The sequence below is a fragment of the Pleurodeles waltl genome, chromosome 7, assembly GCF_031143425.1.
Source record: "Pleurodeles waltl isolate 20211129_DDA chromosome 7, aPleWal1.hap1.20221129, whole genome shotgun sequence".
Lineage (NCBI taxonomy): Eukaryota > Metazoa > Chordata > Amphibia > Caudata > Salamandridae > Pleurodeles > Pleurodeles waltl.
The window spans coordinates 1,268,368,004-1,268,512,182 of NC_090446.1; the positions used below are offsets into that span (position 1 = coordinate 1,268,368,004).

Consider the following 144,179-nt stretch of genomic DNA (forward strand, 5'->3'; position numbering starts at 1 on the left):
TGCAACAAATCGAAAGTTATAGTCTTAAATATGAATCCTGCAAACAAAGTCTTGGAAGATAAAGTCCTGGATAACCGAGGAAGAGGCTTCATCCATCCTGGAAACTTGAACCAATGACAGAACGAACTGGGAATTACTTTACTTCATTTCCTAGAAAAAGAGAAAAAAATCATACCATAAAAACTGAACCTCAAGGACTGATCCTTATACATACTATCAAATAGGGCGAGATAGCACTGAAATACAATACACTTGTCTATCATAAACTTCATATTATCACTATGTACAACAGAATAACATTTATAAACAGTGCGGTGGGATAATCCTTGCCTTTGTGTCCTTAATAGAATTGAAAAATTCTTAACGCGAATGCTAGAATTTTTTTTATTCTATGTCAGGACCGGAGGCTCAGATTATGCTTGTTCAACGCTGATTGACCACGCCCGATGCAATATCCACAATAGGTTTACAGTAAAAAGTTGTAAACGTAGAAGAGGAGGACCAGTCTGCTGCCCTTAGAATATCTTCTAAACGTGAGCCCAAAGCAAAAGACTTCGAAGCCATAGCACCTCAGAGGAATGAGCACCAAGTTTTGATACATCAATGCCTGCTTCATTCAGTAACCATCGCATCCATCTAGCCAGCGTGGCTGATGAAACAGGGTGATAGGGTTTGACCAATGAAATGAGCAATTGACCTCCCATATCAGAACAAAATTCTTCTGTACTCACCTCATAAGCCCTGAAACACTGAACCACACAAAGTTTGGGATTGTCCACAAAACTGGGATAAGAGACCGATTTCAGGTTACATTTAGTTCTTCGCAAGATGGTAAATGTCACTCCATCAGGAGAAAACTCCCTTCCTGCTAAATCCAGAGCTCTAACATCCGAGACTCTCTTACAAGAAATTAAACATAACAACATCGTAAGCTTGGCCGAAAGCTGCTTTCTAGATAAAAATCTATTAGGCGGCCATGATTCTAAAAAATTTAGCAACAATGTTCACATCCCAAAGTGAAGAATAGCGAGGACGAGGAGGATTAGCCAATCTAATACTTCTCATTAATTTACAAACAATTGGAAACTCCCACATAGGTTTGCCCTCGATAGGCAAATGCCCCGCCAAAATAGCAGGTCGATAATTATTAATTGATCGATAAGCTAAACCTGATGCAGCTAAAGAAGATAAAAAATTTAGGACCAGACAGCAATCTGATGAAGAAGGATTTGCTCCCCGAGCACTACACCAAGCACGCCAGCGTTTCCAAGCAGAAGCGTATCTCTTGTGTGTATTGGAGGACCAGGAACCCGCAATGAAAATCGGAAGATTCCTGCGAAAGTCTTGGGACACTCCATCTTTCCTTGAAAGACGCCATGCCACCAGTGATAACTGACCCGACATAACCAATGGGTGCGGAAGGCCCAGAGGGTCCTGGAGAAGGTTCTTCCTGAAAGGAAGCAGGATCGGATGATCGCAACTCAACTCCATCGCTAGTGGAAACCAGGCTTGAGACCTCCAGAGAGGAGTCACCAGAACCAGATCCGCTTGCTGACGTCTGATCTGTGCCAACACTCTGGGAATCATCAGGAAAGGAGGAAAAGCGTACCCCTGTTCCTGAGACCAGTTCTGAAGGAAGGCATCCGTCGCCGATGCTTCCGGGTCCAGCCTCCAACTGAAAAAACGTTTGATCAGCCGATTGAGGCGGGACGCAAATAGGTCCATCGAGAAAGGACCCCACCGGGCAAAGAGAGCCCGGAAAACTCTGGGGTGCAGTCTCCAATCGCTGTAATCTCTCAGATGATGAGAGTTCCAGCCCGCAACGAGATTGCTGGTCCCTGGAAGATACTCCGCAATGACTGATATCCTGTGTTGAAGGCAGAAGTGCCAAAATTCCTTGGCAATCTCTGGCAAAATGCGGGATCGGGTTCCCTCCAATTTGTTGATATACCTCACCGCTGAGATATTGTCCATGCGTAGAAGGATACAACAGTTCGCCTTGAGGGGAGAGAGACTCTTGATCGCAAACGAGCCTGCCAAAAGCGCCAAACAATTGATGTGAAGATTCAGTTCTGTGTTGGACCACCGGTCCCCCGTGGAGACTGATCCCCAACGGGCTCCCCAACCCCAACGACTGGCATCGGACTCTATCACTACATCTGGGGACGAGCTGAAGATGGCTCTGCCGTTCCATGCCTCCATGTGCTCCAACCACCAACTCATCTCTGAACGAGCTTCCTCGGAGAGGAGAACTTGGTCCGCATAACTGAGACCCTTTTGAAGATGGGAGATTTTCAATCGCTGAAGGGCTCTGTAATGGAGAAGACCCGGGAAAATCGCTTGGATCGAAGAAGAGAGAAGGCCCACCATGCGGGCAATCGCCCTCAATGATACAGTCTGTTTGGATAATAGAGAACTGAACTCCCTCTTGATTGAATGAATCTTCCCTGAAGGAAGTACCAACTAAGACCGAATGGAATCTATCTGAAAACCCAGAAAATCCATCTGTTGTGATGGGGTTAGGATGGATTTCTGGGCACTGATTATAAAACCCAAACTCTGAAGCAGAGACACAGTCCACACCAGATGGGAATGAAGAAGGTCTTGGTTCTGGGCCATAATTAAAATGTCTATGTAAATTATTAGACGAACCCCCCGAGAGCGCAGGGACTCTACAACTGGTCGCATCACCAGGGGGGCAGAAGACAGACCAAAAGGAAGGACTTCGTACTCGTAATGAGCGTCTTCCCAAAGGAATTGAAGAAATCCACAATGCAGAGGAAAAATAGGAATGGTCAGGTAAGCATCCTTCAAGTCTAAACGGACCATCCAGTCTCCCTCTTGGAGAACGTCTCTCAACAAGTGAATGCCTTCCATCTTGAAATGATGATACATTAAGAAACCGTTGAAGTCTTTTAAGTTCAGAACCAGGCATGAACCACCCCCTTTTTTGTCCACTAGAAACACCAGACTGATAAAACCGGAAGGGTGTTTGGGAACTTTGACAATGGCGCCTTTTGCTATCAGAGCAGAAACCTCTGCGGAAATGAAACTATGTTCTTGAAGGGAAACATATGTTGGGCGAGGCGGGTGCAGTTGAAACGGGGACTCGTAAAATTCTAGTTTGAACCCCTGCACAGTCTCTAGGACCCAAGCATCTGAAGTAATTAACACCAGGCCTGCAGAAAACTGAGTTCTGCCCCCCAACATTACATTTGAACTTGCAATCAATCTCACCTGTGGATCCTGACTCCTGGGAGAAAGATTGGTGGCCTTGGGATCTCCCTCTGCGGAACCTGGATTGACCTGATCTCGGTCGTGATGGGTAGAAGGTTGAAGAGGAGGAGTCATACTCCTGAAAACCACCTCTTCCTTGATGGCAGTAACCAGGTTGAGGGCTTTGCTGGTTGAAGCGGCCGAAGGCACGCCCTCTATAGCGTCCGGCCCCTCGAAAAAGTGGACGCAGCACCCGTCTGATTGACTCCTGGGCCATGTCTAAACTCGCATAGGTTGCAACAAACTTCGAAAGTTCTTTTATAAAGGGAGAACCAGACAGTAAACCCCGAGCCACAGGACCTGATTCAGAGGTAGCCAAATCTGCCAACTTGGGGTCCAACTTCATCAGAACGGAGCGACGACGCTCCAAAGATATGGCGCAATTAGCATTGCCCAGGAAACAAAGTGCCCTTTGAGCCCAAACTACCAGAACATCAGGGTTAATAGCCTCTCCTGATTCCTTAGCTTGAAAAGCCAACTCCAAAATCTTTGTTAGCGGGCCGGAAACATCCAATAGTTTATCCTGACATCCACGGCAGACTCGATCTATACCCTTTTTTAGGTCCTCTGCAGATTTTTTGAGAAACGTGACCAAGGTAGGATCCAATTCAGGAGTCTCTGTCACCTTGTAGGGGAAATCCGGTCTGGGGCATTCAGACCGCAGCCTGGAGCGAACGTCCTTATCAAAGCTATGCCTGATGTGGGATTCCACATAGTCTGCTACTTCAGGAGGTGGCAACCACAGAGAAGACCTGGGATGGACAATGTCTTCCGGCTCAAAGGTCAGGACTCTAGGAGTAGGAGCTTCCTGGTGATGAGACTTCTTTTTACATTTGCGAGGGGGGTCATCTCCCTGCTCCGAAGAGTGATCAGAGGAAGCAGAAGAAGCTGGGTCACTATTAGCTTTCTTGTGCGACTCTGAATTGTAATCATGCTCTCTGGCCATATTCCTAATAAGGCTCTCAAAGTCCGCAGACTACGGGTTACGACTCTGCTTAGTGGCTTGGGTGCCCGCTGATAGTGAAGGTTCCATAATGGGCTGAATGCCAGATGGAGCAACCCAGACTTGTTGTTCCGCAAAGTCCAAAAGGTGGTGCTTAATAGGTTTGATAGCCTGCGCCAAGGCTTAACTGTATGACGCACCCCTGCGTCCAGAGCATATACCAAATCCTTTTCAAAAGAACCAGCCGGTTCATCTAAATAATAAGCATCATCGGCTTGGTCTTCATAGCCAGCCATGCTGTAACACAGCAGAGGGGCTCCAAAGGAGCAGTAGAAAATATATGAAGCATGGCAATAAAATCCTTTTTTAGAATGTGGAGGGAGCTGCCCTGAAAGCAGAGACAGAAAATGCAGGCCCAGCCTGAATAGAATTTTTTGCAACCCCAGTGTACATGCACTGGGGTGTAAATGGGGAGTTTGAGACGGTCAGGAGACGTAAAAATTACCGTCTCTAATAGGTAAAAAATCGGATTTAACAATGCTCTTCTTTATTGAGCGTGTAATTTTAGTGGACTCGTCGAGTTCAAGGCAACACACGCTCCGATGAACGCGTGTGAAACTTTCCCTTTGAACTGGCAGAGTACTGGAGAATACGCTCTGAACTACAAGCGTGTATAAAAGGAGGCCTGTCACAAAGAAAAAACACTCCGGTTTACGAGCGTCTAAAATTAGACCTCCATGGGCCGAAGGAGAACTCCGGCTAACAGCGTGTTATATTTAGACACACGCGATCCCCTGGGGGCAGTCAACTGAACGCTCAGAGATGCAAGCTTCAGCTCATGGGAAACTGAAACTGAAAAGGCCGGCAATAAAAAGAGGACTGCGCTGCTACGCGCACGTCCTCACTCCCCTGCTCCCACTCCACAGGAGATGAAAGCGAGCCGATCGGTCGCTCCAGGGAGGGTAAAACCGCTCCCAAACAAATGATATACAGTATAAACATACACAGGAAAATCAATGCACTTAACTGGCTGCGAAGCAGCAAAGAAAGAGGAGTCAACTTGTGTGAGGCAACACTTTATAGGCGTCCTCCTCTATGGTTGTCACGTGTCATATCCAGACACTGGGATATGTAGTTTTTTGCTTTTAATCGTTTTGATTGGCTGCTGTTAAATAAAGAGCATAGAAAGAGAAGCAAAATCTGAGCCTCCGGTCCTGACATAGAATTGCATTACGGAAGACCCTTTTAGCTACTTTTTTTACAATTACATGATTACTATGCATAACACTTTCAATCCATCTACCAACATAACCTCATAACTGTTCAACTGAATTTATTTTGCTATTTAACAGTCCAGCATGGGTCATTTCCTGATCACCGTCAGAAGCTTAAAAGTTTTATTGCATTTTCAATCACACAGATGGTCTCTCATCCCTTCTTTTTTCATATGAACTAGCACCCCAAAACTGATGTTGCTATTGTTTTCAGGTAGTATCTTTCCACAATTATTTAAAGGACCTTCAGTAACAAATGAAAGTTCGTTATTGGAGCACATGTTTTCATCATACAATAACAATATATTTTAGTGCCTGGATTTCCTAGGTATGGTCCACAAAGGTACATTGGATAATGCAATTCTTTTCAATTGCTCTAATACCTCCCCCTCTGTTTTTAGAATATAATTCTTGAGCAGTACGAATTAAGTTGCTATGGATGTTTTTGTCAGTCCCTTCGATTTTGGCGTGCTTAAGACCCATTTGTATGGGTTAGTATGTTTTTTTTTTTTTTTTACTAATGTTGCTGTTGTCGTCTTAACAGTTGTTTACACTGTTTTCTCACTGAAAAAAACATACTTTCTTAAATATGTTCTCAAAATGACAATGTGTTCTTACAGTTACTGCACTGACAATTTATCACTCGTTTGTATAAAGCTGTTTAAATAATTTTCCTTCCGAATTAGGATCCCATTCCTCCAGTTGATTGATCTGAGAATGTGTCCTCTGATATTCAGTAACGTAGATCTTCTCTGTGATGGTCTTCTTGTACTTAGCACACTGCCAAGGTCTCTACATCGTAGGAGGCTTCTGATGAATAGTATTAGGAGCTCCAATTTGACTCAAGAAATCCTGATATCACGTGCACTGCTAGGGTTAAACTTGGTTATAGTTAACCTGTGTGTCTGTAGTATTTTCAACATCTGTAAGTGCACTCTCATCAGCGCTTACATTTTCCGCTTCAGTGTGCTCACTTTCATCATCCATTACATTTTCAACTTCTGTATGCATATCGTCATCTGTCCGTGCACTTTCATTTTTAATTGAGTTTTCAACTTCTTCGTTTGTTCCCTCATCTATAATAAACTTTTCTATTGGATGTGCTCTCTCATCTAAAATTAAATTATCCCACTGAATAGAGTTTTCTTCACATTTAATAATATGATAGGAGCTCTCCACCCTATGAACACTCTGGTGTCTTATAAGAGTTCGCTTGTCACTAAAGCTTTTCTCACATTCAGTACACTGAAATGGCCGCTCTCCAGTATGTGTTCTTTGATGTATGTTGAGTGCCCCCCTTTGACTAAAGCTCTTCTCGCACTGGGTACAATGATAAGGTCGTTCCCCAGTATGTATTCTCTGATGTGTGTTAAGTGTTCCCTTCTGAGTAAAGCTTTTATCGCAATCAGTGCACTGATATGGTCTCTCTCCTGTGTGTGTTCTCTGATGAGTTATTAGGTATACTTTCTGACTGAAGCTTTTTTCACAGTCGTTGCACTGAAATGGTCTCTCTCTTGTATGAGTGCGTTGATGTGTAATAAGATTTGCTTTCTCAGTAAAGCTTTCCTCACATTCAGTACACTGATAACGCTTTTCTCCTACATAGGCTCTAGGATAAGTAAAAAATCCTTCCTGAGGAAAGACGTTCTCATATTTACTATATATATTTGTTCTGTGGTTTTGCTGTGTACTTTGCTGATAAGCAAGAAACTCTTCATTATATAGACTGCTTGCATATTGGTAATACTTGTTTGACGCTTTTACTTTAGGTAGACTTTGGTGTAAGTTTCGGGCTGCTGAATTAGTAAAATCATATGGAAAATGTTTTGCTGATTCCAGTTCCTGATTGTTTTCTGACCAGATTTTGCTTCTAGAATGAGGTCCTTTTTCAGTGCTCAGGAGTAATTTCACTTTTAGTTCCTCAGCCGAAGCCTTGCATGGCAGTGTCTGAGAATATTTTAAGTGATCCACGACTTTCCGTTTTCTGTTTATGTTGTTATCACCTGTTGGAGCATAAAAAGGAAACTGACATTAGTCGTTTCATATTTTGGTAGAGAATGCAGAACTCTGAATAAGCTGATTATTAAGACTATTAAACCACAATATCATTTGTTTTGAACAGTTGTTCTGATAAAAACAAACACAGAATTGTCTCTTTAAGGAGATGGGGTTCTTAATTCTTATCAGCAAATCATACTATTAGACTTCACAACCCTACCACAGGTATGGTCTTCCCCCAAACGTTTTGCCTTCACCATTCCTGTTTTCTGAATTATTGTTATTTGTTTCAGGACGCTGTGCACTTTACCACTGCTAACCAGTGCTAAAGTGCTTGTACTCACTCATTAAAACACGGTAGCATTGGCTTACAACCAAGTGGCACATTTAATTTACTTTATCCCTTGTAATGCAGTACTACATGTATCCAGGGCCTGTACAGTTAATACTACTAGTGTGCCTGTGCACTTACTTTGCCACACACATACCCATGTCCCAGGTCTGCTGTTGCAGTCTGCAATTTTGAACTACCATTTCAACATGGCAAATTACCCTTTTGCCAAGCCTAAACCTTTTTTTTAATACATATGTCACACCCCTGAGGTAGGCCTAAACAGCCTATAAAGAAGGGTACAGTGTTTTAAAAAGTTGGACATGTACGTTTAAGTCTTACATGTTCTTGTAGTGAAAAACATTTACATTTGTTTTCAACACTGCAAAGGCCTAGCCTTCCCATAGGATAACACTGGGTCATTTTATTACATTTAACAAGTGATAACTTTTGATTGGGAGCTATTTAAAATCTTTCCTAATGGTGACGTCAGATTTCAAGTCACAATTCTAAAAATGCAGCTTTTAGGAAGTTGCCATTTTATAGTCCTATTCATTTGGTGCCTATAGCCTGTTTTCTGTGTTGCACAGCTGGGTGTATGTAGTTGGCAGCTCGCCTTTGTGTATTCCTTCCAGACAGCGTGCCAAAGGGGAATTAGGTGTTGGTAGGATGGCCAATCCTGCCAGGATGGGAGGGGCGGAGCTGTTCCCTTCCCCAATTACATTTCAATGGAGCTGCCTCCAACACACAAAAAGAACTTGACACCATCCAATTGTCACCTCAGGCTTCTTGAAATCGGGGCAGGGGGAAGGAAGGAAATCACAGAACAAGATCTGGGGTTAAGTGTAGGCGTTTCTCCCACTTAAATGGGATCAGGTATAAATATTGGACCCTCAGAACAACTCTTCAGTATATTTCTGATTCTGTGGACACTATAAAACAAGGGCTACCCTGCTGCCAGAGGACTGCCCTGCTGCTTGAGGCCTGTCCTGCCGTCTGAGAAGGATAACTGGACCTGCTCTATTCATCCTGATTTGAGCGACTCCAAGGGTCAGTTGGATGAACTCCGGTTCTGAGCTACAGGACACAACAAGCTCCAAAGGCCTCCCTGTAACTGCCCAGCTTATCTGCTGCACTGCACATGCCTAGGCCTGAAACTGGACGTGCCTGAATTCTGCTGGTCTCTGCTGGAGTGAGTCTATGCATCCCCTGGAGGAGCCTACACTGGACCCTTCAATGACTTCAGAAAAAATGTCTCCCGGAAAAACTGAAGGTTCCACCAAATCTCATGTGAAACAAAAAAGAGCCCTGCAAAAGGTCTCACCGAACAGCTGAAAGCCTCGTCAAAACTGATGCCAGGCGAGAGCAAAGCCCTGCTGCACAGCTAAAAGATTTATCAAAAATTATGCTGAGCAACGTATAGCCCTGCTGCAAAGCTGCAAAATTCATCTGAAGAGACACAGAGTAACACAATGCCCTACAAATCCATGCAGTACAGCTTCATCTGAACCAACCCTGACAACACGAAGCCTCACAAAGCAATGCTGCCCAGGCCTCGAACCAAGGACATAAGGTACAACTCTCAGTTGGCCAAACCTCCTGGGCCTGCAATCTATTGTGATCAACATGAACTTGTGATTTTGTCCCAATGCAGTGTGACCAGATACCCTTGGATGGCAGTTTGAACTTTTTAGCTTAACTTTAATCTAAATATTTAGAAGTCAGTATCCCCAGTTGTACTGATTAGATTTTTGGCATTGAGGTCTCAACTTATTTATTGAAGAAGTATACATTTTTCTAAATTGGTTTGAGATTTTTATTGTGTTTTGTTCTTACTTTATGACTGTTGGTGTGCTGCATAAAAACTTTACACATTGCCTTCGGGAAGTTGATAAAAGCTTAGTGCATCAGCAGCAGAGTCCTTCCCATGAGAAGTGCAAGCACTGCTGAAACAAAGCAGCTCAATTGGACAGGTGAGGGGGACCGCAACTCATCAGAAACACCGTCTGGGAGCGGCGTGGCGCTAATCACTCAAGTCATGGATCGATTTATACCTAAAGTTTGAGCTGCAATAGGCTTGCTTAAGCCAGAGTTTAAAACGTACATCCACAAGGTTCGCAAAGAGGTCAGCGACTTAGGGATGCTAGTAGTCGACCTGGAACAGACCTCTGACACTCGGGCGGAAGATCAGGAGATGCAATGGCAGCAACTTCTAGCACTAGAAGAGCAAAATATCAAACTAAAGTTGAAACAGGAGGAGCTTGATAATCAAAGCTGTCGGAATAGCAGAGACATCAGTTGTGGGGCCATGGAAAAGGATGGCTTTTGTTACCAACCTCCTGCAGTTGATCAGAGGTCACAGATCGAGCACACAGTATTCTCTAATATGTCTGGTCAGGCTTTGCGCCAGGGTTTCTCATAGGTGTCCACTATTTCGAAGAGAAGGAAGCCATCATGACCATATCCTGTGGTAAATAAGACAATCTTTGGTGGAGAAAGGATCCAGCTCTTTCACGACTAGGCATGGCCAACTCTCAGGAAACACAGAGACTTGCGCCCAGTCCCAGTGGCACTGAAGGATCAGAAAATCAAATTTCATTGTGGTCACCCCTTCAGCTTGATCTTCCAATGGAACAGGAGATGCTGGAGAACCTAGCCTAAAACTGACAACAAGAGAGAATGGAGCATCAATTGGTGTGACAAACCCAATCCAGATGAAATAAACCTTTATGGCATGGGGTTATTTCCTCTGATGATTTTAAAGCAGATGTGATCTCATACCTCCTGAGGATGAAACATGACTCCCCAAATCAAGAGAGGTCACCAATGGGAACTTCCCCAAAGGGGAGGCTTAACTCCAAAGTGCACTCTTGAAGCTTGGGCTGAGGGGGGGGGAGGGGAGAGAAGGGGCAAGGATTCTAGATTGTCTCTACCCTGCTCTGCACTGGACTGGACCTGTGGCTCTCTATAACAAACCTTCAACCCCCAACACAGAGCGGACTTTTTTCGAACGAACATAGGGGTTCGCACATCTTGTGGGTCTAAGGTCCTACCTCACACTTACAATGAGAAAATGCCTCGATTAGGCCCTGTTGGCCTTTTCGGACCCCTTGTTGCATGTCCCTCCTTTTGTTTCTTATTTCTTTGGAGGCAGAATGCGAGGGGAGAGAGGATTTACCTAGACTGGCTGTTGTAATGAGATTCCAAAAGCAAGGTGGAAAAAGGTTTTGTTTATTCTTAGTAAAGTTCCCAGCAACGGAGAGGCTGGTTGACAGGAGCAAGCATAGAGAAGCAACTGACTTGTAAATCAAACAATGCATTCCAAATAGAATACAAAGGAATGATCTCGTGCACAGACGCACGCACGAGAAAATAAAACAAAAGGAAATGAAACAAACGTGGATAAATATAACATTCCTATGAACTGTTTAAAACATGCCTACTTTACAAACTACTACATATCTCCTCTCTTCAATATTATAATAAAAATAATTAATAAATAAATAACTTAGCACAAAACAAAATCAGCATATTTTTTGGGTAGTACAGATAGTCTTTTAGGAAGATCTACACTATCATTGTTGACTCTTTCATGGACATAATCTTTGACTTGTACATTATCCTGCTGATTGACATTTGGCACAATAGGCACAAAAGTGGAATCAATAATCTCAAAGTCCTCATTGCAATCAATAGGAGTCTCCTCATTACCCACAATACCAGGTGTCAACTGAGATCTTTCTGTGTTACTGTCACGTTCAAAATCTGAAAGAGAAAAGTATTGCGATTTATCCATACAAATGTTCTTCATCACCCCTGAGGACAAATCCATATATGAATTAGGATCATGTTTTTCAGTACTATTAGTGACTTTAGCAACTCTGCTTAGACTCCACCATGAATCATTATTCAACTTGACTGAGGTTTTTCCCACACATACAACCTTGAATGCTTTTGAAAACTTTGACTCACCCTTTCTCACTCGATAAGGAAGTTTGATCCTGACAAAATCCCCAATTTTCACCTTAGTATTATCAATATTATTTTTGTCTAATTCTCCCTTATTTTTCTTCTCAACTTTTCTTTTAGCCTCAAAATACATTTTTCTAAGGTCAATAATGGGTAATTCTTTTCTCAACCAAGAAGGGGATAAAGTGGTGCGTGGAACACGCCCTTTGAGCATGGAAAATGGTGAAAACCCAGTTGTCAAATTGGGGGACGAATGATATGCCCAAATCTTTTCTTCAACAAATTCTTTGACATTAAACCTATTGATTATGGCCGATTGTACAGCCTCCACAATAACCCTATTAAATCTTTCCACAAGGCCATTCATATTTGGAGCATAAAGCGAAGTTTTTAAATGCAAAATATTATTGACTTTCATGAATTCCTGAAACTTAAAGGATGTGAACTGTTTACCATTGTCGGTGACAATGCTAGATGGTAACCCCTCCTTAAAAAAACATTCTTTTAAAAATCTTATAACACTGTCAGTGGTGGGTTGGACAATCCATTTGACCTCTGCCCATTTAGAAAAGTAATCAATAAGTACAATGATATACATCTTGCACCTAGCTAGATTATCATATGGTCCCAAAATATCCAATGCTACTTTGTTCCATGGTCTTGATGGAAACTCAGATTTAACAGGTACACATTTACTGGTGACAAGAGTCTTATCAGAATTAGAGCAAATGACACATTGTTTGACAAATCCTGAAATTTGCCTATCCATATAAGGCCACCAAAACATTTCTCTTATTTTATTTTTAGTTAAGGTTTCCCCTAAGTGTCCTGCGTGAGCTAACTTAATAATATTGGGGCGAAGCGCCTTAGGGGGAATCACAAAATCATCTTTAAAGATTAAATCCCCTGATACTGAAATTGAATTTCTGACCTTCCAACATATCTGCATAGATGGTGACAACACCCTTTCACGAGGCCATTCTGTGTTACAACATTTTTGAATGTTTTGTAATTCTTCATCCTCACTACAACTCTTACACCAGGCATCCTTGGAAAACACATCCTTACATAGGGGTAAAATATCATCTATAGTAGCAACCACACATTCTTCTAATGTCTCAGGAAACAATTTAACAGAATTGTCAGGTAATCTGGATAGACAGTCAGCCACACAATTGAGAATTCCTTGAATATGTACTGCTCTGAAATTATACTCATATATTTTTGATAAAATCCTGACTAGACGAGAAGATGCTCTACCAGTACCGTTACTGTTTAGCAATGCTAATAAGGGTTTGTGATCTGTTTTAATGGTAAATTCTCTGCCCCACAAATAAGTTTTAAAATGTTCCACTGCCCATGTGCATGCTAAAGCTTCTCTCTCAATAGTTGAATACTTAGATTCAGAAACTGAAAGAGGTCTTGAAGCGAAAGCCACAGTATTTTCTGTGACATGATTTTTCTGAGTAAGTATTGCCCCTAACCCTTCAGAGCTGGCATCAACGTAAACAGCACAACATAAATTTTGATTGAACTGAGACAATGGTGCCGCCTCAATAATGCTTTTTTAAAGTTTATCATACGCCTCCTGATGTTCACTCAACCATGTAAATTTTACTCCTTTCTTAAGTAAATTTCTTAAAGGTAACGCTATTTGGGAAAAATGAAACACAAACCTAGAGTAAAATTCACACAAGCCCAGGTAAGATCTTAATTGATCTTTATCAGAGGGTATGCCCATCTCTTTTATAGCTTGTAACAAACAAGCTTTAGGAGCTATACCCTTCGAAGATATGGTGTGTCCTAAATACTCTACCTCCTGGGTTAAAAATTTTCATTTTTCCATTTGTAGTGTCATCCCTTTTTCTTGTAAAACTGACAGTACTTTTGACATTCTCATATTATGAGAATCAATGGTATCAGCAAAAATTAGGATGTCGTCTTGAAAAGCCATAACTCCATCCATGTTTGTAAATAGCCTATGCATAAGCTTTTGGAATACGGATGCAGCAGATGCCAACCCAAACGGCATGCGGGTATATCTGAAAGCCCCTTCTGGAGTTATAAATGTAGTTAAATGTCTGCATTCCTCATCAAGAGTAATCTGATGATATGCTGATTTGAGATCAAGAGATGTAAAGAATTTTGCTCCACCCAAAAGTGCAAAAAGTTCTTGAATCTTTGGTAGAGGATGGCAATCAACAATAATTTGTTTATTTAATGATCTCAAATCTGCACATAATCTCAAAGACCCACTCTTTTTTTTAACTAAAACTATGGGAGAAACCCATTCAGAGGAGTCTACTGGTTCAATTACACCATCCTTAAGTAATTGATCAAGCAAAATACTAAGTTCTTTCCTGACACTAAGTGGAACATCTCTCAACTTGTGTCTGACTGGTAATGCTCCCACTTTCAGTTTAATGTTATGTGTGAATCCTTTAACAGTACCCAATTCTTTTCTAAAGACATTTTTGTACTCTGAAATAATCACTTCAATACCTTGCTGTATGGTCATGCAATACACCGGAACATCAGCAGATGGATCCAAAACCATTCCAAGATTACCTTGATGTCTCCATCCCAAAACATGCTGTCCTTTGTCAACTACATACATTTTACCTAAAATATTGTGATCATGACAAGAAATAGAAGCTACAAAGTAACCTAAAATATTAATTATTGTCTGACTGTAACCATAAGCCTTAATGTTATTGCTCTCCAACTTCCGTCCAGACCAGTTTTTGTTGAAAAATGCCTCAGATATGATAGAAAAAGGTGATCCAGAATCCACTAGCATTATAGTTGAGAATCCATCAAAATGATTTCAATCAACTCGTAATTTTTCTCCGATGTGACTGGCACTGCTGGGAACGCTCGTCGCCAAAATGTTGTAATGAGATTCCAAAAGCAAGGTGGAAAAAGGTTTTGTTTATTCTTAGTAAAGTTCCCAGCAACGGAGAGGCTGGTTGACAGGAGCAAGCATAGAGAAGCAACTGACTCGTAAATCAAACAATGCATTCCAAATAGAATACAAAGGAATGATCTCGTGCACAGACGCACGCACGAGGAAATAAAACAAAAGGAAATGAAACAAACGTGGATAAATATAACATTCCTATGAACTGTTTAAAACATGCCTACTTTACAAACTACTACACTGGCTCAACTACTATCAGAAATTGGGAAACTGTCCATGGCTTCAGCCGCATAACCATCACTCCAACTAAAGGCACCACTGATGTTATCTCCACAAATTTTGGGTGCCCAACAAAACTGTGGGGGTTGCAAACCTATGTAAGCCCCACACAGGGAACACTTCAACCTCCACAGTCCAAGATCCAGAGAGCACATTCCTATAGCTCATCATTCAAAACAGGAATACAACTCTCACAAAGCTAAATATATAAATGCCTCAAACACCTCCCAAAACACATTTGTAGGCTCCACTGTGCAGTAGCAATTGCATAACACCACAAGAGATAACATTGTGGGAAGCAACTTTAACTTAGCTTGAGATCCAGGCGGGGACAGAAAAGTTATCAACTATCAGGGAATGAGGGTAGTGTCCACTGTCCTAAAAACAGGAGATCACCGAATTGCGATTGTTAGCTGTGTGGTGCCATCTCCACCCAAATTTATAACATTTATTCTTTCTACTCACACATTCACTTCTCTTGTTCAACTATATTTTTAGAACACACTCTCTCCTCGACTCTCTGCAATCGGCCTCTCTCTGTGACATATCCATATCTGACCATGCTCACATGGTGAGGGGGCCCACACTCCCACAAATGACCCCTCACTTGCACCTGAGCCCGAATACACTAAGACTCTGAACAGAACTGTGATGCTCGAAGCTATAAATTACTATTTCACCCACAATTTCACCCTAACATCTCCGCCCACATTCTCTGGGGCGCATTCAAAGCCACTATAAGGACTACCATCATTACCACTGAAATAGACAGGGCCAGGGAAGCATGCCTAGTGGAGCCATCCCTCACTTTGGAGATTAAAGATTAAGAGAACCTAGATATATGAAACCCATCCAGGCAAATTCAGAAGAAACTGGAGGTTGAGAGAGGTCAGTTATAAACGCATTGGGTCATTTGTGCAGGACGCGTCTTACTCGCAACAGGCCAGTGTTTCCATGGCAAGGGCAATGAGGGGGCACCCTACTTGTTCGCGAGCATAGAACAAAAACATATGTCCTGCATATCAAAAGAGAGATGGGCAACTGGGCAGTCAGAAATGAACACAACTGGAAGGCCTTTCATAAATGTTACCAAAATCTTTACAAACAAGACACCCAGGACCCAAATAGAGCAATACCTGAGTCACTGTGGATGGGTACCCATTCCACCAGACTACAGAGAGCTTCTTGAAACCTCCATAGATGCAGCTTAAAGCAATGCAATGTGCTGGGGAGGATGGCTTGCTGCTGGAGTTTTACAAAATGTTCTCTGCACCCCCGCAGGATCACTCGCTCTCCCACCTCAACTTCTTTTCACACAGCACTGGATTAACACCATCCATGTGTGAGGAGGAGATAGCCTAAGTATCTGTGTGTCATATAGACCTACTGTCTACTTAATGCAGATGCAAAGATCTATATGTATATACTGGGCATGTACCTAGATACCCTTTTCCCAGGCCTACTGGAACTGTACCAAGTGGGGTTTATCAGCAACAGACAAGGGACTGACAATGTTTGCCATCTAGCCCATCTAGTAGAAAAAACCATATAGACATAATATCCCAGCTACAATGGTCTCGCTCAACGCGGAGAAAGCTTTCAACCATATGAGCTCTTTCCTAAAAGGAGTACTCAACAAACTCCAACTCTGACTCCTGGCCATGTGGATCTGTCCGGAACACTCTAATGGGCATCCAATTTAGAGGCCAGGCACATAAAATTCACTTTTTTACTGATGATGTCCTTAGGCTAACCAGTCCATCTATGTCTCTCACATCCCTCATCTTTATCCTAGATGAATGCGAAGTGAGATTGGACTTTGAATCCAACAAAGGAACCTCTTTCATTCTCAACATAACTTCCTCCACCTCCTTTTCCCAAATGGCCTTCCTCTTCTCGAAGTGGCAACCCACTTCCAGTGGACCAAAACATCAATAAGTTATTTGGGGCTCACCAACACAAGGTACTTTGAGTGGTGAACAAAGGCTAATTGGGCCCCACTCCGCAAAACCAGTCTTGAAGATCTGAAGAGATGGCGTCCAATAGAACTATCTTGGCTGTGACGCATCAATTTCATTATAATGAATGTACTACCTAGAGCTTTCGATTTGTTTCAAACACGTCTGACCCCCATTCCCGCACAGAACATTGTTCAACTTCAGAACAGTGTTCGCTCATTCATATGGGCTAGGAAACACAACATGCTTCTTCAACGGAATCCTAATGCTTCCTAGGTGTTAGATCTGGCATCCCTGGTGTAGTGTCCCGTCTTTTTGCCCCTGCTTTCTATGACTGTGGGCTGGACTTTGATTTTGCTGTTTTTGGTACTCTGGACACTTTACCACTGCTGACCAGTGCCAAAGTGCCCTCTGTGTAGATTGTATGTGTAATTGGCTTTTCTATGATCGTAATATTTGATTTACTAGTAAATCCCTAGTAAAGTGCACTAGAGTTGCCCAGGGCCTGTAAATCAAATGTTACTAGAGGGCCTGCACCACTGATTGTGCCACCCACACGAGTAGCCCTGTAAACATGGCTCAGACCTGCCACTGCAGTGTCTGTGTGTGCTGTTTCAAACTGCCAATTCGACCTGGCAAAGCCCAAACCGTCTCTTTTTGTACATGTAAGGCACCGCTAATGTATGCCCTAGGTAGCCCCATGGGCAGGGTGCAGTGTATGTTACAGGTAGGACATGTACTGATGTGTTTTGTATGTCCTGACAATGAAATACTGCCAAATTTGGTGTTCACTGTTACAAGGGCTCTCTCTCTCATAGGTTAACATGGGGGCTGCCTTTAAATATCTTCTAAGTGTGGTTTTCCTTTGGGAGCAGATAGAGAGTTGGAGTTTGGGGCCTCTGAACTCACAATTTAAAAATTCATCTTTTGGTAAAGTTGATTTTAAGATTGGAAGTTTGAAAACGCCACTTTTAGAAAGTGGGCATTTTCTTACTTAAACCATTCTGTGACTCTGCCTACTTGTGTATTCCCTGTCTGGGTCAGACTGACAGTTGGGCTGTTTGTGACTCCCTTCTAGACAGTGACAAAAATGGAGCCAGGCCTGCATATCCAGATGGGTCTTTTAGGTTACAGTGGACACTTACACCTGAATGGGCTGTGCCTGCCCTCACAGAATGCGGTCTCCAAACCCCTGGGGTGTGTCTGGAGCCAGGCCTGGGCAGGACAGGATCTTGTGAACAACAGAGACTTTCCTTTGAAGTTTTCCAACTTCAAAGACAGAAAGGATATAGGTAGTGAACACAAAACCCTAGATTTTTAGATTACTTCTGGACTCAAGAGGAACATCTGCCAAAGAGAAGGGCTGAAGAGCGGGAGAAGGAGTACTGTCCATTTGCCTGTGACTATGCTTTGCTAGGTTGGCCTGCAGTTGCTGCTTCTGCCTGAAAGACGACAAAGACTGGACTTTGTGGTATATTCCTACCTGTGATGTATCGCTGAGGGCTTGGACTGAGCTTGCCTCCTGTTTTGAAGTCTCAGGGCCATCAAAGACTTCCTCTACCATCACTTGGACTTGCCTGCTGAGACTCCTACCCTGCCAAGTGGTGCCCTATCCAGTCCATGGGTCCTGGAAATGTGAAGCAGTTGGAACCAAGGTGGAAATCCACACACAGGAGCCGTGCAGGGGAAAAATTAGACACACGACTTGTATCGCGGCTGAGACATAGACATACCACCTGCACTGCTGCTGGGAAATTGACGCATCACCGGTATTGCGGCGGGAGAAACAATGCAACACCTGCTTGCGGCTGCTGAAATCGCCGCAAGCTCTATGCAACATGGTTCTTCATCACTGTGTGGCCGTTTTTTGCACGCATCATCGCTGGGTGTCAAAATTGAAGTGAACCTGCCTCGACCTGAGGTGCTCATCTGGAAATCAATGACGCACCACCTACCCAACCAGAGAAGAAACTACATACTGCTTCACTTGCGAGTTAGGAATCTATGCATCGCGGACTCTTCTGATGCACGCTCGCCTGTGTGGCTTTATTTTTGACACAAACCAGGTACTTTGTGTAACATCAACACATCCATTGTTTGCTATTCAGTAAGACTCTTTTTAATTTGAAAATTCGTAACTTTACTTGTGTATGTTGGATTTTTTTCGCTTTGGTCTTGTTTGATTCAGATAAATATTGGCTATTTCTAAACTGGTGTAGTGTCTATTTTGGAGTGTTTTCACTGCATTACTGTGTGTTTTGGTACAAATACTTTAAACATTGCCTTTGAGATAAGCCTGACTGCTTGTGCCAAGCTACCAAGGGGGTGAGCAGGGGTTATCTTAAGTGTGTATCTCCACTGCCCTGACTACAGTGAGGGTCCCTGCTGAGACAGAGTGCAAACTGACTGCCAACCAGAGACCCCCATTTCTAACACTAGGCATAAGGGAGCCCTGGTACACCTTAAATTTCTGAAACGTTAATGGGCAGCTCACCTCGGCTACATCATGGAATGGGTAGTGCCAGGAAGTGGAAAAACATTGGCTCAATCAGGACCAAGCTGTGGACCGAAGCCCTCTATGGGACTTAGCTTGGCTGCCTCGCCACTCCAACCAAGACTGTTTTAGACAAAGGGGATCAGACAGCTTTCAGGAAGGGATTCACCACCTTCCCATCCCCCAACATACCAATCACCAGGAACCTGGACTACACTCCAGCTCTCTGTCCTACTGTGGTCTAGGAGTCGGGGTGGAGGCTGGCAGCAGGGCAAATGCAAGACTTTCTCAGGGGACAACATAAAGCCGCTTGAGCAGTGTAGAATAGACTTCCACGTATGAGAAAAAAAATCTCAACTCCAATATCATCAACTCAGACTCTGGTCCCTCCACCCATCCAATATCGCAGCAGCAGTGAGAAAGTTCATACACTCTGAAAAATTGGTAAAAGCATTCAAGGGATTGCAGGCTGATATCCAGGACCTATTGCGCCCTCCAGGACTCCAAACCCCTGGCTATCATGTCTACTGAGCAAGAAGGACTGCAGAAAAGACATATCTTTCAAGGATTGGGATCTCTGGTGGAGGGACATACCAAATCCCTTCAAAGTATATCCCAGAAGGAATAGGCATCCAAAGGGATGTACCATGGGTGCCCTACCCCGAGAAGGTTACACCGCATATACCCTTCCGCATCTGCCCTACGCTGGAGTCGTAATCAGGAACCTAACACCTTCATGCACATGTGGTGGGACTGTTTCCTCATCCAAGCATTCTGGAAGGCACAACAGGGCCACATCAAATGAATACTATGATACCCTAGCTGACCCTGCTATTCTCCTCCTGGGAATGAGACCATCAGGGAGGGCATCATGTACTCCAACTGGATGCTCTCTACTGGAGCGGCCAAAGCTGTTTGCTCTTTTCTGCTCCCTTTGGTTTTACAAGAAATGACAGGTCCTCAATATGGACCAAATGAACTTGGCTAATACTGACAAGAAATTAACATACATCTGGCAGCCCCAAACAAACTACATGTTGTAGCTCAAATACAAATGCTTCACCCCACAGAAGCTTAGGGCCCTCCAACTCTTTGATTGTCCTAGCTGAACTGTCCTGTAGTCAGCGCTATCACTCCGAATACAGAATAATCCCAACTAGAGGCTGATTCTACCCCCCCCTTAAAATAGCCTCAGGAGGCAACACCATCATTACCCCTCTAACACGCCCCACCAGCCCGGAGCCTGTCATACAACATTCACCCATTTCCCAGGGCATTTATGAACTCACCCCCTCCCCAGAGTGTATAGGAACAACAGCAAGGTGACCGCCTACCACTTCCTACAAAATTCTCACCATTTAGCCTCCACCTATAAATACCTCTCTGCTAACGAACTACCCATTTTCTGTCCATACAACACTATTCCTTCTTCTAATCTTTTTTTTTGGGGGGGGGGGGGGTTGGTTGAGTATGAGGAATGTGGCAGCATTATTTGTTTTATTACTGTCTTTTTTATCAAGCAACTTGGAAATTAAAGCACACACAGACATTTGGCAGTAGTTATCTTGACAACCAACTGTGTTAATTACTCTGTGTATCCTGGGTATGTAACAGTGCTTTGCTAAAAAAAAAAATCCAATAAAAAAATCTGAAACAAAACCGCTTAACTCAAGGGCAGAAAATAAGAGGTTTTCTGATGGGTCGCTCAGAAGTCACTACTCAAAAATCTAGACAATATGTTAGACAGTTTTCAGGCTACAGGGAATGTTGATCAAGACGCAGAAACTGCAGGGATATTAAGAACCACAAGGTTTCTTAACTTCTCTAGGACCTGCGCTATCCTATTGTTCTACCTGCTTATTATACAAAGAAAGCCAGCATACATTGCTTTTGAACATAGGTAGGCATCTACTTTACAGTAGGTTTTAATCCCTACATGTCAACATGTGTAATGCACACATCATTGTAAGGGGAAAACTCTACCTCTTCCTAGTCGTATGGGTGAATGGATGATCAACACCATGTATGATAAAGCTGATGATCGTGAAGAAGTAAATGTTACTTACTTAGAATGCTAGTTCTGGATCATAGGTATTCTCACTGAAGCCATAAACATAAAATTTGTGCCACCTAAATGGGGACCTCGGATCACTTAATTTATAAAATATTGTTTTTGCACTGGGGATAGCCACATCATTGGGGTGTCACTTCCATAAGTCTGTGACAGGCCATCTTTAAGTGCATTTTTTTCATCACAAAGCTACTGTACTATATCTATAATTTAAAAACATATGGCAGCATTTAGCCTCAGTTTTCCCTTTCGGCTTGTGCTGACTGGATCTTAGAACACTTCAAGGTTACAACCCTCCTTTTTTAAAGTTTTTTTCTTCAGAATTAGTTTTGAACATTTGATGTCTTTTGAAGAAAAGGAAAGTGTTACTTACCCAGTAGACACCTGTTTGTGTCATTTAATGATGTAGATTCACATGCTTTACATATGTCCACCATCTAGTGTTGGGTCCGGAGTGTTACAAGTTGTTTTTGTTAGAAGAATCTTTTCGAGTCACAAGATCGAGTGACTCCTCCTCTCGGTGGTGCTGCGCATGGGCATTGCGTCCTTTGTTAGATTGTTTTCCCGCAGGCAGGTGAGGTAAGAAGTGTATAAAGAGTAAAGAGTAAGATGTCCATGCAATGTATTCACATATATGCACAGTACTTATATAAGAATGCAACTACAACGGCCACAGGCATCTGGGGAGGAGGGAGGGCACATGTGAATCTACAGAACTACATGCCACGAACAGATGTCTACAGTGTAAGTAACATTTTTAATTCAAAGGGATATGTGGCTGTAGATTCACATGCTTTGCATAGGTCGCTAGCCTGTAAGAGTTGGAGTTGCTTGAAAAAGTGTGCTGTTTGGCCAACATTGGCTTGTTGATGTGCTAAAACATCTACACAATAGTGATCGGTAAATATATATGGTGTAGACCAAGTACCAGCTTTACATACATCTCCTACTGGCATGTTACCTAAAAAGGCCATAGAAGCACCCTTCTTTCTGATGGAATGTGCTTTTAATAGGTAACTGCCATTTGACTTTGGCATAACAAGTTTGAATACACTTGCCTATCCATCTGGCTATATGATTTTATTTTTTAATATTGGGTTACCTTTATGAGGCGTTGAAAATGCTACAAAAAGTTGTTTGGATTTCGTAAACTGTTTGGTCCTGTCAATATAATACATTAGAGCCATTTTAACATCTAGTGTGTGAAAAGCTCTCTCTGCAACAGAGTCTGGTTGCGGGAAAAAGACTGGTAACTCAATTGACTGGTTAATGTGGAATTATGAAACTTTTGGAAGGAATTTTGGGTATGTTTGATGAACTACTCTGACTCTCTGTAACTGGAAGAATGGTTCTTCCAAAGTTAGAGCTTGGAGTTCACTTACACATCTTAGGGAAGTGATAGCTACTGAAAAGGCTACCTTACGTGTCCTTGACTTTGACTAAGAAGGTCCGGCCTGTTGGGGAGTTTCTCGTGAGGAACTATGGACAGATCCAGAAGTGTCCTGAACCAAGGTTAATGTGCTCATGTGGGCCCAACAAGGATCACTGTGAGCGAAGTTTGTCTCAGTTTGCGAACTAGAGATGGAATCAGTGGGAGAGACGGAAAGGTGTAAGCAAATATCCCTGACCACTTCATCCATGGAGCATTGGCCTTGGACTGAGGGTGTGGGTATCTTGACGTGAAGTTTTGGCATTTTGAATTTTCTGCAGAGGCGAAGAGATTGATTTGTGCTGTTCCACATCTCTGAAAGTACTGGTAAAGGACTTGTGGGTGGAGTTCCCATTTGTAGACTTGTTGCTGCATCCTGCTCAGGAGGTGTGCAAACTGGTTGTCCATTCCTGGGAGATATTCTGCCACTAGATGAATGTGGTGGGGAATTGCCCATTTCCGTATTGTCTGAGCGAGATAGGACAATGGAGTAGAATGTGCCCCCCCCAGACTTCCCCTTTCTGTTGATAATACATGGCTGTCATGTTGTCTGTAAGGACTAGAACCACTTTGTGGGAATGTTGTGGTAGGAAGGCTTTGATTTCTAGGAAAACTACATACAACTCCAAGTAATTGATGTGGGAAGGTTGTTGAATGGGATCCCATGTACCTTGTTTTGTGAAGTTGTTGAGGTCTGTCTGTGATGCATCTGACTGTGATGCATCTGTAGTGTGAGTGATTTGAGGCACTGGGTCCTGAAAGGGCCTCCCTTTGGAGAGGTTGGTGGAATTCCATCATTGCTGAGAGCGGTGAGTCTGGCAGTCCAACAACACTAGATCTCGGAGATGACAGTGCTGTAAGGGGCGCATGTGTGGTCTGGCATGGAGAATGATGGCAATGCAGGAGGCCATCATCCCTAGTAGTTGCATCATAGTTCTCACTGTGTAAGTGTGACTTTCCTGTAGTTGGGAAATAAGAGTTTGAAAAGTTTGAATTTGAGTTGGAGCTGGATAGACTAGCCCTGACTGAGCATTGAGAATTACCCCTAAGAAAGTCTGTATCTGTAAAGGTTGGAGATGGGATTTGAGAAAGTTGATGGGGACTCCCAGAGTATGAAGGAGCAGTATTGTGATTTCAGTGTGACGCTTTCATTGTTGGTTTGTACTGGCTTTGATAAGCCACTCGTCCAAGTAGAAGAAGACATGGATGTGGTGTTGTCTGTGATAAGCTGCAACTACTGCTAGACATTTTGTGAAGACCCTGGGGGCAGTTGTAACCCCAAATGGTAAAACCTTGAATTGATGGCGTTTCACCACAATAATAAATCTGAGGTTCTTGGAGTGTGCTAAATTAATGGGAATATGAAAGTATGCGCCCTTTAGATCTAAAGCTGTCATGAAGTTGTCTTATTGTAACAATGGAATGATCTTGGAGAGTGGTCTGACATCTAGAATGGGTCTAGGTGACCCGTCCTCCTTTAGTATGAGGAAGTATAGGGACTATACTCCTGTCCTTGCTGTGAGATGGGAACAGGTTCTATAGCCCCTTTGGGAAGAAGGGATTGTACCTCTTCTATCAGAAGAGAAAGACTGTCTTGTGAGAGTTTGAGAGTGCGAAGGGGAATGTTTGGTGGAGCTCCAGACAGTAACCATGTTGGATAATTGAGAGAGCTCACAGGTCTGTGGTGATGTTGGGCCACTGTGGGTACCCCGTTGTAGTGTGGTGAGTAATGTCCCCATAGCCTTTGCTGTGTCAGAGTCTTTTTTGATCTTCACTATGGTGTTGTCAACATCTTGGCCAAACAAATGCTCCTAGTTGAAGAGCATGTTGAGAACTGCCTGCGAATTTCTGGCATGAACCCTGAACATCTAAGCCAAGCATGTCTCCTGATGATAATGCTGGTTTTAATACTACAAGCTGCGGTGTCTATGGCATCAACTGCACACCTGATTGAGTTGTTTGAGATGGTCTGATCCTCAGAAACTATCTCCTGTGCCCTTTTTCGATGTTCCTCTGGGAGGTACTGGAGACGATCCTCCATTTCGACCCAGTGAGCCCTGTCATACTGTGCTAACAGTGCCTGCGAATTGACATTGATTAGGAGCTTGTGCAACCACCCTTTTCCCTGCTGCATCTCATTTTTTGCTGTCCCTGTCAGGGGGAGGCGTATCTCCTGTTGATTGGCTTTGAGCACGTTTTTGTGCTGACTACTATGGAGGCAGGAGGGATTAGTGACCTTATAAATATATGGTCTGTAGGTGCCGGCTTATATATATTTTTAATCTACCCTTGGGTTGATAACTCTAGACCTAATGGGTTCTTTAAAGAGGTCATTGTCATGGCTAAGCATGCCGGGTAGCATAGGTGAAAACTGATTTTCTTTATGGATGATAGTCAGTGTATCAAAGAGGAAATCATCTTTAATAGGGTCAGTGTGCATTTGGACATTGTGGTCTGCAGCTGCCCGTGCTGTGACTTGCTGATATGATGTTGAGTCTTTGAGAGGTGATGGGCACGCTGGATATAGATCAGAGACATTTGGTAAAAAGTGATCTGGATTGTATGAATCCAATCAGTCAATGTCCTGTGGCATGACCCCTAAATTATCTCCATGAGGTGGTGGTGAACTTTGTGGAGAGAACTGTGGCTCAGTAATACGTGTAGGTGATTGGGGAGGTGGGGGAGGTGGTGAAGGGGTAGAAGGAAGCACAGGACCATGTGGTGGGGAAGGTTGGGTTTGAAGTGGAGCCTTGTCCTTGGAGACCTTTTTAGGTGGAGGAACAGTCTCTAAGGCATCTTGAAATGTAAGCTTCCTCTTAAATGGAGCTATTTTTCTAAAGCTGTGTGGTGTATTGTTGTGGTGTTTTCACTGTGTTTCTGTATGAGCTATTACACAAATACTTTACACATTGCCTTCTTAGTTAAGCCTGACTGCTCAGTGCCAAGTTAACAGAGGGTGAGCCCCGGATAATTTGGGTTGTGTTAGGACTTAACCCGACTAGGATTGTGGTCCCTACTTGGACAAGGGTGTAAACCTCTGCAAACTAGAGACCCAATTTCTAACACCGTTCCATCAGCCCTGCATATCCCAACACCACATGGAGGAGTAGGCCTGAGACGTGATCGAATTACAATATCGTCCCTGAAGGAAAGCTGGAAAAGTACAGTTCAGAATAGACCGAGCCGAGGAATACTGGAATGAGAGGAACACACGTCTGAACCAGACGGCAGAGGGAAGACAATCTAACAAAGGACTCAATGCCCATGCGCAAGATCACAGAGAGGAGTCACTCGATCTCATGACTAGAAAATATTCTTTGAACAAAAACAACTTGTACACTCCAAATCCAACACTAGATGGCGGACTCATGCAAAGCATGTGTAGTTACAGCCACACATGCAATCGGACAAAGATAGCATCCCTTTTTTTTATTTTTTAACACTTTCAGGGAATTTTTCTATTAAAAAAAAGTCTTGACTTTTTGTGAAGGGCACTTCCTGTAGGAGGAAGAAGGCTACTGTTTACCTACATGCCCTACGTGTGATCTGTTTACCAACATATCATACTATCAAAGAACATTGTTATTGTCAAAAATGACAATGTTCATAATGGCTTTGTCTTCTAAACAAATTTATTGTTCCCAGTTTTGCTGAAGGGACATCAGGCAATATCGCAGAGGGTTCTCCTCCCTCATTAGCCTTATTACCCACAATCACAAAGGCAGGAACAACCTCATTGGCCGTAGTGTACCTGGAGACCGAATCATGGCAGATATCAGCACCTGCAACAGCCCTAAAGAGACTTCATGCTGGGTAAATCTTGCTCATAAAACAACAAGCAATGAACCCAACACTCCATCTGTTCTGTTCGATACTCCAGTTGGAGGGACTGTAAAAAAAAGAAAAAAAAAAAAATCTGAACAGTGGAAAACATCAAAACGGACAAATGGGTCTTACAAATTGTTCAGAGTGGTTACAACATTCAATTCAAGTCTCCACCACCCTGGATGCCACCACAAAGTGCTCCACAACACCGGCTACAGCAGCTCTATGTTCAGATATTATCACTTCACTAAAAATAGGCAACAGAACTAGTTCCTCCATCACAACAAGGAAAATGTATTTATTCAAGATATGCTTTGCTTCCATACTATAATCTGTTCTATATTGGACATCAGATCAAGATCAGTGTCTCTGCGGCAACAGCTTTACCATGTCCATGTTCTTAAACTCAAGGCAGTCCACTTCACCCTCAGAGCTTTTCAAACCTAACTATCCATAAAGAGAGTTTCTGTAGAGATGGAGAATACCACAACCATGTGCTATTTGAACAAACAGGGAAGGAACAAATCAAGAGCGCTGTAGGCTCAAGCAATCTGTCACTGGTTGCTGGCGAGAAATCTATTGCTTAAATCAGTACATCTAAAAGGTCTTCAAAATCACCAGACAAAATTCCTCAGCAGACAATTTGAAAAAGCCACAAATGGGAATTAGTCAAAGAAGTTTTACAATTCATCTGGAGATTTCCAGAATTAGATATATGTGCAATGGGCAAAAATTGTAAAATGCCAAACCTATAGATCCAGAATGTGGGATAAACAATCAGTGAGCAGTGCTCATTTGATGACCTGGGCGAACAGATTTCTGTATGATTTTCCTCCAATACCATTCATGTCAGTAATTATCAAGTTCAAATGGTCACCTTCGACCATGATCTTGATAGCTCTGGAGTTGCCGAATCAATGGTTGTTTTCAGAGTTACTTCACCTATCACTCAAACCCCACAAGAGGCTACCTTGCAACCACAATATTCTGTCCATGATTTGAGGGAAGATATTCCATCCTAACGTACAATCCTTGTATTTGGTAGTATGGTTCTTGAGGTTTTACATTATGGAAACCTAAATTTACCAACAGACTGCATTAAAATTCTCAAAGAAAGAAAATGATTGTCTACCAAGGATTCTTTTGCATTAAAATAGAAAAAAATCTATGGTTTGGTGGCTTGACAAATATCACGACCCTCTATCCAGCCATAAAAACGTTATACTTCCTTACTTATTGCAATTAGCAAACTCCAAGTTTCTAAAATGTATGTGCACCCAGCTGCTACCATGGCTTACAGCAAAATCCAAACTAAAAATCTTTCTTCTATGACGGCACATTGCAGCACCTTTTACTGAAAGTTGGATTCTTAGTTGCAATTAAATCCCCAAGGAGAGTGTGTTTTAGACCTTATAGTACTGAACCCTAGCTAACCTTCCATTACAACAGAGTAGTTTTAAGGACACACCCGTTTCCTGCCCAACGTTGTGCCATATTTTCAATTAAATCAAACTATTTCTCTTCCTGTATTTTATCCCCAATCCTTACTCCCCAGTGGAGAGAACTCTTCACCCACCAGACTCAGAAAGAGTCCTAGAATTTTATTTGGGCGAAACTAAATATATTGGGAAGAACAGTCATCTTTGTAAATTATAGTCCTCTTGTAAATTATAGTCCCCTCCGAACAGCGTTAGCATCCTCCAAACTCTGACTACTGATTGTATTGTCTATTTCATGTTGTTAACAGGTTGGCAAAAAAAACTCTACCATGTAAACCCAAAATACACTCCACTAGAGAAAAAGTGTCATCTACTGCTTGGATCATTAATGTTCCCCTTTCAGATTTATGTAAGGAAATCAAAACATATGTTCACTAGTAATTACTGTCTGCATTAAGATTCTGGATCTGATACTTTGGTGGGTCAGGTAACTATGTAATTTATTTAATTAGCTCACCCAAGGGTAATTTCATTTTTCTCCACACCTTACTTGTATACCATTTTATTTCTTCCATTATAAGCTTGTTACTCTGTTCTACATTTATGACTATCAGAGAGCATTTTACGATGCAGAAGGAAGGAAAAGTTACTTACCTGCAATCCTAGTTCTTTTCCAGGAGTATCTTCACCAAAGTCATAAGCACTGAATAGTTTCGCCCATGTGCGGGGAACCCTAGAGCACTTATAATATACATGTATGTACATATACATTAATCTAAAAAATTATCTATATCACAACAATTGCAGCCGTTAAACAGTCTAAGAATTCCAGAATTTATTTTCATTTTAAAATGAAAACATTTACTTTCATGGATTGCCATAGGGATCCTTGGCTATCATAGCAGCATATCTGAGAAAGCAAAAGATATTTGTCTATCCATATCTAGACGATTGGTTAACAATGTGTCCATCCTCAGAAACAGCTCTAAAGCATTTCCAGATATGTTTGGACGTCAACAGTAAATCCTGGGTACCCCGGCCGCAAAAGTGTATTCTTACAGGACAGACATCTATTTTCCTGAAATGTCTCACTCTGTTGTGAACTCATCATCCTTCAGCTTGACAGATATCATGACTACTGGAATCCATGGCATATTGCATATTTATAGTTCCCCATGCCAGACTCGACATGAGACCACTGCAAGAGTGTCTGGAGGATCAGTGGAATCAGTCCTCGAAAAGCTGGGAACAAAATATAACTGTCGCAGTCGGCACTCCAGTCTCTCCCATGGTGAACCACATCAAAACATCTAAAAGTGGGAATCCCCTTCTAGAAGGATCTCTTAATCCAAAATTGTGTCACGGTTGCTTTTCTCCAAGGATTGGATGCTCACATGGGTCATGTACGGACTCAAAGGAATATGGTTGGACAGAGCAGTGTCTTACCATATCAGTCTCCTAGAACTGAGAGAGGTCCACATAGCATTGAGGTCCTTCCTTACCTGCGACAAAGACAAACTCACCGTTAGTTCAGACAGATAATACAACAACAACGATGCATTACCTGATCAAAGGGGGGGAGGGGGCAGGGGCACATTCCAGATCTCTGTCCCTCGAATCACAGGCAGTATGGAAATGGCTCATAGCGAGGAACCTAATAATTACTGCAGTACACCTTACAGGTGTTCAAAATGCAGAAGCAAATTCCTTCAGCCGTATTATTCAAGACAACCAGGACTGGGTTCTAACCAAAATTCAGGGGCTATCCCTAAATAGATCTGTTTGTAGATGCAGAAATCTAAGAATGCCAAGGCTATGCCTCCAAGGTTTTATCAACCGGGGTCGAAGGAGAATGCTCTTTTGATTGACTGGCCAAGGACATTTCTCCACACTTTTCTACCAATCCCTCTTATTCCGGTAGTTTTGATCACTGTACAAATCCAAAACTAGAATGTTACTAATCGCGCAGGAATGGTCTCGTCAGTGGTGGTTCCTGGACCTTCTTCACCCCTACGAGCACTTGCACAAGAGGTGCCCTGCAGGCAGGATTACCTTTACAAGTTGGAAAGTCCCAATCTTCCATTGCATCCCAATCTTCCATCTCTGCGAGTGACTGCTTGGCACCTGAATTCTTATATTATGACCATCCAAAGCTACAAGACTGACTGGACATTTTGAGAGTTCAAGTACTCTTCTATTAAGGTACACCTTGCTCCCATAATGGTTTACAGAAAATCCCCCTCACAATCTTCATTTTTTGAAATTTCTGTGGTTACGGATTTCTTAGAGTATTAAGAAAGTTTTACCTTCATTTATAACTTCCTCTCCCCTAAGGGAGTTTAACACTGTTTTATATAAATTAATGTGGACTCCTTTCAAACCTATTCATAATGCATATTTACAACACCATGTATGGAAAACAGCTTTCTTAGTCGCAATTACTTCAGCGCACAGAGTAGGCAAAATCCAAGCCCTGTGTGCAAATGAAGCATCTACAGTTTTTCACAAAAACTGCTGTAAGTGAGAACTCATCCTAGTTTTCTCCCTAAAGTAGTCTTATACTTTCACATTAATCAAAATGTCTTTGCCCGCTTTTTTCCAAATCCTTCAACTTGGACAGAGAAATCTCTCCACCTGCTTCATGTATCAAGGGAGCTAAAATTCTATTTGGACAAAACTAGAGACATAAGAAAATCAGATAGGTTTTTAATTAATTATGGACCTCTACGGGGTGATTTGCCTTTTACAACACAATTGATATCAAGATTGATAATTTCTTATATAGTTTAACCATATCAGTTGCTGAAGAAACCATTACCTGGTAGGCCAAAAGCTCATTATCTTTGAGTTAAAGTGGCTACTATAGCCCTTCTTAGGAATGATCCCATTTCAGATATTTGGAAAGCTGCAGCCTGCAAGTCTACACATACTTTCACTAGGCATTACTGTCTTGATTCAGACTCCAGGGAAGATACTCAAGTAAGGCAGGCATCGTTGAGGAATCTTTTTAGGTAACTATTGGATTGTCTCTATTTCTTGTCTGCTCTCTGAAGGATGGGCTGGCTATTCTAACAGTGCTTATGACCATTGACGAGGATCCCCTGGAAAAGAAGGAAAGGTTACTCACCTGTAATCCAAGTTCTCTTCCACGGGAATGCTCAAAGTCATAAACAACCCTCCTGCCTCCCTCGACAACAGATACTACACTCCTCATTACATTTTGCCTAGGTTCCTATATTGTCCTGTAGAAATTACCTGACCCAACAGTCACCTGTGGGGCATGATGGGATAGTGACGGTACTGTGAGGTTCTTAAAGGCACAGTGCCAGTTGTACTGCACTGTCTCACAGCCTTAGTTCTTTATGAAAAGAAGACTATAACGTGTTGAAGGGAACGTGTATACATTAGTATAGCATTGATAACCAGGGAGGAGGGAATGTTGTTTATGACTTCATTGAGAATATGTACAGTGCAGAACTAGGATTACAAGTAAGTAACATTTATCTTCCAGTGAATCTTCATCAATAGTCAGAAGCAGTGAATAGACCTGCATATGTGTGGGACCCTGAGGCACTTATACCTATATGTATAAGTTTGATGGCATGTGTAGCTGCAGATACACATACTGTGCACTGTTCCTGCCATCTAGTGTTGGGCTCGGAGTGTTGCAGGTTGTTTTTCTTCGAAGAAGTCTTTTCGAGTCACGGGACCGAGTGACTCCTCCCTTTCGGCTCCATTGCGCATGGGCATCGACTCCATCTTAGATTGTTTTCCCCGTCATAGGGTGAGGTAGGAGTGGTAGAATGAGGATACTAAAGATGTCCATGCAATGGAATAGATATGTATGTACATAGTTTGTGGTAAAGGAATTTTTATTTACATAAATACAATTTAAATGCAACTTAAACGGCTACAGGCTCCCGGGGAGGTGGGAGAGCACATGTGAATCTGCAGCGCAACATGTCACGAACAGATGTACACTGGGTAAGTGACATTTTCCGTTCGATGGCATGTGTAGCTGCAGATACACATGCTGTGCATAGACTATAAAGCAGTAATCCTCCCGAAAGCGGTGGTCAGCCTGTAGGAGTTGAAGTTGTTTGAAATAATGTTCTTAGGACAGCCTGTCCTACTGTGGCCTGTTGTGCTGCTAATACATCTACACAGTAATGTTTAGTAAAGGTATGAGGTGTAGACCAAGTGGCTGCCTTACAAATCTCTGTCATTGGTATATTACCTAGAAAGGTCATTGTTGCTCCTTTCTTTCTAGTAGAGTATGCCCTTGGTGTAATGGGTAAGTCTCTTTTAGCTTTGAGGTAACAGATCTGAATACATTTGACTATCCATCTGGCTCTGCTCTGTTTGGATATAGGGTTACCAGCATGGGGTTTTTGGAAAGCAGCGAACAATTGCTTTGTTTTACGAAATTATTTTGATCTGTCTATGTAATACATTAGCGCTCTTTTTATGTCTAATGTATGCATTGCTCTTTCTGCTGCCGAGTCTGGTTGTGGGAAGAAGACTGGGAGCTCTACTGTTTGGTTTAGATGAAACGGTGAAATGACTTTTGGTAAAGATTTTGGGTTTGTACGGAGAACTACTTTATGTTTGTGTATTTGTATAAAAGGTTCTTCGATAGTAAACGCCTGTATTTCGCTAACGCTTCGTAGTGAAGTGATGGCTATCAGAAAAGCTACCTTACAAGTTAAGAATTGGATTTGGCAAGAATGCATGGGTTCAAAGGTGGGCCCATGAGTCGTGTAAGTACAATATTAAGATTCCACGAGGGTACTGGTGGGGTTCTTGGAGGTATGATCCTTTTTAGTCCTTCCATAAAGGCTTTAATAAGTGGGATTCTAAAAAGTGACTTTGTATGTTTAATCTGCAGGTAAGCAGAGATTGCAGTGAGATGAATTTTGATGGAAGAAAAAGCGATATTTGATTTTTGTAGCGGTAGTAAGTAGCTCACAATGTTTTGTATGGAGGCTTCTAACGGTGTGATTTGGTTTGCTTGGCAGTAGAAAACAAACCTTTTCCATTTATTAGCATAACATTGCCTAGTTGTCGGTTTTCTTGCCTGTTTAATAACTTCCATACACTCATTTGAAAGGTTTAGATAGCCAAACTCTAAGACTTCAGGAGCCAGATTGCTAGGTTGAGCGATGCTGGATTGGGGTGTCTAATCTGTTGTTTGTGTTGTGTTACCAGATCTGGTCTGTTTGGGAGTTTGATGTGAGGTACTACTGAGAAGTCCAACAGTGTGGTGTACCACGGTTGGCGAGCCCACGTTGGTGCTACGAGTATTAGTTTGAGTTTGTTTTGACTCAGTTTGTTGACTAGGAAAGGAATGAGTGGGAGAGGGGGGAAAAGCGTAAGCAAATATCCCTGACCAACTGATCCATAGAGCATTGCCCTTGGACTGAGGGTGTGGGTACCTGGATGCAAAGTTTTGGCATTTTGCGTTTTGTTTTGTTGCAAACAGATCTGTCTGGTGTCCCCCAGCGGTAGAAGTAATCTTGTAGAATCTGGGGATGTATTTCCCACTCGTGAGTTTGCTGGTGATCTCGACTGAGATTGTCGGCTAACTGATTGTGAATGCCTGGTATATATTGCGCTATCAGGCGAATGTTGTTGTGAATTGCCCAATGCCAAATTTTTTGTGCTAGGAGGCATAGTTGTGACAAGTGTTTCCCCCCCTGTTTCTTTAGATAGTGCATTGTTGTCATATTGTCTGTTTTGACAAGAATGTGTTTGTGGACTAGAAGGGGTTGGAAAGCTTTTAGTGCTAGGGAGACCGCTAGTAGTTCTAAGTGATTTATGTGAAGTTGCTTTTGTTGATTGTCCCATTGACCTTGTATATTGTGATTGTTGAGGTGTGCTCCCCACCCAATCATGGAAGCGTCTGTTGTAATAATGGCGTGAGGCACTGGGTCTTGAAATGGCCGCCCTTTGTTTAAAATTTACTGGGTTCCACCATTGAAGCGAAAAGTGTGTTTGACGGTCTATCAACACTAGATCTTGAAGTTGACCCTGTGCCTGCGTCCATTGTTTTGCTAGGCACTGTTGTAAGGGCTGCATGTGTAACCGTGCATTTGGGACAATAGCGATGCATGAGGACATCATGCCTAGTAGTTTCATTACAAACCTGACTGTGTACTGTTGGTTTGGTTGTATACTTGACACTATGGGCCTGATTCCAACTTTGGAGGACGGTGTTAATCCATCCCAAATGTGACGGATATACCACCTACCGTATTACGAGTCCATTATATCCTATGGCACTCGTAACACGGTGGGCAGGATATTCATCACATTTGGGACGGATTAACACCGTCCTCCAAAGTTGTAATCAGGCCCTATATTTTGAAACGATTGAACTCTTTGTGGGCTTGGAGTGGCAATTGCTTTTTGCGTGTTGAGTGTGGCTCCCAAGTATTGTTGTATTTGGGATGCTTGCAAGTGAGATTTATGGTAATTTATAGAAAACCCTAGTTTGTGTAGAGTATCTATTACATATTGCGTGTGACTTTGACACCGGTGTTGCGTGTTGGCTTTTATTAACCAATCATCTAGATATGGGATTACATGCATGTGATGTCTCCTTATATGAGCTGCTACTACAGCGAGTCATTTTGTAAATACTCTGGGTGCTGTTGTTATCCCGAAGGGCAATACTTTGAATTGGTAATGTTTGCCCTGTATGACAAATCTAAGGTATTTCCTGTGAGATGGATGGATGGGAATGTGGAAATATGCATCCTTTAAATCCAGTGTTGCCAATTATTCTTCCTGTTTTAGCAAGGGAACTACGTCTTGTAGTGTGACCATGTGGAAATGATCTGATTTGATGAAGAGGTTTAACGTCCTGAGATCTAGAATTGGTCTTAGTGCTTTGTCTTTTGGGGGAATAAGGAAATATAGGGAGTAAATCGCTGTTCCTTTTTGATGGTGTGGTAGTTGTTCTATGGCTTGTTTTGTTAATAGTGCTTGCACCTCTATTTGTAGTAGGTTTAGATGTTGTGCTGACAGTTTGTGCGTCCTTGGGGGAGCATCTGGAGGGAAATCTGTGAACTCTATGCAGTAACCATGTTGGATAATTGATAGAACCCATGTGTCCGTGGTTATGTCTAACCAATATTTGTGGCATTTTGTTAATCTTCTCCCCACTGGTGATGTATGCTGGGGAAGTGTGACATTGAAGTCACTGCTTGTTACTGAGGGTCTGCTTGGCAGGCTGAAATTTTCCCCTTGCTCTCGGGTATTGTCCCCTGTATGAACCACGAAACCCCACCTCGTTGGTATTGACTGGTAGGTGGGTTTTGTTTGGGAGGTGGATGCCTCTGAGGGTTGCTGTCTAAACCCTCCCCTAAACTGTGGCTTCCTAAATGTTACCCTATACTGGGAAGAGTAGAGCTCGCCCATGGATTTGGCCGTGTCCTTCTTCATTTTTTTCTATCGCAGTGTCCACCTCCGACCCAAATAGTTGCTGCTGGCTGAACGGCATGTTTAACACCGCTTGCTGTATTTCTGGTTTGAAACCAGAACTGCGTAGCCATGCATGTCTCCTGATGGTAACTCCTGTGTTGACAGTTCGTGCTGCTGTATCGGCAGAGTCCAGTGCAGAACGGATTTGGTTGTTGGAGATGGCCTCTCCCTCCTCCACCACCTGTTGAGCCCATTCTTTTGGCAAATGCTGAATAATATCCTGCATTTCGTCCCAAAGTGCTCTGTCGTAACGGGCGAGGAGGGCCTGTGAATTGGCGATACGCCATTGGTTGGCTGCTTGCGATGCCACTCTTTTCACTGCTGCGTCAAATTTACGGCTTTCTTTATCAGGGGGTGGCGCAGAGTCCGGAGGTAGCTACTGTGTAATAAACACAGGGTCTGATGGGGGAGGTTTATATTTTTCTCCACTGGCGGTGTAATGGCCCTTCCCTTGACCGGTTCTTGGAAGACCTTTTGTGCATGCTTACGCATGCCTGGTAACATTGGCAGGCTTTGATATGATGCATGCGTGGACGCCAGTGTATTGAAAAGAAAGTCATCCTCCACTGGTTCTGAGTGCATAGTGACAATATGGAATGTTGCTGCCCTAGCCACTACTTGCGTGTAGGATGTGCTATCCACTGGAGGACATGGCTTTGAAGGATAACACTCAGGACTGTTGTCTGAAACTGGTGGGTCGTATAGGCCCCAGGGGTCTGCATCGTCCTGCGTCTGCACAGTATGTGTGGGTGACTGTGCAGTTTGTGTGCCAGCTGGTGACCTTGTCCCTTGTGGCGAGTGAGGTGGCGACATCTCCGATGAGAAATGTGGAATTGGTGACCTTTCTCTAACCACCTTTGCTCTTGGCTGCTCAGTGTCAGTCTCTACTTGAAAAGCTAATTTTCTTTTAAATTTGAGCGGAGGGATGGTTTGAATTTTTCCAGTGTCCTTCTGGACTTGTAACCTTGGTTGAGTTTGGTCAAGCTCCTCCAGATCCAGCTCCTGCTCAAACTTGTGCCTCTCTTTAAGTTTTTGGGAGAGCCCATGTTCTTCTGTATAAGAAGTCTTTTTCGGCTCCGAAGCCATTTTTTTCGGTACCGAAACACCCATGGTTACGGTCGGGCTCGGCTCCAACAGGCTCTTTCAAGGCTCATTCGATTCGACCAATCGATGCCGACTCTTTTCGATGCTGGTTTCTCGACCCGAGTCGGAAGACTTCAGCACGATCTTGGCCTTTTTCGGTACCGAAGATGTTATTTGGTCACCACTTTTCTTGTGGGTCGAGCCATGGCCTTCCGGCAGTGGCGTCCCGAGGCCTTCTGTTTTTTTCAACTGACTTTGGGGCTGGGTCGGGCAGGCGTACTCACTTTTTGTCCTGCCGTCGGTGGTCAGTCTCCGTCAGAGTCATCCAATTCCGAACCCTGGATCGAGATAGCCATCTCTTCCTCCTCGACGTCGAGGTGTTGTGTCGACTTCTATGCCATCTGCAAGCGCCTTGCTCGTCGATCTCTCAAGGTCTTCTTTGACCGAAAAGCCTTGCAGGCCTCACAGGTATCCTCTCTGTGTTCTGGCGACAAACACACATTACAGACCCGATGCTGGTCTGTATAAGGATACTTGGCGTGGCACGTTGGCCAGAAACGGAAGGGGGTCTGGTCCATGAGTCTTCGACGACGGGTGTGGTCGGGCCGACCAGGTCTCGGTTGAGTGCGGAAGCCCCGAAGGGCCGCCGCAGCGGTTATCTCGTCGGTGCCTATGTATCTATAGAAAACCGGTCCTGAACGCAAACAATACCGACGGATTTAGATGATTTTTTCAACTTTCCCGATTCGAATTACGGCGCGAAGAGGAACACGCCCTAACCCAATGGCGGAAAGAAAACAATCTAACATGGAGTCGATGCCCATGAGCAATGGAGCCGAAAGGGAGGAGTCATTCGGTCCCGTGACTCAAAAAGACTTCTTCGAAGAAAAACAACTTGTAACACTCCGAGCCCAACACTAGATGGCAGGAACAGTGCACAGCATGGGTATCTGCAGCTACACATGCCATCAAACATATACATATAGGTATAAGTGCCTCAGGGTCCCACACATGTGCAGGTCTATTCACTGCTTCTGACTATTGATGAAGATTCACTGGAAGATAAATTTTACTTACTTGTAATCCTAGTTCTGCACTGTACATATTCTCAATGAAGTCATAAACAACATTCCCTCCTCCCTGATTATCAATGCTATACTAATGTATACACGTTCCCTTCAACACGTTATAGTCTTCCTTTAATAAAGAACTAAGGCTGCGAGACAGTGCAGTACATGCTTGGTAATGGACGCTGCTGGTTTCCTTAAAGATACAGTGCATGCTGAAACCAGCTAATGCACTTTTAACCTGCTATGTTTTGTGGGATATGCACATATCTACCCTAAATGCAGAACTATTATATGTTTAGGACTATCAAAGTGAATCCTGTGATGTAAAATGCACAAAAGCGTGAAACTACAATGGAGGTGCTTGATATCAAGTGCACGTAAAAGGAAATGAGACAAAACAGAATTGATGGGGACTACAGAAGGGATTAACAAATCAAACTGCTGTTGAAAATAGCAGGCAGCACAGCAAACAGACTTAACACTTCAATCAATTGTTTTTTAAATACATTTTAATATTAAAAACTGCAGAATGCATGAGGAGATGTACCTTTTTGCACTCTCTCTAGAGGTACTGCAGTGAAAAAATTGCCTACATTTTTAAATGTACCATCATGTGGAGCCCCTTAACTGTGCCTTTGTCTTTACTGCACCAGAATCCACAAATGACAAGCAGCATGGCCAAGTCTATTTCACAAGGTGACAGTATTTAAAGCACCACGTGATCAAAAGGTCTGATCTTAGGAAGATCACAATCTGTCTGCATACGGAGGCTAACAATTAGACTCTGACTAACTGATCTTGCACCAGGACACCCTTCTTGGGTAACAGATGTGAGCAATAAATATGCATCATCATCATCTAATTTGGGAGATTTCAAAAACCGTCCTAGAGGTGATCAGCTACTTTTGGAAAAGTCACATTTCCAGGTTTCATTCTTCATTCAATAGTAGGTAATCAAATATATGGGTACATTGTACAAGCTAATGACAGTTTTACTACTTTGGATGAATGAAATGACAGAGTTTCTTGTACTTGGCTGCAAACACAATAATGTAGAGGAACATCGGCAACAGAGTTTTTCTTGTCATTAACCTACCTGAAAAGAAGAACATTCTCCTCTAATAGAAAACAAAACTCACAATTCCCTTTCTTACTTTGGTTTCACCTCTGTTGCCTTAAAGCAGGTAACTGTTTGCAATTCATGCAAAACATTCAATCTCAAGCTTCTACTGTGTGCGCAGTGTAGTCGGAGTCGAAACTAGCACAGAGGTGATAACAATGGGTGAGTTCGGGCCTTGGGCTTAATTTGTAAGGAGCAAACTCCAAGGTGGTCTTGGGTAAGAAAGAGTAATTTTAATAGGCTAGCTTCTAATGCAACTGTTCTAATGAGGCCGGAAGGCCTGCGACGATCACAAGCTCTCCTTGAGTGGATGGCAGGCGCTATACATAGCATTCCTCTGCCAGTAGCAGAGATCCCATGGTTGCTGATGGTGCTGTTAAGTTCTTAGCCAGCATGAAAAGCTTTAGGACAGGTGTGCCGTCAGCACACTGGGGCTGAGTGGACCGGTCAAATATTGCCTGATATATATATATATCAGTATGTAGTTATAGATAGGACCTAGTTTCCATACACAGAGTATTTTTTGTTTTGCCTAAAACTTGGCGCCACTTGATGAAACTTAAAAGTTTCTAAACATGTACTTTGGTCAGTTCAGCTGCCGTATTGAAAGTTTCTGAGTGATCTGTCAAGCAGGGCAGAGAAAAAAAAAGAGGGGGGCAGGGGGGCCCGAAAATAAATCCCCATTCATTTTTACATAGGGTCTTTAGATATGCCTACAGACTTAACTGCTGAATGGTATATCACACCAAATTTGGCAGGAAGCTAGATCCTGTTCCGCTTTTAATGGTTTGGTGTAAATCTGTTCAGTAGTTTTGGAGTCATTTAAGGCCACAAAATATAGACATATATGGATACGGATCCTCCGCAAATCCAGACCCACTGGTCCAGATCCGCAAATCTGGGGGAAAAGCAAGGCCCTAATTGGCTGACCACAACCTGACAGAAAAGTTGTGGCAGCCATCTTGTTTCTCGCATTGAACAATAATGTTAGGCCCTCTCTGTTGACGACTATCTAATCAATGGCTGAGGTCCCAGTCTACCATTCTGTCAAAATGGATGTCCAAGTCGAGGTCCTCTACATAGTGGCTACCTAAGTGACTGGAATCAACAATAAAATTGCAGAGCTGAATAGGTTGATTAAAAGAGCACAACAGGATACACTGGAACTGACCCCCAGATGTGCATGCTTCCTGGAGAAGTTAAGCACCTTACCCGAGTTCTTAGGGGAGGTAATGGAGGGCCTTAAGGAGGTAAATAAGCCAGCAACCAGGGCAGATCAGTCCTTGCGGGCAGGAGACCCCAAGCAGTTTCATCGCAGCATTGGAGAAACTAATTCTGCAAGTAGCTGAAGCAATCCAGCCCTCACCAGATTGGCAGGTCACTTAATCTAAGGACTGCATTAAAATGATCAGGACAGTATTGAGTAGAGAAATCCCGCCACAAGAACCTAATATATCGTCAGTGGATGTCCAATCAGAAAGTGATTATCTCCCTCAGGAACTGGAGCTCCTGTTTACGCAGATTATACAAGATCTGACAACAGATCTCCTGGGGTCCACCTACTCCACCAAACTAAAGAGAGTAAGATGGTCCTTGTAAACAAAAGTCTCAGGCCACTGAAGTAACGTCTTTCCTGTGCAAAGCTCAACAACTGCAATGCTTCGCAACTGACCAATGGGTGGTAGTTGTAGAAAGTTTCACAGCAATGTTTGCTTCAAAAGCTAACCCTCTTAGGGCCCAAAACCAATCGACTCTGTTGACCAGCGTAAGACCTCACAAGGTAGGAGCCTTGAAACACCTGAAACAGAAAGTCAAGAAGGCCCTTCGGACAGTTCATCAGTCCCCATCCAACGAAGCACATGTCAGCAATCTGAGGAGCACAAAAAAGCCATGTGGGCACAGAAGAGAGAAAATGTTGAGACCTTCTGGGCTAAACTCATTTGGGACCTTAAACACCTCAACTCCAAAAGGTTTGGGGTCACTGTGAACACCGTTATAACCTCTGCTAATGGAAAGCTGGAGTCTAGTATCCCAGATGCAGTGTGGGCCGCACATCTATTCGCCCACTTCAAACCGCCGATCAACCCAAACCTAATGCTGCATAAATCAAGGGAAGTACACCTGGTAGACTTTAAAGTGGTCATGGATTCATTGACGAGCTACTGTGGTACTCTGAACATCAGCGCCTAAGTGGTACGTAGGCAGGTAACAAAGGGGTGCATTTCCGGTGCGCCAGGCCCAAATGGAATTTCTCAGCCCAACTACAAAATGAGCCCGAGAATCGGGGCCGATGCCATTGCCCCACTCTTTAACAAGGGTCTGTCAAGGGCCACGATTCTGACCTCCTGGTGAGGCTTTATAATTGCACCTATTTTTAAAGGAGGAAACAAACTAGACCCACATAATTACAGGCTGATTGCCCTTACTAATAACAAGCCGAAATACTACACTGGTATAGAATAATATCATCCCTTTAAACCAAACAGGCTTCTCAGAAAACATTGGCACAACTATGAACCTGATGGCTCTGGCACTTATCATTCACTCCTCCTTAAAAAAGAAGCAACCACTCTACTTGTGTTACAGTGACTACAAGGCGGCCTTTGACTGTGTCAATCGCAAGAGGCTATGGGAGAAGCTAAACCACTAGGGTATCCCTACACTCCTCGAGAGCGATTGAAAACCTATACTCTGATACATGGGTCAAAACCAAACTGGGCAATGGTGCCAATCTACCCAGGGCCATTCCGGAGGCATGTGGCCTCAAGCAGGGGAACGTCTTAGCATCGTTACTATTCAAACAATTTCTGGCAGATCTTCTCGCAGCTCTGATTCGAGTTAATTTGCATCAACCGAAATTAGGGTCAACACACCTGTCAAATCTTTACACCAGCAACCTGGTGCTACTTAGCCAAACCAGGGTCGGCATGGTTCACCATTTGTGAGCAACACTGGAATACTCTCTGGCAAATGAAAATGAACAGTCAAAAAACTAAGATGATGATCTTAGCTAAAAATAGCCATAAACTGACAGCTAACTGGTATCTTGAAAGGGACACCCTCAAGGAAACAAAGGTCTACAAATATATTGCAATTTTATTCGACAACAGGGGTTCTTTCCAACCCCACAAGGAGGAAATTAAAAGCAAGGGGATCACCCTCACTGCCGGGCTCTCTTCAATGTTTAAGAACTTGAAGGGGCACTCAATCACTCCAACCTTGGAAATTGCCAGAGCCCATGTCGTACTCTCCCTGGCATATAGATCAGAGGCCCTCTGGGGCTAGGATGCAACATCATTGGACATAATAGTGACATATATGGAAAATGTCACTTACCCAGTGTGCATCTGTTCGTGGCATGAGACGCTGCAGATTCACATGCTGTGCATATCCCGCCATCTAGTGTTGGGCTCGGAGTGTTACAAGTTGTTTTTCTTCGAAGAAGTCTTTTCGAGTCACGAGATCGAGGGACTCCTCCCCTTTCGGCTCCATTGCGCATGGGCGTCGACTCCATCTTAGATTGTTTTCCCCGCAGAGGGTGAGGTAGGAGTTGTGTATATAGTAATAGTGCCCATGCAATGGAGTAAGTATGTATGTATATAATGTGCCTAAAAGTAATATATATATTTACAAATTTACAAATGTACAAGTTTTATTTTTTATCAACTTACAACGGCTACAGGCTCCCGGGGAGGTGGGAGGGCGCATGTGAATCAGCAGCGTCTCATGCCACGAACAGATGTACACTGGGTAAGTGACATTTTTCGTTTGATGGCATGTGTAGCTGCAGATACACATGCTGTGCATAGACTAGTAAGCAGTTATCTCCCCAAAAGCGGTGGTTTAGCCTGTAGGAGTTGAAGTTGTTTGAAATAATGTTCGTAATACTGCCTGTCCTACTGTGGCTTGTTGTGTTGTTAACACATCCACACAGTAATGTTTAATGTATGAGGCGTAGACCATGTGGCTGCCTTACAGATTTCTGTCATTGGTATATTTCCTAGAAAGGCCATGGTGGCGCCTTTCTTTCTAGTGGAGTGTGCCTTTGGTGTAATAGGAAGTTCTCTCTTTGCTTTAAGATAACAGGTTTGAATACACTTAACTATCCATCTGGCAATGCCTTGTTTGGATATTGGATTGGCTGTATGAGGTTTTTGAAAAGCTACAAACAATTGTTTTGTTTTGCAAAATTGTTTGGTTCTATCAATGTAATACATTGGTGGAAAAAATACTGGGAGTTCCACTGTTTGATTTAAGTGGAACGGTGATATAACCTTTGGTAAAAATTTAGGATTTGTGCGTAGAACCACTTTATGTTTGTGTATTTGTATAAAGGGTTCTTGTATGGTAAATGCTTGTATTTCACTTACTCTTCTAAGAGATGTGATAGCTATTAGGAAGGCTACTTTCCATGTTATGTATTGCATCTCACAAGAGTGCATGGGTTCAAATGGTGGACCCATGAGTCGTGTTAATACAATATTGAGGTTCCACGAAGGAACTGGTGGTGTTCTTGGGGGAATGATTCTTTTTAGACCCTCCATAAATGCTTTTATGACTGGGATTCTTAAGAGTGATGTTGAATGTGTAATTTGCAGGTAGGCAGAAATTGCTGTGAGATGTATTTTAATGGAAGAAAAAGCTAGCTTAGACTTTTGTAAGTGTAGTAAGTAGCTTACAATGTTTTTTGTGGACGCGTGTAATGGTTGAATTTGATTATTATGACAGTAATAAACAAATCGTTTCCATTTATTTGCGTAACAATGTCTTGTAGTAGGTTTCCTAGCCTGTTTAATGACCTACATACATTCTTGTGTAAGGTCTAGATGTCCAAACTCTAAGACTTCAGGAGCCAGATCCCTAGATTGAGTGATGCTGGATTCGGGTGTCTGATCTGTTGGTTGTGTTGAGTTAACAGATCTGGTCTGTTTGGTATCTTGATATGAGGTACTACTGACAGGTCTAGTAGTGTTGTGTACCATGGTTGGCATGCCCAAGTTGGTGCTACTAGTATTAGTTTGAGTTTGTTTTGACTCAATTTGTTTACTAGATACGGAAGGAGTGGGAGAGGGGGAAAAGCGTAAGCAAATATCCCTGACCAACTCATCCATAACGCATTGCCCTTGGAGTGAGGGCGTGGGTATCTGGATGCGAAGTTTTGGCATTTTGCGTTTTCTTTTGTTGCGAATAGGTCTATTTGCGGTGTTCCCCAGTTTTGGAAGTAAGTTTGCAGTATCTGGGGATGAAGTTCCCATTCGTGGGTCTGTTGGTGATCTCGACTGAGATTGTCGGCCAACTGGTTTTGAATTCCTGGGATGTACTGCGCTATTAGGCGAACGTGATTGTGAATCGCCCAATGCCAAATCTTTTGTGCTAAGAGACACAGCTGTGATGAGTGTGTCCCTCCCTGTTTGTTTAGGTAATACATTGTTGTCATGTTGTCTGTTTTGACAAGAATGTGTTTGTGGGCTCTCAATGGTTGAAATGCTTTCAATGCTAGAAACACTGCTAGTAGTTCTAGTTGATTTATATGAAGTTGCTTTTGTTGAGTGTCCCATTGTCCCTGGATGCTGTGTTGGTTGAGGTGTGCTCCCCACCCTACCATGGAAGCATCTGTTGTGATCACTTTTTGAGGCACTGGGTCTTCAAAAGGCCGCCCTTGGTTTAAATTTATAGGATTCCACCATTGAAGCGAGGTGTGTGTTTGGCGGTCTATCAACACTAGATCTTGAAGTTGACCCAGTGCTTGTGTCCATTGTGTCGCTAGGCACTGCTGTAAAGGCCGCATGTGTAATCTTGCGTTTGGGACAATGGCTATGCAGGAAGACATCATGCCTAGAAGTTTCATCACTAACTTTACTTGACACTGTTGGTTTGGGTGCCTGCTTTGTATTACATTTTGGAAAGCTTGTACCCTTTGTGGACTTGGAGTGGCAATCCCTTTTTTTGTGTTGATTGTTGCTCCTAAGTATTGTTGTATTTGACATGGTTTTAAGTGTGATTTTAGGTAGTTTATTGAGAACCCTAGCTTGTGAAGGGTTTCTATGACATATTTTGTGTGTTGAAGACACTGTTTCTGAGTGCTGGTCTTTATTAACCAATCGTCTAGATACAGGAATATGTGTATGTGCTGTCTTCTGATATGTGCGGCTACTACTGCAAGGCATTCTGTAAATACCCTTGGTGCTGTTGTTATCCAGAATGGTAACACTTTGAATTGGTAATGTGTTTCTTGGATTACAAACCTTAAGCATTTCCTGTGTGAAGGATGTATGGGTATATGGAAGTACGCATCCTTGAGGTCTAATGTTGACATGTAGTCTTGTTGTTTGAGCAAGGGAATCACGTCTTGAAGTGTTACCAAAGTGATCTGATGTAAAGATTTAGGGGGTTCTTACAACTTTGGAGGAGGTGTTAATCCGTCCCAAAAGTGACGGTAAAGTGAAGGATATACCACCAGCCGTATTACGAGTTCCATAGGATATAATGGACTCGTAATACGGCTGGTGGTATATCTGTCACTTTACCGTCACTTTTGGGACAGATTAACACCTCCTCCAAAGTTGTAATAACCCCCTTAGTGTTCTGAGATCTAAGATGGGTCTCAGTGTTTTGTCCTTTTTTGGTATTAGAAAATACAGGGAATAAACACCTGTTCCTTTCTGATGTTTGGGTACCAGTTCTATTGCCTCTTTCTGTAACAACGCTTGGACTTCTAGTTGTAACAGAATCAAGTGCTGTTTGGACATGTTGTGTGATTTTGGAGGCACATTTGGTGGTAATTGTAGGAATTCTATGCAATAACCATGTTGGTTAATGGCTAGGACCCACGAGTCTGTAGTTATTTCTTCCCAATTTTTGTAATAATCTGAGTCCCCCCCCCCCACTGGTGTTATGTGTTGGGGATTTGTGACACTGAAGTCACTGTTTATTTTGTGGGGTTTTTGGGCCTTGGAATTTCCCTCTTGTTTTAGGGAACTGTCCACCTCTATATTGTCCCTGAAAGCCTCCTCTTTGGTACTGGCCCTGGTATGTGGGTCTGGCCTGTGAGGTTGAAGGTTCTGTGCTTTGGGCTCGAAACCCCCCTCTAAAGTGTGGCTTCCTAAAGGTGCCTCTGCTCTGTGGGGAGTAGAGCGCGCCCATGGCTTTGGCCGTGTCCGTGTCCTTCTTTAGCTTCTCTATAGCTGTATCCACCTCCGGCCCAAACAACTGTTGTCCATTAAAGGGGCATATTAAGCATGGCCTGCTGGATCTCTGGCTTAAATCCGGAGGTGCGTAGCCATGCGTGTCTCCGAATAGTGACAGCTGTGTTTACAGTTCTGGCGGCTGTGTCCGCTGCGTCCATAGCCGAACGTATCTGGTTATTGGAGATACTTTGGCCCTCTTCTGCCACCTGCTGTGCACGCTTTTGGAACTCCTTGGGAAGATGTTCAATAAAATACTGCATTTCATCCCAATGAGCCCTGTCATATCTTGCCAATAAAGCCTGTGAATTGGCAATGCGCCATTGACTGGCTGCCTGTGCTGCAACCCTTTTCCCCGCGGCATCAAAATTTCGACTTTCTTTGTCGGGAGGTGGTGCATCCCCAGAAGTCTGTGAGTTTGCCCTTTTGCAGGCTGCGCCTGCTACCACTGAGTCAGGTGTTAGTTGTTGCGTGATGTACACAGGGTCCGTAGGGGGAGGCTTGTACTTCTTTTCCACCCTAGGTGTAATGGCCCTGCATTTTACAGGGTCTTGAAACACTTGTTTTGCGTGTTTTAACATCCCTGGTAACATCGGCAGACTCTGGTACTGGCTGTGTGTTGATGACAGAGTATTAAATAAAAAGTCATCCTCAATAGGTTCAGCATGCAGTGCTACATTGTGAAAAGTAGCTGCTCTGGACACCACCTGCATATAAGCAGTACTGTCTTCTGGTGGTGACGGGCTTGCCGGGTAGCAATCTGGACTATTGTCAGATACTGGTGCATCGTATAGATCCCATGCATCTGGGTCATCCTGGCTCATCCCTGTGTGCGTTGGAGATTGCATCATTGGGGGTGTTGCAATTGGTGACAGTTGCGGTGAGTGCTGTGGCGATGGTTGTGGCGAAAAACGTGGTGGAGTTTTTTCTTTAGCCACTTTTGCTTTTGGCTGTTTATCAGTTTCTTGGAAAGCAAGTTTCCTTTTCATTTTAATAGGGGGAAGAGTTCTTATTTTCCCTGTGTCTTTTTGAATATGGAGCCTTCTTTGTGTATAGTCTGGTTCTCCCAGCTCCAATTCTTGTCCAAATTTATGACCATGTAGTTGAGATGAAAGGCCTTGTTCTTCGGAATATGAGCTCTGTTTCGGCTCCGAAACTTTTTCCGCAGTCTTTTTCGGCTCCGAAGCCACCTTTTTTGGTTTAAGGGTGCCGATCTCTCGGTGCTGACTTTGGTTGGAGCCTGTATCTCGGTGTCGAGTTTTGTCAGAGCATGGTCTGTGCTGGTATCTCGACTGGAGTCGGATGTCTTCGACACGTGTGTGCCCTTTTTCGGTGCCGATGGTTGGTTACCGTTTATGGGTTAAGCCATGGCCTGCCGGCAGTGGCGTCCCCTGGGCTTTCATTATTTTAGTGCGAGTCTTGGCCGGGGCAGTTTTACTCACGTTTTTCGCCAGCTGCTCACTTTCGGCCTCGTCCGAGTCAGAGTCTGGAATGGAGAAAAGTCTCCTCTTCTTCAACGTCGTGATGTCCTGACGGCGTCAACGCTATTTGAAGCCTTCGAGCTCTCCGGTCCCGTAACGTCTTTTTCGACTGAAATGCCAGACAGGCATTGCAGGTATCCTTTTTGTGTTCGGGTGACAAACACAAATTACAGACCAAATGTTGGTCTGTGTAAGGATACTTATTGTGGCATTCGGGGCAGAAGCGGAATGGGGTCCGTTCCATGAGCCTTGAAGACGCACGCGGTCGGGCCGACCAGGCCCCGCCGGGGAATGGAAGCCCCGAAGGGCTACCGGAGCTCTTCTTTTATTCGGTGACGATCTGCTATAACTAACCCGATACCGAACGCAAACAATACCATCGAGTTTTCCGAGATTTAACTAACTTTCCGAACCGAAACATGGAGCGAAGAGGAACATGTCCGAACCCGATGGCGGAAAGAAAAGCATCTAAGATGGAGTCGACGCCCATGCGCAATGGAGCCGAAAGGGGAGGAGTCCCTCGATCTCGTGACTCGAAAAGACTTCTTCGAAGAAAAACAACTTGTAACACTCCGAGCCCAACACTAGATGGCGGGATATGCACAGCATGTGTATCTGCAGCTACACATGCCATCGAACATATATATATATACACATACATACACAATTTTTTCGGCTCCCTGGCTACACATCACCAGCCCAGAATAGACTAGAGTTCGGGCTTGTAAAGCAGTCCCACGTGCCATCAGCTAAAACTTGCTCCGGTCCACTCACTAAACTACTGTATATGAGAGGACATCAGGAAAAGGGCATGCTCACCCGCAAGGGATTATCTTGAAGAAACAATAACTTTGGGCTGGCTGAACTGTGGTATGTTGTTGCAAGTCATGAAGTTTTTTGAAAAAGCTGTTCATAAATCAATGAAAATGATCTTCTCATTCGAGGATGAATCTACTTTAGAGCACCACACAGATTCCTGGGCAATATCAAACAGCTACAAAGCCCCAAGACTGCAGGAATACCTTGGAAAAGCAAAAAATTTCATGGTCACAAGCAAATATCTCACTTACCGCCTAGGGAGCCTGCCATCCATGATGCACAGCAGGCCCTGGCAAAGGACAGCAGGGACAATAACCTGCTGACTATGTGGCTCTGGAACTGAAGACCTGCTGCACACTATCTGCCGCTGCAGATCTACTCTAGATATACGACGCAAGCGGCTACGCCCCATCTGGAATCACCTCAGGACACATGCCTGTAAACAAGCAGTCCTGGCTTGTCTTAACTTATCTGACCCAAGAATAAATGGTGAAATACCTGTAGGGATTTGAGAGGTCCCTAAGACAAGTAAAATCAATCGGACCGCCAGCAGGGCACAGATCATAACTATCATCTTCTTGTGGTGTTACCTGACCACTGATCAACTGAATGCAGCCCCGTTCAGCTTGCACCATGGAAAGTTGCCCCCTACCTTATTGCACTGTCCATGTTCTGCTCTTGATGTGACGTCCTCTTGTAGTACTTGACTTTTAATCTGTCCATAATTTTAGTGCTTTATAATGTTATTGTCTTCGTTCAAATGTTTAAACTGTGCTATGTTCTTGTGATTGAACGGTGTGTAAGGTGTAGCCCCTGATCTGTCTGCTGCTTTTAAATGATACAAACTTGTGTGACTTTTTCTGCAGGCCTTAACCAGTTTTCTAACTTTGGTATTTCATAATTGTTAATATCTTCTACTCTAACAACTAAACAGCTGCTATCACTAAGCACTTGCACTTTGTTATGGGGGCAGGTTTCAATCAGCCTGTTGCCTTAAAATGATGCAAATTCATCACACAAAATTGCTGCTTTTTTACGCTCTTGCACCTTGACAACGGCACTGTATCTAATTAATTTTGTGCCCTTGATTACAGCTAACTTTTAACTCTTTGTATCTGTGTGTTAAGAGCGGTTATGTTTTAATTATGCCTTAAGGTCAAATGTATCAAACAATTTTGCATTCGCAAACGGTGCGAATCGCAAAATTCCACCGTTTATGAATGCAAAATAGCCTTTTATGAAAGGCATTCGCAGTGCAATTTAAGGAATCACTAAAATAGTGATTCCCTAAATAGGTCATCGCAAATAGGAAATACCTATTTGCGATTACCTATTCACATGTTTCTTGCATTCACTAAATGCAAACTGGACATTTAGGAAATGCAATTACCACAAATTCAAATTTTGTGGTAACCATTTGCAATTTTTATAAATGCATCAATAGTGCATTTTTAAAAGTGCCATTGTAGGAAGTTGGCTCTGTATATACTATTTCAAAGTAAGAAATAGTGTGCACAGAGTCCAAGGGTTCCCCTTAGAGGTAGAATAGTGGCAAAAAGAGATAGTTCCAATGCTCTATTGTGTGGTAGTGTGGTCGAGCAGTAGGCTTATCAGAGGGTAGTGTTAAGCATTTGTTGTACACACACAGGCATTAAATGAGGAACACACACTCAAAGACAAAGTCCAGGCCAATAGGTTTTATATAGAAAAATATATTTTCTTAGTTTATTTTAAGAACCGCAGATTCAAGATTTACAAACAATACTTTAAATGAAAGGTATTTCACTCAGGTATTCTAGGAACTTTGAATAATCACAATAGCATGTACAGTTTTGACAAAAATGCCAATAAGCTATTTTAAAAGTGGACACAGTGCAAAAATCAACAGTTCCTGGGGGAGGTAAGTAAATGTTAAGTTCACAGGTAAGTAAAACACTTACAGGGTTCAAAGTTGGGTCCAATGTAGCCCACCGTTGGGGGTTCAAGGCAACCCCAAAGTTACCACACCAGCAGCTCAGGGCCGGTCAGGTGCAGAGGTCAAAGTGGTGCCCAAAACACATAGGCTTCAATGGAAATAGGGGTGCCCCGGTTCCAGTCTGCCAGCAGGTAAGTACCCGCGTCTTCAGAGGGCAGACCAGGGGGGTTTTGTAGGGCACCGGGGGGGTGGGGGGGGGGACACAAGCAGGCACAGAAAGTACACCCTCAGCGGCACAAGGGCGGCCGGGTGCAGAGTGCAAACAGGCGTCGGGTTTCTAATAGGAATCAATGGGGAGACCCGGGGGTCCCTTCAACGAAGCAGGCAGGCACAGGGGGAGCTCCTCGGGGTAGCCACCACCTGGGCTAGGCAGAGGGTCACCTGGTGGTCGCTCCTGCACTGGAGTTCGGTTCCTTCAGGTCCTGGGGGCTGCGGGTGCAGTGTGGTTTCCAGGCGTCGGGTTCCTTGAAGCAGGCAGTCGCGGTCATGGGGAGCATCTGGATTTCCGCTGCAGTCGCTGTGGGAGCTCAGGGGGGTCAACTCTGGCTACTCACGGGCTCGCAGTCGCCGGGGAGTCCTCCCTACAGTGTTAGTTTTCCGCAGGTCGAGCCGGGGGCGTCGGGTGCAGAGTGGAAAGTCTCACGCTTCCGGCGGGAAATGTGTGGTCTTTAAAAGTTGTTTCTTTGTTTCAAAAAGTTGCAGTTTCTTGAACAGGGCCACTGTTCTCGGGAGCTTCCTGGTCCTTTAGATGCAGGGTAGTCCTCTAAGGCTTCAGAGGTTGCTGGACCCTGTTGGATGCATCGCTGTTGCAGTTTTCTTCGAAGTAGAGAGACAGGCCGGTGGGGCTGGGGCCAAATCAGTTGTCGTCTCCGTCTTCACTGCAGGGCTTCAGGTCAGCAGTCCTTCTTCTTCTTTAGGTTGCAGGAATCTATCTTCCTCGGTTCTGGGAGCCCCTAAATACTCAATTTAGGGGTGTGTTTAGGTCTGGGAGGGCAGTAGCCAATGGCTACTTGCCCTGAGGGTGGCTACACCCTCTTTGTGCCTCCTCCCCGTGGGGCACATCCCTAATCCTATTGGGGGGAATCCTCCTTCTACAAGATGGAGGATTTATAAAAGTAAGAGTCACCTCAGCTCAGGACACCTTAGGGGCTGTCCTGACTGGTGGGTGACTCCTCCTTGTTTTTCTCATTATCTCCTCCAGCCTTGCCGCCAAAAGTGGGGGCAGTGGCCGGAGGGGCGGGCATCTCCACTAGCTGGGATGCCCTGTGGCACTGTAACAAGGGGGGTGAGCCTTTGAGGCTCACCGCCAGGTGTTACAGTTCCTGCAAGGGGAGGTGAGAAGCACCTCCACCCAGTACAGGCTTTGTTCCTGGCCACAGAGTGACAAAGGCACTCTCCCCATGTGGCCAGCAACATGTCTGGTGTGTGGCAGGCTGGCAAAAACTAGTCAGCCCACACTGGAAGTCGGGTATGTTTTCAGAGGGCAACTCTAAGATGCCCTCTGGGTGTATTTTTACAATAAAGTGCACATTGGCATCATTGTGAATTTATTGTGCTGAGAAGTTTGATACCAAACTTCCCAGTTTTCAGTGCAGCCATTATGGTGCTGTGGAGTTCGTGTTTGACAGACTCCCAGACCATATACTCTTATGGCTACCCTGCACTGACAATGTCTAAGGTTTGGCTTAGACACTGTAGGGGCATAGTGCTCATGTACATATGCCCTCACCTGTGGTATTGTGCTCCCTGCCTTAGGGCTGTAAGGCCTGCTAGAGGGGTGACTTACCTATGCCACAGGCAGTGTGAGGTTGGCATGGCACTCTGAGGGGAGTGCCATGTTGACTTAGTCATTTTCTCCCCACCAGCACACACAAGCTGGCAAGCAGTGTGTATGTACAGAGTGAGGGGTCCCTAGGGTGGCATAAGACATGCTGCAGCCCTTAGAGACCTTCCCTGGCATCAGGGCCCTTGGTACCAGGAGTACCAGTTACAAGGGTCTTACCTGGGTGCCAGGTTGCGCCAATTGTGGAGACAACGGTACAGTTTAGAGAAAGAACACTGGTGCTGGGGCCTGGTTAGCAGGGTCCCAGCACACTTTCAAATCATAACTTAGCATCAGCAAAGGAAAAAAGTCAGGGGGTAACCATGCCAAGGAGGCATTTCCTTACAGCCATGTAGCGCACACATGACCCTAGGGGATGTGTGTGCTTTACATGTGCACAATTTCTTTGGGGGGTGCATCAAAGGGGGCCTTAGGCCCCCTGCACGCTTGGATTTGCATCACCTAAATTGCGAATTCCTAACAGGAATTCACAAATTAGGAAATGCAAAACCTTAGGGCTGAATGGAGTCCCATTCCCTAATAGCGATTCCCTAATAGCGATTGAGAATTTTAAGAAATCGCTATTAGGGTTGCGCTATTTTCTTACATCCCATTTTGTATTTCTCAAATAGTGATTTCTTAAAATTAGCTATTTAAGAAATGCAAAACAGGTCTTTGATACATCTGGCCCTTGGATCTGCCAAATAATCGTGCTATGCCTTTTAGTCACAAATTTTGTAATAGTTTTAATTAACTGCATACAGTAAAGAATTTATGTATGAATGACTAGCCTGCAGCTTATAGAGAAATCTCTATCAGTTCCAGTAGAGAATTATAGCACTGAAAATAGGACACAAGCAGACGCTGGCAGAGCAACCATGCACAAACAATGCAGAATTTTTCAGAGGTAAGAACAGTGCTCTAGTGTTTTTTTAGGTCAAGCATGCAAGCACTATGACCTGTTGTAAGTATTGTGGGCTTTTAACCACGGCCATCTCACGCCCATCACTTTCATTCGTTTGTGGGCTTGCCTTTCAAAAATCACTTGGTGTCATTGGTAAATGCTTTACATTTGTCCCGCCTTCGGGCGGTTTTGTTACTGCCTTGCAGACCAGACTGACCTGTTACGTGGATTAATTCCACGATTGCCGTTATACTTCAGCCTGGGCGAACTACTTTTTTCTTTTGTCTGCACTCCGTGGCTGCCATGGCGCTTGGAGCGCAAATTAGATCAGCAGTATTGGAGCGCTACTCACATCGTTTACACCGTTATCTACTAAGAGTCATTTAATTTTTGCTTTTATTTTCGTGATGTTTAGGGTACGGGATTATCTCCTCAGATAATGCATGGTAAATATTTATGTATTTGTTTTTTATTAGTGCTAGCACTTCCAGGCACATCAGAAAGCATATTCATGTCCAATGTGGGAAATTAGGTCTCTGTGGAGTCAGAAGCAGGGAGTAGGGAGCGTGGACAAAACAAAGGGTCACCAGGATACATAGCGGAGACCTTGAGTGACTTCATAGTCGAGATTTGATCCACAGGCGAAAATACAAAGCCATTCTCTCTCTAGAAAGAGCATTAATCTGACATTTGTACATTATATGCACGCTGATCTGCTTAGTACACGTACTTTGCAGCAGGCATATTAACCCTCTGTGCTACCTTATAATCAGTCCAAGCTTCCACTAGACAAAAGTACTTATTTTTCCAGAAAAAAACATTAATTGCCAGAGCAGTTTTGACATTTTTACACTATATGCACTTTGTGATTTGCTAGTACACGTTCTTTGCAGCACACATTAACCCTCTGCGCTACCTTAGAATGAGTCCAAGCTTCCACTAGACAAAAGTTAATTCTCTCTCCAGAAAGAACATTTATCATCAGAGTTATTTTGACATTTTTACATTAGATGCACTCCAAACAGAAAAACGTCACAAATGGGGAAAAAACAGCTGCAACAGTGAGCTGAAGGGGCAGAGAGTGGCTGTACATGGAATATATAGGCCATTTATAGCTTTAAAATTACGTATTTAGTGCTTTAACATTTATATGCAGCAGCTGTGTTACTGCATAGCGCTTTAAAGCTATTTTCTGCTTTGAAGAGGTTTGTTTTTTTGGGAATCCAGGAATAATCAGTTATGTGTTTGAGCGCAATATTACAACGTTACGGAACTCCTTAAACAATATCTTTGAAATCTGAGCACTGGGGCAGCTTCCAAACCCTGTGCAGGCAGCCAACCCCAGCTCATGTGTGCATGTGTGAATGCATCTCTGTATGTTGTGTTGTATGCGTGTGAGTGAATGAGTGTAAGAATGGTGAAGTGCGTGTGTGTCTGCATGTCACTGTGCCTGTGTGTAAGAATGTGTGTGACTATGTCTGGGCGAATGCGTATATGCCAGTGGATGAGTAAATGCGTGTATGCCAGTGAATGAACGAATGCGTGTTTGCCAGTGAATGAATGAATGCATGTATGCCAGTGTGTGTGTGAATGGGTGTATGCGTGGTGCGTGTGGGTGTCTGTGTGCTTGTATGCGGGGAGGGGGGTGTGGGGCGCTGTGACTGTAGTCGAGGTGGGGGAAGGGTGGTGATGTGTGCGTGTGTGGTTGTGGGGGTAGGTGTGTGGTGGGTGTGTGTCTGCGTTTAGGAGGAGGGGGTATTTGAATAGGGGGGGGTGGGGGTTGTCAGGTGTGTTGGGGGGAGACGGTTACCAGTGACAGGGAAGGAATTCCCTGTCACCGGTAGGGCCTACCGCCATGGTTTTCGTGACGTTGCTAATGCCACGGAAACCATGACGGTAGACCGGATGATAATGCTGCCGGCGGTACTCTGTGGGCCGCAGGGTCGGAGATTGATATCTCCTGCCTGGCAGCTCATACCGCCATGATGGCATGAGTGCAGAGGTGGTGGGTTGGTTGCAGCCAGCCCGCCACACTGGTACTACCGCCACATTAACCTGGGCGGTCAAAAGACTGTCAGGGTCATCATGACCTCCTTAGTGTTAATATGCAAAGTAGTAAGCTGAGTAAGTCCCACAGGACCACTGTATTGTTTTGCTGTGGGGCGGCCAGTCTGTATTGACATTGGTAAGTCTTACAATTCTCCAAGCCTGTCTTTCTGTTCCCCTTGCGGCATATCAGGAAATAACCAATAAACTCCAACCCCAAAACTCCTTGGAGGTTCAAGAAACACATCACAGTGTTCTGATTTGTTGGTTGGGATCACCAATCAGCATTTCAATTATTCTGTTCCTAAATACATAACCTACTAAAAGTGTTACAAGAACATTTAAAGTGCCTTTTAAAAGGGAGCGAAATCCAGCTAGAATACGATTTACATATTCTAGATATAGCAGCAACCAATCAATTTTGCCAAAAAGGGGAGGGAAGATCTACTTCTCCAAACAATTCTGAGGATGCAAGCAAACAACCAGCTATTAACCCTGATGATAAATGGTCTAAGTTTGAAAATCATCCTAAGCATCAACACAGTTTCTGGGGGACTAACTAGAGTATCTACACTATGCATTTAAATTGCTTCATTATTTTATAAACGTTTTATTTCTCAATAAAAGCACTTGCATCACATGGTTCAACCTATAGTTGCTGATCTGCTGAATTTATAGTAAATCCCTATTTCACTTTAATTTTCTTATTTTTTTCTCATTACCTACTTCAGATGTTTTTGTTGTTTTAGCAATATGTTACACTGTTACTTTGTATTTATGCTCCTGTGGGTTATTTTAGATAGCTTGTTTAATTCACTGTCATCTTGCTGTTTTATATTTTTATTCCATATATGACTGTGTTTGTGATTCATGGACTAGGATGTAAGACTCCTGCTTCACTTTCTTCACCCACTTCCTCCTTTTCCTTAGATCAAGAGCCATTTGGCAGCCCAGTATGAAAGTTGTGTCCACTCATCATTACCACCATTACACATTGGGAATGGGGTAAAGTAAACATTTTCATGTTATTATGGATGAAGTCCAGTTTTGGTTTGTACAGTCATTTACCATCCACATGAATATATGATAGTTTAAATGACATCATAATAAAAATAAAATATATTAATTCTGTGTGTAGGAGGCCCCTTGAGAAATGTATCTCTTTAGACATCCTTTTTAACACTTTACAACCACTGGATAAACAGTTTATTAACATTGTTAAACTTAAAGTATCCATAAACCGGAAATAAACAATTAAAAACAATTCTTGCAACAAATATAAGAACATGAAAAATAAAAAAATAAACTAACATATCAAGTGTGCGCTACATATTCTTATCAGACATAGGGCTTAATAGTTTTGTTGTTTTAATAATTTATGTAAAGAAATTACATAAATTATAACTCTATGATCCATAACTAACTGTGGCTGATCCGGTCTCTGTTAGCCCTCCCTTGTTCCGTGCTCTAAAGCAACCAGGTGCAGCACCCACATAAACCAGAACAGTTGCCAGCCAAGTCCTTCAGCAGAGACATCCAAATACCTAATACTTCATACAGACCCATAACAGGATAACAGTGTCTAGTAGGCCACTATCCAATATAATCCATTACTAAACAAAGCCTTGCTAATTTCTTGCACTTGAAGCTTTCACCATAGTGTGGATAACTTGCAATATTCATAAAAATCAAAAGAAAGACTGGAGTACAAAGAAAAAAGTAAAATCACAGGACAGTTACTGGCTGATCTTTCTCTGTCATAAATCAGTAACGCTTTAAGAACCCACATAACATATGAGAGGTGGGAAGCACTTCTGGAAGGGGCAGAGATTCAATCCGTCTTAATCCATTGCACATAAGCAGTTATTAAATATGTACTCACCCACAGGACTACTACTGCTTTCACCTCTCTCATTCATGAAAAATGCATCTTCTTCTTCTTCTTTAATTGTAAATGGCACACCTGATAGCAGGCACGACGTGAAAAAATTAAATGCAAGTTAAGCTTCATAATATTACATAGTATTAAACTGAATGTTTTTCTGTCATTTTCAGATCAAAGAGCATTACATCAGGAGTTATCAGGCAGAAGAGTATTTTTCTACAGCATAGCACTGCATGCCACTTAACGTCCTTCAATTTAGATGAAAATATATGAAAACAAAATAAAAAAAACAAGAGCTGGTAAACAATCCCATGGCATACAAGTTGATGAGGAATAAGGATCAAACACCTAGTCTACAGGTAAGTAAAGTAATAACATGGGAAGACAAACATTGCGGCTGCGTCAATATTATTCAACTTCAGTATCTGCCATAGATTCACATGTTTAGCATTTCTTCCAGATGTAAGGCTAAGGATTGTAGATCCCTTTTTAATAAAAAAAGAAAACCATTTTAGTTATGCCATACGATGTAAAGAAAACCTGCAATCCCTTACCTACAATACCAAATTAGCTTATATTCTGTTAAGGTTAATAATAAGAAGCATTACAGTGAAATAAAGGAGATGGCCAAGACATGAATTCCCTATAAGGTAAACACCATTTTAAATTATAACAAGAATCACCTTTCTTTTCTAGAAAAAAAAAAATCACTAATTAGAGCAATGAGAAACAAACCTTCACCTGAAACTTCTCAGCCCCAAGAAAGAATCCAGGTAGTATTATTCACATAAAGTGTGAATACTTTTCACATGGCTAACTTACAGATTTCTTTGTCGCAAATGTTTCCCAAGACGGGTGCCACAAGTATCTGGAGTGTGAGCCCTGGAAATATCTCCAAAGGTAATGAGCTTGTTCTTGACAGACATTAATGCAAATGAAAATGCATCTACAAACACTTAGGCCCTCCTGACAGCTTCGACTGTCTTTTTTGAAGACCGCCGAAGCCGCTGCAGCCAGGTATGCTAGCCGCTCTGCTAGGAGTTTTACACAGGGCCAGTGGGTAAAATAAAGTGTTTCCGCCCGCTGGCCCAGAAGAAAACTCACAAAAACATTGACTACGAGCCGGCGGCAATGTCGTAGTGCGGCCGGTGCGACAGCACCTGTCGTGCATTTCACTGGCCGCAATTCGGGCAGTGAAATGCGCGACGGGGCTGTCCATGGGGGCCCCTGCACTGCCCAGACCAAGTGCTTGGGCAGTGCAGGGGCCCACATGGACAGCCCCTGACGTCCTCTTTCCGCCAGCCTTTGCATGGTGCTGAGACCACCATGCAAAGGCTGGCGGAAAAGGGACTCGTAATTCCCTGAGCAGTGCTGCTTGCAGTGCTGCCCTGGCGGAGAGCGACCACTGAGAATGCCAGGCTGTCGACAGGCTGCAACCGGCCCGTGCCGGTTGTCGGACCGTAGCCCATGTGCCACGGTCCTAATAGGGCAGTCGGACCACCCTGTCTGCGGTGATCCGACCGCCATCGCAAGTGTGGCGGTCTTAGGACCGCCACACTCATAATGAGGGCCTGAGTCTATAAATGGCCTTTCTGTAGTCATCTTGTCTCTAGGGCGATGATGGGATGATAGAAACCTCAGAGTAAGCTTGTTTAGTACCAAAGAAATACAGAAAGTAGCACATGTAAATTGAAACTTCTTACATTTGTGGGGCAATAATCGCCCACTAGTGCAGGCTGTAAAGTCACAAGACCAATAGCTCATGAGAAAAAGAATGGTCCATCTATGCTGTATAGATCCTTTACAATTTACCAAAGAACATTGAAAAAATGCACAACAGAAAACCTGTAAGGACATAAATATTGCGAAAACTGGAACATAAGGGAAATAAATTCAAGAAATGAATACATTAACATAGAAGTCAGAAAAGTCTTTTATACATAATGTAAGTGACTCAAGGAAACATTATTAATACTTCATTGGTAGAAATAACGACAACACTGAAATCACATTTTATGAGAAAAAAATGCAAATCACATTTGACCACGACAGGATATCATATGACTTCCCCTAAGCTCAGAATTACTCCTTCAAGCTCTGCTTAGGCCAGAGCTCACGCAGGAAGGCTCGTGAGACGTGGCTAGCCACCTGCAGCTGTATTTACCATGGGGTGACAAGGCCAGCAAAACATTACACTGGCTCTGCACTTCCTGGACCTCTGGTGCCCCTGTTGCTTACTTTGAGTCCAATGGCAGGTGGTGATGCTATAGCCAACGCATTTGCGGCCTACTATAGGGACCTCTACGGTTCTGATCTTGGCCCATCAATTTGTTGCAGAAGTGCCAGTACCTATTTCAGACAGAAAGCAAATCTTTGGGTGCACAGATCACCTGCACAACTCCACGCAAGCAAGACGCTGTGGCTCAACGGCCTCCCAGCTGAATTTTGGCATCTTCTTTAGCCCCAGGTGGGCACATTATTGTACCTTGGGACCCGAGAGCGGCAAAAATAGTGGTAATTCCCAAACCAGGCTTTGATGTCACATGCTGCGAGGAATACAGACCGATCTCCTTACTAAACTCAGAGGTCAAAATATGGTCCAAGATGCTAGCTAATCGGCTCATGGGAGTGACTGCCTATCCCATCCACCCAGACCGGTCCGGATACATGTCTCATGGCACGATATATGCAGAGTTCATAACGCCAGAGAGCTGAGTGGTAGATTACCCAGCCATCAGGCCCTGAAGGCGTTTGACTCATGGTTAGTGATTAACTGTACGTCCTCTTGATTCAATTTGGCTTTGGACCGCAGTTCATAACCTCTGTGTGCCTACTTTATTCCAATTTTGCAGCGAGGGTATGAGCCATGGGAACTGTGTTGGACTGATTTACCATAGAAAGGGGTACTCGTTAGGGGTGTCCCCTTTACCCTCTACAATTTGCCTTGGCAACTGAGCTTTTGGCTGCATTCGCGGTCACAAAGCAACTCAGCATGGCGATGCGGTCGCAAATAGGAAGGGAACACCCCTTCCTATTTGCGAGTCGCAGCCTCAAATTGCGAGTCGGTACCGACTCGCAATTTGAGGTTGTGCATCGCGTTAGGCCTTTTGCACTTCGCAAACTGTGTTTTTTGCAGTTTGCGACGTGCAAAGGGCTTTCTACATCTGGCCCTAATTTCCCATCTCTTATTTATCACCGGTTATCTTAATGTAGATGGGTGTTTTCTCTTCTAATTCTCTTGTATCCTTAGGTCTTAACTACTTACTAAAATGTCGGCTTGTCACATATTGCTACTTTACAGCACATCAAAAGTACAGAACCCCAGGTGTGTCTACAATTAGGTATCCCAAAACACACCTTGAGCCCTTAAGTAGTGATGCTGTGGCAGATTGCAGATTATACATGGGATTCCCTGGGGAAGTGGGGTTGATCTCTTCTGGGGGTAGCTTGTCCATTTCTGATATGGGCATGAGGTTTCTTGAAACGAGTGGCAGACTAACTAATTGTGAGCATAAAGGATAAGGAATTCGGAGGAAATGGCTAATGACTGATAGGTCTTACTCCAGTTTCTTACAGCTGATACAAGTTTTGGGTAATAAGCCTTATTGAGTGCTTGTGATCAAAGGATGAATTATTGACGGTTTTTCTTTTTTTAAACATGCAATGAAATGGACATTTGATTATTTATTTTCTGTGTAATGTGCCTTTACCCTGCCTTACTTCAGGGCTTTCACCAGGCTGTCAGAAGCAACCTGATGAATAAACGTCTTGACGAAAAATAATTACTTTTATGTTTATTATTTCTTTTTTGCAAAAATTACCTAATTGAATTCTACTTTCTTCCTTCTAGTTTTCTATTCACCCTATCTAATGAGGAAGTTTCAAAGAGGTGTGTGGTGCGGGAGAGGGGGAAGGAGCCCAATGGGTAGCCAGGAAAGCACAGGTGTAGTTACAACAGTATCTTCTGGAGTGAATACATGCGGCTACTAGAAAGACAATGTTTTATGACTGAATCTTAGATGCACTGTAATCAGTGAACAGTTTTGAAAGCTGGAATGATGTGGAATGATTTCTCTGGGTCTATGCACACTTCCTGCCTGGTTTTGTATTAATGAACACCCAAAAACATGTCCACAGCTAGGAATGGGAGCCTCACTGTTTACTACTAAGATTAATTTTGGAAAGGGTCACAGTCTGCATACTGAGCTACTTAAAGACTCAAAAGCCTTCACACTTCACGCCCACTGTGAATTGGACACCCCCTGTCCAAGATTATTTAACCATTTATATGCAAATATAACTAACCTGAGTTTGGACTAGTACATTTTTCTTCTTCTTCTTCTTCTTCCGAGTCAGGCTGATCTGGGAAAATCACATCTGAGGGTTGTCTCATCTTCAAATAATTGTCCTTATTGAAGAATCGAAGCCCTACAGAACAAAACAAGCAATGACCTTGTATATACAAATAGCACTTCATAATGAGATTACGAGACAATATGTGAAATTGGTGTCATGCAATGTTACATTTGCATACATTGAGTAGTACCAATTGTTAACATACTGAAAAGGAGTTAAATATTTTTGCAGGGTTGGGGAGGCAGATCAAGCAAACAGGGGACCATGCTTTACCATAGGGGAAAACACTAAGCAACGTGTTAATTTGAAATATTTTACAACCTGCACTTGTTATAAAAAGATCGTGTTTAAAATAAATGGTGAAACTTTGTAAAAATAAATAAATAAATAATAATAATAATAAACCCTATCCTGTATCACTGCTTTACGCAATCCAAGGCCTCGTGCTTTAATTTACTTCCTCAGTATAAGACTCTTTTCTTCATTCCACTGAGCCATACTTATAATTTTAAGAGAACAGAAGACAGGGGAGCAGAAGATGGGCAGCGATGAGGCAGATAAGTGTATGGCATCTGCAGCAGATGAATTGTGAAGAACACAAGCTATAACAAAGGGAATACAAAGGCAATGAAAAGGAGATTAACAGCGAAAGCCTGAAAGAAAAAATACTAGGGGTTCCACTCACTTTTGTGTAGCAACACAAAAAACAAACTGGGACACAAAAAATTCTTCGTTTTTTTATAACCCTAGTAAAACCACGTCCTCAATCACCACTGTATGCAGGTCTAATACAAATTCTATCTATCTACAAATGAGTGGAACAGCAAGGACACAAACGTAGCCTGAGCTAGGCGATCATCTCTACGTATTATTTTGAAGGGAATGAAACTTCGAAAAAGGAAGTATCCGAGTTCTTATGACACCGACATTACATTAAGGATGTTTTTGGCACTAGGAAGTGTAAATACTGTGTACTGATGGAATTTTAAAACAATTTAAACATCAGATTGCTGCATATAAAAGCTACAGTCAATACAGGTGACCCATTTGTTCACTGGAAAGATGTAGTATTTGATGTTCAGAAATCTACAATGATCTACACAAAATCAACTGATCACGCTACATACTACAAATGACGAGTTTTCATCCTCGATCACGGCTAGATTCACCACTGCTAATGTGCAAACAACTATTTAGAGGAAACAGGGTTTGAACAAGCAAGACTAACGGCACATTTCAAAACTACGGCATCCAGACAAAACGCGTTTCAAAGACAAGGGGTCAGCTGCTTAATGCAAATGTACAAGACTAAACAGAAAAATTACTTACATGAATACGCTCTCTAAGACATACATTAAGAGTAAGAAGCTATTAAGAAAATACCAGCAATATAACTGAAATGGATTTTAGTTCTACATACTCGCAGAAGGAATTTAACAGAAACCCTTATCAGGGCTCAAAAAAAGATGTTCAATAACATTTTTTAAAACAAAGGTATTGAACCTTTCCGTACCTCTCATGTGGTCACTGCAATAATTTGATTAAGAAACAATTATTACAACATCCTCAAACTGGTAAAAACGCAAGACTAAAGAACTGAGACAGGCAATGAAAATAATTAATCATAAAATGTCCTTGTGAATCATGCTTTGTTGCAAAAACTCCAATAAATGCAAAAACATGCTGGTTTGAACATGAATTTATCACTCGCATAGAAAATACGTGAATTACAAGAGGAGGCAAAGAGGTGCAATTATGGAATCAACTGGAGACATTGTGGCTCAGCAGACTAAATACACTAGTGCACAGAAGGATATATGATACACAAAATGTTATGTGCTTTTTCTAAACCTAGATGATGCTTGTTTAATTTAATTTATTCAGAGATACAAAGTGTACTATCTGAATTCCAGGCGGGGTTAAGAAGTGGAACCAGTACAGTAAATCAAGTCGTCTTTTTTAATTTATTGTAGTGCAAGACTGTAGCGGTCAATAGGGATCGACTTTTTGTCTCTTTTGTTGACCTGTGTGAAGCTTTTGATCTAGTCCTTGAGGCCATGCTTTGGTCAACATTGGATAGGATGGGTATTCCGCCCAATTTATATACAATCTTGGTACGGCTGCATTAAGAGAATTATGCCAGGGTCAGATGGGGGGTAACAGGGGCAGCTTACCTCTTCAATAAACAATCGGCAGGGGGGTCTGGCAGCGTTGTGGCCTGGAACCACTTTGTTTTCACTTTTTATTAATGGTGTTGTGAAAAGGTTGGACTGGGACAGTTGCAACGCTCCCGGGGTGGGAAACAGGAGAGTGCCCGCTTTGCTTTTTTGCGCATGACACTCTCCTAGTCTCTAAATCATTCAAAGGCCTCCAGCAGCATCTGGTTGACTTTAATACTTTTAGTACCCAGCGTGGGCTAGAACTCAATACCTCAAAAACAAAATGTATGATTTTTAATCATGCTAGAAGCAAAAAAGTATAAGTGTAAGCTGTACATTAATGCAGACCTAATAGAGCAGTTCCCCAATTTTGACCATCTAGGGATAACATTTACACCCAGTCTAGATTGGTCCATGCAGGTTCATAAATCAGACTGCTCGCTAATATATTATTCGTCAAGATTGCTGAAGACCTTTAATAAAACTTGCTCCAGGAAAGTTGCCCCAGAGATTGAGATTTATAATGTACAGCATTTGGGAGCAGTCCTATATGGAGCTGAGATTTGGGGCTATACCAATTGTAACATCCTATTATATACAGAAAGCACATTTATTATGCACCTATTTGCATTCCCAAAGAGCACACTTTGATTGATTGACATATTGGAATCAATCAGGAACTTGTAAAGCGCACTACTCACCTGTGAGGATCTCACGGTGCTGAGGAGGGCAGGGGGGAGATGGTGGGGGGGGGGGGGAGATAGAGAGGGGGAGGTGCTGCTACTGCTCAAACAGCCAGGTCTTGAGAAGTTTCCTGAAGGTAAGGTGGTCTTTGGTCTGGCACAGGTGGGTGGGAAGAGTGTTCCACGTTTTGGCAGCCAGGTGCGAGAATGATCTACCGCTGGTCGTAGTTCTGCGGACGTGTGGGACAGTTGCGAGGGCGAGGTCAGCGGAGCGATGTCGGGTCGGGGTGTAGAAGGAGAGTTGTCTGTTGAGGTGTGCGGAGGCGTTGTGGATGCGTTGCAGACTCTTCTGGAGTTTGGCTGTGGTTTCTGCGTAGAGGGCATTGCCGTAGTCCAGCTTGCCGCTTTCGGAGCATGCGGAGGGTTTTGAAGCAGGAGGAGGAGATGGCGTTGACTTGCTGGGTCATGGTTAGTGCGGGGTCCAAGATGAATCCAAGGTTGCATGCGTGGTCAGTGGGAGTCGGAGTAGTTCCGAGAGTGGAAGGCCACCAGGAGTCATCCCATGCAGAGGGGGTGGAGCTGAAGATGAAGACTTCCGTCTTGCAGCAATTGAGTTTGAGGCAGCTGCATGAAGGTAGGTCTTGGCGGAGTCCTTGGTGAGGGAGAAGATCAGCTGGGTGTCGTCAGCGTATGAGAGGATGTTGAGGTTGTGGGATCGGGCGATGTTAGCAAGCGGGTCCACGTAGACGTTGAAGAGGGTCGGGCTGAGGGTCGAACCCTGAGGTATGCTGCAGATTATTTTGGTGGCCTCCAAGCAAAATGGGGGAGGCGGCCTTTCTGCGTTCTGCCAGTGAGAAAGGAGGTGACCCAGTCCTGGGCTCTGTTGCGGATTCCAGTGTTGCTGAAGCGTGAGCGTAGGGTGTGGTGGCAGATGGTGTTGAACGTGGCCGAGAGGTCCAGGAGGATGAAGGCTGTGGTTTTGCCGCTGTCCAGTATGGTTCTGATGTCGTCGGTGGTGGCGATGAGGGCGGTTTCAGTGCGGTGGTTGCTGTGGAATGTGGATTGGGAAGGGCCCAGGGTGCGGTTCTCCTCGAGGAAGCCTGTTAGTTGTCTGTTGACAGCCTTCTCAATGACTTCTGCCGGAAAGGGGAGCAGGGAGATAGACCGGAAGTTCTTGAGGTCCTTTGGGTCTGCCTTGGGTTTTCTGAGGAGGGCATTGATCTCAGCGTGTTTCCAGCTCTCTGGGAAGGTGGTGGACTTGAAGGAGCTGTTGATGATCTTCCGTAGTTGGGGTGTGTAGGAAGTTGGCTCTGTATGCACTATTTCAAAGTAAGGAATAGTATGCACAGAGTCCAAGGGTTCCCCTTAGAGGTAAGATAGTGGCAAAAAGAGATAATACTAATGCTCTATTTTGTGGTAGTGTGGTCGAGCAGTAGGCTTATCAAAGGAGTAGTGTTAAGCATTTGTTGTACATACACACAGGCAATAAATGAGGAACACACACTCAGAGACAATTCCAGGCCAATAGGTTTTGTTATAGAAAAATATATTTTCTTAGTTTATTTTAAGAACCACAGGTTCAAATTCTACATGTAATATCTCATTTGAAAGGTATTGCGGTAAGTACTTTAGGAACTTTGAATAATCACAATAGCATATATACTTTTTACATAAAACACATATAGCTATTTCAAAAGTGGACACAGTGCAATTTTCAACAGTTCCTGGGGGGAGGTAAAGTAATGTTAGTTTTTGCAGGTAAGTAAACCACCTACGGGGTTCAGTTTGGGGTCCAAAGTAGCCCACCGTTGGGGGTTCAGAGCAACCCCAAAGTTACCACACCAGCAGCTCAGGGCCGGTCAGGTGCAGAGTTCAAAGTGGTGCCCAAAACGCATAGGCTTCAATGGAGAAGGGGGTGCCCCGGTTCCAGTCTGCCAGCAGGTAAGTACCCGCGTTTTCAGAGGGCAGACCAGGGGGGTTTTGCAGGGCACCGGGGGGGACACAAGTCCACACAAAAAGTACACCCTCAGCAGCGCGGTGGCAGCCGGGTGCAGTGTGCAAACAAGCGTCGGGTTTCCAATAGATTTCAATGAGAGACCAAGGGGTCTCTTCAGCAATGCAGGCAGGCAAGGGGGGGGGCTCCTCGGGGTAGCCACCACCTGGGCAAGGGAGAGGGCCTCCTGGGGGTCACTCCTGCACTGGAGTTCCGATCCTTCAGGTCCTGGGGGCTGCGGGTGCAGGGTCTTTTCCAGGCGTCGGGATTTCAGAGTCAGGCAGTCGCGGTCAGGGGGAGCCTCGGGATTCCCTCTGCAGGCGTCGCTGTGGGGGCTCAGGGGGGACAACTTTGGTTACTCACAGTCTCGGAGTCGCCGGAGGGTCCTCCCTGAGGTGTTGTTTCTTCACCAGTCGAGTCGGGGTCGCCGGGTGCAGTGTTGCAAGTCTCACGCTTCTTGCGGGGATTGCAGGGGTCTTTAAATCTGCTCCTCTGGATACAAAGTTGCAGTCTTTGTTGAACAGGGCCGCTGTTCTCTGGAGTTTCTTGGTCTTTTGGAAGCAGGGCAGTCCTCTGAGGATTCAGAGGTCGCTGGTCCCGGGGAAAGCGTCGCTGGAGCAGTTTTCTTCTGAAGGAGGGAGACAGGCCGGTAGGGCTGGGGCCAAAGCAGTTGGTGTCTTCTTCTTCTCTGCAGGGTTTTTCAGCTCAGCAGTCCTCTTCTTGTTTAAGTTGCAGGAATCTAATTTCCTAGGTTCTGGGGAGCCCCTAAATACTCAATTTAGGGGTGTGTTTAGGTCTGGGAGGGCAGTAGCCAATGGCTACTGTCCTTGAGGGTGGCTACACCCTCTTTGTGCCTCCTCCCTGAGGGGAGGGGGGCACATCCCTAATCCTATTGGGGGAATCCTCCATCTGCAAGATGGAGGATTTCTAAAAGTCAGAGTCACCTCAGCTCAGGACACCTTAGGGGCTGTCCTGACTGGCCAGTGACTCTTCCTTGTTTTTCTCATTATCTCTCCTGGACTTGCCGCCAAAAGTGGGGGCTGTGTCCAGAGGGCGGGCATCTCCACTAGCTGGAGTGCCCTGGGGCATCGTAACACGAAGCTTGAGCCTTTGAAGCTCACTGCTAGGTGTTACAGTTCCTGCAGGGGGAGGTGTGAAGCACCTCCACCCACAGCAGGCTTTGTTTCTGTCCTCAGAGAGCACAAAGGCTCTCACCGCATGGGGTCAGAAACTCGTCTCTCGGCAGCAGGCTGGCACAGACCAGTCAGTCATGCACTGAACAATTGGGTAAAATACAGGGGGCATCTCTAAGATACCCTCTGTGTGCATTTTTTAATAAATCCAACACTGGCATCAGTGTGGGTTTATTATTCTGAGAAGTTTGATACTAAACTTCCCAGTATTCAGTGTAGCCATTATGGAGCTGTGGAGTGCGTTTTTGACAGACTCCCAGACCATGTATTCTTATGGCTACCCTGCACTTACAATGTCTAATGTTTTGCTTAGACACTGTAGGGGCATAGTGCTCATGCACCTATGCCCTCACCTGTGGTATAGTGCACCCTGCCTTAGGGCTGTAAGGCCTGCTAGAGGGGTGACTTACCTATGCCACAGGCAGTGTGAGGTTGGCATGGCACCCTGAGGGGAGTGCCATGTCGACTTAGTCATTTTATCCCCACTAGCACACACAAGCTGGCAAGCAGTGTGTCTGTGCTGAGTGAGGGGTCCCCAGGGTGGCATAAGATATGCTGCAGCCCTTAGAGACCTTTCCTGGCATCAGGGCCCTTGGTACCAGGGGTACCAGTTACAAGGGACTTACCTGGGTGCCAGGGTTGTGCCAATTGTGGAGACAATGGTAAATTTTAGGTGAAAGAACACTGGTGCTGGGGCCTGGTTAGCAGGGTCCCAGCACACTTCTCAGTCAAGTCAGCATCAGTATAAGGCAAAAAGTGGGGGGTAACTGCAACAGGGAGCCATTTATTTACAGGGTGCGATGACAGAGCTTGCTTTGTTGAGGATGTGGTGAGGGCAGGGTTCAGATGGAGAGCCGGAGTGGATGGTGTTCATGATTTAGATGGTGTCGCTCTCGTTGATGGGAGTCCAGGAGAGCAGGAGGTTGGTTGGAGGTGAATCTGTGGTGTTGGTGGTTGCCAGGGAGGGTGGGGTCTGGGTGCTGAAGCTGTCGTGGATGTCTCGCAATTATATCATGATGTGGCATTTAGGAAAATATCTTGGAAAGCTGAGATCAGGCCCTTACTTTACTGGATATGGACTTCATCCGTATTAGGAGCATACAGAGAACCCCTTAAGGATCTCCTGGTTTTATCCAGTTCCCAGGACATACAGTGGTTTATGTATGTCAGGTCTATGCTCAGGGACCTGGGGTTGGAAAACATCTGGGCAAAACTAGAGGATCTTACCTTCACATGAGAAAATGGCTATTGCCTCTGTATAGGACCCTGGGTACAAGGAGGTATCTGGATGCCCTTAGGATTTTAAGGACTGACACCTCCAGGTTGGTGGTGTTCGCTGTTGCGAGATACCTCCAGGCAGCCTGGATCTGGCGCTTTAAGAGCATCCGTGCCTATGATGATAAGGACCCCCAGGACTACTGATAAGGGGGAAAAGTTTTTTTCTTTACAACCATGATGTTTACCAATCTCAGGTTGGAGGTACTGCACTCTTTGGGTTTTATCCTTTGTGTAATTTTAACTGATGTTTTATGGTTACTTTTTACTGCATCGTTTGTATAAGCTCTCCATGAATTATGTACTGTTTATTCTCTTTCTCAACTGCACTGACACTTTACACGCCCAAGGACTATCATGGTATACCCTAATGGGGGTGTTGGAAGGTTGTTTTTGCACTGACATATTTTTCTTGGTTTATGCCCATCTGCAGTAGGATTTAGCACAACACCTTAGATGTAACAAAACTATTTTATCATTGTGCTAAAAGGGATTTTATATGTTCTTGGGTAATTTTCTGTAATAATATGTGATAGTTGTTGGGTGCGAGTGGTGTGGCTACTGCAATATGTAAGGACATGTGGAATTTAAACGTAAATATTTTCTTAAAGATTTTTTTTCTGTATTTGTATGATCTGTGTAGACTGAAATAATGTTATGAAACAAACAAAAAACATTATCCAGAGATACCGATTATGAAAACATATTGATATGAAATGGTATTAAGAAACATGGAGGAAACCCAGTTTTGAAATACCTGAGTGGTTGTAGGATAACAGAAGTTAGGAGATCCTCTGTAATGAACACACTCAGAAATAGCACAAAAATGATTACAGTTGGTAAAATGAAGAGCAGTAACAGAATGGATCATGAAAAGGTAAGCTTAAACTTCATTAACATGTGCAGACAATTTAGAGAACACTTAGAATGTTGTGGTAACTGAATGAACTTAAATTTGTAAATCTAAAATGACTAAAAGAGACTGGAGGTTCGTGCCTCAAGATAAGAACTTTACTAAAAGTTAATTTTATAACATTGAAGAAGGAAAGTTATTATGAAATTCTAAGCCAATATATGAACAGGTATGAGACGATATTGGTAGATTCACTAGTGATGGCATTGTTAGTAGATGAATGATTCAAGGAAGTACTTGAATTATATTGTGTATGTTAAATGGAGTAAAATATTATTTAAAAGGACAAATACCTGATAAATGAGATTGGATGAATTCATAAATTCAATGAATTTGTAAAATGCCAGCATATTCACTATCAGTGATTTTCATTTAATTACATCAATTTAATGGATTAAAAGATGTGTTTGCGAAAAGGGGATCAAGAAATAAATTAATCTGAAACAAAAGCCAATTTGTGGTGGCGGACAGAGTTGGAAAGAAAATAGGCTCATCATATTAATTTAAACAAGGGGACCGCCAATGTGGCTAGACGTTGAGCAGCTTTAATGGGAAACAAGTAAATAAATAAGTGCAGAAGGGAAGATAAACATGGGTGCACAAAATTAAGTTGAAGAAAAAACAAATTCAAAACTAACACACGGAACCAGTACCTGCTTTTGCAGTACTTAGATCAGCATTTCAGTGTTAATGGAGAACACATCATCAGAGGTGAAACCGACCTCTCAAAATAAATGACAGACACAAAGACAGCCCAGGAGTTAGGAAAACCGAATGGACTTACAACAACGGTCCGGCTTTCTTTGGGCAACGAATTAAAATCATAAACCAATACAAAGGACCCCTGCACCCTCTCAGCAATCTTTGTACCAAGCTATAACAGTAATCCAAAATCTACTAAGCAAATTGTCAATTGATTTATTAAAACATTAACAGTTATCTATTTTTAGTACTGGAAGACGCTGGGCACTGCAGTAATATATTACACATTATCTTATTTCTATGTGTACATTTAGGGCTCATAAAAGATGAGAGAAAACTTAAAACAGACTTAACACAAGAAACAAACTGTGTCAAAGGGGCAGGCTTCCCTAAGCTAGCCCACCAGAATGTTACAAACTCTTCGGAAGGGCGACCCTTGAAAAATTATTTGTATCTCACAAGCATTTCATTGTAGCCTCCCTCGCACAATTCTAACAAATGTGGTAATCAGTGCCAACAGTGATAGTGGGATGTGCAGAGGCTCCTGGGCTGCTGACAGACAGCAGTAACATTTTCCTACAACTAACAATCATGGATAAAAAAAAGTCTTTCTAACATGTGCCAGGTTTTTACGAGCTAAATTACCACCACTTTGAATTATTTAAAAAGCCTAAAAGTCCTGACACTTTTGATTATATATGCAGGAGATGTTTGGATAATACTAAATGTCTAAAGGGACTGCTTCCAGATTTAAACATAGCATTCTCACCTGTGCTAGGAACAGTATTGGTTTTAGTGTTCCCAGAGTCATGCCAGCCTCTGAAATCTTCCTCCTCCTCTTGCTTAATTCGCAATAAAATGTCAGGATTGATGACTGGAAAACAAGCTAAACAGGAAAACAACAGGTTAGACATAGTCTGATTGTGCAAGACACATTTTAACACTGGTATGTTCAACAGCTGTACAGAAAACCATTCTATGCTAGACCTACTTTTCTAAATAACATATAAAATGAGAGGATCAGAATGCAACACCTACAGTTCAGTCCAGACAGATATTAACAGACACCTTTTTCACAAAAGGCTACAGTAATTAATCTCCCATGAATGATAAAACAAAGATAAGAAACATGTAATTTAATTTAATAGTATGTAAAGGTAGGACATAGTCTACAAGCCATACTTTTTATTGTGAATTGCAGGCTTAGATTGTATTGCTCTTTGTGGTTCACACACTCTGTGTCAAATGTGTCGGGTGCTGTGGGCGAACAGCACAATAATGCACAATTAAGATAGGCACCACGGTATCACCCAGAATGAAGAGGGAAATCCTCTCAGATGGGAGAGGGGCAGCTATGGCCACCCACAAAAATTACATGGTGGGATGGAGACAGTCGCCACTATAGTTACAATCTAACTTTTATTGATTTTATGCACAAAACAATAATAAACAGTACACAGTACGGAGCATTCCAATATCACAAAAGCAGATGCTAAATGAAGAAAAACTCTGTGTCCATCGTTGCCCAATTTGTAATATGACCACACCTCCCCCAATCTTTTTGTGTTTGTGGGGGAAGCCCCTAGCAGTGTATATAGGTTCCTCTATCTTGGCACACCAGTCCACTGCAGAGTGCCATTCAGCCTGCATTTGTGATTCTGAAGAGTTTCAGTGCTAGGCAATGTTGCGCTCTAACAGTGCACCTACGCCAACCAGAATGCGTTCACTTTGGGGACCTCCCCAACCCCTCTAGGATGCCCAGGAATTCGACATAAGCTGAACAGTCCACTGATCTCTCCAGACTTCCTTAGAGTGTGGTGACTATCCGAGACAAGTATTGGGCAATAATAGGGCAGGACCATACCATGAGGAAAAAGTCACTATCATCACGGACAGACAAAGGTTGCACTCATTCTCCATAACCAGTGCGTGGTGGAATAGGAGACATAAAGATACTTTAGTTGAACAAAGCACTGGAGGGAGGGGCTAACTAGCACATGGGGGTCCACAGTGGTGTCCCACCAGTCATCATAGTATAGGGGGGTGAGCTAACCTACCCATTTAGTCTTTAGGGCTGTGAAGGAGTTCTGGGCGTTGATGACCTGTGACCTATAAAGGCACAAAACGTCAGCCCGGACCACTGGAGCTCAAAAGACCCAGGATTCAAGCAGGCTATATTCTGGTACTTCGAGCAGCTGTGGCTGGTACACTGCTAAAGTGTGGCGCAACTGCAAGTACCTATAGAATTGGTTTCTATGGCGTTCAAATTATCCAGCAACATTTAGTCTGTGTGGGTTTACGGTCACAGAGAAGCCAACGAAGGTCCAGCCGCTAACACAGGAGAGTGTCTCTTGTGGCTTCAGGGATAGATTGAGGGATGGGACAACTGTATAGAAAATGCAGAATATGGCCCTGCCCAAGGAGTGCGGTTTCCAAGCATAACACAGGGTCGTCTGTACCTGCAAATGGCCAGTCATTAATTATCGGAATCGAGGAGGCATAATAATATAGGTGGGAAACAGCCATTCCCACCCCATCATCATAGGGCGATTGGACACACTTATGAAATGCTAACCTCGGGGACTTATTCGCCCACAGAAAGGTGCACACTGCATTAGATATGGTGCTGAACCAGGTTTGGGCTCAACAGTGTTTGGGGAGAAGCTTGGTAGGACAACAGCAGTTTTTGGCAGGATAACCATTTTAAAAATGCAACACAGCCTAGGAAATTGATCAGCAGGGTGGATCATTTGGTCATGTCCGGGCGGACTTGATGCAGTAGTGGTGTAAGACTGCAGCTCCAGGTCAGGCCTGGTTCCAGTGTGGTGAATACTCCCAAATACTGGAAGCTCGGTCTGCGGATGGTAAGGCAAGCCTGCCAGTCAATCAACTCCCAACAGCCTTGCAGTGACACCAGGAGCGGATTGGACCAGTAACTGTAAGCCTGGAGGCATCACTGAATAGTTGAAGCAGCTAAAGGATGTGTGGTCCGGAGAGGTGTGGTTGGAATTTGAATAGCAAGACACTGTTAGGGTACAGTGCAATGCAATCATCCATGCCATTCCTCCAGTGAAGGCCTTAGCACTGAGTAACGCAGCACCCAAAGTGCCAAAGGTTCAACTGCAAAGGTGAAGAGTATGGGCAACAAGGGGGCATCCCTGCCTGGTGCCCCTGCCGATCCGAAAGGGAGGTGAGATGACAACATTTACCCTAATCTGTGCCTAGGGACAGGCTTAGAGCACTTTAACAAGTGAGCAGAACCAGCGCCGGAATCCCATCTGCGAGAGGACTTGGAACAGGAACCCGCAGTCAAGAGAGTCTAATGCATTTCAAAGTCCAAGAGCGTGAGTGAAGCTGAATGTATGAATAGTTGGTTATGTGCCACAGCAATAGGCACCCTGCAAATGGAATGGCGGGTGCCATGAAGAGGCATGAAGCCACACAGGTCTGGGTGAATGAGGGAGGTTACTATAGGCAGGAAACTACTGGCAAGAATTTTGGGGACATTTTTCATTTCTGCATTAATGAGCGAGATCAGGTGGTAAGAGTAGCATTTCTAAGATGGCCTCTAGATTTGTGAATAGTCACTATACTTTTAGTCATGGAATAATTTTAGCAGTCCACTGACTGGTCTATAGATGATATAGAAGTACTTGAGTTGGTTATGGTCATCTTGCCTGTATTTCAAGTAAGCTTACTATTTCCACGCAACTTCTGTGTAGACTCAGGTTAGTGAGGCATTAATCTGGGTCTCCTGATGGAAGATTTTACTCCCTTCCACATCGCCTGCACATGCAAACAACATATTCTGCTGCACACGAAATGAGCTGCTGCATGAAGGCTGGCCTGGATGGATTGATAAACTGGATAAAACAGAATTCACCAAGAGCCCGAGTGCTTCCACGGCTGTTTTCAAGTCCAGCGCAGAGATGAATAGTTTACGCTTTTAATCTGAGGAAGGATTTGATGTTGTTCAGATTTTGTGATGTGGATGGTTAACAACAAGTTTGTACAGAGTGAAATTGAGATACTTTTCAATCGGGTGTACTAGACTGACTGTATAGTGCAGAGCTTAGACAGAAAAAAGTACATGAATAGTTTTCATGTTTTTTTTTTTTTTAAATGTGAACAAAATAGTTTGGGATATTGTGGGGAAATTCAGCTTTCAGTAGGGCTTAAGAAGAGGATGAATTTATGAACGCGAAGAACAGATGTTACATTTAGTTCAAGTGTTTTTGTCAGTATAGACTGGACAGGAATGTTCCATTTATTCCTTCACAGGTAAGACGTTCTAAGCAGCCTGGTGCAGACTTCCCCTTTCTAATATTTGCAGTGAGTTTGAGTAAACATGATAGTAACACTTGCCTTGTCATTTTTTGTACAATGGCATATATGTGTGTTATATGAGTTTATTATCAACCCTCATATGTAACCCTGCCTTTAAAACAAACTGAAGGACATGAGATGCTATCTGAATGTTAACATTTGGAAAATATGATTCCTGTTTGTTAGAAAAGGGGTGTACCATTACAGCATGTTTTCTTCCAGGTAATTGCTTATGTAGTGTTTAAGAAGAGTGCTGTTTGATTAGGTTCATAAACCCTGGAGGTAGCCCGCAGGTTAGGGAGCGATAATGGACAATAACCCAGTGGTTAGTTAGCAGTGGAATGTTATTTCAGATATGTTGGACGCACGTCTTACGCATATCTTGATTTGCAGTCAGCCTGTTTGATGGCTTTATGTTTTGTGCTGGTCTCCAGATATGTATTTTTTTTTTTTTTTTTTTACAGGTAGGTTGGGGTGTTTACTGTTGCTGCTCTGTAGATGGCACAGCAAATCATAATGTGATGCATTCATTTTATGTCATGAATTATTATTGTATACTGATTGCACAGCTTTGCCTTGAAGAGAGGAGCGGAAAAGTATAGATACTGGCGACAGTTGCAGTCCTTAGATGTTGATGGAGTTGATGGAATGATGGACTGATCTAAAATGTTTAGCTTTCAATACCCATCAGAACTGTAGTATGTCATCTTTCATTATGAAGTGGACTCTCAATAGGTTATAGAGTGACAAACCTTGTGGATGAAGAGAAGACTACAAAGTGACAAGCCTTGTAGGAGAAAAGAAGCCCCAACAAACCTCTTCTACTTGATTAAACAAACAGCCAGTAATTTGTGGGAGGCTCAGTGTAAGCATCTGATTGGCTGGTCGTGAAATAAGACCTTTCTGAGACAGATGGGATTTTCTAGTAGCGAGGTATGAACAATGTTTTTTTTAAATAGGTAATTTTCAGGGGGTGCTAGAGTGACAGCCGCAAGATGGCTGCACTGTAGTGTAGCTCTACTGGGTGGGAATTGTTATCCAACAGCATCATCGGCTCCTGGCGCCTAACAAGACATGGTTTACGGTCTTGGGGTTGTAGCACAACGGGGAAGGGGAGCTGCTTGCCTGTGCCCCTGACGCCGTCTCTGCAACAGATATGCTTAATTAACACCCACGAAGCAGCAGCCTCTGATGCTTAAGATAGCGGCGGGTCCTTGCAGTGTTTTTCAGCTGCAAAGCAGCGCAGTGACAGAGTCCCCGGGGCTCACTCCCTATGTGGGGGCAAGTCATAGCATCTTTAATAGGAGTGAACCAGCTTGCTCTCGGACCTCAACTGAGATTCGATGTGGCACGGGGAGGTAGGTAGCTGACATACTAGATGGGTGGCTGGATGGAATGCTTGCCTGCACTGGAAGATCTTGTCCGTAAAGTCGACCATCAGCTAGTTACAAATGAAGGAGATACAAAGCGGTCAGTAACCCTGGGGCTTTCCAAGAAATTTTAAATGTTTCTGCATCTGAATGGCCCCTGGGGTTGCTTGTGTAGGCACTGACATTGTTGATGTCAAGAAGGCTGCATAGCAAGATGCACTACCTGGGATCTGGGATGCACTACCTGGGAATCAGCACATGATTAATAAATCTCTCACATTACATAATCCTTAAAATAACACCTGTATAACCTGCTTAGTGAATGGGGTGTTTGTATAGTAGGGCTGGACACAAAGAAAGGACGGAAGACTAGGAAAATTGGAAAAAGGCCCCAGTTGCAAAAAATTATACTAATAATGGAACTGTTCTAAAAAATAATTAAACAAAGAACTGTGGAAAAATGCACCAACGAATTGTGAAAGCATGGCATAAGGTGTGTGTGTAAAAATGTGGCCCTGTAGAAGAAGATAGAATTACTAGGCATTTTTCATAGTGATACCTTTTTAAGGATCGATAGCATTAGGAAAAAGATAGCTTTAGATTTGATCCCCTGCCCCCCCCAACCCGTTTCGTTCTACCTCAACTTTTGAACAACATCTGAAGGGCTCAATGGCTAATTCCACATACCTTTTGTATGGTTAATGTTAGAAATAGGGTCTCTAGTTGGCAGTGGTTTGCACCCTGTCCAAGTAGAGAGCCTTATTCTAGTCTGGGTAAGGGAGCCACAAACCTTTGTACCTTGGCTCAAGCAGTCAGGCTTATTTCAGAAGCAATGTGTAAAGTATTTGTGTGTATATATATATATATATATATATATATATATATATATATATATATATATATATATATATATATATATATATATATATATATATATATACACATACACACACACACAGTGAGACAGTGAAAACACCACAAACGTACTCTACACCAGTTTAGAAAAATAGCCAATATTTATCTGAGTGAAACAAGACCAAAATGACAAAAATCCAACATACACAAATAAAGATGTGAATTTTTAGAGATTAAATTGTAGTTCTTGAAATCAATGAAGCCCTTGACTGAGGCAAAGTAACAGAAATGCGTCGAAAACAAAGCTGATGCGGGCTGCATGGAAAGTAATGCGCCGGTTCCTTACTGCTAGGCAGGATAGGTGATGTGTTGGTTCCTTACTACCACAGGGGAGGTGATGTGTTGTTTGTGGCATAAAGCATCGGTTTCTTACTGTGGTGCTGATGAAGAAAATGGTGCCCTGGGACAATGTGTCGAAGGTCAATGCGTCGATCTCACAGCAATGAAGCACGCGCTGCGTCGAAGTCAGGGCAGTGCATCATGGACATCGATGATGCGGGGCTCGAAACTCACGCCGGTGTGGTTCTTTTGACGTGCTGCGACGGAAAGCTGGGGCCTGCGTTGAAAACTGTGTTCGATGCGTCAAGCAGGGACCACGCACCGATGTGGGCAGCGGCAATGAGTCAAATCTTTACAGTGACGTGTCAAATCTTTACAGCAATGCGTCGGTTCGGAATGACACTGCAAGTTGATGTGTGGATTTTCTTCTTATAGCACCAAAAACTTCCTTCAAGGGCTCAGAACTGGATCTGCCACCACTTGACAGGACAGGGCTGTCAGAAGAGGAGCCCAGGAGCTGGTAGATTAAGTCTCTAATGAACCTGAAACTTAACAGGAGGCAGGCTCAACTCAAGCCCTTGAAGAACCTTGGAAAGCAGGATGTAGAAAGCAAAGTCCAGACCTTCCACTCCCAGGACAGAAACAGCAAGCAGCAGGCAAGCACAACAAAACAACAGGCCGAGTGGCAGTCCCTCCAACATCATCCAGCTTTTCTTCCTGGCAGAATGTCATCAGTCCAAATTTCTTCTAACAATATGGTGTCAGAGATCCAGTACTTACACACATTCCTGTCTTTGAAGTATGCAAAGCTAAAAGAGAAGTATTTGTAGTGCACAAGACCCTGTCTTTCCCAGGGGGTTGGAGACTACTTTGTGTGGGGATAGGCACAGCCCTATTCAGGTGCAGGTGTCAACTCCTCCTACCACTCAAGCTCAGGAAGACCCATCAGCCTGGTGATGGGCCATCAGGATATGCAAGGCACACTTCAGCTCCCTTTGTGTGACTGTCTAGAGTGAATTCACAAACAGCCCAACTGTCTTCCTGACCCAGACGTGTATGCCACAGACTGGCAGAGGCACAGAATTGTTAAGCAAACAGAGCACAGAATGGTTAAGGAACAAAATGCCCACTTTCTGAAAGTGGCATTTTTAAAATTACAATTCAAAAACCAACTTCACCAAAAGATGTATCTTTGAATTGTGAGTTCAGAGATCCCAATCTCCACATCTCTAACTGCGCCAAATGGGAAATTACACTTAAAAGATATTTCAAGGCAATCCCCATGTTACCCCATGGGAGAGACAGGTCTTGCAATAATGAAAATCAAATTTAGCAGTACTTCTCTATCAGGACATGCAAACCACACCAGTGCATGTCCTACTTTTTAAATACGCTGCACCCTGCCCTTGGGGATGCCTTCTGCCTACCTTAGGGATGACTTACATGTAGTAAAAAGGAATGTTTGGGTCTGGCAAGTGGGTGGACTTGTAAGGTTGAAATGGCAGTTTAAAAGTGCCCCCACAGACACTGCAGTGGCAGGTTTGAGACATATTAACAGGGCTACTCATGTGGGTGGCACAATCAGTGCTCCAGGCCCACTCGCAGCATTTGATTTATAGGCCCTGTACACACATAGTACACTATACTAGGGACTTACTAGTAAATAAAATATGCCAATCATAGATAAACCAATCACCAATACAATTTAGACAGAGAACACTTGTACTTTAGCAGTGGTAATGTGCCCAGATGCCAACAAAAACAGATCCGAACAAATAGGAGGAAGAAGACAAAAGGTTTGGGGATAACCTTGCAAAAAGGGACAGGTCCAATAGTTAAATAAAATAATCCATATCTAAACACACAGATTTTTCTTCTTTTTTGGACTAGTACACCCACAAGGAAAACCATATAAGAACACTGCAAAACTGTCCATGTGTGGCTCATCTATAAGGGTTTCTTATTTGATTATTCAAAGTAAATTGTGGAATCACAGAGAAAAGCGATCAGTATGCTGTATCCTCTCAGAGGTCATTCTACACAGTTCTACTTACACGTGGATGGGTCATCATTGTCTGCTCCCTTTGCTTCATCCTGCGGGTCCCAGATGACAGATTCATCTCCTTTATTAATCCGAAGTAAAATGTCTGGATTGGCAATCTGATAGCCTGTTATAGGGATAGGAAACATAGATAATTAAATCTCAGTCCAGGGAAAAGGACAGAAGTTGTGCCTATGAAGGAAGAAAATAGTTAAGCAAAAATGTAAAAGACAATTCCACTAAAGCTGACAGCCCATATGTGTTAGGTTTTAGCTTGGTGAAGGACAATGAAATGCACAGTTCTTGCATATAAATATTTGTAAGAGACATTCACACCAGGCACTGGACAGAGCAACTGTCATTTTACATAAGTTCCAGGGCAGCAAAAATATTTACTTATATCCAGCAATAGATGTGTGAATGCCTTTCTCTGCGCACTCCCTTTTTGAGTTTTCCATTGTTGCTAAATCTTATTATTTGGGGAGCATACAAATCCTGAAGCCTTCAATGTTTTCTTCTGGTGCACACATTGTCACACCTACTTCAGACGTTTATGAGCAGATTATGCTCACCCTCCAAGTGTAATAATTTAAAGTAATTCAAACACAAAGAGATTTGTTGCATATAAAGGATAGCAGAGTTATCTAATAAAAAGAAGTAACAAGAAGAAAGGTGGAAAGACGAGCATTAATGGACACACTTCAAGTGGCTGACCATGAAAAGCTGAAATAGGTAATAATACAATTGAGATAATGCAGTTCTGAAAATAAATGTGATTAGAAAACTCAATGTAATATCTCTGATACTCAAATTATTTCTACTGTCCCTCAACTCAAAGTCTGTGTGCATCAGTACTCACAACTACATTGAGAGTCCTCTACCACAATATGCCTGGTCTTTCTTACTGTTCTTTACCACAGTCTACTCAGTTATGTTGCAAAGGTGATGTTGTGAAGGGGAACGTTGAGGGTGGAATGAAGAGAACCATAGTAATTAACCTATTTATTCTTACATTGCACTTCACTGTCCAAAGAAATGCACAATTCCCATACATTATGGTGGGACATAAAGGAATAGTCTAGCCAAAGAGGTTTTCTAGGCCGGACCAAATGGAAGTGCTGCAAACAATGTCCAACACAATGTTTCAACAACTGCTATCCCCGAATGTCTCAAAAAAGTTCAAACTGGATTTTTCACTTCAAGATAAAACGTTTCCAATACCATATACAATATCTGCAACCAATCACCTTCGGATAACCCCTGCTTTTGTTCTGCTGAAGCATGATTACATTATTGATGCTTATCTTGTGGCCTCTGTGTTCATCGACTTTAAAATACCTTCACTAGAGTAGTCTTGGATACTCCCTGGACAACTTACATTATTACTTTCCACTGGCGACCAGTGGAAAAAATACATCAAGTTTTAGGCTGAACCATGAACCAGCTTGTTCTCTAAGGTCGGTGAGTACTCAGCTTACTACAGCATCCCGTTGCATGGGTAATACTTTATACTGACCCACGCATACAAAACATTCTTCTGCATGAACCTAAGGATCAAGTTGAAGACCTGACTCCATTTGAAGGTGTGGACACCGGGGGCATGGCAAGCATGTGATTCTGTGCTATGAAGACATAGCACAGAATCACATGCCTACCATCTCGGCCTGGTGTAGACGGCTACTGGTCTCTAATTATACAAGTCCTGCGAGGACTCCCGAACGCAGGGAGACTATGCGTTATGGCTATAGGGGCAGAGACTGGGTATCTCGGGAGAAATGTGCATGCATGGAGTATGACTAGGTAGCTATACCAGAAGCTCGTCCACAGTGTCCGACCGTGTATAATTGTGTTCTCCAAAGATGGGCAATGTAATTGGCAACCAATGGGCCCCATCTTGGGTGAGGTGGGCGTTACAAGGATTGGATCAAAAAACCTTAGGGGTAGCTGCACAAGCTATGGTAAGAGGATCAAAGTAAAAAAAAACAACAACAGGACAACCTATGAAGGCAACAAAGGATTAAGAAGTCCACTGTATCAACGGTTAACTAAGGATAAGATTATTCTGATGAGATATAACATACTTAAAACCTTTTTTAGCTTTATTCCCGTACAGCACTACCTCATGTGAAAAACTATAAAAACAGAGGAACAATAATAATAATAAAAACGTAAATGGATTGATTTCAACGCATGAATACATTGTATGAAATGTCACACAGAATACTTTCAGGTTCTAATTAATACCAGTAATTCATCATGTTCGTTCAAAACTTGTGTGTGTGTGCCTGGAATGTTTCAATGTACTGAGATTCAGATCTTAGTAGGAGTGATTCTACTGAGCCACGTCTTGTGTCTGTATGTGCAACAAATAGGACTGACCACTTGATCTCATTCTCTGAGTGGTCAGCCAAATCAAAATGTTGTACTAAAGATGTTCCAGATGTTTTACACAGTATCTGTCACCTGTGAGGTAGAATACGATTCTTTACAGGTGGAGTAGTTTGTCCTATGCATGGGTTTCCACAGGGACACCAGACACAATATACCACATTTTTAGTATTGCAGTTAGGAAAAACCTATTGTCTGTGTCTTCTGCCATTGATGGTCATCTCTTTGGAATTATTAGTATAGTTACAGGCCAAACAATGTACGCATTTGTGATGTCCTGTTACCAGTGTTAGATTTTGTGTTTCTGATTTCCGGTTAGCTCTAACCAGGTGCTGCTGTAAATTTTGCCTCTTCTCAACGAAAATAATGGATTAGGTATATCAAAAGGTGCTAAAATCTTCCAATTTCTTTTAATAAATTTCTTTATTTTGTTGGCAATGGTGGAAAACGTCAACACACAAGTAAACAGAAAGCTGTTGTTTTTACCCTTGGCATCAAGAAGCATTCTCTGGGTGTGAACTACGCTCTTTTCATGGCATTCTTGACCTGTTTCCTTGGATAACCCCAACTGATAGGTTTTTTACACAAGGTTTCACCATTTGCAAAGTAGTCTTCCCTTTAGCTGCTGTTTCTACGTATGCGCAGAAACTGCCATATGGAAGATTTTTTTTTTGTGTGATTTGGGATGGTTGCTGTTATAATGCAAAAGGGCATTACAATCAGTGGGTTTGGTGTAAAACATGTGTATATTTTACCATCCTCGATGGGATCAACAAATCAAGGAAGTTAAGCCTATCCTTGCTTTTTGTTATTGTAATTTTAAGGTCTGGGGAACTATTATTCAACCATCCATTGAGATTGGTGAGTTCAGCTTCTGTGCCATGACAGATCAGAAAGACATTGTCTATGTATCTATGCCAGGAAATAACGTTGGCAATGTACATGTTATTGATACCATAAATCTATTTGTCTTCAAAATATGCCATAAAATATTTGCTATCTAAGGGGCAAAAGAACAGCCCATAGCTACTCCTTTAACTTGTAGGAAGAGGTTGTTCGTAAAAGCAAAAAAGTTTGTCTTAAGACATAAAGTGGCAAGTGCCATGAGAAACTGAGAAGGAACTGTTGTGGGTTACGGTCTTTTGGACAACGCATCATCAATTACTGCCAGGGCTTCATCTTGCGGGATGTTGGAATACAAGGACTGAATGTCCATCGTAACCAACACCTCATTATTGCTGTCAAAATTAAGTGTGTCACACTTAGTGATGAAGTCCAAGGAGTCCCTAATGTATGATTTAGTCTCTTCTGCTAGAGGTTTAAGAAAAAAATCTATAGAATAAGCAAGAGGCTCAAGTATTGATCCATACTTTTTTTTTTTTTTTTTTTTAAATCGGCAAATTGTTTTTATTTTTTCAATATTTTTTTTTATTGAGGAAATCAAATTCTTTGATACTAGTCCAATAATTGGCTTGGGCATCTTCCGTGATGGACAATATTTGATGCTTTAAATCTGGAGTGGGATTCACCAGGAGAGGGTAGTAATGTTCTTTTTCAACTAATTGATGTGGAACCTCTCTGTCATGTTTCTCATGTTCATCACAACTATCCCAGCACCTTTATTGGTGGGCTTCGCAATAATCTGAGATTTGCTTGACAAAGATTTCAAAGTTTGCAATTCATCGTATGTAAGATTTATAGGTACAAACAAATGTTTTTGATTTTGATTAACTTCACAAGGAATAGTATCTTCAAAAACTGTCACCTTTGGGGGCATATCAACAGTAAAGGGGACAAAGACTAGATTTATTTTTGAGACCAGTAGTACTTTCTTCACTTGAGTACTCTCTGTTAGAGAAGTAGTCAAATGTTCCTTAGAACTTGTAAAAGTTAAATTATTGATTGCATGGGATCTTGTATGGTAGAGGTTACAAAGGACAGTTCTTTACTGAGCACCTCTGTCAAGGTACTATTGTTGTTTTGTATAGGCAATACAGTGGTAGTGTTAGCGCTTCTTTTAGGGAAGCTGCAGCCTATCATGATATTATGGCCAGAATTTGCATAGTCTTTACCGTAGCCACCGAATAGGATCCCTGGCATCATGGTGGTTCACTCTCAGTGTTTTTTTCACATGCTTTTCGCTAGCTGCACTTCTTTATCTTTGAGAGTTAAACACTGCATCAACGGTGATAAGGTGATTAAGTCTCCACTAGTTGCTGTTTTCTGTAAGGCACAATTTTCTGGATGTTAAATATGTGTACAAATGTATGGATTTTTTTGTATTGATGCACAAGTTGATTTTTGTATTCATGCATGATATCATATTTAACAATGGCCCTTGTGGACCTTATAATTATAAATTTATAATTATTTATTCCTAAGTGCATAGGCATACCCTTGCTCAGTCCTGAAGAGGCCTTAAACCAAAGAAGCAGAAACGAGTCAACCATATTGAAAGGAGCCTGCAAACAAGACCCTTAAGATATAAAATGTTGCTACAGGCCATTGCTCCAAATAATAAAAGACATTGAATATGTAACTCTTTGAGACGGTGTTATGTCTTAGGCGACCTACCTACTGGCGGTACAAAGTCCTGAAGAATGGGTTTGACCGTCACCAATAAAACATACTGCCTTGGCAAGGATTGTGCTTTATTTAAGATATATGTGACACTTTTTTTGTACAATTAACTGCACACGTGTTTCTGTGTTTCAGGATAAATGAGAAACATTTTATGCATGAACATGTGTAGTATCCTATATGATAAACAAAGCACATAAATGATATCTCGTTCATACCAAACGTGTTGGAAAGTATTCAAGTAGAACCTTAATAATCATTGCCGATAACAATAGAAAGGTTACTACTAGCTGACTTATGCACTCGAATTCGCCCTGCTAGAGCTATTCATACTTTATATTAGGTTCTATTCCCAGGGCTACAATGTTGATGGTGCTTGGGCAAGATGTTTTTTTTGGGGGGAATGTTGGTAGAGTATGAGGGTGAAGTTGTGAACAGGTCTACATGGATCAGCAACATTGATAGGGATCAGTACAGGTACTCTGAGGAATGCGCTGACTCATAGGGTTATAGAGGTCAAAGATAGCATGAAAATTCCGTTCACATTAACATTATTGTGACACTCATTCCATGGAATGTATGGAGGTAAAACTTTCTAGTCAAGAAAAACAAAGTCTGGTGGGCAATGTGAGAGAGTAATGCCTGACACCATGCCTCCAGAAAAACATTCAGATGGTCAAAAAGGATGCTTCACTTTAAAAAAAAAACAAAAAGTGTATTCCCTTTAGTATTGTGCAACTGCTGAGACAAAGAGGGGTGAAGTATTGGTAACATTTCATACAGATCTCCATAATAGAGTACATAAGGTAGCGTGTGATATGAAGGATGGCACATATGTGTACTTAAAGGGCCATATAAAGGGGATAAATAGAGCTATACTCACTACCTATGCACCAAACACATGACAGGAAGATTTCTTGTCCTCCATGCTCGACAAAGTGAAAGATTAAGACCCGAGAGTTTTCATCTGGTTGAGGACTTTCTGGCCCCGAATGAAAGTTAAAATATATTTTGATTAGAATTTAGTTCTATAAGGGTCGGAGTTAGTACAACTGGACTATGCTGATACACTTTGTGTAAAGGACAAAGGGGAAAAAAAAAAACAATTGCTTCCCCCATCCCTGAACAACGTCTCCCCTACAAGATCCTCCATTTCTCTTCCCCTTCCGTAGCCTATTGTCCAGGGCTTATTGGTCATCCCAGGGATCAATTAAGATTGCGCTCTCTCTCATCAATCGCCTGTATACGTGTTAGAACGACCAGACAATCAGTGCTACGGGAGTACTCTCCCAGTTGTTCATAAGCTTGTAGGATGGGTTGGATACACTTGGCCCACACATAGACTTTTCTGGTTGGGACTGTTTACGTCACAAGGATTATTTTTTACTGGTAATTGGATATGCTTCTAATGACGGGTGCTACACCTGAAGGAGTCAGCTGCCACTTATGCAACATTGACGAAACATGTGTTGTTGTCATTTTGTGCATTGTAAAGTTCGATGATTCAAGAATGAGGAGAAATTATTTATGAAACACTGACGGAGTTGTTTAAATCACATAAAGGCTATCTAAACTCATGGGATGAAATGAATAAAGTTTGGAACAATTACATATGAAAAAAATTCATTTTTTGATTTATTTATGATTTGTGCTAAAAGCTATTAAAACTTTCCCTTGTCAAGTATTAACAGTTTAGGCTTTCAATTCTGTGGCTAGTGTCTAACAGATCAGAATACTAAGTATCCAATTTGGAGTCATATAAAATATTTAACACTTGTAACCTCTTTGGGAAAGAGAGTTATTTGTAGTCCGTGTTTAGGAAGGCAAGCACAGGGCCCCAATGAATGGAGAACTCATGTTCTCTCCCCTGTACATGGAAGCTAGTTTCTCCACGCCCAGGGTCCACCACAGTTTCTACATCTCTGTAGGTGGGAGACGTTGCCCCCAAATTCCCTGGATTGACTGCTTGGCCGATAGTAACAGATGGGAGATCAGGCGCTCTCTGGGTGGGTATATTTCTGTGGCAGGGAATCCCAACAATTTCACTTTAGGGTATTTGGCTATGATTGAACAAGTGATAGCCTCCATGTGCATCAGGACCATCGTCCAAAAATTAGTCAGTGCAAGCCATGATCATAGCACATGGGTGAGTGAACCTTCTTCCCCACAGCTCTTCCAGCAAGACATTCCATCTTCGCCAAGCACAACGGGGTTTAGTACATCTATAGAGAAGTTTTAGGAGGGATTCCCTGCCCCCTATAAGGGAGGCAACATTATTTGCTCACTCAATTATTAGCCACCATTGCTCCTGATCCAATGTTATGACCAGTTCCTGTTCCCATGTGCACTGGAAAGGGATATTATCTCCACTTCTAGTGTATAATATCTTTAACATGTGGGGCTATGGTATGGCTAACCCCTGGGCAATACAAAAGGTTTTTTTTTTTTTTTTTTTTTAAATGAGTGCGGGGTTTAGTGGCACCTGGTTTAGTTTCTGGGGTAAGTAGCCAGAGTCATAGTTGTATATAATGGAAGTGATTCAACTCCAGGAGTGCAAATTCATCTGTAGTTCGATCTCCCACACGACACTGATCTCCAGACTTCATGAAACTGGAATCCAAGGACCATCTATAGTGAAATGCCTCCTTCCTGACCAGAAGAACACATAGGGTCAAGCTCCCTCCATTCACCTCAAAACCCAGGAACCTCATCTGCAGAGTCCTGCAAGGTTCTTCACTTAGCCCTACTCTTGTTAACGTATACATGACTCCTCTAGCAGGCATCATTAGGACACACAGACTCTACATCATCTTTTACATCGATGACACCAAACTCATTCTATCCCTCTCAGAAGCCACCAAAAGTAATTTCAAAATGTGCATGAACACCAGGGCCAACTGGATGAGAGACAACCACCTTAAATTCAACGCTGACAAGATGGAAGTGATGATATTTGGCAATGATAAGTCACCTTGGGACTCCACCTGGTAACCCACAGAACTAGGACCCACCCCCTCACCCTGTGACCACGTCAGAAACCTGGGAATCATTCTGGACACCAACCTCACCATGAGACATCAAATCAACACTGTCACCTCTACCTGTTTTCCCATACTTTGCATGCTCAGAAAAGCCGTCAAATGTTACCAGGAAGGCTGTCACCTATGCGCTCATCACAAGCAGACTAGATAATAGCAACTACCTCTACTACCACATCTCCTTACACCTGCCACACAAACTCCAAACCATCCAAAACACCACTGCCAAACTTATCCTCAACCTTCTTCGCTGCACGCACATCACAGCTCACCTCTGAAAACTACACTGCCTCCCCATTCAGAAACACTGCCCGTTCACGATGCCCACCCACGTCTAAAAGGCACTTCACGACTAGGGTCCCACATTCCTCAATCACTGTCTTCACTTCGACCAAATAACCAACCAGGAACCTCCGCTCTGCATCACTTGCACTCGCCAACAGAAGCAAGACAGGAGGTAGGGTTTTCTCTTAACTGGCAGCCAAATCCTGGAACTACCTACCCCAGCTCATCAGGACAGTTGTGTCACTTATGGATTTCCACAAAAAACTGAAAACCTGGCTCTTCAACTGATCCTATACCTACACCCCACCTGGATACCCTCATGGGTGACAAGCTTCACACTCTACAAATCCATGTTACATTACACTACAAATGTTTTAATAGTGCCTTGGTCGAACATATCCTTGAGGGTCTTACAAGTCCCCGTTTGAACTTTGGATTTCACCATAAGGGGCCAGAAAACCACCAAGAGGGGCCCAATGCCACTGTGTGGTCAACCATACATCATCCCTTCTGTGTCTCCCACTGTGTCTAGCACATCATATACAATAGATATGCCGCCACATAACAATGAGCTACATATGAAATTCCCAATCCCCCCCTAATGTGGACATAGAGAGTTGATTTCTGGCCAGGAGCTCTCTCTTCGCAGCCAAGATGAATGTACTGCACATCGATAGTAGGTCTTTAATGTAGGCCCTAGGTATGTGAAGTAACAGGTTCTGGAATACATAAAGAATCTTGGGTAGGATGGACATTTTGTATATCACTTTTCGGCAGAGCAAGGAGAGCATCTTATATTTCCAGGTAATAATTTCACCTTTACCCCTTTTCTAAGCCGTTGGAGGTTTGTGCTTTATGTCTTGGAATAAGTAGGGGCCAAAGCAAGTCCCACGTAGTTAAGGTGGTCAGTCACCCACCAGTGAAGAGACAATTTTTGTAGCTGTTCAGCTGTTGGGGCTGAAATGTTTAAAATCATGGATTTGGAGACTTTGATTTTGAACCCAGAGATATTCTGATATGCTGTCAGCTCCTCCAGAACAGCTGGGAGGCAGCTCTGTGGGTATGTAATGCAGAGAAATATATCTCCTGCAAACATTGTCAGTTTGATATCCTTGGAGCCAAGTTTAGAGCTGGCGGAGTTGGGTTTTGCCCATATACTTTGGGCCAATGGTTCCAGCGTGAGCCCAAGGGGGAGACAGGGGACATCCCTATCTCATGCTGCAAGTGATCATGACCCAGTCGGAGTGGAGCCCACTGAGGTGTATCTTGCTCTTTGGTTCCCAGTATCCTGCCAGTAACCATCTTGTAAAGGTCTCTCTCAGTCCTAATAGTTTCAATGTGTTTGCCATAAACTCTCAGTCCACGCGATTTCTGGTTCCAGGGTAACTAGAGGTGTTTGCTTGACACCTCTGGCCCCAATATCTAGGAGGTGTAGAGCTTTTTTAGTGTTGTCCCCTGTTTGTCAGGCAGGTATGAAACTGAACTGGTAGGAATGGGCGAGTTCTCCCATCAGTGGCTGAAGTCACACTGCTGCAATTTTGGTGAAGATCGCAAGCAGACCAACTTCTCCAAGCAGAATCAATCTGATCTCACGAGCACTTGCACTGATGGCACCCGCTGTAACGTAGAACTCTTCCGTGCTGCAGGAGCAGGTAGGACAAACTAAGGCCTGTGGGCCCCTGGGGATATCGCTGCTAAAGGTGCTGTGGCACCATAGACGCATGACAAAAATTTTGAGGCAAATGGAAATCTAGAGTACAGCAGTGTGCAATCCCTGGATGCAACCACCAGTGAATGGTGAGTAACCCAGGATAAGCTACACAAAGGAGGGTAGGACAGGATTTTGCCTGTCAACGACTAGAAGCCCAACCTCAAAGGCGATTGTGTTTTGCATTTGAATGCCACCCTTTTTGCATGTGTAGAGTTAGAAATAAAATTCTACTTTTCTTATAAAAGCAAGTATTTGGCTGGACCTTTATTTATTGTTCATCCTGTTTGCACTTCGACTTATGAGTCATGTTCAATGACCTGCACCCACACTCCCCCACCCCATGGAGCCTAAATTGCTTGACCACAGTTATTACTGACAGTTAAGTGCAGAAGGGGTACTTGGCCCATTTGTGCTGGATCCAAAAATAGGCCAGGCCCCAAGAACTCAGGAGTAAAAGGGCTCTACCACCATGGCTGGACCTAGTAAGCCCAGAATGCCCTGTTGCCCTCTGAAATGGGTTCTGACAACCTCCAACACCGATTTGCTAGGTCTTCCTGCTTTTTTTGCAATATTACTAGTTGTTCTTTAACACACCAATCGGGATTGATACTGCTCCAAGTCCAGGGAGCGTTCATCTTGGATTGTTTACACCAAGTTGACCCTCTAATTGAGGTGTCCAGGTCATACCTAAGTTTGACAGGTTTTGTTTAAGGTCTGCCCTGACCGCACCGGTTTCGGTTTTAAGGCCCGTGAAGAATTGGAGCATGAACCCTTTAGTGATGGGTTCGTCCTCAGCAGAGGTAGGGGCTAGTGTAGGGTCTGCATCAAGGTCTCCATGTTTATTTTGTTTGGGTCCTACGTCTCATTTCTTCTTACTGGGCATCGGGAAGAGGTTTTAATCAACGTGTCGCCTGTGTTTGGTGGTAGCCATGGTTGTCTGGTCACTCAGTGTGTCTCCCTGTGCAGTGGATGGTGGCGCCAAATCTCTTGGCTTTCAATCTATTTAGAAACCCAGTCGGAGCCCCCCACCTCCCCAAAAAAGCTATGTATGAATATCAAGTATCAGTCTGCCTGGCCTGGGATATTTCTGTTCTCAGCCAGGTTGTCACCACTTGAGGATTGCTATCTCCACCATAGTCTTGTAGCTCCAGCCTAATGCAGCCCTTATCGTGCACAGGCTGATGTGGTGCTACGGGCCAGTTGTCGGTACGCCCTGGTCTGTTGTTAATCTCGGACTGGGAGAATTTGCACCCAGTTGCACCCTCCTAAAGTTGAGGCTGGGTCAGGCACAAAGCCCAGCTGGCCCCATTCGGTCGGCACTGCCCTGCCCTTGCTCTCCGCCGCTCTGGCCACTCTGTAATTTCCATGAACTGTGGAAGGGTGATTCCCACTAGGCCTTTCCGATGCTGGCTTGGGGCCAGTTACCAAAACCAGCCAGCCCAGTACAAAGAATGTGGCTTTTGCTCTCTTCTGATTTTGCTAGAATGAGGTCCTGGTACTACACTGGCACCCGCTATTGGTTTCCTCATGCTGGAGAGGGCCGTTGGAGGTCAGGCCTTCCTGGTGCTGGTGAGGGGCTGGCCACTAAGTCTAGCCAGTGAGGCTTGAAGAGTAGAGCCCCTGCATATCACTGGTTGTCACTTGGACGGGGCACAATGATTAGGGTTCCACACCAGGCCCCGGGGTGCCAGTCTCCTTTCGACAGGTTGGGGCGCTGGGTCGCCCAGGGGCTCCCAGCACCATAGAGACATCTAGGAAGCTGGCTCTGTATATACTAGATCAAGATTAAATTAAGGTGCACAAAGTCTAGGGGTTCCCCAAAGGCTTAACATAGGCTAAGGTAGATAATACTAATGCCCTCTTTTGCGTTAGTGTGGTCAAGTAGTTATCAGAGGGCAGTGCAAAGCATTTGTTGTACACACACAGGCAATGAAGTGAAGCACACACTCAATGACTATCTCCAGGCCAATGGTTTTTGTTTAGCAAAAATATGTTTGGTATTGTATTTCTAGAACCCCAGGATTAATGTTGCAGTTACGTATCCAACATATGTATTAATACCACCTTTGGGGCAGACCTGGTGGGATTAGAGGAGCACCGGGGGGGCGGGCCACAGGTCAGTACCACACACACTCAGCGGCACAAGTCAGCTGCTGAGTGTAGGGTGCACACAAAACATCGGGCTGCCAATTCTTTCTTATAGGGGTGACCCCGGGGTCCACAAAGATGCTGTAGGTGAAGACCAGGGGGTCGGTTCTGGGAAACCAACGGCTGGACACGGAGGGGGGCCGGCTACTGGATGTTGCTGCACCAGGGGTCAGATTCCCTAAGGGCAGGGGGCTGCGGGTGCAGGGGTACCTTTTGGCATCGTAAATCTTCGTCTGGCTCTGTCGCGGTCCGGGGGGTCCTCCAGATTCAGGAGTCCTTGTGGTGGACTGGAGCGGTCAACCCAGGGTGGGCACATGCTGGGGACCAGCTCTACTCAGTTGGGCCACTTGGAGACGGGTCATGGGCACTGGGTGCAGAGTGGACAGGACTTGCAGATCCGGGTAGGCTCTGGAGTCCTTGGATGGAGTTTTCTTCTTGGGCAGGGCCGCTGTCCACTGGTGTTCTTGATCCTCTGGGGTGCAGGCAGTCCTCTGGAGGCTTTTCAGAGGATGCTGGTTCTGCAGGATGCATTACCTTCTTTTTGCAGGGCTTTAAAAACTGGGCCAAGTCAGTTTGCGTTTTCAGTCTCTCCTGCTGGGGATCAGCTTAGCAGTCCTTCGTTCTTTGTGTGAGATTGCCAGGAATCTGATAAGCTAGGTTCAGGGGAGCCCTTAAATCCTGTATTCATGGGTGTTACAGGGGTCAGAGGCAGTAGCCAATGGCTACACCCTTCTTGTGTCCACTACCTTTGGGGAGGGGGATAGAGACCTAATCCTATTCGTCCCTGTCCTCCAAACTAAGATGTATTTTACAAGGAGGGGGTCGCCTCAGCTCTGGACACCTTAGGGGTGGTCCCAGCTCAGGTGGTCACTCCTCCTTGTTTTTCCTAAGTTACCTGCCGAACTTGCCGCCAAAAGTAGGGCTTTGTTCGAGGACGGGCATTCTCCACTAGCTGGTGTGCCCTGGGGAACTGTAACAAGAGGCCTGAGCCTTTGAGGCTCACCACCAGGTGTTACAGTTCCTGCAGGGGGAGGTGTGAAGCACCTCCACCCAGTGCAGGCTTTGTTTCTGGCCACAGCGTGAAGAAAGGTTCACACCCCATGTGGTCAGAAACTCATCTGGAAGAGGCAGGCTGGCACAGACTGGTCAGTCCTGCACTCGCAGTTTGGATAACATACAGGGGGCATCTCTAAGATGCCCTATGGGTGCATTTTTTAATAAATCCAACACTGGCCTCGGTGTGGGTTTATTGTGCTGAGAATGTTGATACCAAACTTCCCAGTATTCAGTGAAGCCATTATGGAGCTGTGGAGTTCGTAATGACAAACTCCCAGGCCATATACTCAATATAGCAACATTGCACTTACAATGCCTAAGAATGGACTTAGACCACCTAGGGATATATTTCTTATGCAGCTATGCCCTCGTCACCTGTGGTATAATGCACCATGCCTTAGGGCTGTAAGTCATGCTAGAGGGGTGATTTATCTAAAGTGGTTTGTGGGCAAGTCACCCTGGGAGGGGTGCCATTCTCTTTTTTCCCCACCAGCACACACAAGCTGCAATGGCAGTGTGCATGTGCTTGGTGAGGGGTCCCCAGGGTGGCATAATACATGCTGCAGGCCCTGGGGACCTTCCATGGCCACAGGACCCCTGGTACCATGGGTGCCATTTACAAGGGACTTAAGTGTGCCAGAGGTGTGCCAGTTGTGGGAACAATGGTACAGCTTTTGGGAAAGAACACTGGTGCTCTGGCCTGGTTAAAAGGATCCCAGCACACTCTTAGTCAAGTTGGCATCAATATCAGGCAAAAGGTGGGTGGTAACCATGCCAACAAGGGCACTTTCCTAGCAGACCCCATCGTTCGGCATTGCTGTCAGGCGAGCCCCTACCATACTGGGTTAAGCTTAGCACCGGCCATCTCTACTTTGCGCCCCAGTGGCCTGCCCCATGCTCGTACATTTTTGGTAGTGGCTGATCCAAAAATGGGATGGGTGGTTAACAATATAAGCTCAGTGATAAACTGAACTTGTTCTGTAATTAATGGGATTGTCACTGCTCCTGTATTCTTATTATTAAAAAAAAAAAAAAAAAAAAATACTACAATGCCTTCGAAAGGAAAAAAAAAACAGAAGAACAGAGAAACCAGAGGCTCTGATCCACACTTAATACAACTGGCTTCGTACAATAGGAAGATAATTTTTTTTCATGAACTTTGAAGCCTGATTTCCATTAAATGATATCCACAAAATGCCATTGGCACAATTCCACAACTGGTCATGCCCCTGCGGCTAGAAGCAAACAAGACAGCAAAATAGTAATGAAATGCTTGAGCAGGCTCAGTTGGATTCTGGGGGCATTTCCCTTCCATCGTCTTTCAGCTCGTCTGTGCCACTACACATAAAACAACTTTGCTTTCAGTTAATTACAAATGATTCATAACAATTATTTTCAACTGATTTCAGCATTTGCAACTACTACATGCTGACTGCATTTCTGTAATGTAACCAGAGCGCCATATTCTCTACTCTTTATTTGATTGCCTTTTTTGTGGCTAAATGGTATAAATAGTGCCCAACTGAACCTTATTCTCCTTTTTTTTAGCACCTACCTGTGCCCTTTTCTCCTCAGAGATGGCAACCATACACTCCTCAACCACTCAAATGTGGATGAGACATTTCACAACTTGAAATGTTTTCAAATTTCTCAATACCGATTGTGTACTAACATACACAAGCCAGAACAAGGCCTGGAAACCAGTTTGCCTTTTGGTAAAATGTAAAAGGCCAAGCAATCTTTAAAACTTTAAAAGTCCAAAATGGAAACACTGTTTGTGAGCTCAAACGAAAACCCCAGCCAACACCGCCATACCATTCTCCCTAAAGCAACGCCTCAAAGTTCCAAACCAAAAAGCTACAGCCAATCAACTGGGACACTACTAATACAAATTTTGTAGTTGGGAGAAGCACTCATCATTCCTTTGGACAGATTATTCCCTGGAAGACAGATTTGTAGTTGTGGTAACTGCCATACACTATTGGGTTAGGCATGCAACCTCCTGCTGCCTTAACCTATCAAGAAACGAAAGTGTGTATTTAAAACGCTATAGTCAGACTTTTAATTCAGAAGAAACTTTTGTCCTTGTGTCACATCAAGATTGAGAACATTCATTTGGCTCCGCGTGAACCTCAGAAACCTACAATACACTGTGGTTTGTCCATTTCTTCTGCAGTGGAAAACCTCCAAGTAAAACTTACCAATAAACAGAAAACTATTCCACAAATGTGAAAATCATAAGTCAGACAGCTCTTCACAGACAATGAAATGTCGAGCATAAAGAAACTTTCCCAAAGAAATTAAAATGAGTCTCTCATTTAAAGGTTGCTTTGCTGTTCGGCAGATGGTGTGGAAATAGCAGTGATTTGAGACTGTCGATTTCAAACTTAACCCACTCTCATTCCTTGAGTTCCAAAGTGTACTTTGGATAGGTGATGCCTTGGAGGCCAACCTGCAGGAGAGAAACGTGCACAGTACAGGTTTGCTGCAAGACAAACTATTGCCCTTAACGTCAGTCGTGCATAACATCCCCTGCCTTCCACCATGTGTAGTGGGTTCTGGATACAGGTGCCGCACCAGCTCCGTGAAACAACCAGCGGTAAAGGCATGTCCTTCTGTGTGACATATGCCAAATATAAATCTAAGCAAGCATAATATTCCAATTATAAAGCGCTCCAATAGCCCTGGGGTGTGCGCTTTAGAATGCTGCTCATAAAAGTTCTAATCAGTTTTCCATGTTTGTACCTACAGGTAATGCGGTGGAATGTGCTCTTTAAAAGCAGGGCAAGAACAATAAGGCATGTACTCAGTGCTTTTCTACGTTCTCACTCTGTACTGCCACTAAACAACTGACACAAGTCAGCACAAGATGGCTTCTCTGAATCTATATTTTCTTTTGCAAATCGGTTTTTTTAACTGATGAATAAGCAGTACAATACATTTTAACACCAATAAAACTGAGTTCAGTGAATTACTTGCCTTTTTACAATCAGAAATCTAAATCAACGTTGGCTCCTTAATGAACATGCAGTGCTTAGATTAAGATGCAAAATACTGAGCTCAAGACAATGAAATTAAATACATACCTAGGGACGTCAGAGCTTGGTGGATTTCCTTCATTACATTCCTGTAGAGTTCCTTCTGCCATTCACGTAGAAGTTTCCACTCGTCTTCTGAAAAATATGCAGCAACATCTCGGAACGTCACTGTGGTCTGGAAAAGTCAAACATATCTTAACATAATACCTGCAGCAAGTTCAGTCAAAAGCCTTATTGTTTGAACTGCTATCATGTTACATACCTAAAAGCGGTTTCTACAGTATCTTTTTTACCGTGCAAGCGATAGGCCCATCTTCCTAACAACACCTTACACGGGACAATCCCAGATTTAATTTTGACGTTTAAACATGCAATGCAACTCAAATGGGACCAAGCAACCTTCTGATTTACCACCTCAAATCTGGATACCTCATTCCCTAAGGTGAGGTTCCCACCATACAGGATCTCTTCCTTTGTTTAATCAAGAAGGACTGATCTATATTTCATTATCACAAACAAGTGCTCACTCCTTATCAGAAACCACTTCTAACCAGGATCTATTCCAACCAACTGCAGCCACAGAACTTCCAAACAGCGGCAGTTAACCACAAGCATTGGCAAATCCAGTGGCATCAACTGTACTGCGTGTCAGTACAGTCCCCACTGCCTTTTGCTATACATTGTGGTGGGATGATCAAAAATGGAAACCAATATACAGATATTTGATGAACAGGCCTTACTAGAAGTCCCTCTCGAGTCAGATGTAAAATTAGCAAAATTGTTTCACAGGACTGCAATTCCTCAGGCTATTATTTGAGGTCTCTCTCGAGTCAGATGCAACATCTTTAAACTTCTTTCACATAGATGCAGCTTAAGTCATTACTAGAGACCGACGGAAGCGTTCTAGAAACCGTTCTAGAGTCAGACGGAAGTGCAGTTAAATTATTTTGTGAAGCTGCAGTTCCACAAGTCGCTACGAGAGGTCTCACTCAAGTCAGATAAAAGTGCATGAAATATCAATCTGCAAATATGCAGATACACTCTAGCTACTTTAGTGGCTTGTGCTCATTTTCTATACCATAAATGAATATACCAAAGCAGGTTTATTATGAGGAGTTAACATTGCGGTTTACAATATATATCTTGAGTGTTATGGAAATAGTTGAGGACACACTAATACATAAGGACTTACTGTCACTGGGAGTTATAACTGTCTGAAAAAGCTCTATTATTGGGGAACTATGTTTTGGGGTGTATACATATATGTGCAAGAGACAAATGCATTCTCTCGAAGTGAAAACATTCAATGGCTGGACTGGCCTGGTCCACTGATATATAATTTGTGCTGTGGGTGGGAGAGAACATAATTTGAGAGACATATGAGCAAACCGATGGTGGCAGTGTGTCGAATGAAGGCCCCTATATATGTGCATTTTTTCCATGATAATTTTTTGGAAAACATGGGGCTGACAAAGCAGCTAAAGTGGTCTTTAGGCCAGATCTAAAAAGAGAAGCAAGAAGCTGAAAAAAGGCAGTTTTAGAAAAGGAGTTCATACTCTGTATTCCTTTCAGTCTATGTTGCTGAAGAAACTAGGCTGGTAGTTCTTGAAATAAACTTGTGTATGTGTCACAAAGAGATTTGCACAACCTCACGGTTGCATGACCTCCGACATCTTACTTAGGAACATTTAAAGCTCGACAACCAGAGAACCCTAAAACAAAGACCCATAAGGATTACTTCATGCTCCTCAGAAACGAGACAGTGATTGTTTGCCACTATGTATCTTTCAGAGATATCCAAGGCTCTCTTTCAGAGAGTGAGAAAAAGGCAATCACAAAGGGTTTGGGGGTGGTCAGTAGTAGATAAACTGAGGGGGAAATCACCGATGGTGCAAGCCATACATTATCTAATCATACCACCTGTAACTGGTTATACACTGATCGGACTTCTTGCAGGAATTGCAAGATTCTCACTATTTTCTTCCGAAACAAACACCCAAAACCTCCGCAAACTAAGAGCATTCCGATTTTTACTCCGAATTTTGCCCCAACCCAAAGGGATGCTAAAAACATATCAAAACAGTTTAAAACTAAATTATAAAAAAGGTGTTAAAAAGCACCACCGAGGTGATGAGTTAAGTAGGGCTAAGGGACGGTGTCGGGTCTGTGAATTATTTTCTGAGATTTGAAAACGTTACTGCTAGGGATTCAATTCAGTGCCATAAAAGGTTGAACATGCTTTCTGTTGCAAATGTGTGTGTGTAATTGAGTGTGAGCCTCACTCTTAAATAGCTGCTGTGTTGTGTTATGTATCTTTCCCAAGAAGGTCCATAAAGGTCTTACAAGATCATCGCTCTTGTCTCCTGTAACCATTACGGAGCATTGTGCATGTGTGGGTCAATTCTGGGAAGTAAAAGGATATGAATCTTGCTTGTTTGTCAATAATGATGATCCTGGCCTCTTAACTTGTTTACCTTTTTGAGTTCAGCCCATCTTGTACTTTATTGTCTTCTCTTTCACTGAAAAATGCCTCTGTTTGCTGCAAGAGGTGCTGTAAATTCAAGAGCTCTTGCCTCCTTGGTCCTAGATGTCCCTTCTTTTATCTGAACCTGGCTTTTGCTTTTTGGCAAAAGGTGAGTAGCCCAGACGTATCGGGCGGGTGCCAAGCTAGAGCATTGGGCATCAAGTGGCCTGCAAAATTCCAGGTTTGTGGTCCTGGGACAACAGCAAGGCGCAAGTTGGAACCTTCGATCATAGCAGGGCATTTTAACGAGTGGCAACGAGTGGTAGGACAGACCAGGCAAGTGAGGACCCTATCAGCTAATCTGCATATTGCCTACACCTTGGAGCTGCAGCAGCACAAGGCAGAAGGCACACAGAACATTTGGCTTCCTATGCTCCCGTGTGCAGCACACGGTACACAGAACATCTAACAATTGTGGCGTGGGATAGTGCCTCACATTCCTAGCATCTGACTGGAATTCTCTCCCCTGTGAATACCTCCTGTGGAAGGTGGTTAGCAGGGAACCATGGGCTAGGTCTCCACAAACATGACCACAGAAGAGGCCTGTCTAGTGCAGGTACAGCTTGTGGCCTGGGTAAAACCCTCCCTCCCAATATAGCCCCCCACCTCGGCATCACTTTCCTCGGACATCATAAACGCAACCAGTATTAACCGCTTGATTATTTAATGTTTTAACAAACAGACCCGGCATAAGGAGTCCCGCTGCATGTTCGTGCCCCTCCGCTGTAGAGTTTCACCCAGGAGGTGAGGCGGTGCAGTCAAGTAACTGGGTCCAAACAAACAGCGCATTGTACAGATCCAATTTAAGGACTCTATCTGTGCGCTTGTGCCCCTCTACCACAGTGTAATTGCCAGGAGGTGAGGCAGCGCAGATAAGCAACTGGGCCTATCAAATGGAAGCCAACCAAAGCAGAAAGGATGAAGAAACGGAAGTACCAGACCAACAGAAGAGGCCACGTGAACAACCCGGTATCACAATCCCTTTATGGGGGTCCTCTCTCACCTCCCAGCCCTGAGGCTACTGGCGGGATAGAGTCAAGCAGGAGAAGCTCCCCCCGGGGCCCCAAGAATCTCCTTCTGCAAATTATTCAATAAGGCGGTTCCTTCACTAAGTAATGAGAACAGTTGCAGAGGTTTCACAAGAGGAGCCCCAAGAGGGAGTGGATCAGTGTGAAGGTCCCTACTGGGTTCTCTAGAATACAAAGATCTCATTAAACTACAATTGAGTCAGCTGGAGACTCTCTAATGCCAAAGCTAGTTTCTATTAATGGGCATAACAGCATAAAAGAGGAGCAGTCAGTCAACATTTCCACGTGTCCCATAACACCAACAGTCACTATGACACCTCAGGCCACAAATTGAAACCAGATGATGGTAGCCACCCAAGTCACCAGGGACTTAAAGTGGTCCTCAGAGCAGACAAGTCCACTGCCTAAAATGCGGCACATCAGTGGATCTACAACAAACTCAAAATGCTTTCACACCATGCCAAGAAGGGCATGTTTTACAGATCAGGAACAAGGGTATCTGGTGGACCAATTTCTTAACTACATAGAAGCACAGATAAACAAAACAATCAGCGAAAGCCTGTTAATAGAGAGGGGAATGGAGAAAAAGGATCGACCCAGCTCCTGAAAAACCACCCATTTCTAACACACAAGAGCTGAGAGTAATCAGAGCCTCACAGAACACCATTGCAAGGGATCTTCTCTAGCAGTCAAATAAAATGGAGTTACAACTGGACCGGATTCAGTCACTGGCTATCAATTTCACACAATTTTGGTCTAACCTAAATCACCTGGAACTCCAATTACAAGTGCTCGAGAAGGATCAACCATGCCCATGCTCCCCAATCATTGCAAGCTAAGCTCTCTACCAGAGACATTGGGAGCACTAGTAGGTATATTTAAGGCACATGTAAAGAGAACAGAGCCGCAAGCTCTCCTACCCACATTGCCCATAGCTGTATCTCATCAGGCACAGATACACCACACCGCAAGCGGCCCTGCCCTGACCAATTCTCACCATGGAACCTCAGCATCAAGTAGAACAGGGAAGCTGCAGTTCGTCAATTACAACACTGAGAGATAGCCAGGATGACCCCAGGGGGAGAGGGTCCCAATCCCCCTTGAAAGAACCATCAGATTTAGAGGTTCCAAATGCGGGCTCTGGCAACATACCATCAACTGCCTCTCAATTATCAACAGTAAGCCTATCAGGGAGAGCAAACAAAAGGCTAAAAAAGCAATCTAAGAAGCAGTGCTTACTAAAAAGAACTTCAACAATGCATAAACCTCTCAACCTCAGAAGATCAGGAGGACACAAATCCAATCAAACTCTTTCCGATCTTCCAGCCCCAGATGGTGCAGAAAGTTGAGCTTCCACCCTCTAGCGTTAATCCACCCTCTGCTTCTAAAGCAGAATTAGTAGCTGTCCAAGTGCCTTCCCCAGCTACAATGGGTGGTGAAGTAACTTCCTCAGTGGGGTGCCCATGAACTCAGTATCTTCGGACCAAGGGACATATTTTGATTGAAACCCTCCTGAAGTGAGGTCAGATGGCCCCCAGCTGGAATTGGCACCATGCCTCCTAAACGGTAAAAATACAGTAGAGCCCCTGTGGTTAGGCGGCGAGACCGCATCATTGCCCACGAAGAATCCAGGACTGCAAATGACCACTAGTAGCAGCAAGGTCCCTAATGGCATCCCACAGTGGAGTGTATGTAAAAGCACCCATCCGAACCAACGATCCAGCTCATTTAGGGTTGTCCGGCATGGGGTCCTTTCACTATTAATTTTGAAGCCCAGCAGCCTGCTACCCAGGCCGCAATGAGAAGGACGGGCAGACCTGCTACGAAATACTCTTCATCCCTCGATACACATCCAAAGGCCCAATGGACACCTTTAATAGAGGGAATCTACTACATTTGTTTAGTCACATTCCTGCATTAAGACCCATAACCTTAGAGGACCCTGACTGAGTAAGGTTTGATCTGGCTTTTTTAAACTTAGCTGGGGAAGTAACTATGCCAACATAGAAGAGAACGGCCCAGAGAGATGGGGTTGGGGCAGAAAGAGCGACTTTTGCTGAATTGGGGCTAGATCTACATATACCTATGCCAGTGCAATACCTGTATGTACTTTTATCGTCATATCCCAGGGAAACCCCAACAAGTGTGCTGAAGGGAATAACTGGGCCTCAGACCCAGATGGTTCAGTCGGGCTAACAATTGTCTGCACGCACAACCACAGGGAGGTGCATGCAGACATGCAAAAAGCCACACATGGCACCTGGGGGGAAGTGGAATTTACTGCACCAAAAAGACAGAGGTACGGGCCCTAGCCTTGAGAGAAGTCCTACTCACTTAATCTTGAGATGAAAAAAATCACAATAAATCATTTTGTGCAGAGTAGCAGGCCTCCACAGTATTAGATCAAGCAGAGAAGCCCATGGTCTACATGGAAACAAATGACATCTTTTGCCTCCAGAAAACATGGGTGCTTGCCCCCTTGACTTTGCCAGCCTTCTATGAGACTTTCAATACTGCATTACAAACAAGTATGTTCGGGCTCCCGTCTGGGTGCTTATCTACTTTTGTCAAGCACATACCTCATTTAGGAAGCCATCAAACTGGCCATCAACAATAACCAGGTCCAACCAGTCTCTATCAGAGGCTTGAAACTTAACAGCAAAAATATGGATCTGATCCTAGTTAACTGCTATGTCAATGCTTCAAAAGTTGACGATTCAAAAACTAGTGGACAGTCTGGAATCTCCCATTTTGTATCATCCTGGCCAAGAAATCATAATGCTGGGTGATATTAAGATCAGCGGACCAGGATGACCACAGGACACCATTGTCCGAGAGAGAGGAAGGCACGTCATACCAGTTTGTAGGATGTCAAAAATTCCTGTATCAGCACAATGGGTGATTCTTACAAATCAGAAGGACCGTTCAATCCCCCTGACCTGCAAAGAACATTCAACCATAAACTATGTCTTTCTCTCCAAGTGCCTGGCTAAGCAGTTAGTGCATTTTGAAATTAAAGTAAGGCTGGAAAGTGATCATAACCCACTAAAATGTACTACCCATCTTCAGTTACAACTCTCTGTGGAGAGTAGGATCGTGGGTAAATCAACACGTGAAGAGAACGTAAATTTAGTTAAAAGAATAAAGTGGAGGCCAGAGTATTCAGCATTAGCAACAACCTGGCTAAACAAACGGACACTGGTAACAAACTTGAGGCTGCAGGACCTGACCCCCCCAAGAGGTGGGAGAAGATCACTGAGGACCTCAGTTCCCTCTTGAAGGGAGACGTAATTAGGTCCAACCCATCAAAATCCGGAAGGAGCTGGGGGCCAGCTCTTCAATACGATAAAGCCATCATCACCGCAACAAGGGCCTTCCGCAGAGCTCAGCGGATACATAAACAAAAACCTACAATAAACTTCATGGCAGTAGTCAGATTAGGAGACAAATCCTCAAGAAAAATATATGGAAACACAAGGAGGCAAGGGACTAAAAGGAATGGACAACCCTGTTTCAGCTGCTGAAAGATTCCAACTATATGTGCTTCTGGGAGCACGTGAACAATCTGAAGAGACGCAATGAAACAAGGGAGAATAACGTCTCAGAAGCCGCTTGGGTTAACCACTTCACAAACCTATATACTGACAATTTGATGTTCTGGCTGCCCTCTAGCCAGTGGAGAGCTTCAACAGTCAAGCAAATGCACTCCACAGACATTTCCACCAGGGATTTAGTAGTCTAGTCAGTGAACTGAGCTAGCTCTTGGGACAAGTTGCCTTTTGCATCTGGTGAACATGAGCACATTGGAGCCGAATATACAAGCGCCAGAAACGTTGAAAAAAGCATCAAGCTTAAGAGGAAAGATGTGGCCCCCAGTCCCAATGGTTTACCAGTGTCCTTGTTTAAGTGTGCCCCTGAGAAGTGGGCTAGACTGCTGACTCCAATCTACAACAGTGTGTTTCAAACTATGATAGTTTTTGATATGTGGAGAGGGTACATCCTTTCCCCAAATACAACAATCATTTGTAAAGCAATAGGTCTTGCATTTTCTCGAGTTAGAGCTATCAGTGTTGTAAACTCCTAACCGAACCTTTCTTGCCACATAAATTGAAAATTAAAAGTAATACGGTTTCACATAAGAGAGCCAATTCAAAGCGTCACGCCATGAGTGTGAAGGAGACACACAAAAGGAAAAAGATGCACGCTCGCAGTCAAACATATCAGCAATTAGCCATGTAACAGGGTTGATGTCCAAGGTGGTAACCAAATCGACCCAAGGAGTGACAAACATAAAGCATTTATCAATGATAACAAAGGATATTTGAAGGGTAAGCACCAATAGTGATGGGCGTGGTTAAAAGGCCAAATAGATAACAACACGTCCAAAAAGCAGCGCTTGGGCGCTGATATGCTCGACCTGGCTCATTCCTGTCCACTTGCTGACAGAACTTGTTAATTCGTGTTTTACAAAACAATGGTCCCATTTGGATGGAACTGAATCATCAATGGCAGGGAGCCGTAATCTTTTTGAGCTTGTATAAGCATCTTTGAGCTTCATAGATATGCCTTTTAAGTGCCATGCACTTGTTCAGTCCCCTGATCCAGCCTTCCGGTGGTGGGGTCCTAAGCCCACCACTGCTGTGCAATGTCTTCCAAGCCAAATTAAGGAGACATTTTATCCATCAATTAGCGTTCGTAGCTTTGAGTACAAGAAGGTGAGTCAGTTTATTGGGAAATGAAGGTGATCTTGAGAGACCGAGACCGATCAACTCTTGGAAACTCGTCAGTGGCACAAATGTTAAATGCCTCTTACCTTGTTGGGTCCCCGCAACCTTATCTTCTAGAAGCTATGAAAGATGAAACTTATCAACAGATCCTTTATGTGGTTGCTAGCTTTGCCAATTAAAGCTTTTAACCCTTCCTGGGTCAGCCACAGAGGCAAAAGTACTTGCTGGTTGTGTTTTTATCAAAATGAATAATGGTTACACCTGCTATGTTGTTGCCCCTCTCTAGATCAATAAAGGAGACAATTAATTAGACCAGTAGCTCTGGCCCTTGTGGTGCAATAATGCTTGGAAGCTTCAGCTATCTGTTTTTCCCACTCTGCCTCCTAGCCTCTGGCAAGATGTGCAAAATTTGTCAACATTTTCAGGCAGCGGCTGTCTTTGACTACTGTGCCGGACTGTAAAGAAAGTCTAAATTATTCATAACAACCCTTAACTGCCAGCTAACTTACACTGTAATCTCACAGTTTGCCTAGTTGTTGTTTACTGTCTTCTTTGCTCATGCTAGTTAACCTACTTGGTAATGCACTGTTTGTGTGTGTGTGTATATATATATATATATATTTATTATTAATTGCACATGCTTTCTCTTGCACATAATCGTTTAAACAATTTTACCATATCACGGTTTATCTATAATTTATTTTACCTATTGTAATGATTTTTATTAACTAAACAGTACCGTTTTTACTACAACAGCAGCTTTTTATTCTGCCCCCATCTTATATTGGGAGAAGCTGAGCTTCCAGGCCCTTAGAGCGTGACAAGGCATTTCTGCAGAGGCTCACTTCAGGTACATACTTTCTCTCACTACCTGCTGTGATTACCCTGCGAAATTCTCTGGTCCTATTAACTTGTAAATTATGGAACCTTAACACTTTAAACCAATTGCATATTTGTGTGTGTTTAAATAACGTTAACACATTTAAAATATCCTTTATTTCATCATTATTGGGATGGCTCCAGAACATGACACTTTTTGTCAAGTTGAGTTTTGTCTCTACGCAACATTAGTGAAAGCCAATCTCAACACAAAGGCGAGGCCTATTGGCAATGCTCGCTTTATGTAGTGTACGGTACTGCAGATTTACCATGTTTTAGTCATGTAAATATGCACTATAAACCATCACAACTACTTTTTTAGCTAATTCAGAAAGCTAAAGTTTCCTTATCAGCATTAAAACCTGAGTCTTGCAGGACACCCAACCACAAAAGTTGGTTCACTCCCAAGATTGAATGTTCTCATGTACAAGATGACTTTTCAGTTGCCCTCTTCTTGCGGTACTGCCGGGCAAGCCATTACAATCACTACCTCTCATTCGGACGTGCTGGCTGCAAAGCTCCAGCCCACTTCAGCCACTAGGTGTGGAAGATGTCACTCCTATGATCACGCAGTTTACGCATGCACTACAAGCAAGTAAGACCGGCAAGCTTTGACAACACTTCTTGCTATGTAGAACGAAATATCAATACAAACAAGTCCCCTATAGACACTTATTTTTCACAGGTACATGCTCTGCAAATAGGTCCATCTACTTTTTTTGGGCGAAATCACACGCAGGAATAGTAAGATAAAGCTAGTCAATGAATTCAACATGTGGAAACAATGATCATATAAATCTGGACTCCACGTAACCTACTGGTTGTTGGTACCACAGTGTGCCAGCCTCGGGCACTAGTAACACTTCAGTTCATTGATGGTAATCAACTTCAAGTCACTGGGGAAACCGTTTTAAGATTTTCGCTTTCATGTGACATCCCTACCGGGCATTTGGCCCAAGCCAACTATGGCAATGCCTGGATTTCCCACCTTTGGCAGAGGCAATACTGCATGAAGCCAATCACCTTGGACATCTGTAACCCTCAAACATGCAATCGCGAACCCCATGCCACACTCGGTACAGTACTTACAGTTTCTGCCTCCACCCCAGACACCTTCTGGCCCTTCATTCTCCCTCCTGGATGAATCTCGGAGCCCGGCTATTCCGTGGGCCGAGCGCCGAGGCAGTGTTGCAGTGACCACCGCTAGCTTAAAAAGCCCCTAGACCCTGGGGGTGAGAGAGAAGGCACCAGGACACGGAGCAACGCCTCTGTAGTGTACTCGGAAATAGTATTCAGGATCTAAGGAGCGAATATCACTAGTGCTCAAACAAAGATTCTTTTCCATCCACACAACACGTCCATAATCATCGACTCTGCGCATGCTCGGAAGCAGAGACACATACACCATTGATTATTGATCTCGTCAAAGAGTGCTCTAGTACATAAGAGATAATCCATGGGAGTAGAAAGAGGACATGGCACTAGAAGAGTACGACGAAAAAACACTTTTTTTTCTATAAATTATGTGAAACACAGGTCTGTGCTCGCGTGCAGCAGCCTACGTTTTCGGAACGTAGGGGCACTTCGGAACAGCTTGTTATTCACTATAAGAGAAGACGTATTTACTTGGATAGTTTCTTATGCTGTGTAACAAGCATTGCAATGCCATCAGTGTTCGTTTTTTTAAGATACATTTGAAATGAAAGTGCATCTTCAGCTATTGGTGGACGTAGGCAAACAGCGGGTCAAAATACATACATTTTTCATTTATTCTTGCCCTTATACTTCCATTTACCTACCCATAAACTCATTCTTACTTTCAGGCATTTTAACAAACACAATAAAACATTCCACCAAACTCGCGCGAGATAAACTAAAAGAATAAAAGTAGAAAAAAGAAAACATGCTGCTGGTAGTGCAAACAGCTGCTTGCAATAGGAAGCACATTTTAACAAAACAGCAGGTAAGCATCTTGAATTGGATTTGTACATAGTCATTTAAATGTTCCAGTATGGCTGAAATATTTATGACAAAGGTATTGGCCATCTTTACATTTTATGTCAAGACCAGAGGCTCACATTATGTTTTATGCTTTCAATTTTATGTCAAGAACGGAGGCTCCTATTATGCTTCTCTTACTTGCTTTAATTTAGACAGCAGCAGTCAAGAAAACTACAACTCCCAGAAGGCTCATAACACAGAAGCCAATGGGAGAACAAAACGTAACAATTCATACACCAATCAGAGACCCTAGATGGTATGTGTAACCAAGCTTGACTGCGACCAGCCCTCTTTCTTGCTGCTCGCAGTCAAGATAAGTCACGGTCTTTCTTTCCTTACATTTCTATTTATATTGCGGTGCCTGTTTTGCCATAACTGTTCAGTATTTTGTATTAGTGTATTCAATTGTATTATTATTGCCCTTTCGTGTGCCCGGCGGCGCGCTGCTTTTTTCCCCGAGTCTGGGGTTCCGGTTGCGGTTTTCTGCGCTAGCGTGCGTTTGCACAGTTGAATTCTGAACGTTCTAACGGACGCGTTCTTCTCAAGACGCGTCCGTTGAACGGGTAGCGCTGAACAGTCTCGACGCTTACCGGCTTATTCTGGGTGTCGTCTTTCGCTGCTGCGGCAGACCGCTTTCCTCCTCCTTCGTAGACCTCGCATTACGAGGCAGAAACACTCCGGTATTCCCGACCTCGCATTACGAGGCAGAAACGCTCTGGTCTTCAGACGACTGTAGGACACGCCTTTCCTGGGCGTGTTCTTTCCCTCCCTCAGCCTTCTTCATATTTTAACCCCTTCCTGGCAGGTTTTTTCGTGTTCATTGTCTCCTTGTTACATGGCTATGGAAGGGCAGGACCCTTTTTCAGACTTACCTAATTCTAAGGAAATCGGAGCCTTTATTAATGAGGCTGTAACTAAGGCTATGTCAGCCACTATGAGCAAAATGTCTAAGAACATTGAAAATTCAGTACAAGATATGGTTTTTAAATCCTTTTTGGCCCATTCTGCGGGGGATAGCAGAAAAAGAAAAAACAAGGATTTAATAATGCTAAAAGAAGGTGCTTTGACTGGTGAAATTTCTTCACCCTTGATTGAGGATGTTATTCCTCCCAGGCCTCCTGTTCAGGAGGGGAATAATAATTATAACGTTTCTGGAAAAAGAAAGTCCAAATTAAAGAACTCTCTTTCAGCACCTAAACAAATTATAATTACACATGTTTCTGATACCGATGATGATTTCGGTGATATGGACGAGGACGATGATGAGTCCGACACAGGGGGTTCGTTCTCTCAAGCCTCTCCCTTAAAAAAAAACCTAAATTGGAGAAACCTACCCCCTTTTCCGCTAAGATCATTTTAGATTTAGAAGGTAATCCTATGTTCGACCCTTCCTATCTTCATCATCCCAATTCTACAGAGTGGACGCCTGCGGATCATGTGGGACAATATATTGCGGCCAGATTAAGGCTGCCCTTAGACAAGCAAACAAGAGCCAAATTACGTTCCGAGTGTCCCAGACCCTCTTTATCTGCCAACATCACTTCTACCCCTATAATCGATGAATCATTATTGACTTTCTTTTCTAAATTTGGCAAGGACCCCCGGAAAGGGGTTGATAAGGCCTGGTCTAATTGCCAAGATAAGCTCCTCGATTTGGTGGGTCCTCTTGCTCGTATTTTCGATCTTGCAGAATCAGCCAAATCAGATAACACAGACATTGATCCTTCAGAACTATCCCTTTGGATTCAGAGAGCATTCTGTTTATTGGGCAATGCTAATGCTGCCATTATCCATGAAAGAAGGAAGGGACTATTGCTCAAATTAGACCCCAAATTATCTAATCTAGCGTTCAGGGATCCTGGTATGAAAGCCGAGGGTCAGCTTTTTGGGAACTCTTTTATTAAGGATTTGGGAAAGTTTGTGGCAACTTTCTCTTCGATCGACAAAGCCCAACAAAATATTAAAAAAGTCTTTAATCAACGGGTTTTTGGCAGGGCCGGTACAGGCAGGAGCCACTCTACCGGCCGCTTCTCCCATCCACAAGGATTCCGAGGCTCCTCATATTCATATTCCAACTACGGGTATCAGCCCTACAGACCCCAGTTCTATCCTCAAAGAGGCAGGGGATTCAGGGGTCGTGGACAACGTGGATCCAGACACATCAAAACCCAAGGTAAGCCTTACCTCTGGCCCTCTACCAATAGGGGGCAGACTGAGATTCTTTATTCAAAAATGGCACTCTCTAACTACCGATCCATGGGTTCTGAATACGGTTCAGGGGTATCAAATAGAATTCTATTCTCAACCCCTCCAAGTTTATTTACCCCCTCCACCTGTTTTCTCAGCGGAAATGTGTCTTCTTATTTCAGAAGAAGTAAAGTCCCTTCTGTCCAAGGACGCTATTCAAATCTCTCCCCCAGATCCCTCAGGTTTCCTCAGTTCATTATTCCTAGTCCAAAAGAAAAACAAAAAATTCAGGCCAGTCATAAACCTCAAATACTTCAACCAGTTTGTCGTTTACCGACATTTCAAAATGGAAACTATCCTCCATTTAAGAGATATTCTCCTCCCATTGGATTTTATGGTACGTTTAGATCTTCAGGACGCATACCTTTCCGTTCCCATTCACCAGGATCATCGCAAGTTCCTTCAATTTCAGTGGCTTGGCCTGACGTACCAGTTTTCTTCTCTTCCATTCGGTCTCTCGTCAGCACCCTGGTGCTTCACAAAATTAATGAAGCCAATTGCGGCACACCTCCGGTCTGTAGGCATCAGACTTTTGATCTATCTAGACGATATTCTCATTTTACACCAGAATCGCGACATTCTTCTTTCCCATCTACAACTGACTTGTTCTCTCCTCTCCCAATTGGGGTTCCAAGTCAACGAAGAAAAATCATGTTTGGTTCCCTCTCAAAGAATCCAGTTCCTGGGGTTCGAAATAGATTCCTCTTCCGCCTCCCTTCACCTTCCCCTTCAAAAAGTGAACTCCATCAAATCGGAGATTCGGAGAACACTTCGGAAAACTCAGATCTCTCTAAGATCCCTGGCCAGGATTGTAGGCCTCTTATCCTCTTCGATTCAGGCCATATTCCCCGGCCCTTTACATTATCGGGCTCTTCAGAGATTAAAAATACGTCATCTCAAAAAAGGTCTAGCATATTCAGATATGATCTTTCTAGATCAGGAATCCCGTTTAGAGCTTCAATGGTGGATAGACCATTTAGATGCCTGGAATGGCAGAACTATCTTTCCGTCAGCCCCAGATCTTGTGTTAGAGTCCGATGCAAGTCTGACGGGCTGGGGCGCCCGATGTGGACCAATCTCGACTGGCGTTACATGGTCGTTAAGGGAGTCCAGATTGCACATCAATTATTTAGAGATGCTTGCAGGCTCCTTTGCAATAAAGAGTCTAGCAAAAGGCAGAGTTCAGTGTTTCATCCTCCTCCGTATGGACAATGTTTCGGCTGTCCGATACATAAACCATCTAGGAGGCACCAGGTCAAAACCATTAGCAGACCTCGCAAAAAGTCTATGGGAATATTGTCTAAACAACGAAATATCGCTCACAGCAGAATATCTTCCCGGTTCCTTAAATCAGACAGCGGATTGGCACTCTCGTTTTCTCAGGGACTTCAGCGATTGGAGACTTCATCCTTCAGCGTTTCAATCTATTCTTCACAAATGGGGCCCTTTCAGTATAGACCTCTTTGCCTCCCGTCTCAACACCCAACTTCCTCTTTTCTTCAGCTGGCGCCCAGATCCCTCTGCGCTAGATTCCGATGCATTCCTTCAGGATTGGTCCCAAGCAATCAATTACGCCTTTCCTCCTTTTCTCATGATCACCAGAGTGCTGGCCCAAGTCAGACGCCAGAAAGCGACTCTCGTCCTAGTGGTACCCTTTTGGCAATCTCAAATTTGGTTCCCTCCTCTTCTGGAACTGGCAATCGACTTTCCCATCCTCCTCCCCTCTTTTCCTTTCCTTTTGTTGGATCCCTTCGGGAATCCTCATCCGTTGGTTCTCAACAACACTCTCACCCTTTCTGGGTGGAAGGTCTCAGGGATGCCCCACCTTCCATCCCAATTTCGGATGAAGCTTCAGACTTCATCAATAAGGCCTGGGCTCCCGGCACCAGGAAAGCATACTCTTCCGCCTGGTCTCTTTGGTCTAGCTGGTGTATGGGAAGGGACCTCAATCCTGTTTCAGCAGATTTAAACTATGTAATAAACTTTCTTGCGGCGCAAGCCAGTGCAGGTAAGTCTTACAGGATGATTAATCTATATAGATCTGCTATCTCCATGTATCACGCCCAGGTCAACGGAAAACCGATTGGTGAACACCCTTTACTTTGTCGACTGTTGAAGGGAGTACGTTTTTCATCTCCCCCTCTACCTAAATACTCTAAATTATGGGACGTTAATTTGGTACTGAATTTATTTTTGTCTTGGCAAGACAATGTCGATTTGTCCTTGAAAATGCTTTCCGCTAAACTTACCATGTTACTCTGTTTAGTTTCTATTAAACGTCTGTCCGATGTTAGAGCACTGGAGGTTTCTTCCCGTCAGTTTGCCCCCACTGGGGTCTTGTTTTCTATTAATAAGCGTACCAAAACTAATTTACGAACAGTCTTTTATCCATATTTTCCAGATCAACCTAAGCTTTGTGTAGGACAATGTCTCAAATGTTATGAGGAACGGACAGCTGATCTCAGAAAGTCCTCGGTTTCCCAACTATTGATTTCCTTTCAGAAACCTCATAATCCCGTGTCTGCAGCAACTCTTGCCAGATGGGTTCGATGGGTTATGTCCCTTGCAGGTATTGATACCTCCATTTTTGGAGCTCACTCAGTTAGAGGTGCAATGGCCTCCAAGGCTTTTTGGGTTGGATCCAGGTTAGAGGACATTCTGAGATCCGCTGATTGGTCCAATGATAATGTGTTCAGAACATTCTATTGTAAACCAGTTCATACTGCTACATCAATCGTGATTAATATGCTTTAAAATAGCATAATAGGAGCCTCCGTTCTTGACCTAAAATGTAGATTTTCCTAGTAATTTATGACGGAAAGTCTTAATTTTATTAAAGACACGGAGGCGAGTATTATCCCGCCTCAACAAGGGGATATCTCTGATTTTCTTGTTTTTTCCCTCCCTTGCAGTTAACTCCACTCCAGCTCAACCTTCGACATGATCAGAAGATGTTTGGGTCAAACTCCAACTTGGCAGCTGGTTGATCGGACTTCCTTAGAAGTTTTTCCTTGGTTTCCACCAGAACGCCTGCTTCGCTACAGTTTTGTCTATCTTTGATTCAGGACTTTTGTTCTCTGACTTTAGCAATTGCTATAATCTTTGCAATTCTTCCACTGTTTTCTCGTAACTCCTAGCCTTCTCGCATCAAGAAAGAGGGCTGGTCGCAGTCAAGCTTGGTTACACATACCATCTAGGGTCTCTGATTGGTGTATGAATTGTTACGTTTTGTTCTCCCATTGGCTTCTGTGTTATGAGCCTTCTGGGAGTTGTAGTTTTCTTGACTGCTGCTGTTTAAATTAAAGCAAGTAAGAGAAGCACAATACTCGCCTCCGTGTCTTTAATAAAATTAAGACTTTCCGTCATAAATTACTAGGAAAATCTACATTCTATGCCAGGACTGGAGGCTCCGATTATGCTTCTCTTTCCATGTTTTAATTATCCAGCAGCCAATCAGACAAGACTTACAAAAACCAAACATATCAGATAAACCCTATTAACATCAGATGACTGAAATACCAGGGCACTCCAAATAATAGTCCACAGTGAGCAGAAATCCAGAATCTTTAATTCCTTATGTTGAATATATAGAAAACATAAGTGTTCAGAGACAGCCAACACGTGTTTCGTGTTCCAATCCATCATTGTCTTGCTTCTGCAGTAGAACTGCTCCAATAGCTCTGTCTCGACGTCGAGCATCAGTCACGACGATAAATTTCTTGGTATTGTCAGGATGACGCAACACGGGTGCTTGGGTAAAGGCTGTCTTTAATTCTTGAAACGCGCGTTCAGCCTCCTTGGTCCAAATGAAACCCTTCTTCAGGTTCTCTTTCTTAATTGTTTGTGTTATGAAACTTTGTAGGTGGGCAAAGTTCTGAATAAACTGACGATAAAAGTTTGATAAAGCAAGAAAACATTGTGTTTCTTTAATGGACGTTGGAGAAGGCCAATCTAATATGGCACTGACCTTGTCAGGATCCATGGATATTCTGTGTTGATTAATACAAAACCCGAGATACCTTACTTCAGATTTATGGAACTCACACTTCTCAGGTTTACAAAACAATTGTTTTTTCTTGAGTCTTTCCAGGACTTGCAAGACATGATCTACATGGTGCTCAGGATCACGGGAATATATCAAGATATCATCCAAATAAATGACTACATATTGATTGAGTACATCAGAGAATACGGAATCCATAAATCGTTGAAAAACAGAAGGGGCGTTGGTCAGTCCAAAGGGCATAACACGATACTCATAGTGCCCAAAAGGGGTACGGAAAGCAGTCTTCCATTCATCTCCTTCCTTGATCCGAAGGAGATGATAGGCACCCCGTAAGTCTAATTTAGTAAATATCTTGGCTCCTTGAATGGCATCCAATATATCTCTGATTAAAGGCAATGGATATCGATCCTTAATCGTTATTCTGTTGAGTTCACGAAAGTCCACACAAGGACACAGATCCTTAGTCTTCTTTGGGACGAAGAAGAGAGGAGCCCCAGCGGAGGACGTGGAAGGAGCAATCAAACCGTTGTGTAAGTTGTCGTCTAAATATTCCCTTAGCACCTTCTTTTCTTGGTCTGTCAGAGAATACATTCGACCGAATGGGACGACTTCATCAGGAATTGATGGAATAGCACAGTCATAACTGCGATGAGGTGGCAAAATAGGATTACTAGGTTTCTGAAAAATCCTGATATAGTCCTGATAACAATCTGGAACCCCCTGGATAATATTGATAGAGTTAGTGTTATCCTTAGTTGACTGACAGGACCTTTTTGGAGTCCAATAAAAAGTAGTGGAATAACAATTCTGTTGACAAAATGAAGACGTTAGGGATATAGTTTGTGTTTCCCAATTGATATAGGGGTTGTGTCGGGCTAACCAGGGAATTCCCAAAATCATGATGTGATTTGGTGAGGCTATGAGATCAAAGGCAACGTGTTCTTGATGGCCCCCAAATGTCAAACAAAGAGTAGGAGTTGAGGCCACCACAGGTCCTGAGGTTAACGGAGAGCCATCCACCGGGTGAACCTGCTCAGGAGTTTCTTTAGGAATGCGGGGAATTCCTTTACTCGTAGCCCAGGTCTCATCCAGATAGAGTCCACTGGCTCCACAATCAAGGAGAGCCAAAATATGTTCTTCTTGATCTTGTGAACTTTGTAACTTGACCGAGAGGATAAACAGGATGGACATGCTTTCTTTGGAGGAACATATTGATGGTACTTCAGTTCCTCCTTACAGGGGACGGGAGCTGGCGTTTCCCGCAGGCCTTGAGGGACGTTCCGGACAACTACAGATCAGGTGGCCAGCCTTACCACAGTATTAGCAAAGTCCCCTTCGTCGTCGTTCCTCCCTTTCTGACTCCGTCAATGGCCCACGAACCAGATCTATCTGCATGGGCTCTTCATGGGGAGGTGGAGAGGCTTCAGATGGACTATCTTCCGTTCGCCGACTGCTAGCATGGAAGGTACCGGACTGGTATGGAGCTCTAGTTCTACATCTTTCCCTCTTGCGCTCTCGAAGTCTATACTCGATGTTCATAGATTGATCCATTAATTCTTTCAAAGAACAAGCTGGATAAGAGTGTACAAGCTCATCTTTAATTTCTTCACACAGGCCTCGGCGGAAAAGGGTTACGAAGGTGCGTTCTACCCAGGAGGTTTCAGCTGCCAGCTGTTTGAAGCAGGTTATATACTGCAGTACATCCTGATTACCCTGCTGAATGTCACATAAGGCTTCTTCAGCTGCTGCTTCTACCCCAGGTCTCTCAAACATTTGTTTGAAAACAGTCAGGAAAGCGGAATAGTTAGCCAAGACTGGGTCATCTGCACAATGAGCGAACAGCACAACCAGAAGGAAGTGTTTGCAACGCAAGGAGGAACAAGACTGACTGACTTATATACTGAGAAAAGGGAAGTGACATCACAGGAAAGGGAAGTAACACCATCTTGGATTGGGAAAAGCCCATAGACCAGTATAGGAAAAAGGAAGTAGTATAAAAGAAAAACAAAGCATGCTGGGCCAAAAACACGAAGAAGACAAGATGGACACAACATGGATAGAGACAGGCAAAAGGACCAACAAAAAAAACCACCACCAACAACAAAAGAAGAAAAAAGGCTACAAGTAAGTGTAGCGCCACCGGGAGCGAAATATATCCTTCCCAGAAAGCATAGTCAAAAAACGTGGGGTACGGCGCTCCAAATATCGGTAGCGCGTTCCACCCGCGAAGACAGAAAGAGACGCCGCATCAGAGCGCGGCGTTACATTACCGCCCTACGCTGTGTAGTTATTTTTGAGATTTATTTTAATTTAATTTTAGAATCTTAGCAGACGCAGTGCTCGCATCTCTTTGACTCGGTGGAGTGGGAGCGGACGACGGCGCCTTGTGCCTGCAGTCCTATTTTTAGTCCCATTGGGACTATGAGTACGCTTGCATTCGTCTCCGATTATCGCATGCTTCATTTAGCGGCGTCATTGACATCATCTTTAAAGGGATCTGACTTCCGTTCTGTACACCAATGCATCCAACATCTCCAAGAGGAGGCATATCGTTTGTGGGTACTAGAGGACCAAGCCTGGTGAATGTAGAAAGAAGCTTATGACGAAATGCCTGGCAAGAGCCAATGTCTCCTGAAATTTTCCATGCAACCAGCCGAAGGTTGCCCTTCGGGATCAAAGGATGTGGATTCCCGAACGCATCGAATAGGAAGTCGTCCCGTACTGGGATAAGAAGAGGGACGTCGCACAGTAGTTCCAGAGCAAGAGGCAACCAAGCTTGTGCTCTCCATAGAGGGGTCACTAGGATGACCTCCGCCCACTGAGGGGGAACTTGAGCCAGAATCCGCAGGATCATGCTGAATGGGGGAAAGGCATAACCCAGGAGAGAGGACCAGTTCTGAAGAAATGCGCCCATGGCTGTCACCTCAGGATCTGGCCTCCAACTGAAGAACCTGGGACGTTCATGTTTCAGGCGAGAGGCAAACAAATCCATCGAACAGGAGCCCCATCGCCGATAGGTCCAATGAAACACTCTCGGGTGCAGTTACCAGTTGCTGCTATCCCGGAGAAACCTGGAGTTCCAATCTGCTACCAAGTTGTTCACCCCAAGCAGATACTCTGCAATCACCGAGATCTGGTGCTGAAGACGGAATTGCCAAAATTCCTTGGCAATCTGTGCTAACATCTGCAATTTCGTACCGACTAAATTGTGCACATATCTGACTGCTGAAATGCTTTCCATCCGCAGCAGAATGCAACAATCCGACCGAAGAGGAGAGAGTCTCCTTATCGCAAATGATCCAGACAGCAGTTCCAGACAATTTATGTGGAGATGGAGTTCCTCCTCCAACCACCGCCTGTAGTCAGGGTCCGCAGTGGGCTTCTCAACCCCATCTGCTGGCATCTGACTCCAAAATGACATCCTGTGAATTACCAAAGATCGCCCTGCCATTCCAGGCCTACATGTGTTCTAGCCACCAGGTTATCTCCATCCTGGCCTCCTCCTACAGAGGAATCTTGTCTGCATAAGATAATCCCCTGCGAAGATGAGAAATCTTGAGCCTCTGAAGAGCTCTGTAGTGAAGGGGGCCCAGGAAGATAGCTTGGATAGATGACGATGGAAGTCCCACTATGGGAGCTATGTTCCTCAGTGACACAAGTTGTTTGGTTAACAGGAGGCATAACTCCTCCTTTATGTTACGCATTCTCTGTTGGGAAAGGATCAACTGAGACGCCACTGAGTCTATCTTGAAGCCCAGGAAATCCATCTGCTGGGATGGAATGAGGCAGGATTTGGTTTGGTTGATCAGAAACCCCAGGTTCTGAAGCAGTTGAACAGTCCACGATAGATGACTGTGAAGCATTGAGGGATCTTGTGCCATGAGGATCAGATTGTCTAGGTATACAATTAACCTTACTCCTCGAGCAGAAAGGGCCTCTACTACATGTCTCCTCACTTTGGTGAAGCACCAAGGAGCGGACGAGAGTCCGAAAGGAAGGACCTGGAACTCGAAACATTGACAGAGCCTAAGAAATTGGAGGAACCGTTGAAGCAGAAGAAACGCCGGAATGGTCAAATATGCATCCTTCAGATCCAACCGGACCATCCAATCTCCTTCTTAAAGAATATCTCTCAAGAGATGGATGTCCTCCATCTTGATATGCCTGTAAACTATCCAGGCATTGAATTATTTTACGTTTAAAACAAGACGTGAACCTCCTCCCTTCTTGTCCGCTAGGAAAATGGGGCTGATAAATCCTCTGGGGTGTGGAGTAGACCGTCAAATGGCCTCTTTTTTCAGAAGAGACTGAATCTCTAATGACATGATCTCTTAGTCTCGAAGGGAAAAATGGAGAAGAGGGGGAGGAGAAACTTGAAAGGGGTATTGGTAAAATTCGAGTTTGAATCCCTGTACTGATTCAAAAATCCAAGAATTTTGGTCAACTTTTGCCACTCTGCTAGAAACAATTGAACCCTGCCCCCAAGAACCACCTCTGAATAAGGGATAATTCTCACCTGAATTGGTGAACTCTTGAGAGGTATTTGCAATTCTTCCACTGTCCTCTGTAATAGTTCTTGAGATACCTTGATTGTCCGCCATGGGGCCAAGTAGGGTACAAGGTAGAGTCTACAGCTTGCCCTCTATCATATCCTCATCCACGACCTGAGTGACGCAGGGGGGCCTTGATAGTAGAAACGCCCCGACGAGCGACTCCGCATACATCCAGCCCATCGAAAAAGAGTGTCACGAAACACCTTTTTGAGGGACAACTGGGCTTTATCCATAGAGTTAAAGGTGGCTGAAAATTTGGAGAGGTCTTTAATGAAGGGAGTTTGTAGGAAGTTGGCTCTGTATGCACAATTTCAAAGTAAGGAATAGTATGCACAGAGTCCAAGGGTTCCCCTTAGAGGTAAGATAGTGGCAAAAAGAGATAATACTAATGCTCTATTTTGTGGTAGTGTGGTCGAGCAGTAGGCTTATCAAAGGAGTAGTGTTAAGCATTTGTTGTACATACACAAGCAATAAATGAGGAACAAACACTCAGAGACAATTCCAGGCCAATAGGTTTTTGTATAGAAAAATATCTTTTCTTAGTTTATTTTAAGAACCACAGGTTCAAGATTTACATGTAATACTTCAAATGAAAGGTATTGCAGGTAGGTACTTTAGGAACTTTGAATTAGCAAAATAGCATATACAGTTTTCACATAAATCACATATAGCTATTTTAAAACTAGACAGTGCAATTTTCAACAGTTCCTGGGGGGAGTAAGAGTTTATTAGTTTTTGCAGGTAAGTAAACCACCTACGGGGTTCAAGTTTGGGTCCAAGGTAGCCCACCGTTGGGGGTTCAGAGCAACACCAAAGTTACCACACCAGCAGCTCAGGGCCGGTCAGGTGCAGAGGTCAAAGTGGTGCCCAAAACGCATAGGCTTCAATGGAGAAGGGGGTGCCCCGGTTCCAGTCTGCCAGCAGGTAAGTACCCGCGTCTTCGGAGGGCAGACCAGGGGGGTTTTGTAGGGCACCGGGGGGGACACAAGTCCACACAGAAAGTACACCCTCAGCAGCACGGGGGCGGCCGGGTGCAGTGTGCAAACAGGTGTCGGGTTTCAATAGGTTTCAATGGGAGACCAAGGGGTCTCTTCAGCGATGCAGGCAGGCAAGGGGGGGGGGCTCCTCGGGGTAGCCACCACCTGGGCAAGGGAGAGGGCCTCCTGGGGGTCACTCCTGCACTGGAGTTCGGATCCTTCAGGTCCTGGGGGCTGCGGGTGCAGAGTCTTTACCAGGCGTCGGGATCTGAGGAGCAGGCAGTCGTGGTCAGGGGGAGCCTCGGGATTCCCTCTGCAGGCGTCGCTGTAGGGGCTCAGGGGGGGGCAACTCTGGCTACTCACGGTCTCGCAGTCGCCGGGGAGTCCTCCCTGAAGTGTTTGTTCTCCACAAGTCGAGCCGGGGCGTCGGGTGTAGAGTAGCAAGTCTCACGCTTCTGGCGTGAAACGCAGGTTGTTTTAAAGTTGCTCCTTTGTTACAAAGTTGCAGTCTTTGGTGAACAGGGCCGCTGTCCTCTGGAGTTCTTGGTCCTTCTAGAGCAGGGCAGTCCTCTGAGGATTCAGAGGTCGCTGGTCCCTGGGGAGAGCGTCGCTGGAGCAGTGTCTTTAGAAGTGGGGAGACAGGCCGGTAGAGCTGGGGCCGAAGTAGTTGGTGTCTCAGTCTTCTATGCAGGGTTTTTCAGCTTAGCAGTCCTCTTCTTCTTAGGTTGCAGGAATCTAGTTTCCTAGGTTCTGGGGAGCCCCTAAATACACGATTTAGGGGTGTGTTTATGTCTGGGGGGTTAGTAGCCAATGGCTACTAGCCCTGTGGGTGGCTACACCCTCTTTGTGCCTCCTCCCTGAGGGGAGGGGGGCACATCCCTAATCCTATTGGGGGAATCCTCCATCTGCAAGATGGAGGATTTCTAAAAGTCAAAGTCACCTCAGCTCAGGACACCTTAGGGGCTGTCCTGACTGGCCAGTGACTCCTCCTTGTTTTTCTCATTATCTGTCCTGGACTTGCCGCCAAAAGAGGGGGCTGTGTCCCGGGGGGGTGGGCATCTCCACTAGCCGGGGCATTGTAACACGAAGCCTGAGCCTTTGAGGCTCACTGCTAGGTGTTACAGTTCCTGCAGGGGGGAGGTGTGAAGCACCTCCACCCAGAGCAGGCTTTTGTTTCTGTCCTCAGAGAGCACAAAGGCCCTCACCACATGGGGTCAGAAACTCGTCTCTCAGCAGCAGGCTGGCACAGACCATTCAGTCCTGCACTGAACAATTGGGTAAAATACAGGGGGCATCTCTAAGATGCCCTCTGTGTGCATTTTTTAATAAATCCAGCACTGGCATCAGTGTGGGTTTATTATTCTGAGAAGTTTGATACTAAACTTCCCAGTGTTCAGTGTAGCCATTATGGAGCTGTGGAGTTCGTTTTTGACAGACTCCCAGACCATATACTCTTATGGCTACTCTGCACTTACAATGTCTAAGGTTTTGTTTAGACACTGTAGGGGCATAGGGCTCATGCACCTATGCCCTCACCTGTGGTATAGTACACCCTGCCTTAGGGCTGTAAGGCCTGCTAGAGGGGTGGCTTACCTATGCCACAGGCAGTGTGAGGTTGGCATGGCACCCTGAGGGGAGTGCCATGTCGACTTAGTCATTTTCTCCCCACTAGCACACACAAGCTGGCAAGCAGTGTGTCTGTGCTGAGTGAGGGGTCCCTAGGGTGGCATAAGACATGCTGCAGCCCTTAGAGACCTTCCCTGGCATCAGGGCCCTTGGTACCAGGGGAACCAGTTACAAGGGACTTACCTGGGTGCCAGGGTTGTGCCAATTATGGAGACAATTTAGGTGCAAGAACACTGGTGCTGGGGCCTGGTTAGCAGGGTCCCAGCACACTTCTCAGTCAAGTCAGCATCAGTATCAGGCAAAAAGTGGGGGGTAACTGCAACCTGGAGCCATTTCTTTACAGAGTTCCAAACAGAAGTACTTGGGCCACAGGACCCGCCTCCGAAGTGGCGAGTTAGTTCAGTTGAGGATCTATCCTCATAAGAATTGATTGTCTCCGTTCCGTGGAAATTGCCACATTGGCATTACCTAAGTGAAAAATAGCTCTTTAAGCCCGTTCCACTAAGATGTCTGCGTCAATAGGGAAGTTTGACTCCTTCGCCAGGCATGCTAATTTCAGGATTTTAGCCAGAAGACCTGAAAGATCTAGTAGTTTGTCCTGGCATGACCTCCAGGCCCAGTTTAGACCCTTCTTAGGGTCCTTCGACCATTTTTTCATAAAGGTGACCATAGTGGGGGTCAATCTCTGGGGTATCAGTGACTTTCCCTTCAGAAATCCAGAATCATTAATTCCTTATGTTGAATACATAGAAAACATAAGAGACAGCCAACACGTGTTTCGTCCAACAGGACTTTTTCAAGGCAAAACTTGTAAAGTAGCATTTACTTTGCTTACACAGCGCGCGCACCCCGGCATCGGCTTTTTCGACTCTCTAGGGACCGGGAGAGTACAGGTGATTGGGCTTATCAGGGCCCCCACCACGCACTACACATGAGACTTTCGGATTGCTGGCTTATATGGCCTAAACATCATACAGGACCCACGTTTCCTGTGACTAGGGAACATCTTTAATCGATTCAGAAATCAATCCATTCGTATGGTTCGCTTTGGACACGCTCCTGCTCTCCTGATTGTCGGAGAGGCTAAAAATAGACGCGTTTGCTTGGTAGAAGGACCCCTCTTCTTGAGTGCCTGTTTTTCATTGTGCCTGCACAGATTTCAGTGCAATTCGGTATAGCCTGATTTAAAGTGCTCACCTGCTTTGCTCCCTTCCGCCCTGTGGATTAAGACTACACAGGGTTGGAAAATTTGCATAGGCTTTGCCTAGAGTGCTGCAGGCAGCTCCCTCCATGCTCTATTTTCTTTATTTCACGCCTGCTGGAGTTATGCACTCCCCCTCACTGTAGCCTTTGGCTACCCTATGATCCATAGTCCCTTCGGACCTACCTGAATTCAAATAATGGCACAATCATATTCTTATGATGATTATTTTGGGGGTAACACTCCTTCTTTGGAAGAAAATTTGGTAGGAGCTTTAGACAAAAGTGTGCAACTGTCTGTTAATAAAGCCTTGACGAAGGCTCTGGGGCCTCTTACCCACCAGTTTGAAAGCTTTGACCTGCAAAAGGGTTGGTTGCCTGCACTCACACCATCAGAGGAGGCTCAGTCTGGGGTTGCATGGAAAATTTCAGGAGACATTGGCTCTTGCCAGGCATTTCGTCACAAGCTTCTTTCTACATTCATTAGGCTTGGTCCTCTAGTACCCACAAACGATATGCCTCCTCTTGGAGACGTTGGATGCATTGGTGTACAGAACGGGAGTCAGATCCCTTTAAAGATGATGTCAATTTAGTAATCAACTTATTACCTTTCTTAGCAGCCTCTGGTCTGGCTTATCAGTCTAGTAATCATTATCAATCTGCGATTTTGGCAGGTCATTTGCCTGTTTCTGGCAGACCGGTTGGTGAACACCTTGTGGTATTTAAGCGCACAAGGGGCATTCGTTTCTCTAATCCCCGCGGCCTCGTTATTCATCCCTTTAGGATGTTAATGTAGTACTATCTTTTCTACTTATGTGGCCGGAGAATAAGTATTTATCTCGCAAATAGTTGTCAGCCAAACTGACTTTACTTTTGTGTCTCATATCTTGCAAAAGAATAGCAGATGTCAGAGCTTTTGACTTATCAGGAAGGTCTTTTACCCCTGGATGAGGTCTCCTTTTCCATTTCCAGGCGTACAAAAATGCGTACTAAGTCTGTGTCTTACCCAGTGTTTCCCCGCAATTCCAAGTTATGTGTGGTGCAGTGCCTGAAAGCATATGAGGCAGCTACGAGTTAATTCAGGAGAGATCCTGGTGGTCAGGTTTTAATTGCTCTCCTAAAACCATTTAATCCTGTTACTTCTACTACCATGGCTAGATGGATTAGATGGTTACTCTCCGAAGTGGGAATCAACACTTCCACCTTTGGAGCTCATTCATTTAGAGGAGCCATGGCTTCTAAATACTTTAATTTGGGGGTTACATTAGAAGACATAATGAGAGCAGCGGATTGGTCGATGGAGTCCACATTCAAGGCTTTTAGTTACAAGCCCATTGTGGATATTGCATTTGTAGTGGTGGATCAGTTTGACAAGAATAATTGGAGCCTCCAGTCCTGACATAGAATAAAAAAAAATCTTTCTTAGGCGTCAAGAATTTTCAATTCTATTAGGGACATGAAGGCGAGGATTATCCCACCCTACGACACATGTGGATTCGTCTTATAAGTTATTTTTCCTTGAGATGACACATTGCTTTACCCACCCTCTTATGTTAAACAATTGTATTGCTGATATTACTTATGCTGTTTAGTATTATCCTTCATGGATATTATGGTTTTGCTTTGTTTTCCTAGATTTCAAACAGAAATAATTTGGAAATCTTCAGTTTGGTTCTCGACGGACGATGTTTGTTCTTCATAGCCTGGATATCCTGTGTTTCAGATATGGATCGTTAACTCCTCGAAATGGTCTTCTCCCGTTGGAGATTTTTTGGTTCCATTTTGATTGGACATTAGGTTGCTTGCATTTCGATTTTTGATTGTGATACTGAACTACTTTTATAGACTTTACACAAAGAAAGAGTAAGTGTATTATTTGTTAAAACCTTATACATTGTCCCTCTCTATGGTTAGTCTTGTGATGTTAATAGGGTTTATGGGATATGTTTTGTTTTTCTAAATCTTCTCTGATTGGCTGCTGGATAATCAAAGCATGGAAAGAGAAGCATAATCCTTGCCTCCGTGTCCTTAATAGAATTGAAAATTCTTGACGCGTAAGTTCAATTTTTTTTATTCTTGCTTTATAATAAGAAAGCAGCAGTCAAGAGAACAAACTGCAAATTCAATGGGGACATACAAAAGTGACCAATTGGTAAAAAACACGTAGTACATTTTCCCCAACTTGACTGCAAACAGCCATCTTTTCTTGCTGCTCGCAGTCAAGATAAGTATATTTTACCTCACTGGCATGTTTTAAACGTATTTTATATTGTTAAGGTTTCTTATATGGTTACATATTGATTAGTTTCTCCTAATAGCTTTCATTGCTGTTACTAGGCTGAAAGCGCCTTGCACTTGTTCTTTTCCTTAATCTTACAGCGCGCTCTGAGGTAACCGCCTCACACTCCGGTCGAACTTTTCTGTGTCGTCTGCATAACGTGGTCCGGTTTTCTTTCCCATGGCATGTTGCCAAGGCATTTCCTTGTTCAAACCGTTATTTCCTTCCACCGCTGTTACACTTCAACCCCTTGCTTCGCTCTGGTTCCAAAGCGTTAGGTGAGGGTTGAATTTACTCTCAGGTCCGCCCCCTTGGGGTTGTCCCTATACTCAGCAATGCCCAGAAGGGAGGGATTGAAGCCTGTTTTCCTCCCCCTTGTCTTTTTGCCTCAGCCTTAACCCTTTCCTAACTGGAAACGTTTTGTACAGCAATGGAGATAGTTAGCTCCCCTTTACCTAACCCCGAATTTGACGATGGGGAAACGTTTAAAAATGATTTTGATGGATTTTATTCACTCTTCTGTGGAACAGGGTATTTCGGCCTCTATGGAATTTTTTAAAAAATATATTGAAAACTCCATGAAGAGTTTAATATAAAAAAAAGCTGGCCCATTCTGTGGGGGAAAGCAGAAAACGTAAGTCTTCTTCTTTATTACCACAGCCCATATCCACAGATTTGGCACCTGTGATTAGTGAGCCTATGCCACAAGAGACTGGGGACTCTGCTCCTCCCAGGCCTCCTTACAAGGAGGGAAACACCAAAACATCCCTTAAATGCAAAGCCAAATCTAAAAATATTCAACAGAATATTCCCCAACAAATTATATGCTCCATCTTAGACACTGATGATGATATGGGTGATGTGGATCATGCTACAGATGCATCCAAAAATTCCCCTTCTTCTTCTCCTCCTCAAATGAAATCTAAATTTGAATCCCTCTCGAATAAATCTATTCTAGATGCGGATGGTTGTCCCATGTTTGATCCTTCTCTTATTTGACATCATAATTCCACAGAATGGCTTCTGGTGCCAAATATAGGTGATTACATATCCTCTAGACTCTGTCTTCCTCTGGATAAGCAGACACGGAGCAAATTAAAATGTCCAAGACCTTCTTTTCCGGCTAATATTACTGTCACACCGGTTATTGACCAGGCTTTGATCATTTTCTGCTCCAAATTTGGCAAGGACCCATGCAAGGGTGTCGACCAGGCTTGGGTCAACTGCCAGGATAATTTGCTGGACGTGGTCGGTCCTTTGGCCTGGAGTTTTGATATAACGGAAGCGGCTAGTTTGGAGACTTCTGATATCGATCCCCAGGAGCTTTCCATGTGGGTCCAAAGAGCATTTTGTCTTCTTGGAAATGCTAACTCAGCTATTACACACAAACGCCAGAAAGGACTCTTACTCAAGTTAGATCCTAAACTAGCTAACTTGGCAACATTGGACCCTGGCATTAAAGCAGAAGGACTTTGGAGAGTCATTCATTAAAGACTTGAGTAGGTATGTGACAACTTTTTCTTTAATTGACAAGGCGCAAGCTTCTTTAAAAAAGATGTTCTCCCAACGGGTTTTTGCCAGGGCCGGTAGAGGCGGGAGCCGCTTTACAGGCCATTCATTACGCAACCAAGGATCAAGAGGCTCCTTCAACAGCTACAACTACCAAGAGTACAAGCCGCAGTTCTACCCACAAAGGAGTAGGGGTTTCTGAGGTCGTGACCAAAGAGGTTTCAAACAGAACAATCAAGGTAAGCTCCCTTTCCAATTTCCCTCCTGTGGGGGGAAGGTTTCAGTTCTTTCTAGCATAGTAGCCATCAACAACAGCAAATCCTTGGGTTTTAGACACTATCAAAGGTTATCATAAAGAGCTCTATGGTCCACCTCTTCAAAGCGCTTTTCTACCTCCTCCAAAATTCGCTTCAGGCATGACTATCCTTATTTCTTCAGAGATTCGCTCCCTGCTACAAAAATAAGTCATTCACGTTTCCCTTCCGGATCAATCGGGGTTTTTCTGCTCCATCTTTCTGGTTCAAAAGAAAAACAAAAAGATGCATCCAGTCATCAATCTCAGATACTTCAATCAGTTTGTGGTTTATCACTGCTTCAAAATGGAAACAATTATCCACGTCAGGGATTCTATACGGCAGACCTACAGGATGCCTGTCTCACAGTTCCTATGCATCCTCACCACAGGAAGTTTCTTCAGTTCCAGTGGCAAGGCCAAACCTTCCAGTTTTCATCCCTTCCCTTCCCGGTCTCTCCTCAGCACCATGGTGCTTCACAAAGGTAATGAAACCCGTGGTGGCTTTCCTCAGGTCTCTAGGTGTCATACTAATTATATATTTAGACGACATTCTTCTCATGAGCCAAGACATTCAAACATTACACGATCATGTCAATCTTTCATGCAGTTGTCTCACAGATCTCGGTTTTCTCCTCAACGTGGAAATATAGGTAATGGTACCTTCCCAAAAAATCAAATTTCTAGGTCTTTTAGTAAATTCCGTGTCCGCTACTCTGCATCTTCCTCAAGCAATGGTCAGGGCAATAAAAAATTAGGTTATTCATATTCTTCGCAGTTCCCAGATTTCCCTCAGGTCCTTAGCAAGAATAGTAGGTCTTCTTTCCTCTTCCATGCAGGCAATTTTTCCGGTTCTGCTTCACTACAGACAAAGACTAAAAACTTGCCATCTTCGCAAAGGTCTCACATATGCCGACACCATAAGAATTGATACAGAGTCTCAATCTGAACTTCAATGGGGATAGACCATTTAGACGCTTGGAACGGCAGGACCATCTTTGCATCAGCCCCAGATCTTGTGTTAGAATCAGATGCAAGCCTGACAGGTTGGGGCGCTCAATGTTGTTCAACCAAACTGGAGGTACATGGTCATTAGAGGAGTCCAAATTGCACATCAACTGTTTGGAGATGCTAGCAGGCTCCTTTGCGATCAAAAGCCTAGCAAAAGACAGGGTTCAATTCTCCATCCTTTTGCTTATGGATGACGTCTCTGCTGTCCGTTACATAAATTATCTGGACGGTACCAACTTCAAACCTCTTGCAGAATTAGCAAAGAGCCTTTGGGAGTTTTGTCTGCAAAACAAAATCTTGGTTCAAGCAGAATATCTTCCTGGAACCCTCAATTCATTAGCAGACTGGCAATCTCGCCACCTAAAGGATTTCAGCGAATGGACACTTCACTCCTCTGTCTTTCGCTCACTGTCACAGAAATGGGGTCCATTTTAAATAGATCTTTTTGCTTCCCGTCTGAATTCCCACCTTTCTTGTTTCTTCAGTTGGCGTCCAGATCCTCTTGCCTTAGGTACAGATGCGTTCTTGCAGGTTAGTCAGTCAATTATGCCTTTCCTCCCTTTTCAATGATCAACAGAGTCTTAGCTTAGGTAAGGCGTCATCAAGCCTCTGGTTTTAGTAAACCCCTTCTGGCAGTCACAGGTTTGGTTTCTTCACCTTCTAGAACTAACTTATGATTTTCCGGTTTTGATCCCATCTTACTCATCTCTTCTATTGGATCCTCTGGGTCATCCTCACAACCTGGACGGCTCTTTAACTCTAGGGGCCTGGAAAATGTCCAGTCATCCCAACTGTCCCATTTACTTTCGTCAGAAGCTTCGGACTTCATTAGCAAAGCCTGGGAGCCTGGGACCGGCCTACAAATCGGCTTGGTCTTTATAGGCTGTCTGGTGTTTGGGAAAACATATTAATCCCCTTTCAGCAGATATAATTTATATTGTCAATTACGTAGCAGCGGAAGCAAGTGCTGGTAAGGCTTATAGAACAATGAACCTTTATAGATCAGCAATATCCTTATCAATTCCCATATAGATGGACAAACCGGTAGGACAACATGCACTCGTCTGTCGCCTCTTAAGGGAAGTAACATTTTCTAAACCTCCTCTTCCAAAGTACAATAAATTGTGGGATGTAAATGTGGTTTTGAAGTTTTTTTATTTCTTGGCCTGACAACACAGCTTTATCTCTGAAGATGCTCTCTGCTAAGCTTACAATGTTGTTATGTTTAATTTCTATTAAACGATTGTCGGATGTTAATGCGTTAGATGTTTTCTCTCAACAATACACCCCCACGGGAGTGATGTTAATAAACACACAAACACAAATTAAATTTTCTATCCTTACTTTTCAGATTATCCCAAATTATGTGTAGGCCAGTGTCTCAAAGTTTATGAACAAAAAACTGCTAATCTCAAAACATCCTCTCATTCCCAGCTGCTTATTTCTTCCCGTAAACCCCATCTTCCAGTGTCTTCTGCCACTCTAGCTCGCTGGGTCAGATAGATCATGTCATTAGCAGGCATTGATACTTCTGTTTATTGGCGCTCATTCCTCTAGAGGGGCCATGGCTTCCAGAGCCTTTTGGGCAGGTTTCAGACTCGAGAACATTATGAGATCAGCTGACTGGACAAATGGTAATGTGTTTGGAATGTTTTATTGTAAACCTGTGCATACTGCTACTTCTGTAGTTATTAAAATGCTTTAAACAAGCATAATATGAGCCTCCGGTCTTGACATAAAATGTTGATTTTCCTAATAATTTATGAAGGAAAGTCTTAAATTTTTTAGCCATTCCGAACCCGAAACTTCTACTTCAGAGGAGTATTTCAAACTTCCCAATCCCACAGGTTCTCACTCTTCTGATAATTCTTCCACCAGCGATCAGGATGACTCTCTGGGCCCCAGCAAGAAAAAGCGTACTGAGCGTGGATCAGATCAGCGTCCAAGACCTCCCAGGGTTCTCACGTTCAAACCTACAGAGATTGTGCATCTAAGATTGACCAATTGGGCCCTCCTTCCGGAGGATGCTAACTACGTTCAATCCCACCTCAGGCAGGGGTTTGACAAGAAGTTCAGGGCAAGGCTTTGTTCTGAATGTCCCAGACCAGATCTGGTTGGCAAGGTTTCCGATACTGCTGAGGTTGATCCTATTATGGTAAATCTCATGAAGAAGTGGGCCAGAGATCCCAAGAACGGTCTGATAGGGCCTGGTGGTCCTGTCAGGACAAACTGTTGGACATTTCAGGACCTCTGACGAAAATATTAGAACCTTGTCTTCAGTCTAAAGAGTCCGGGGTAGCGATCGATCCTGACACCATAAGTGGTTGGGCGCAGTGTGCTGTCTGCCAGTAGGGTAACGCCAACATGGTCATGTCAACGGAGAAGGAGGTCAATTTTGATGCACATTGACCCAAAATTGAATGGTCTGGTGGCGCAGGGTCTCCCCTTTGGAGATCCATTTGTCAAGGACTTAGCAAAATTTGCTGCAACTTACAATGCGCTGGCCAAGGCACACTTTTTCTTAAAAAAGGTTTTTCTCAACACACTTTTTGGAAGGGCTAGACAATTTAGGTCCCATTCCTGAGGCAGAGGAGTTTTTCAGGGCTCCCCTCATGAGCCCTTCAATCGCGGTTCCTGGCAAGATCAGTCCTCTGACCAGACCTTCTACCCTTGTGGAGGCCATCAGCGATTCCTCAGGGGCTATGGCAGAGGTCAAGAAAGAGGATCACAGGATTCAGGATATTCAGGTGAGCATTTTACCTTATTCAGAGGTAATATTAGGGGAAAAGATTCAATATTTTGTTCACAATTGAGCACTCATGACTCAGGACTCCTGGGTCCTAGAGTCGGTACAGGGTTGCAAACTGGAGTTCTACAGTTCCCCTATCCAGAGAAGTATTTTTCCCTTCACGAAGGAAAGCTCATAATGGAAGAAATTCACAATTTGCTTTGAAAAGATGCAATCTGTCTGTCCAGCCCTCATCCAAAGGGTTTCATCAGTCCCATTTTCTTGGTCAGCAAAAGGGGCGGAAGATCTTGTTTGGTGCTCAACTTAAAGAATTTCAATTCTTGGATAAATTACAGGCACTTCAAGATGGAGGATATCCATATCTGAGAGATCTGCTTCAGCAGGGCAACTGGATGGTCGGTTTGGACCTCAAGGATACGTAACTGTCAGTACCTATCTTCGCCCCCCCCCACAGTCGCTTTCTGCAATTCTTCTGACAGGATCAATGTTACAAGTACAAAGTCCTTCCCTTTGGCCTCTCTTCAGTCCCATGGTGCTTCACCAAGCTGATGAGGCCTGTGGTGGAGGCTTTCCATGCCGGAGGCGTTAGGCTGATAAACTATCTCGACTACTTAATTTTTATGGCTCAGGTCTCTTGGACTATCTCTCGTCATCTATCGTGGACAATCCACCTTTTACAGGACTTGGAGTTTGTTATCAACCAACCAAAGTTCTGTCTGCTTCCATCCCAACAAATGGAATTCTTGGGGTCCCAGATAGATTCTGTATTGTCCCAATTGATCCTTCCCCATTAGAAAATTCAGAATATGAAGAGGGAGTTGAGGTCTGCCTTGCAAGTCCAGACAATATAGTTGAGCTGAGTTGCTCGGATTGTAGGCCTTTTGGCTTTGTCCATTCAAGCAGTCTTCCCGGGTCCCCTCTATTATCGAGCTCTTCAACGGCTCAAGATTCAACACCTGCAAAAAGGGTTAGCGTATGCAGACCAGATTCAACTCTGTCAGGAGGCCAAGATGGAGATGAGTTGGTGTTTGAGCCACACTGAGGCCTGGAATGGCATGGCAGGGCGATATTTGGCAGTGCCCGGATGTCATCCTAGAGTTGGATGCCAGCAGATGGGGATGAGGTGCCAGATGCAGTCACCTCTCCACGGGAGGTCGTTGATCGGAGTCCGAGATTCAACTTTGTATGAATTGTCTGCAACTACTAGCGGGTTCCTTTGCAATCAAGAGCCTGTGCCTAGTCAGGTCGGATTGTTGCATACTGTTGAGAATGGACAATGTGTTAGCAGTCCGGTACGTCAACAAACTGGGGGGGCACGAGATCTCGGATGTTGGAAGAGTTTGCTAAGGGTTTTATGGCATTGCCTGCAACACCGGATTCGATCATTGTAGAATATTTTCAGGGGACCAGGAAATCAGTGGCGGTCTGGTATTCCCACCATCTCCGGGACTTCATCAATTGGAGTTTGAACCCGAAGGTCTTTGCTCTCCTCAATCGCTCTTGGGGACCATGTTCAGTGTATCTATTTGCATCCCGGCTCATTTAGCAGATTCCTGCTTTTTTCAGTTAGCGTCCGGATCCAGAGGCCCTGGAGACAGATGCTTTCTTGCAAGATTGCTCATCCCACAAGGGGTATGCCTTTCCTCCGTTCAGCACGATTCCCAGAATTCTGGCCCAAGGACGTCGTCAGAAGGCCGAACTTGTACTGGTGACGCCTCTGTGGAGGGCTCGGCTTGGTTTCCCTTGGTTCTGGAGATGTCCTTTGAGTCTCCTCTTCTCATTCCTCATTGTCAGACTCTGTTGCTGGGCCCAGTAGGCCTTCCACATCCTCTGATTCTCTCAGAGCAATTACGGTTAGTGGCCTGGAGAGTTTCAGGAGTAGATGTAAGTTGCCAGGCATTTCGACACAAGCTTCTGCTTACATCGAGCAATCCTGGTCAAGTAGTACCCACAAACAATGTGCTTCGGCAAAGCGGAGATGGGCTAATTGGTGTAGCGAAAGGGGTTTATATCCCTCTCAGGCAGATGTATGTTTTGTGATCGATTTCTTATCCTCTTTAGCTGAGATGGGTTTGGCCTATAGATCCGTGAATAATTACAGATCAGCTATCTCTGCAGGCCATATTCCAGTTAACGGGAAACCAGTCGGCAAGGATAACTTGGTATGCAAATATTGAAGGTATTAATTTTCTAAACCTCCTCAACCTAAATATACTTCTTTATGGGATGTGGATATAGTGCTCAGATTCTTGAAGGCATGGCCTGATAATCAGTACCTGTCTTTTAAACAACTATCAGACAAATTAACTATGTTGATGTGTCTGATTTCTTGTAAAAGGGTTTCAGATGTTAGAGCCTTGGATCTCAAGGGCAGAGATTTTTCTCCAGAAGGAGTATGTTTTTCCATTTCTCGGAGAATCAAGTCTAATACCAGGGTGATTTTGTATCCGTCTTTTCCTCAGGAGTATAAACTCTGTGTGGTGCAGTGTCAAGGTTTATTAGGCAGTTACAAGCGAGTTCTGTTTGGATTCTAATGGGCAGTTGCTTATCGCCTTCCAGAAACCATTCAAGCCATTTTTGTCTGCCACTTTGGATGTGGTCGCTTCTTGCGGAGGCCGGAAATGATATTCCAGTGTTCGGGGTTCAAATTGCTAGAGGCGCTAAGGTGTCAAAAACTTTTTCTCCAGGTTCTCGTTTGGATGAAATCATGAAAGCAATGGACTGGTCTTCTGAATGTACTTTTAAGTCATTTTATTATAAACCTATTGTGGATGCAGCATCAGTGGTGGTAGCACAGCTTTGAACAAGCATAATCGGAGCCTCTGGTCATGACATAGAATATAACATTTTCTAGCTAACACTCTAAGAATTGTCAATTCTATTAAGCACATGGAGGCGAGGATTAGCCCACCCTAATGAGATGTCGTGGTACACCATTAGGTATAAGTATATTATTTCAAATTGTTAAATATATAAATGTTCCCTCCCTATATTTCATTAATGTATGAGGGTTTGGGGATAGTTTTATGGGTTTCCCTTCTTTATCTTTAGACAACAAGCTGAAGCAATCCTGAGGTGTTGCTGTATTTATCTTCACAGAGTTCGTCTTGCCTTCTCCTAGTGGAGCTGGTTATTCATGCATTTCGTGGTACTCTTGGAGGACCCAGTTCCAGACTCCGTCAGTTTGAAGTGTTCTAGGAATCTAGGATTTGTTTGTGTTGTTCAGGTTTTGAGACTATTACATATTTTGTACGGACGAGTTGTTCAAATCACAAGGTTTTATAGGATGGGATCCTCTATGGCTGGTCTTGTGATCAGTATGTTTTACTGGGAAATGTAGTTTTTTGGTAACTCTCTTTTTATTGGCTGCTGTGAAAAATAAAGCATAGAAGGAGAAGCATAATCCTCACATCTGAGTCCTTAATAGAATTGAAAATTCTTAGTGTGATAGCTAGAATTTTTTATATTATTAAAAAATAAATACGTTATGGCCAATACCATTCTATAAGTGTTGCCTGGTTTGGAGGCCAGAACTGGGAAGTGTGTGGTGCACTGCAGATGAAATGAGCAGCAAGCAGTCAGCCCATTAGCACAGTCTGGGGGACGGTAGTATGTTATAAAAAAGAAAATCAAAAGAGGGGATGAAAATAAATGAATTAGAATTTATAAAAGCAGAACATTGAAAACAAAAGGACTTGCCCACCAGCCCTAGCACTGTAGCACATTCATTTTCAAGCAGAAGTGGACAAGTGATCACACAAATGCTATCACTCACAGAGCAAGAAAGCCAACAGCTCACTTCAGCCGTTGCATATATACAATGAGTGAGGTTGCTGTCATCAATGATGACATTTAACATGTCATGAGTGGTGTAAAATATGAGGTCTTAAGCAGCGCATGGTAGGGGTGCAGGTTATAGTTAGCTCAGCAAACTATAACTGGTAAATTGCAATGTTGTTTGTTTTAAAACCACAGTTTTTATCTTATTTCAAGGCCTAACTATAACATCACTTTAACCTTTGATTGGATTCTGTCAAATGGGGGTAAACAGCACCAAACTCCTTGCCAGAAAGGTAATAAGTGAGATTTCAATGATCAAGATGCACATCTGTAGACTTCAACACAGTGAAGTAACAATCCGCTATTAACCCCTAGGGTGCCCCGGACGAGCTGGTCTTGACCTCGGTGAGACCAGCTCGTCCTGTTGTGAGCTCCGGGGGGAGCGCTAGTGCTCCCCGAGATGGGCGAGTACCCTGCTCTCTTGGGCAGAGATGGAAGGGGAATCGCTTCCCCTTCCACCCCTGCCCCCCCATTGATCCCCCCATGGCGTATGATGACATCAGGGCGCTTTCGCGCGCTGACCTCATCAGAGGCCTTCCCCCCGAGCTTCCAGTGCCGAACGAAGGAGAAATGCAAAAGCATTTCTCCTCCGATCACGTGGAGGGGGCAGAGAGGCCTTTCCTCTCCTTTCATGTCTCTCTGAGTATTTCTGCTGCCCGATAGCGATGCAATCGGGCAGCAGAAATGCCCACTAGGCACCAGGGATTTTTTTTTTTTGCTATTTCAAATAAGTCGAGTGGCCCCTTGGGCAAGGGCCACTCCTCGGGAGGGGCAAATTATTTCTAGGCCATTTCTGCCCCCAGGGGGGCAGAAATCCACTAGACTCTGGGTTATAGTTTTTTTTATTTTTTTATGTTTGGGGAGCGAGCCCTTGGGCAAGGGTCACTCACGGGGGAAAATTATTATTAGGCCATTTCTGCCCCACCTGGGGGCAGATCGGCCTTGCGATGGGGCAGAAACCACTAGACACCAGGGCTACATTTTGTTTGTGTTTATTATTATTTTTTTATGTTTGGGGAGCGACTCTTTAGGCAAGGGTTGCTCCCTGGGGGGCAAATTATTTTTAGGCCATTTCTGCCACCCCTGGGAGCAGAAACCACAAGGCACCAGGGAATTTTTTGTAATTTTTTTTTTACTAACGCATAAGGGGAGCGGCCCCTTTGGCAAGGCCCACTCCCCAGAGGGGGCAAAATATTTTTAGGCCTTTTCTGCCCCCCCCGGAGGCAGATCGGCCTAATATAATCAGGTGAATCTGCCTGGGGGCAGAAACCTCTAGACACCAGGGATTTATATATTTTTTTATTTACTTTATGTTGTTATGTATGGGGAGCGACCCCTTAGACAAGGGTCGCTCCCTTGGGGGCAAATTGTATTTAGGCCATTTCTGCCCCCCTGGGGGGCAGATCAGCCTATTTTTGTTAGGCCAATCTGCCCCCAAAGGGGGCAGAAACCTCTAGACACCATGGGTTGGTGTGTGTGTATGTGTGTGTTTTGTTTGGGGGGGGCAGCCCCTTGGGCAAGGGTCGCTCCCCATGAGGGCACATTACTGTTGGCCATAACTGCCCCCTTGGGGGCAGATTGGCCTATTTTTGGAAGGACCATCTGCCCCCAAAGGGGGCAGAAAGCCCACCAGAGACCAGGGAATATATATTTTTTCAAAATAAGAGGTTGGGGTATGGCCATACCCCCACCCCAAATAAATGGGGCCAAAGTTGTTCTGCCCACCAGTGGGCAGATTGGGCAATTACCCCCGATCCACACCCCGGGGGACAGAAAGTCTACTAGATGCCAGGGAATAAAAGAAATAAAAGAAAATAGTGGGGTGGTGGTTACCAACCAGTATGGGCCTGGTTATGCCCCCACCCTAACTGAAGGGGCTAACAGTCTTTCAGCTCTCCCCCGCACACTAAAACATCTTATCCCATGGCAAGCAAGAGGACATTTTATTATTTTTGTTTTTTGTTTTACATTTGGGCCATGAGAACTTGGTAACTCTCAAAATCGGCCCACTTGGAATGGTGAGGGCTGCACTTTTTTTTTACTTTGGGACGCTGCCATGTAGAAAAATACACAAGACCTAGACACATCCGAAAACTAAACATCTAGTTGATTCCAGGGTGGTGTGCTTCACATGCACCGCGCACCATTTCCTTATCCACAATGCCCTGCAATCCTGCAGCTTTGCTGGAAAGCACACATTTTTCCCACACTTTTGTGATGGAACCTTCCGGAATCTGCAGGAATCCACAAAATTCCTACCACCCAGCATTGTCTCATCTATACCGATAAAATTTCTGCTGCACTTGTCAGCCTAAAAATTTATTTTTTCAAACTGCCTTTTTGGACCCACTTTGGTTCCCTCTCAATTTCAACGTGTTTTTGGCTCTTCCCTGTCACAAACACCTGGCCCACCTACACAAGTGAGGTATCATTTTTACCGGGAGACTGAGGGTAACGTTGGGTGGTAAGACATTTGTCCCTGTGCGGTGATCCCACATAGAAATGTGGGAAAATTTCGATTTTTTAGCTAAATTTGAGGTTTGCTGAGGATTCTGGGTAAGAAAACATTGGGGGATCTGCGCAAGTCACACCTCCCTTGACTCCCTCGGGTGTCTAGTTTTCAGAAATGTCTGGGTTTGGTAGGTTTCCCTAAATGGCTGCTGAGCCCAGGACCAAAAACCGTAGGTGCCCCCGCAAAAACAGGTAGTATTCTATTTGATAATTTTGATGTGTCCAGATAGTGTTTTGGGGCATTTCCTGTTGCGAGCACAAGGCCTACCCACACAAGTGAGGTACCATTTTAATCAGGAGACTTGGGGGAACGCTGGGTGGAAGGAACTTTGTGGCTCCTCTCAGATTCCAGAACTTTCTGTCACCGAAATGTGAGGAAAAAGTGTTTTTTTTAGCCAAGTTTTGAGGTTTGCAAAGGATTCTGGTGAACAGAACCTGGTGAGAACCCCACAAGTCACACTATCTTGGATTCCCCTAGGTCTCTAGTTTTAAACACTGCACAGGTTTGGTAGGTTTCCCTAGGTTACGGCTGAGCTAGAGGCCAAAATCCACAGGTAGGCACTTTGCAAAAAACACCTCTGTTTTCTTTGAGAAAATGTGATGTGTCCACTTTGTGTTTTGGGGCATTTCCTGTCGCGCGTACTAGGCCTACTCACTCAAGTGAGGCACCATTTTTATCGGAAGACTTGGGGGAACACTGGGTGGAAGGAAATTTGTGGCTCCTCTCAGATTCCAGAACTTTCTGTCACCGAAATGTGAGGAAAAAGTTTTTGAGGTTTGCAAAGGATTCTGGGTATCAGAACCTGGTGAGAGCCCCACAAGTCATCCCGTCTTGGATTTCCCTAGGTCTCTAGTTTTCATAAATGCACAGGTTTGGTAGGTTTCCCTAGGTGCCGGCTGAACTAGAGGGCAAAATCCACAGGTAGGCACTTTGCAAAAAAACGCTCTGTTTTCTTTTGGAAAATGTGATGTGTCCACGTTGTGTTTTGGGGCATTTCCTGTCGCGGGCACTAGGCCTACCGACACAAGTGAGGTACCATTTTTATCGGGAGACTTGGGGGAACATAGAATAGCAAAAGAAGTTTTATTGCCCCTTGTCTTTCTCTACATTTTTTCCTTCTAAATATAAGACAGTGTGTAAAAAAGACGTCTATTTGAGAAATGCCCTGTAATTCACATGCTAGTATGGGCACCCCAGAATTCAGAGATGTGCAAATAACCACTGCTCCTCAACACCTTATCTTGTGCCCATTTTGGAAATACAAAGGTTTTCTTGATACCTATTTTTGACTCTTTATATTTCAGCAAATGAATTGCTGTATACCCGGTATAGAATGAAAACCCACTGCAGGGTGCAGCTCATTTATTGGCTCTGGGTACCTAGGGTTCTTGATGAACCTACAAGCCCTATATATCCCCGCAACAAGAAGAGTCCAGCAGACGTAACAGTATATTGCTTTCAAAAATCTGACATCGCAGGAAAAAGTTAGAGTACAACGTGGAGAAAAATGGCAGTTTTTTCCACTTCAATTTCAATATTTTTTTATTTCAGTTGTTATTTTCTGTAGGAAACCCTTGTAGGATCTACACAAATTACCTATCAATGAATTCAGAATGTTGTCTACTTTTCAGAAATGTTTAGGTTTCTGGGATCCAGCATTGGTTTCATGCCCATTTCTGTCACTGACTGGAAGGAGGCTGAAAGCACAAAAAATCGTAAAAATGGGGTATGTCCCAGAAAAATGCCAAAATTTTGTTGAAAAATTGGGTTTTCTGATTCAAGTCTGTCTGTTCCTGAAAGCTGGGAAGCTGGTGATTTTAGCACCGCAAACCCTTTGTTGATGCCATTTTCAGGGAAAAAACCACAAGGCTTCTTCTGCAGCCCTTTTCACCCATTTTCTTTTTGAAAAAACAAAATTTTCACTGTATTTTGGCTAATTTCTTGGCCTCCTTCAGGGGAACCCACAAAGTCTGGGTACCTTTAGAATCCCTAGGATGTTGGAAAAAAAGGACGCAAATTTGGCATTGGTAGCTTATGTGGATAAAAATTTATGAGGGCCTAAGCGCGAACTGCCCCCAATAGCCAAAAAAAGGCTTGGCACCTGAGGGGGAAAAGGCGTGGCAGCGAAGGGGTTAATGCAACAACGCGGCACACCAGCAGTGAAGAAATCATGGAGTATCACTTTGGAATCAAGAAGCTTCATGACTACACAGATAGCAGCTTTGTTCTCTTGGTGCAGATTACTTCTGATCCTTTTCCTAGCGAACTCTCAAGTCTCGTGGCCTCGTTGACATCCCGGCCAATGTGCACACTGCGCTCGAGGCTCTCCGTAGGCTGAGCTCGTGCAAGGTTTGATCTTCAGGCACCTTGTGAGCAGTGAGTAGATTAGAATAACTTTACTTTTTCTTTTCAAAGTTAAACATAAATTGTAGCAACTAATTCGTTGGAGACTGACAATGCACAAATTAGTGTAACATTAACAACTCACCAATTAGTGTCACGTTAACATAACTCAGCTGTGAACCAGTCCTACATTCTGATCCATGCAACACACACAAAAGGAGATGCACTGTACCTAAGTATTACTAGTTACCAAATAAGAAGTAAGATTGCTTTGTCTTAAATACTCAACTTGAGAGACACTATCCTAACTTCTAATTCTTGAGATAAAGTGACATCATTTTGATCCGGTGAGTAGATTCCCAAGCCATTGTCGCCAATCTATGTTGTGATGCACGTACAAGGAGTCTTCAGGCAAGCAGTGGTTTTAAAGAGGTTTTAATAATAAAATAATAAAAGATATAAGTCCAGAGAAAGCGATCACGTTCCATGGAGCGAAGAAGCAACTGGAATGTCACACTTATTTGAAACCTTTGGTCTCTCAATTGCCATCATACATTCGAGACACGTGTGATTTTATTAAAAAACTGGAAGGCAGACAATTTAACCCTGAACAGGAATTTTTAGTAACAATGGATATTGAATCCCTTTATACCAATATTCCGCAGTTAGAGGCCTTAAGCTGTGTTGAGAGATCTCTACAGAGAATGAGTGATGACCCTCTCCATAGCCTAATCATGGATTATCTTAAATGGATCATGCTGAACAACTTTTTTGAGTTCGATGGTAAAATTTACCAACAGATAAAAGGGGTAAGCATGGGAGCAGCATGTGCTCCCAGTGTAGCCAATTTGTATGTTGGAACTTTTGAAGAAACTCATATAAACAATGAGATTGCACCATTTTTCGAAAATGTACACTTTGGTGCAGGTATATCGATGATGCCTTTTTCATTTGGAAAGGGGATAAGGCAGATCTTAAGGAGTTATTTGCTTGGTTAAATTTGTGTGATAGTAATTTAACATTTACTATCAAATATAATAATGAAATGGTGGAGTTTCTAGATGTATATGTGAAACATCTTAATGGACACCTGGGTATGACTCTTTTTACTAAACCAACGGCAAGAAATACCCTTCTAAATTTTCAAAGCTTTCATCCCGGTAGCCAGAAAAAGGCTATTCCATTTTCACAATTTCTGAGATTGAGAAGAAATTGTACTGAAACAGGAGAGTTCCTTAAACATGCAGATGTGCTCTCAGAAAAAATGGGTCAGAGAGGCTATCCAAAAAAAGTTATTAAGGATGCATTCAAAAGAGCACGATATTACAACCGTGATGCTCTCTTCCAAGCAAAAGAATGTAAAAATATGGCTAAACTTTCCTTTGTGGTCCAACACTCATCTTTGAATGACAAATTGAGAAAAATTATCAATAACGAGTGGCACATTCTCAATGCTGGACTTGAGGATACACGTTTAGACAGACCTCTATTTGCCTTCAAAAGGAATAGAAATTTACGAAACATACTGGTGAGAGCGTCAGTTGGGTCATCCCCCCCTCAGGTCCAAAGTTCCCTTTTTGGAGCAAATAAGATAAAAGGCAACTTTAAATGTGGTAGCTGCCATGCTTGCGAGTCTGCTCTGGTGACCAAAGAGATTACTTACAATGATAAGAATGTGCCACTTACTGGAATGACCAACTGTAGATCTAAGAATTTAATCTATCTGATCTTGTGTCCAGGTGGACTAGGCTATGTAGGAGAAACTTCTAGAGAGTTTAGAATCCGTCTCTCTGAACATAAATCATCCATCAGAACTCGTAAACCGAACGCACCTCTAGTAATACATTGGGCACTTGAGAATCACCAGGAACATGAAATGAGATGGGTAATCCTTGAAAAAATTAACATCAAGAATATGGAGGATTCTGAAAAACTGAGAAAGAAAAAAGAAGTTTTCTGGATCTTTTTGCTCGCTACACATAAAAAGGGACTAAGCGAGGAAATTCCGTGGTATAATGCCATATGAGACAGTAGATATTTCTAGTAGGACCTTCCTGTGACTTTCTTACTAACCTAAACATGGAAATTCCGTGGTATATTGCCATATGAGACAGTAGATATTTTTAGTAGGACCTTCCTGTGACTTCCTCACTAACCTCCTTTTTGCTCTATAGATTTTTATTATATTTTTTCATTTTCACTTGTGATTAGGATTCCTTTTGTTATTATTATTTTTTCGTTACATTTTTGATGGCGCTTTAATCCTAGTGACTGGAGACTATGTAGTTCGCGCTGTGCCTCTTATCAATTTTTTTGTTATTGTTTCTTGCTCTTCCTTCTTTACTCATTTCTGTTAGATGGTCGCGACTGTTTTCATTTGCTTGGCCCTCTTTTATTTTCTATTTAAATACGAGCTTTCTGAATCCACGGGGTAGCATTCAATAAAGCATCAACGCGATTATTGCTCTTTATTTCGAACATCTTTGATGATCGTCGTTATTTCCCTTATTATTCTGTCTTTTCTTCACCTTTTTTTTATTGTCTGTTACTGAGTTCTCTTTACCCGCATTGTATGTACTATTAACGCGATGCTCGCGTTCAATCCTGACCATTCCAAGATGGCCGCCGTTTATAGAATTACAAGGATTCGATCTCCAACCAGTCCTGTGTCTATGTTTGCTATTTCTAAGGCTGATCGCGTTGTCGGATCAGCAGCGTATTTCAAGCAAACGCGGGCACTGCATATCATTGAGCGACGCAATTCCCCTTGGCCAGGCATTTTTCTAGGAGAATTATATATCTTGGGAGGTACATAATTTCGATGTCCTGTCTTAACTTTTACTTTTTTGATGATCTAGAGCAGGCAGGTGTAGTTAGCACTGGTTATGTCTCTAGAGCTTGGACATTCATACCATTACGGAGGAGTAAGGAGCCATTTAAGACATTGGGAGATGGTTGAGCCATTTAGTGAAGCTTTGGCTGACTTGTGCATTTCCGGTAGCGATATAAATCTTTTATTATTTAATTTTTATCATTCCGTGGTGATCTCACGTGGTGATAGTTTTAAGTAAGGTTTTTCTTGGGTCTTTCTTTCTCACAGGTGTATTCTATGGGCTGAGAGTGGAACTATATTTGAATTTGGATTATTCAAGATCGTATTCTTTGATGATTGGCATTTTATACCGACATACATTTATTTTATACTGTAGGTATACTTTGTTTGGAGGAGACCCCATGAATCTTGGAATTTCATTTGCCCTGAGGAAGGTGGAGCTAATCTAATCAAACACATTCTCGGTGTATGTCCACCGAAACGCGCGTTGGTGATTTTTTTGAAATAATTTTGGATTAGGTGATTTTTGTGCATACCAGACTGGATGGAACTATTCTGGACTAGGAAGAACATTGAATGATCCTTTAGGTTATCTCCTTTTTTAATGTGATTATTGGACAATTAAAAAACTAGGAAGCATTTTGATGAACATATGGACATTTTATCTGAGATCAGTTTGCTCTCTTATCTATGAATTATCAAATAACTGAGCTATTACAGTTATAAACCTTTTGATATTTTCTATCTTGATATCATTTGTAAATATTGTAAATAATATATTATTGTGACGTTGTTCATTTGTTTTTTGGATTTTTTTGTTCTGTCCTAAGACCTTTTGTGGCGTTTTGTTCATGTGTGTTATTTATGTTGTCCTTTGTCATGGTGTGGTTTCCTTCTAGTTCATTATGATTGTCTTATTTATCATTTGGGGGGTGCCTATGTACTTTGAATTCACTGCGTCCTTTTAATTATATGTGTTATATTATAATGTTGAGTACAAATAAATAATATTTATGTTTTGATAGCATTATTTTGTTAGCTCATTGGCTTGTATATTATTCTGAAAGAGAGTGATGTTCTTATACTTTTGGTAAATTACCCTCGATCTCTCTCGCTATTGACTTGAGGGCCCTGTTTTCTATTTGGATGGCAGAGCCACACTCCACCTTGCAGCAACTTAGGCTGCAAACTGCTGGTAGTGCCAGTGCTGGTGGTGGTGCCTCATGTAGTGTGTGCAGGGTCCAGGATGTCTCCTGCAGCCTCGGACGGCTGCCCACTGGGGAAGATGCTGATATCAGCTGTAGTGGCACTGGCTGGGCACGTCGTGGGGCAGGTGGCGGTGGCTGCGGCGGTGTCTGCGGCAGAGATGCTGGCGGTGCTGCCCATGGTGCACGTGTCTGTAGTAGTGGTGGGAGACACCAGGCCGTCTCCTGCAGCCTCGGACGGCTGCCCACTGGGGATGATGCTGGTGACTGTAGTTGTGGCAGCTGCCGTGCAGGTGGCGGTCGTTGCGGCGTTGCTCACCGTGGTACAGGTTGCTGGCCTGTCATGAGAAATGGGGGTCACCAGTTCCTCACCAGGAGGCTCCGTGCCCTGAGGTGAGTTTCCTTTGCTTTTGTGCCCCTTCCCCACCTTGGTAGTCGCTGCTGGGACCTTGGCACTGTCCTCTTTGGTTCTGGATGAGGCCTTGCCGGGTGGGTGGTGCGACTTTTCCCTTCTGCATGCTGGCCCCTTCTTTACCTTGGCAGGTGGCGGAATCGGGTGGTCCTGAGCTTCAGTAGGTGGCACACTGGCAGCCCTGATGGGTGCCCTCTTCGATCCTCCCGGACTTGCAGGGACCACAGTGGACGACGATTTGGTGGCTGAGGTGCTGGTCTGGGCTCTAGACATCCTGGCCCTAGGGAAAGGATGGGGGGAGGTGTAGGGAAGAGGTCAATGTTAGCCAGGGAAAGTTTTTTAGACACACTGGGACGGGAATATGGAGGGGGTTTGGGAGTGGAGGAAGAGGTAGTGGTTGTAGGAGGTGTACGTCTGCTGAGTTTGGGTGAAGGTGCATGGGTTGGAGGCTGTTGTGAGGTGGATGGCTGTTGTTTGTTGCAAATGCCTCTCAACACCCTGGATGGCATTCAGAAGGGCTGTCTGCCCAACAGTGAGTGATCTCAGTAGGTCAATAGCCTCCTCACTGAGGGCAGCAGGGCTGACTGGGGCAGGGCCTGAGGTGCCTGGGCGAAGGAGATGCCCACCCTCCTGGGTGAGCGGGCACGGGAAACATGCTGAGGGGCTGCGGGGAGGGCGGTGCTGGTAGAGGGTGGCGTCTGTACCTGTTGTTGTGGTGGGCACTGAGGTGCCCGCCACCGCAAGGGAGCTTCATCAGAGGAGGAGTCGCTGTTGCTGGTGTCCGCTCCTGTCCCTGTCGTGGAGCACCCCTCACCCTCCGTCCCACTGGTGCCTTCAGACTCCGAACATTCACCCTCCTGGGCCATGTGGGATGCAGCTCCCTCCGTCTCTGGTGCCTCTGCTCCTCCACCAGATGATGCTAATGCACACAAGGACAGGGTGACAAAACAAAAATGGGGAAAAGACAGAGGAGACACATGGTCAATGCCAGCAACACCACTACCGTTGGCAAACAAAACACACAGGGAGCAGCCCAATGCACTAGACCATGCACTAGCAGTTAGTAGGAAAAACACCTGCCCATGGGGGACTATGCCTAACCCCATTTGCTGCACACCTGGAACCCACAGGAGGCTGACTAGTTGTAGATGGTCACTACTACTATTGGGGTTGGAGTGCCACAGAGCCTGCCTAACAAGGGACCTACCCTACCAAGTTCGCCCTGGCCTAGGGGAACTCACAGCCCACATCCCCTACCCAGACACCTTGTAAAGTGTGCAGAGTCAGCTGAATGAGACTGTACTCACCCCCTTGTGGCTGCTGTGATGCCTTCAAGCGCCCATCCAACTCCGGATATGCCACAGCCAGGATCTGGAACATCAGGGCGGTCATGGTGTGACGGGCACCCCTTCCACGTTGGGTGGCCATCCCCAGCTGGGCCTCTGCCATCTTCTTGTTCCAGCAGCGCAGGTCCTCCCATCTCTTGTGGCAGTGGGTGCTCCGTCTATGATAGACCCCCAGGGTCCGCACTTCCTTGGCGATGGCACGCCAAATACCCTTCTTCTGGAGGGCGCTGACCTAGAGGAAAGGTACAGGATGAAAGGAGATTACTCGCCTGTCTGGTTCGTCATACTCATTACCCACCACTTCCCACCCATGCCCTGACACACATACACTCACCATCCTCTCATGCAGGCCTCAGCCCCCCCATGTATCTTCCATCCACACCACTCCATACATTCATGACCCACACATCATGCTCACAGTGTACTCACTTGTTTGTCTGGAGGACCGTAGAGTAGCGTGTACTGGGGGAGGACCCCATACACTAGTCTCTCCAACTCCTCGGAAGTGAAGGCAGGGGCCCTTTCCCCAGACACTTGAGCCATTGTCGCTTC

General features: G+C 43.9%; 1 protein-coding gene across 3 annotated transcripts; it reads right to left on the reverse strand.

Moving 5' to 3' along the window:
- Positions 1–5,603: 5,603 nt before the first annotated feature.
- On the reverse strand, positions 5,604–106,113 carry LOC138246159 (zinc finger protein 25-like). Of its 3 annotated transcripts, XM_069200458.1 has the most exons (8): positions 105,777–106,113; positions 95,578–95,704; positions 79,299–79,412; positions 71,124–71,240; positions 61,386–61,508; positions 57,078–57,158; positions 29,653–29,708; positions 7,368–7,496 (listed from the first exon to the last, which is right to left on the reverse strand). In XM_069200458.1, exons 1-7 carry the CDS (start codon positions 105,813–105,815, stop codon positions 29,665–29,667), a joined length of 645 nt encoding a protein of 214 aa, XP_069056559.1. In that variant the 5' UTR covers positions 105,816–106,113; the 3' UTR covers positions 7,368–7,496; positions 29,653–29,664. The 3 variants fall into 3 exon arrangements, with proteins under 3 accessions (XP_069056558.1, XP_069056557.1, XP_069056559.1); XM_069200457.1 differs by lacking the exon at positions 29,653–29,708 and having other exon boundaries at positions 5,604–7,496; positions 95,578–95,664; positions 105,777–106,112; XM_069200456.1 differs by lacking the exon at positions 29,653–29,708 and having other exon boundaries at positions 5,604–7,496; positions 105,777–106,112.
- Between the last annotated feature and the right edge of the window lie 38,066 nt (positions 106,114–144,179).

What these genes read in the sequence shown, in the direction of transcription:
- LOC138246159 (XM_069200456.1), bottom strand. Translation starts at nt 105,815, where the DNA reads ATGAAGGGCCAGAAGGTGTCTGGGGTGGAGGCAGAAACT. An exon ending in CAATGATGACCCATCCACGT is followed by an intron (nt 71,241 to 79,298) that starts GTAAGTAGAACT and finishes TTTCCTGTTTAG; the next exon opens with CTTGTTTTCCAGTCATCAAT. An exon ending in ATGTACTAGTCCAAACTCAG is followed by an intron (nt 57,159 to 61,385) that starts GTTAGTTATATT and finishes GCCTGCTATCAG; the next exon opens with GTGTGCCATTTACAATTAAA.